The sequence below is a fragment of the Grammomys surdaster genome, unplaced genomic scaffold (assembly GCF_004785775.1).
Source record: "Grammomys surdaster isolate TR1022 unplaced genomic scaffold, NIH_TR_1.0 126313, whole genome shotgun sequence".
NCBI classification, from domain to species: Eukaryota; Metazoa; Chordata; class Mammalia; order Rodentia; family Muridae; genus Grammomys; species Grammomys surdaster.
The window spans coordinates 8,011,286-8,119,024 of record NW_021621113.1 but is presented as its reverse complement, the minus strand read 5'-3'; the positions used below and the strand labels follow the sequence as shown (position 1 = coordinate 8,119,024).

The 107,739-nt window shown below is 52.2% G+C and overlaps 1 protein-coding gene across 2 annotated transcripts; it reads right to left on the bottom strand.

Moving 5' to 3' along the window:
• Positions 1-28,892: 28,892 nt before the first annotated feature.
• Positions 28,893-86,481, bottom strand: Runx3 (RUNX family transcription factor 3). Of its 2 annotated transcripts, XM_028759671.1 has the most exons (7): positions 86,389-86,481; positions 86,044-86,104; positions 53,569-53,840; positions 51,129-51,285; positions 43,439-43,543; positions 35,212-35,361; positions 28,893-31,443 (listed from the first exon to the last, which is right to left on the bottom strand). In XM_028759671.1, the coding sequence occupies exons 2-7, from the start codon at positions 86,099-86,101 to the stop codon at positions 30,911-30,913; spliced, it is 1,275 nt and encodes a 424-aa protein (XP_028615504.1). In that variant the 5' UTR covers positions 86,102-86,104; positions 86,389-86,481; the 3' UTR covers positions 28,893-30,910. The 2 variants fall into 2 exon arrangements, with proteins under 2 accessions (XP_028615504.1, XP_028615503.1); XM_028759670.1 differs by lacking the exon at positions 86,389-86,481 and having other exon boundaries at positions 86,044-86,235.
• Between the last annotated feature and the right edge of the window lie 21,258 nt (positions 86,482-107,739).

The following is a 107,739-nucleotide window of genomic DNA, read 5'->3' as shown; positions in this document are numbered from 1 at the left end:
TGTGTGTGTGTGTGTGTGTGTGTGTGTGTGTGTGTGTGATTTATATAGGCCAAGTATATATACAATATATATAAAATATATTATATATATATGTCATTTACATAGGATACACACACACACATACACACACACACACATATATGGCCTACTGTGGCCAGGTTGAATAAAGTCAAAGTCGAAGGGGGCAGTGATGGACACGGAAGGGCTCTAGAGAAAGCTGGGAGGGTAAGTGGGAGAAGGAAGGAATTTAGATAGGAAACAGGAGGGGACTACTGGAGGGAAGGAGGGGTAGTGGGACTACTGTATTCACATCGTCTCTACAGCTGTGCTGCCCGCAGTGTAGGAGAGACAGCTGCCATGGCCTTCTGACGGGGACAAGCCGACCTGGAGATCTGTACGGTGAGTGATTGTGAGCCGCAAAAAGGCGGTGATAGATGGTGACGTGCGGGTGAGCCGAAGGACTGCTCCACAGTACAAGTGACCCCCAAGGTCACATACTGAGGGTCCCCTTATTCCAAGTGTCCTCAGTACTGGGGATGGAGGACCAGGGAGTGTGCTGGCCAGTCAGTCTAGCAAAAGCATTGAGCTGTAGGCTGATCTGTGGGGACAATCTGCCCTCCACATGTGCACAGTTTACAAGAACACAAGCATATACGGGGGTGGTGTATAGGGAGAGACAGAGACAGAGACAGAGAGGGAACTATCTAATTTAAAGCAAAGAAAGGCAAAAGTACAAATCAACTCTCTAAAAACTAATTAAGGGAATCAACCCACAAATCCACAAAACTTCTCTAAAATCCACGCAGAATAAAAACAAACTCAACACACCTAAACATGTCATGATGAAACTGCCCACCGTTTAAAATAACCTTAAGTCAGCAAGAGAAGTGGAACAGAGCCGGTGAGGAGACCACGGAGAAACCAGGGTGGCTCTGCAGCTGGGGGACAGGCCATCTTTAAAGGGCTGGGGGAAGTCTGACAATATAAAGCCCCACACTCAGTGAAGACCCCCTCCTCTCGGAGGACGAACAGGCAGAATAGGGCTCTGATTCATTATATAAGGCAGAAGTGGGGCTTGTGGGAGCCCACCCCGCATGGTACACTGATTGCCTAGCAAGCCTGAAGCCCTGGGTTCAATCCTGGTCCCGTGTGAATCTGTAATCTCAGCTCTGAGGAGGTGAACACCGGAGGGTGTGAAGCTCAGGATCGTCTTTGGCTAGATAGTGAGTTCAAAGCCGGCCTGGGATATGATACCCAGTCTCAACATTTTCTTTTTGTTTCAAAGAAAAGAGGTGGAGAGAAAGAGAGGACAAATTTTTTTTGTTTTTGAGAGGACAAATTTAAACAGCAACCAAATAGGCCTAACTGATTTGTGCAAAATACGACATCCAACATCTTCAGGAAGGGCTTAAGGGCACGTGGGTCAGAGTCTAGCAAACAGAGCATATGCTCCGGTCTGTAATTCTGTCCGTCGGAAAATCCCCTGTCAGCCATTACGGACCGGCTTCCCAGCCACACACCGACATTTAAACACTTCCATTTAACAAACGTGTGGATATTACATTAGCAACTATTCTGAGTGCCTTACCGTATCAGAGCTCTTTTATGGTCCTTATATAGAACATTCCCATTTCTGGATAAAGAAACTCGAACACAGAGGTGTAAGACATTTGTTTGTTACACAGCTAGGAAACCACAGTTCCAATGACGGACTGTAGCGGTTATGAAATCTGTAATCTTTACAAGTGTGCCTCCTTTTCTCATTACGGTTGGCAACCAAACTAATTAGATTATCAGGTAAACTGAGGCCCAGCTAGGGCGCATCCGACACTGGGTTTGTTCTCTGGGGGCACGTCTCTGGCAACAAGCACAAGTTAAAAAGCCTGGTTAAGTTGTGCACACCCAAGTCCTGCTTTAATGCTTCGTAGCAAGAGGCCAGATGGACCCTGGTCCTAAAGCCCTGCTGGCACCAGGCAGGCGAAGGCTTTCTCCACACAGCCGGCAGAGGGCGCAGGCGAGCCTCTCTCAGGCGCCACTTCTGCAAACCCCATGAGGCCAGCTGCAGGACGCCGGCAGTTTGGGGAGTTGTCAGTTCAGATCCGCAGCGTCGCCGGCTTCCTTCCTCTTTTATCAGATCTGTCAGGGCCGCGGCGTGTCGTGAAGGCACCTCCGGTCTCCTTCCATCCTTCCTGTGGCGAACGGACGCGGCCATCTAGCGAGCGAGCGACACTTCGCACCCCGTCACTTCGCACCCCGGGGCCAGGCGGGGCAGGGGGAGGGGGTGACACCTGCTGCAAGATCGGTTCACGCGTGGGCCCTTTGCGCCTCTGCACCCTCTTCTCGCCTGCGCCCCACACACTGCCAGGTTTGGGTGGCAGCTGGGTAGAGGCAGAGCGAGGTCTCTCCAGGGGTCCCTGGACCCCGGTGACTCCCAGCAAGGTGCATGTGTGGCTGTGGCCTGAGCCTCACTGAGCAGTGGGTGCTACCTAAAAGAAAGAGACGACAGTGCACGAAATATCTCCAAAGATCGGTGACATTATCTCCATAAAAAGTGTCTTAGGCTCTAATAGCATATGTCACTAGGTCTGCACTCAGAAAGGACATTGGAGAGGAGGTGGAAGGAGTGGGGGAGGGGTGGCGTGTCTTGCGCACCTAGGACAAGTTCCCTTGCTCTCTGACTCCCTCCCTAAGCAAGAGCAAACTATTTGTAGATAAGACTGGCCCCAAACTCACAGAAATCCTCCTGTCTCTGTCTCTTGAGTGCTGGAATTAAAGGCATGTGTCACTAATGCCATGCTAGAGCAAACTTTTTTTTTCTTAAAGATTTATTTATTTTATTTATATGAGTAAACTGAAGCTCTCTGCAGACACACCAGAAGAGGGCATCGGATCCCATTACAGATGGTTGTGAGCCACCATGTGGGTGCTGGGAATTGAACTCAGGACCTCTGGAAGAGCAGCCAGTGCTCTTAACCACTGAGCCATCTCAACAGCCCTCAACTATTTTCATTCATCCAGCTATAGCACTAAGGTAGCTTCTTTCCTCCTTCCCTCCTTCACTCCCTCCCTCCTTCACTCCCTCCCTCCCTCCCTCCCTCCCTCCCTCTCTTTTTTCTCCCTCTTTTCCCTCCCCCATTCCTCCTTTAGCGCTGGGTTAGATGCTGTCATCTCCCATGTTAGCAGGGGCTGGCCAGGTTAACTTCTTGGCCCAGCAGTGGGGCAGCCTAGAGCTTACTAAGGGGATGTTCAGCAGCCTCTCCAGGGGATGCTAACTGAGTCCATTGGTTCCCATGACACCTGCTGGGTGCTCTGGCCCAGTGGGGTGTGGAAGAGGCTAGTCCTGTTTGGTCTGACTGGAATGTCAGGGCTGGGGAAAGCAGGAAGAGTAGAGGAGGCTTGGAGACACTCCAAATTCCAGCACTTGAGATGTGGGGACAGGAGGATCAAGAATTGGGAAGTCAGCCTCTGTTGAGCAGAAACACCTTCTTCAAAAGCTCCAAACAATTTCTCCCCAGGTTGGGGAGACGGCACAGTGGATAAAGTGCTTGCTTCAGCAACAAGAGGATCAAGGTAGACATGGCAACCGTGAGGAGGTGGAGACTGAGGTCTCTCAGTAAGCTGGCTAGATGAGGCTAGCCTCCCATCATCAAGCTCAGGGTATAACTGACAGAACCTACCTTCATGAACAAGATAGAGGGCAATGAAGGCAGACCTATTAGCCTTGAGACTTCACAGACAAGTCTACGCATGCCCACTCATGCAGACATAAACACACACTTCCATGCCCTCACACCACATCTGTATGCTAACAGAAAAAAGTTTTGCATCCTCTTTAATAGTTTAAAAAAAAAACTGCTCCCAGTTTCCATAGATCCTTGTGGGACACGGGGGTCCTTGCAGGAGTCTCGAGGTTGCCTGTTTTGCATTCTTGATCAGGAAATGTGAATGCCGTCTCTTCCAAGTCTCTATCTAGCCCAGGATCAATTTCGTCACCGGCAGTTGTTTTTTGAAGGGAAAATCCAGCAATGCACTGCAATCACATTTGAACTTGATATTCTACACCCGCTTTTCCTTATCTGATGTCAAGTAGAAATAAATCATCACAGCACGAAGCTGGATTGTCTCCAGCGTCTGTGCGACAAGAATGGTCAAGGCCGAGTGACTGAGAACAGAGACTGAAGTTCCTTGCCTAGCTAAGGCCAGAGTGGGCTGCAGGGGGTTAGTGTGGATTTGGTACAAACCCTCGAGGATCAGCAGGCAGTAGCTATGGGGCCATACCTGTATCTTTATCCTCTCCTGCTGGATTTTATAGGTCTTTCTAGCTCTAGGGTAGTACAGTGCCACTCTCCAACCCACAGGCAATCCTTGACACCCAGTGTCCATCTTAATTAAGACACATCTGTATGGGACATCCTGATGATTAACCAGTATCAGTGTTGTTGGTTAGATGTGACTAAACAGAGACATGGGGCTTTTCTGCCTTCCAGAAGCATCCAGAATGACAAGGGAGAGTCGATTTAAATAGAGACAGGCAGGCAGTGCAAGCAAGGCATGAAGCTGATTCACGAGCCTACTCTCAGGGACACCCTGACAGACCTTTACCCAACCAACCTCAAGTGACTCATGAAGGAACTTTTCAGAGAGAAAATGACAAGGATGAAAGGGGGTACTGCTGTTTTGTTTTATTTATTTTATTTTTATTGCTTACGTGATGACAAGTCTTTCTGCTCACCGAGAATGTTTGGAAAGCACCGGAAGCAGAAGGCTTGGCAGCAGTCCAACCCTCACCTCAAGCTTCAATCCGCCCTCAGGGACTGTGGTGTGTCTCCAGCCTGTTGACTAGGGGTTTCTTTTTCTGTGAGGGTGGCAGGGCTTTATTCTCTGTCACAAATAGACTATGTTGCAAGTATCTGAGCGTCATCTGGAACTCTAGATTTTGGTCAGATCTCCTCACTGTTTGCCTATCCCACGATGAGCAGGGCTCGGTTGTTTCCAGTTCTCATGGTGACACATTTAGTCACAGCAGAGGGTGACGGCGATGAGCACGCATCTGGGGCGGTCCTCAGAGGATGGAGTGCGGAGGAAATATTCAGAAATGGGAAATGAAAGTGTGAGTGTCTGAAGGAGGGGGAGGGGGGAGGTGTTCCACCAGCGTAGCCTTAAGATATGTAAACGACCTTTAATCCCAGCACGCAGAGGCAGGCAGATCTCCGAGTTCGAGGTCAGCCTGGTCTACAGAGCAAGTTCCAAGACAGTCAGAACTACAAAGAGAAACGCTGTCTCAAAACAAGCAAGCAAGAAAGCAAGCAAGCAAGCAAGCAAGCAAGCAAGCAAGCAAGCAAGCAAGCAAGCAAGCAAACATAAAAAAGAAAGACGGACAGATAAAGAAGAAAAAATTTGAACAAAAGGAGCTGTTTTAAGACTTTTGATAGGTGTTATGGGGTAGGGGCGGGGCTTGCTCCACCCCCTTCCTCTCCACTTCAATGGAAGCCACACCCTCTTGCGGCTGAGCGATGTCCACAGGCCCTGCCATTTTTATCCCCTTTCTATTGTTTCTTGGCGAGTATCTTATCCACTGGCATCTTAATCTTTTCAACTAACTTACATGTGTTCTTCACAAGTTAATGACTTGAGTTTTATTTATTCTTTTCAGTATTGTGTGTGCGTGCACACACCCCATCACTCGTGTGGCAGTCAGAGAACAACTTTTGAGAGTCATAGGTGCCAGTGACCAAACTGGAGTCTCTGGGCTTGTGTGACAAGTGGCCTGATGTCACCAGCCCTCTAGTGTTCTCTCTGTGGTGTGTGCTTTTCTTTAGTTTTGTTTATTTTAATTCTCTCTCCCTCTCTCTTTCCCTCCCTCCCTCCCTCCCTGCCTCCCTCCCTCCCTCCTCCCTCCCTCCCTCTGTCCTCCCTCCCCCTCCCTCCCTCCTTCTCCTCCTCCTCCTTCCTCTCTCTCTCTCTCTCTCTCTCTCTCTCTCTCTCTCTCTCTCTCTCTCTCTCTCTCTCTGGTGTGTGTGTGTTGGGCCTCACATGCTAGACAGACCCTGTCTTCTGAAGCTGCATCCCCAGCCTCTGTGAGGCGCTTTTATTTTTGCAGTACAGTTCTGTGGTTTCTCCCACAGATTTGAAGTTTCAAGAACCCTCTGCCTGTTTGGGTTAGTAAGACAAGAAGAGCTCAGGTGGGGAAACTGAGGGACTTGCCCTGCAGGTGCACGGTGGACTGGACTGGCACTTGGGACACCGCCAGGCACAGCTCTTCAGCCCAGTCTGTGGTCACAGTGGAGAGAGGCTACTGAAGACTGAAGGCAAGGTCATGGTAATCATGGAGGGGCTGCCTGGCAGCCAGTGCCCTTGCTCTGACAGCTGACGGCTGCAGCGCTCGACTCCCAGAAAAAGCCATGTGGCACTGATTCTGGGGAGCCGAGGCTTTGGCTCCAGGCCAGTCAATCATTCTCTCAACGGTAGCGCAGCTTGTGGGCTTCCAGAGCAGTGCCCTGCATGGTTCTTGACCCAAGGGCACCAGGAAGAATCCCCAGGTTCAGAGTCCCCTGTTCTTTCTCTACAATTGGGTGCTGACGGCTCTGATCACTCATTGTATGACGCCATCTTCCTCTTCTCTACCTGGTGTGGCTGCACTCTAGGCCAGGCTGTACCATGGGGCTAGAGCAGCTCTGCCTTCCTGCTCAGTGAATCAGGGGAGTCTTCACGGGGAGTCGGGTGAGCATCCTTGTTAGTGATTAAAAATCTGACTCCTTTGATATTGTGTTTTGCTCTCTAGATAGACAACCTTTAGAAATTGTGTTATACCTTGACCACATTTTCACCTTTTGCAAGACAAGATGACACTTCTTTTTTTTTAAATCTATTTATTTTAATTTTATGTATATGAGTACATTGTAACTGTCTTCAGACCCACCAGAAGAGGGCATCAGATTCCATTACAGATGGTTATGAGCCACCATGTGGTTGCTGGGATTTGAACTCAGGTCCTCTGGAAGAACAGGCAGTGTTCTTAACTACTGAGCCATCTCTCCAGCCCGACACTTCTTTTTTAAACAATAATTTATTTTTATTTTATATGCATTGGCATTTTGCCTGCATGTCTGTCTATGTGAGGGTGTCAGAAGCCCTGGAACTGGAGGTACAGACAGCTGTGAGCTGCCATGTGGGTGCTGGGTCCTCTGAGTCCTCTGGAAGAACAGCCAGTGCTCTTAGCCACTGAACCATCTCTCCGGCCCCTAAAGTGATACTTCTTAAACAATATGCTTAACAATTTTAAGTTACCCAGAATTCCTGTCTCCTAATACAAACATTCTTTTCCTATCTTGTGTACACGCATGCTCTTCTCACCTGCCCACCCCCCGTGTGTGTGTATGTGTGTGTGTGTGTGTGTGTGTGTGTGTAGACGTGCTTTCTTAAGCAGCTTCCCTCTTCCCTGTCTGCAGCCTGGCCATATATGTTCACATTTTACACAACGAGTGGGAAATAATAATTTTAGAACATTTTAAAAAGTAGAACCTCTCATTTTTTGTGAAATAAACAATCTTCAATCATTAAAAAATGTTCATTGAGATCCTCTGTTGTGGGCTGGAGAGATGGCTCAGCGGTTAAGAGCACTGACTGCTCTTCCAGAGGTCCTGAGTTCAAATCCCAGCAACCACATGGTGGCTCACAACCATCTGTAATGAGATTGAATGCCCTCTTCTGGTGTGTCTGAAGACAGCTACAGTGTACTCATAAATAAAATAAATAAATTTAAAAAAAAAAAAGAGAGAGAGAGATCCTCTGTTGCCTGCAAGACAGCTAGTACAGCCACAAGTGCACAGGAGAAGTTTTGCAAACTAAGAGGGGCTGGGGCTGGAGAGACGGCTCAGCGGTTAGGAGCACTGGCCGTTCTTCCAGAGGTCCTGCATTCCATTCACATCACCTATGCGCTGGCTCACAACCATCTGTAACTCCAGTCCCAGGAGACCTAACTCCCTCTCTAGCTTCTGAGGGCACTGCACACACGTGATGGACAGATAGGCAAGTGTGTAAAACAGTCATACATGTTGATGTTAAGTCTAGTTCTTCCTCCCAGCCCCATGTCTTCAGAAATAAAGACACAGACTCAAAATAAATTTACAAGTACCTCGGCCATATACCTAGGATTCTCTGATTAGATCATAACTTAAAATAACCCATGTATTCTAATCTATATTCTGCCACATGGCTGGTTACTTGTGCTCGGGTACCTCACATATTCCAGGCCCAATCTTCCTTCCCTGGCTCTGTCCCAGAATCCTTTCTCTATTTTGGATGTCCCACCTCTATTTCCCATTTAAGCCATAGGCCACAGGCTTTTTTTTTTTTTTTTTTTTTTTTGGTTTTTTCGAGACAGGGTTTCTCTGTGTAGCCCTGGCTGTCCTGGAACTCACTCTGTAGACCAGGCTAGCCTCGAACTCTCGAACTCAGAGATCCCCCTGCCTCTGCCTCCCAAGTGCTGGGATTAAAGGCGTGCGCCACCACCGCCCGGCTAATATCCCTCATTTATAAAGCACAAATGAATTTTGACTGATTTTTGCGTGTATATGCGTATGTTCATCTGTGTGTTTGAGGGAGTCACATGCACCTGTGTACTCATGCGTGGTGAAGGCCAGAGGACCGTGTCACATGGTCTAGTCGGTCATTTTCCATGTTTTGTTTGTTTGTTTGCTTGCTTTTTGTTGTTGCCTCACCCCCACCTCCTTTGAGACAAGGTTTCACTCTAGAGCTCTGGCTGGTCTAGAACTCCTGAACTCACAGATACCCAGCTGCCTCTGCCTGCAGAGTGCCGGGGTTAAGGCATGCACTAGCATTCTCTGCCTGGTTTTTGAGACAAGGTCTCTCACTGATTCAGCTAGACTGGTAGATCCAAATGCTCTGGGCTTCCCCTGTCTCTGCTCCCCCAGCACATGGTGTGCACCGCCATGCTGCCTTCTCTGTGGGTGCTGGGAATCCAAGCTCAAGTCCTGTGTTTGAGAGGCAGCCATCTTATTCACTGAGCCATCTCTGCGGCTCTGGGATTTTGACGGATTTTGATCTTTGCATCCACAAGATCATAAGACATGTTCCCTCTGGCATCTGCATCTCTCGATCCACTTTATGTCTGTGCCATTGGGCTTCAGAGCTTGCTGGAGTAGAAAACTCTGCTCTCTTGCATCCAGACCTCTCCACAGCGCACCTCAAGAGTCTTCACGGAATAGCGGCTGGCTTCCCCAGAGTGAACTAGAGAGACCAAGGCACAAGTTGCACTTCCTCACCTTGGAAGTGAAGTTCTCATCTCTGGGCCATTGAGTCAGCCCCATTCAGGATGAGAAGGGCTCCATCAGGGGGTGGCATCAGCAGCAGCCTCACAGAAGTTGGCACTGGTGTTTACCCATTATAGATAATGCCCCTTTATAGTCTTTCCCATCAGGTTACTGGAATAGAAATTCTTTGCTGTGGTAGTTGACACTGACACAGACACCTTTGTGTACATGGCTTCCTCTTTCTGGATTCTTCTAAGCAGTCCACCTTTGCCAAAGGACTCCCTGAGTCAACAGGTTTTGTCATATTTATGGTTATTGTTTCCAAGAGAAGAAAGCCAATGGCGGGCATTTTTACTGTGGCTTCTCTGTATTAGGCACCGATGTTGCCAGTTTAGCCAATGTGCATAGAACATAAATCAAGCCTCAGTCCTGAAGAAAGAGAGATGGCTCAGTCCTTAACAGCATGTGCTGCTCTTGCGGAAGAACTGAGTTTGGATCCCAGCACCGACAGTGCTGGCCCATAACTGCCTATAACTCCAGCTCCAGGGGATCTAGTGACCTCTTCTAGCTTCTGAAGGATTCTGTTCTCATGTGCACATACCTACACAGACACACATACACAGAGATAACATGTGCACACATACACACACAGATACACATGAACAGATACATACAGACACACACAGAGATACACAGATACACATAGAGAGTCACACACAGAGATATACACACAGATACACACACATAGATACACAGATACACATAGAGAGACACACACAGAGATATACACACATATACACACAGATACACACACACACTTAAAAGTCAAATGTTTATTTTTTTGTTTTTTTGAGATGGAGTTTCTCTGTGTAGCCCTGGCTGTCCTGAAACTTGCTCTGTAGACCAAGTTGGTTCTGAATTCAGAGATCTGTCTGTTTCTGCCTCCCGAGTGCTGGGATTAAAGGGCTGTACCACCATTGCCTGGCTTCAAATAAATCTTTAAAAAACGAAATGAGAAAGACAAAATGACAGATGTCAACAACCATTCAGGGGATGGTTCCTTGATGGTTGAAGGGGTGTCTCTGTTATGAGGAACCGGACCCTATTCTTCAGAGTTCTTGAATGACTGGTCCTCTGTGTGTTTTGGAATTGAATTTCCTACCAGAGATGAGGGAATAGGATGGTCCTGGGTTCCATTTTAGCTTTGCAGTGCACCAGCTGAGTGAACATGGGCAAGGTGCCCTGCCTGTATGCCTCAGTATCTCCACCGGTGAGATGGGGACCAGAGCACCAGACTCTAGAGTAGTGGAGACAGTGGATGATGTCTTTGCCATCACATCTGTCCCACGGTGGGCACCAGCAAGGGTGGTCCCTTCTCATTTTCCTGTTTCCTTTTCCGGGTTTACAAGCTTGGCACCTTTGACACTTGATGGCTGAAAGACTTCCGATGCTGTGTCTCCAGAGAGGTAAGAAGAAAACTCACCACAGTGTTTTTATCCCCTCTCTAATTATAAAAGCAATGCATATTTACTGTAGAAAAATCTGGAAGCTGTGGGAAAGTACTAAAGAGGAAATAAAAATTACCCGCAATTTCACGCCCCAGATCTGCCACTGTTCATATGTGGGCGTGTCTCCTCCAGGGTGTTGGGGCCAGGTTTTATTTTGAGAATTCTAAGATGTGGCTCTACTAGAGACTGGGGGAGGGGAACAGCCTCATTTTTTTGTGGCTGTGTGGAAGCAGACAGAATTTCAAGACTCAACTTCAAGTCACAAGCCTGAGGGGGGCAGAACCATCCTTCGTCCTCCCCAGCCCTGCCAGCCAGTGTTCCCAGCTCAAAGAGACCCATGGCACTTAACTGTCTCAGGGCTTCAGTGACCAGGGCTACTGTGTGATGTGGGGAACGTTCATGGTAAGTAAAGTGCTCGGGCTTGCTGGGCCTGTGTGAGCGCACATCTGTGTTTCTTCCTCTGAGAAGTTGAGAAGACAAGCCTGCTGTCATTTCCAGGCACATCAGCACCGGCTGAGTGAACACGGGCAAAGCCGTGGAGGGATCTGTCTCTCCCAGCCTCACCTCTGAGTCAGTGTCCTCACTGTATCACCCTGTCCCCCACCCTGCGACAAGGGCCTTATAAACACACGACTTTCACCTCTGCGTTTGGAGGTTCCAGCCTGCGGTCCACTGGCCATGGTGCTTTGGGACCTGTTCATCACGGTGGGAGCTGGCGCTCAGGGTCTGACTGTTCACCTTATAGCTAGGATGGTAACAACTCGGGGACCCACAGCCCCCCTCAAAGTCAAGTTCCCAGTAGCTGAAAACCTCCCTCCTGGCCCCACACTTCATTTTCTACCTCTTTTCCCATCCTCTGTGCTGAGGATACTTTTCCCAATTTCAGAAGTTATCCTCAGTTCCAGAGTTGGAAGGTGCAGATTTGGGGAGTGGCTTCTTTCCTCTTCATGTGACCTTGGGCAGCTGTCGTTTGCTTTTGGGAACGTCAGATTTATATCTGGAAAATGGGGTTCTCCCATGTCCAGTGAACATTCACATCTGTGCAGGCCTGAGGACAAAGCAGAAGGGATGATGCTGTGTGTGTGTGTGTGCACGCGCACGCACTCTACGTATGGGTTGTGAGCGTATGGGTGCATATGCATGCGCACATAGGTGTGTGTGCACTCTGTGAGCATGCGTGTGGAAGCCAGAGGTTGGCGCTGGGGATCTTCCACAGTTACTCTCCACCTCACTTTCTGTTTTGTTTTTATTTTTTTTCACATCTCTTTGTTTCGTTTTTGTGGATGTGGGTGGGCACCCGTGTGCCACAGCTTACACAGGGAGCTGTCAGAAGACAATGGATCCCTCCTTCCACTATAACGGTCCCAGGACTGACTTGGATCATCAGGATTGTCCCCATCACTGGCACTCCACACTCGTTTTCTGAGACAGAGTTTCTCACTGGGTCTAGAGCTCACTGAGTCACTGACGGGCTGGACCTGGCAGGCTGCTGAGCTCTGGGGATCCCCAGGGCTGGCGCTACAGACGCCACCAAGCCTGGCTTCTTAGGTGGCTCCTAGGTGTCAGGCTCCTGGGCTCACACTTGTGCAGCAAGCTCTTCGTGGACTGAGACATCTGTCCAGACACACCCGGGACTTCTGTGCAGCTGTAAAGAGAATGAAAAGGTGAACAAATGAGATGGAAATGAAGCATTTACGGAAAGATGCGTGGGACCAGAATCGTATAATTCTGAGCGAAATAAGTCACACTCAGAAAGACAAGTGCCACCTGATTCTCTCACATGTACAGCCTAGACTTAAAATTACACGTGCATGTGTGTGTGTGTGTGTGCATATATGTGCGTGTATTTACATGGAACTAGAAAGGGGACCATGGAAGGAGAAGAAAGAGGTCTTTTTTTTTTTTTTTTTTTTTTTTTTTTTTTTTTGGTTTTTTTGAGACAGGGTTTCTCTGTATAGCCCGAGCTGTCCTGGAACTCACTCTGTAGACCAGGCTGGCCTCGAACTCAGAAATTCGCCTGCCTCTGCCTCCCAAGTGCTGGGATTAAAGGCGTGCGCCACCACCGCCCGGCCAAGAAAGAGGTCTTAAGTGAGGGATGGATCAGAACCTACAGGAATGGGAAGAAAGGAGGACTGTCTGGAGAAGGAGAGGAAACAGCCAGAGGGTGCAGAGCCATGGGGAGGGCTGTGGGGGAGGGGACAGACCAGAAACAAACACATGTATAACAAACACATGTGTGAAGACATCCTAATCTGTTACTCTACAGACTATCAGAAACTTTAATACCCAGTTGTCTTCCTGGGTCCACTCCCAGCCTTCCAACAAGCAGTGACTCCATCTCCTGCCACCCCCCATCCCCACACAGGGGATGTCACGTGTCACATGTAGATGGGCCTGTTTCTTGGCCTGGAGCACTGGGGAGACTGTACTCACCACATTGTGCTGGTGGGACTGAGCAGATCTGGGCCAAGAGCACAGGGCATGTGGGGCTAGCCTCTGAGCATGTGGGGCTAGCCTCCTGTGTGGCAGAAAACCCACAATGTGCAGCCTCCGGGTCACTCACGTACCATGGGGCCTAGTGGGGACCAGGAAACGAGGGTGGGTAGAAGAGGCGGTGTTTGCGAACCCTGCTCAAAGCCATCACTGAAGGTGGAAAGGGCATAGGGACAGTGTCAGGCTGTGGGATGGGCCTGCTCCCATCCCTTGCATGTTCACCCTCCTGTGGGGAGGTCCTTGTCTCATGAGGCCATGCAGAAGGGGACTCAAGAGCCAGCATAGTCCACTTAGGTTGACACTCTACTGGGGGCCCAGCAAACATCATGTGGGTGTGTGGGTGTGTGAGTGTGTGTGGGTGTGGGTGTGTGGGTGTGTGGGGAGAACAAGGAGCTGCATACTCCTGGGGGTGAAGGAAAGGCATTGGGGTTCGGCTGTGGTTTTTTTTGTCATGTTTTGGGGCTTAATTTATTTATTTTTGTTTATTTTATAGACAGGCTCTTTCTGCATAGCTCTGGTTCTCAAGAAATAGTATAGACCAGACTGGTTTCAAACTCACAGAGATCCACCTACCTCTGCCTCCTCAAGCACTGAGATTAAAGGTGTGTGAGTGTGTGTGTACACCACTCTGGTGAGGCAGGGATTAAATTTATTTTTAACAGGACAGAACAGAATTAAAAAACATGTAGCATAGGCATTGGCAGGGCTGAATGGCCGTGACTGAGGGTCATAGGCTGGGTAACTTATAGAGAAGGAAGGTTCTTCAGTTTATGGTTCTGGGGACTGTGAAGTTCAATGGCCAGACACACTATAGCATGGTTGAGGACCTTGTAGCTGTGGCAGTAAGGTGTCTGGGATAGCACCTGTCCTTCTTAGCATAACTCTGGAGAGAACCCTTATCCATGCATCCAGAGACAGGAAACTCTGTTTTCCAGGTCCGAGCTGGTAAGCCAACTCACTTCTTGCGTCCCACTGAAAATATCTGTTCATGTACTATTTGAGAGATTAAGTGGCCAGCTTAGAAGATGCATTCAACTGACAGCTGTGACCTATGGTATTAGACGTGAATAAAGTTACTCACTGTCCCCCTGGCATTGGAGTCTGATGGAATCTTCTGGAATCTCAGCCTCGCAGACTCTTTCCTTATTTGTGATTTTGCCAGAGTTGGACACCTTAGCTCAATGTTGCTTTGAGGCATGATGTCACCTTAAGATCCCTCAGCACAGGGGGTATGGCAAGAGTGTAGATTCAGCCAATGGAGACTGTTACTGATATCTTCTTTTTGGTGGTTAAAATGAGAATGGGCACCATAGGCTCACGCTTGAATAGTTGGCTTTCAGTTGGTGGAACTGTTTGGGAAGGATTAGGAGGTGTGGCCTTACTGGAGGAGGTGTGTCTCTGGGGCGGGGTTTGAGGTTTCAAATGACTTGTACCATTCCCAGGGTGCTCACTGCCTTCTGTTTGCTGATCCAGATGTGAGATCTCAGCTGTCCTGCAGCCAGGCCTTGGCTCACCATCACATACTCTCACCCTCTGGAACTGTAAGCCCAACTAATCGCTTTCTTTTATAAGCTGCCTTGCTCATAGGGTTTTATCACAGTAATAGGAAAGTAACTGATATAGTCCTTGTCTGGAGCCTTTCAGTCACGGGTCATAAACTCAGGTGGAAGAGACCCTAGAGATCAAAGAATCCATCTGTTTGTCCTGTGATCCATCCCTTCCACTTCATCCCTGCTGGTCCGTGTCCTGCCCCTGATCTTCTTTACCATGCACCCCCATCCCCTACTCCTCACTGTCACTTGTGCTATCTGCGGCAGAGTGAGTGCACCAGGAATGGCTTGTAGCTTTTAACCTTTGAAGTCCACCTCCAGTGACATACTTCCTCCAGCAAGGCCACACCTCCTCAACTCACTAAACAATCCCACTAACTGGGGACCAAGTATTTGAACATCTGAGCCTTGGGGGACATACTCATTCAGACCACCACAACTGTGGCGGTTTCCTGCATGCACTTGCTGTGGCCACGGCAGACTGGCCCACCAGCTGCCTGCTAGCACAAGGTTGGTTGCTCTCTGCTCTCCAGCCAACTGCCTGCTGAGAGCTGTGGAGTTCTTTCAGGCTTCCCTTTCAAGGAAACAACTGTATCATTAACCTTGACTCCACATGGAGTGTGGATCCCCCAACGTGTGCTAGCGAGGCAGGGGCTGCCTGAGCATAGGTTTGCTGTCCTTTGACAAGACTCCCTCTAGAGGCCCATGTCGAGCCAGTCTCAGCAAGGTCCGAAGACCCTGTTCCTGGATGTACCAGGGGACAGATTTCCAGGCAGGAGCTGGAAGCCTGGGCGTTCCAGACCGTCTGTGCCCCTTGCTTGTTGGCTGTCTGTGAGATAGTTCCTTCTTTCACTTTTCTCACTCTTAGATGGGGGTTAGGGGTGGCCGTTGTCTGCCCAAGGCTCCTGGAGGCTTTGCCAGGCATGGGCGCGTGGATGCCAGTCTGCAAAGTTGTGGGGCTAGAGGCCATTTCCAGCACTCTGGATAGCTTTTCCTGCTGCTTTGCTGTCTTTTGGAAAGAAAAGTTTCTGCTGCTGCAGCCTTTGGCAGTCTGAATGGAGCTGGTATGTCTGCTGCCCATCTTCGGGAAGTTGCCATTCACATAGAAGTGATGCCCAGAGACTCAGGTTCACGAAGAACCTTCCGGATTACCCTGGCATCCACAGCATCAGGAGGGGCTGGTATCCTTCTGGATCCAAACAACAAAACAGAAGTACTTTGTTGTTGTGTTTGGATTTTCGAGACAGGGTTTCTCCAGGTGGCCCCAGGTGTCCTGGAACTCACTCTGTAGATGAGGCTGGCCTTGAACTCAGACATCCGCCTGATCTCTGAGGATCTGCCTCCCAGGTGATGGGATTAAAGGCGTGTGCCACCACTGCCCAGTAAGAAGCACTCTTGTCTCTGGATGGACAAAGGAACCTAATATAGGATGTTAGTTACACAGGTTATAGTAGGGGAGCTGAGACCAGTGAGACAAGGGACAGTGAGACAAGGGACAGTGAGTCAAGGGACCTCGAGATGAGACAGTGTAAGAATGGCTGCTATCCCAAGGAAGGAAGGACCGGCAGAGTAATGGGGTTTTCAGAGCCCGGAGTCTTGGCCTCTGGGGCCATCAGAGGCTTATTGGATAGGAGCTGAGACACAGGAGATGCAGCTGCTACTGGGGACCTGCTGGGGCAGGAGAGAAGCAGGACACCCCAGCTTCTCTCCTCATGCCCTCCCTTAGCTCCTTGCCTTGGCAGAACCCCCTGGAAAGCAGATGAAAGCAAGGCTGTGAAAGACCGGATTCAGGTCAGTTCCCCATGGCACAGAAGGAACACAACCAAGGCTGGAGTCCGGCTCTGTCACGGCGATTTCCACTTCAGTTTTGGGCATTGGGAAGCTCATTCTAACTCCACAGGCAGTAGCTAGAGTCCATCAGGCCAGGCCAGCAGAGCCTGAGGATTTGGCTATAAGGATGGGCAAACTTAAACCTCTGCTCAGTCCCAACCTAAAGCCAGTCGGGCTTGCCTTTGAGGCAGAACGCTGTCCCCAGCCAGCTATGCCTGCTGTCCTACACTGCGGTAATCTTTACCCATCAAAGGACAAGCAGAGCTCCCAGGAGACTTGCACCCCTCACTGTGACAGTATCCTGTGTTGTTACACAGCACTAGGCTTCTCTCTACTGAGCAGGATGCTGCGCTCATTGTGAATTTCCCTGTCTATAGCACTTGATGTGTTGGGTATGGACAGCGCTTAGGGAGCGTGACCTTGTCTCCCCACAGTACGTGGGGCTGCTGAGCACCGTGTAGACATCACTCTCAGGACTTCTCCGAGAACCCAGTAGCAGATGTTATCATCCACACTGTCCAGAGAGTACACAGGCAGCGTGGCTAGTGAGGAGGGACCTCAGGCAGGAGTTTGCCTGGGAAGACTCAGCCATGTGGCCTCCCTCCCGCCCAGCTGGGCAGCGGGGTAAGGTCCCATGAGCTATCTCAGCTGTGGGAGCCTGGTTCCTGTCTCTTGGGGTCTACGTCAGCCCCTCCAGGCAGGAGTCACCCCATAGCCACTTCTCCATTCTGAGTGAGCAAGACGCCAGGCCAGGATGGCAGGTCTGACCGCAGGACAGATGTTCCCACATGTGGAAGTGAGCACAAGCCTGCCACACTGTTCTCAGGGTGTCTCCTACCTCGACTGTGGGTGACATGGCCAGCTACTGTCTGGTTGTTCCTGCTACATCTGCGTCACGTGACCTTTAAGTTCTTTCTATATGGGTGCAGCACTTTTTCATTTGTCTGGTCCTTTGAAGGGAGACCTAGGGCCATGATGACCGCTACTAACAGCTGCCTCACTAAAGCGTGTGATCAACAATCCTGCATGAGTGTTTCTCAACATTTATACCATAGTTGTATAGGGCAGAGAGTAATATCATTCCAGTTTTGGAAGTAGAGAAACCAAAGTAACTGATTTGCTTTAAGTCACAAAACACCACGCACCTAGAACCTCGTCTCTTTTTACTCCTGGATTAGCGTTCTACCAGCTCTTGAGAGCACCAAGAAGCCTTAAAGGAATTCATGATTCTATTTTAGCAGGTCTATGATGTCATTCAAAGTAGACACATTTCTATTTTATACACCCCCAGGAATAAAAAATGCTGCCAATAAAATTATAGTGCTTTATCACTTAGAACTTTCTATTCTGTCCTTTAGAATTTTTTTTTAGGTCTATAAGCATCGTGTGTGTGTGTGTGTGTGTGTGTGTGTGTGTGTTTGTCTGTGTCTTTGTGTCTGTGTCTATATGTGTGCATGCATGCCTGTGTGTTTACACCATGGGAAGGACATCACGATTCACGACTTCTGATCTCTGGTTTACCTGTTCATTCATCACAGAGTGTACATAACCCCTGCCATGTCGAAGAAAGAGCTGTGGGTTCTCAGCAGACAGATGGCTCTTCGCAGTTCATCTCTACCTAGGAAGCTTCTGTTTGTGCAATTTCTTGTTTTATTCTTCATGTGTTTGTTTTTGTTTTGTTTGTTTTGTTTTGTGACACAGTCTCTTGTAGCCCAGGCTGGCCCAAATCCCTGATTCTCCGGTCTCTTCCTCCCAAGTGCTGGGATTGCAGGTGTGAGTCACCAAGCTAAACTTGGAAGTAGCATTCTTTCTCAGTGTTCTCAGATGGCAAAGAGCCGCTGGCACAAGTCGTGCCATTGTGTGGCCAGTGTCTGCGACTCCCCAGTAAGGAATGCTGCTGAGCCCGCATGCTTCACCACCTCCTCCACCCTGTGCCCACAACGGTTGGGTTTTAGGACTTGAAAGAACACACCCCCATTGTCTCGGAGGGTGCTCTCCAGCCACAGAGTCCGCTGCATGTTCAGCATCAGCAGGCAACTAGAGAGCCCTGCCAGCAGCTGCGGTGGAGACACACCCAATTCCAGAAAAATTAAAACAGGACAAACCCAGCCACTCAGAGATGCCCAAAAACAGTGTCTTCCCACTGGAACCACTGTGTTTATCAAACAGGGATTGGAGCCTTTGAGAATCAGCACATTTTGAAGACTTGAGCCTCACAACAAAGACAGGTCCTGGTCCTCCTGGCCATCAGCTTCCCTGGTCTCTCCTCCCCTCCATCGACTGAGATGGACCAGTCTGTGCTGCCTGCCACCTTGGTTCGTAGCAGGAAGATGGGGATGATTCATGCTCTCCTCCACATTGGGAAGCTGCCTTCTGGGGACTGCACAGGGGTCTTGGAATGCAACCTTGACACCCTTTGCAGTGTTTGTTCCAAGCTAGGATTGATTTTACCAGCTGAGAGCTCTTATAACTGGGCTTGAATTCCAAATTTTGTCCCCAAAGCCAAGTATGTTTCAGAGTCAGGCAATGTTTGAAGCACTGAATGAAAGGCCAAGAACAAGGCTCCTTCCGTGTGCAAAGATGGCCTGGGGAGGGCCACTTTCTGTGCTAATGACTGCTAGTTCTGGAAGCCACTGATATTACACGGCCTTGAGCAAGCTCCATAGGACTCACTGTGAGAATCGTTAGTTGTCTTTAGTGTTTCAGACAGGGTCTGTTCATGTTACTCAGGTAGGCCTTGAACTCATGATCGTCTTGCCTCTACCTTCCTAGTGCTGCAGTTACAGGTATGTGCTACCACGCCAGCTATGACTGTATAGATGACCCTTCCGGGGAGCTCAGAATCATGTCTTCTGTAGCTTGGTTCAGACTAGCCTGTCTTGATTCCACCTGCTGTGATGCAGGCCAGGTTCCCAGGTTGAGAAGTACCCTAGGTTCATTTCTATGGTTGTGATGAAATACCCTGACAAAAAGCAGCTTAGGGTTCATTTCAGTTTACAGTTCCAGATTACAGTCCGTCATTGTGGGGAAGTCAAGTCAGGAATGTTAAACAACTGGGCACATCTCATCTAGTTAAGAGTTATGAGTAATGAATGCATGCGTGTTCACTTGCTTACTGGTGCTTGGTCTGATTTCTTCATTCTTATACAGGTCAGGACCCCTTGGAGTAGGGAATGGTGCCACCCACAATGGGCTGGGTAGGTCAGGACCCCCTGCAGTAGGGAATGGTGCCACCCACAGTGGGCTGGGTCGTTCTTTCTTTCTTTTTTTTCTTTTTTTTTTTTTTCAGTTTTTCAAGACAGGGTTTCTCTGTGTAGCCCTGGCTGTTCTGGAACTCACTCTGTAGACCAGGCTGGCCTCGAACTCAGAAATCCACCTGCCTCTGCCTCCCAAGTGCTGGGATTAAAGGCGTGCACCAACTGCCTGACCCGGGCTGGGTCTTTCTACATCAATCAACACAACCAAGACAACTCCTGACAAAAACACCCACAATCCCCCAAGATAAGACAAGACAATGTAGACAGTTTCTCACTGAAGCTTTTCCCAGATGATTCTAGGTTGTGTCAAGTTGACAATTAAAGTTATCAATAAAAGACTAGGAGAATGAGCATACGGGGGTGAGTGAGATGGAGGTGGAGAATCTCTGCTCCAGAGAGAACAGAAGAAGGGAGAATGGCATGGAGGAGGGAAGCAGATCCTGAGCCAGGCTGAGTTGAAGGGGTGGGGAGATGGAGAATGGGGTGAGGACAAAGATATGGTTTCCTTCCTCCCCCAATTCTGGAACAAGTCTTCAAACCAGAGCCAGATGGCATACACTCATGTCATGTTCTGCCCTTCTCCCAACTACCAGTAGTCACTGTCTTCTCTGAGCCTCAGTTTCCCTAACTAGAAAACAAAGACAACAGCATACAGGAGTGTTTAGCTATAGGGCTCAGGGCGGTGTGTTCTGCTCACAGGACATTGTGTCCTCAGTCCAGGATCAGGACCTAGAGCACTGTCTGCAAATGAATTTATGCAAGTGTCAGCACCACTGGGGAACTTACCAGAAATGCAAATTCCCAGGCTGCACTGGCTGAGTCAGGAGCTCCCCAGGGATGGCTCATGCTTTAGCACACACTCTTGGAGATTCTAAGGAAGCATGTTATCTGGGCGCAGAAGATTAGTTAGCGGATGGTTCTGTTGACAGCCCTATGACACAGGGACAGTCAGCGTGTGGAGAGGCTGTGTCTGTCATCCTTACTGGATCCTAACCTCTGACTTCAAGATAATTTGATTTTATCTTTTGGAGTGTGTGTGTGTGTGTGTGTGTTCCTGTGAGGATATCAGCATGTGTGTATTGGTGTCTTCGGAGGCAAGAGGCATCAGATCCAAAGTTACTGGATGTTATCAGCTGTCCAGCATAGGTGCTGGAAAACAAGCTCAGAATTAAGTATTCTTAATCACTGAACCATTTCTCTAGGCCTTATTTTTCTATCTATCTATCTATCTATCTATCTATCTATCTATCTATCTATCTATCTCGTGGGAGAACAGGGTCCTATGTTGCTCAAACTGACCTTTATCTATATAGACCAGGCTGGCTTCAAACTCCTGATCCTACTTCTACCTCTCAAGGGCTAAGACTACAGGTGTATATCACCACACCTAGTTTATGCGCTGCTGGAGAGCAAACCCAGGTCTTTGGGCAGGCCGGACAAACACTGTACCAACGAAGCTACATCTCCAGCCCCTAATTAGCCTGTGCATGAATTCGTGGCTGGGAATGTGGCTCAGTGGTGGAGCACTTGTGTACCATGCCCATGGTCCTGGGTTTGATGTGAATTAGTAGCATTTATTTATTAATTATTAATTAAAAGCTCATTCAACCACTACCACTAGTATAATATTTTCATTGCTGCCCATGGACATTTGAACCTTCAAAATCGCATCCCATTCCCCAGGTGTTAGCCACTCTGGTTTTCCTTCTTTGCACTCGTCTGTTCTGGGCAATGGCGGTACTGTGTTGGCACCATGTGTGTGATCTTATCATCCACTTAGAGTAACACTTTTAAGGTTCCTCTGTATTATAGCATGTGTTGGTACATGTTGGACTGATGGCACATGCAAGCCACAGTCTCATTCATTCATTCTTCATTCATTCATTCCTTGTTAGTCACTCCAAAAGGTAAAACATTTAGACTCATACAGAAATTTGCCTGTGGATGTTTATAGCACCTTTAGCAATAACTGTCAAAATCAGGAAGCAACTGAAATGTTCTTCAGTAGGTGAATGGATAGAAAAGCTGGTATATTCAGAAAATGAAATACTCTTCAGCACTAAAATAAAATGAACTACCAAGCCATGAAAAGAACTAGAAACCACCTACCCAACAGCTCCCTCACAGTGTGCATAATTAATTTTTCCTATAAACAAGCAAGCAGGGCTGGTGAGATGGCTCAGCAGTCAAGAGCACCAACTGCTCTTCAGGAGGTTATGAGTTCAAATCCCAGCAACCACATGGTGGCTCACAACCGTCTATAATGGGATCTGATGCCCTTATATGGGTGTCTGAAGACAGCGACAGTGCACTTTGGGCTGGAGCAAGCAGGGCCTGGAGTGAGCAGGGCTGGAGCAAGAGGGAGAAGGGAAGGGGAAAAAAATAAACAAACAAGCAAACAGCAGGGGTGGAAAGCAAGATGGCTTAGCAGGTAAAGGCATCTGCTGCCAAACTTGATGACTTGAGTTCGATCCCCAGGACCAGCCTGGTGGAAGGAGAGAACCAATTCCTGCAAGTTGTCCTCTGACCTACGCACGCACACACACACACACACACACACACACACACACACACACACAGAGAGAGAGAGAGAGAGAGAGAGAGAGAGAGAGAGAGAAATAAAATTTTAATTTAAAATGCAAACACCTTAATTCCATATTACTAAGTCTAGAAAGGCTAAATAATGCAAGGTGACAGAACTATGTGCCATTCTAGAAAAGGAAAACTATCGCCACAGTGAGTGGGGTCAGGGGTCAAGGGCCAGGGGTCAGGGGTCAAGGGCTGAGTGCTGAAGCTGGTGAAGTGGTGGAGTGTCTGGCTCACAGAGATTTGACATGTCATTGTGATCTGTGTCAACCGAGCACAAACTCCAAGGGCAGACACAGACTTCAGACAGAACTGCTCTCTCCTCGTGGGTTCTTCAGCGGGGACATTTGCATGGCTCTGGTGGTCATGACTCTAAATGATATGATATATTTGTGTGAGGAGGAACCGTGTGTGTGTGTGTGTGTGTGTGTGTGTGTGAGAGAGAGAGAGAGAGAGAGAGAGAATCTATATATTCCTCTCAGTTTTCTTATGACCCTAAAACTGCTCTTTAAAAAAATGTTGATTTTCCATTTTTATTTTAAAAGAGTGGCTAAGAATTACTTTAGGCAATCTGTATGTGTGCTCCAACTTTGCTCTTTCCTGTCAATACTGCACTGGCTGTTCTGGTTTTGTTGTTTGTTTGTTTGTTTGTTTCAACACTGTGTAAACATTAGAGTCAGTCTGCAAATCTACAATAATATACTTGCATCTTGATGTGATTGCATTGAATCTATAGTTAGAAAAAAACTGATATCATTTTTAAAAATTAACTATTTTAATTTAATGTGTGTTTGCATGCATGAATGTCTGTGCACCATGTGTGTGCAGTGCTCACGAAGGCCAGAAGAGGGTGTCAGATCCCTGGGAGCCACCTGACTTGAGTGGTGTAAGCCAAAGGTTGGTTCTCCAGAGTGCTCCTGACCACCAAGCCATATCTCGAGTTCCCTCTTCATTTAAAAAAATAATAATTATAATAAACAGGCAAGCAAAGAAAACCGACATCGTTTTTTAAAGCCGGACATCTGCTGTGTCTGAGTGTCGGCTCAGTGTGTGTCTGTAGTGTGCTTGTCTGGTTTACATGGAGTCCTGGGTTTGGTTTCCAGCACTGCAAACGACAGCATTGATGCTGACTCTGTCACTTGGACAACGCCTGCTCTAGCTCAGCATGGCCTCACCTTGACCAAAGGCATCAGCCATGACCCCGTCTCCAAGTAAGGACACATCCTGAGGTTCCTGTGACACACATTTGGAGAGACACAATGCAATGCACAAGACAGCCCTGGATGCACAGCCAGGTGGAAGGTTCAGCCGGCACCTCACACACACAGGCACATACGTGTAGATATACATGTACATAAATACACACATGCACACAAACGGGCAAACACACATACACCTCCATGCACACAGCAAACATACGTATGTGCATACACACATGCATGCACACTCATGCACATCTCCCCACACATGCACACATACATACACAACCAGAAAAACAAGTTGTTTTCTAAAGTGAAAAAGCTATAAACAGCCTTTCTGCTTTGGTCTGTCTGCCATTTTATTTATTTATTTATCTATTTATTTATTTATGTATTTATTTATGTATTTATGTATTTATTTATGTGTTTATTTATGTATGTATTTATGTATTTATGTATTTATTTATTTATGTGTTTCTATCTCTCCATCTGTTCATCCATCCACCTGGCTACTTATGTACCTATCTATCATCTATTTATTTCTATATCTCTATTTCTTTATCTTTTCTCTGCTTTTCTTTTTTTTTTAAAAAGATTTATTTATTTATATATGAATACACTGCAGCTGTCTTCAGACACACCAGAAGAGGGCGTCAGATCCCATTACAGATGGTTGTAAGCCACCATATGGTTACTGGGAATTGAACTCAGAACCTCTGGAAGAGCAGTCAGTGCTCCTAACCACTGAGCCATCTCTCCAGCCCTCCTTTTCTTTTCTGAGACAGGGTTTCATGTAGCTCAGGCTGGTCTCCAACTCACTACAGCTGAAGATGCCCTTGTTCTCCTGATTCTCCTGCTTCTGCCTCCTGGGTGCTGAGATTACAGGTCTGAGCACCCATACCTCATTTGTGAGGAGTAGGGGGTAGGTGAGTGGGGCTGGTGGTGGGGGTGGAACCAAGCCCTGGAGCATGCTGGGAAGTGCTCCCCTGTGGAGCCTCATCCCCAGCCTTGAGTTCTCCCTGCTTCTGCTTTTAAGAAAGGACATTTTTCTCATTTCTACTTCCCCTTTCTCCTCTGATGATGATTTTTATAGTAAAATTATGTCATGGAAGGCACAGCACAGAAGAATGAAAATGGCCTTGTTTCCCCTCGGGGCCAGCGTTAACCCTCTCGAGGGACTCCCTTTTGACTTTGAGGACTTGATCAATGGGAAAGGGGAACTCACTACGTGGCCAGGCAGGCTCCAGGCTCCACAGAGATCCACCTGTCTCTGCCTTCTGAGTGCTAAGGGGGTGAGCCGCTCTGCCTGACTCTTTCTCTAGTTTTAAAACTACATTGATTAACGATGAACAGAGTGAATGGCTACAAAGACGTTTGTGTCTAAGAGTGTTAAGATATTTAATAAAAGACAAAGGTTTACATGAGAGGGAAAACTCCAAATATTCATAGTGGTCACCTTCGGAGGGAGCGAAGCTATCAGTTAAGTTTTCTATGTTCCTTTTAGGAATCTGTAGCGCCCTGCTTTTTTTCCTTCCATGACTAAGGGTTATTTAATGTCATTTTAGAAAGCACCATTTGAGTCGGGTAGAGATGGCACATGCCTTTAATCCCAACATGTGGGAGGCAGAGGCAAACAGATTTCTGAGCTCGAGGCCAGCCTGGTCTACAGAGTGAGTTCCAGGACAGCCAGGACTACACAGAGAAACCCTGTCTCGAAAAACAAAAAACCAACCAAACAAAAACAAACAAACAAACAAACAAAAAGAAAAAGAAAGCACCATTTGGCAGGTGTGGTTCAAACCCATAATCTCAGAATTTGGGAGGTGGAGGCAGGGGGATCAGGTGTTCAGTGCCAGCCCAGGCTACATGAGATCCTAACTTAAAAAAAAAAACAAAAACCCCCCAGGCTTTCAAATGTGATACTTTCACATGGGAGCTTGGGCCTCTCCTCCTCTCCTAACCTCCACATCTGCGGTCTGCAGAGGGGAGCTCTGGTCTGTCTGGACCAGACTGAGGTACATGGGACCTTGGCTGTGGTCAGAGGCCAATGATGAAGAAGTTGAGATGGGGCTGGGAAAATCCCCAGAGAGCAAACTGAGCGGTAACAATGTCTACTCCTAAACCCCATCCACCCTGGCCAGGCACAGCGGCGCATGCTTTTGATCCAAGCACTCTGGAGGCAAGGAGGCAGAGACAAGTGGATCTCTGTGAGTTCGAGGCCAGCTTGGTCAACATAGCAAGTTCCAAGTCAACCAGGACCATACAACGGGAGCATGTCCATATTCGACAGTGGTCAAGCATGGCATCCTTCCTGTGCCCTTAGGGGTAGAGGTGTCTATGATGTTGTCTCGTCCTTCCTGCGTTGCAGCTCACAGCTTCCTGTGCTCAGACCAACATGAGACCTGCTAGCAAGTTTTTCTCCATGGCTCCCACTCTCTTTCCCACACCCCACCTCTTGGCTCCCCAGTGCCCCATGACCAAGGCCAGCACCCCTCCACCACCATCCTCTTCAGTTTCACCCCAAGCCGACCCACAATACCTTTATGCACAAGACTCCCCGATGGAGAAGGCCATCCTGTCTGCCCAACATCTACTCATCTCCGGCTTGTCTGACTGGGAAGAGACCCCGCCTCATCCAAGCCTTCATGATGTCCTGTTTGGCTGTCTCAAGACTTTGTTTTGCAGTGACTTACTCATCTGCTGGTGGGACTCGAGGAATGACAAAATGAGTTGAGGACAAAGCCTTGAAGATACTGTCCCCCTGTCCCCAGGGGGCAGAGCAGGGTTATGTGGCCAATGGCAGCCACCCGTCAAGGAGTCTTAGATTCCAGCACGGAGGCACAGCACGGCAGGGGCATGGGCAGCGTCAGGACCGCCCACCCCTTCACAGTCCTGGCTGGCTGGGGCAGGCACTCTGTGGTGGATATAAATACATAAAACAAACAGCCCACTCTTAGTTGCAAACTAAAAATAGGAAGCTTGGAATCCGGCTTCCCAGACTCCCCTGGACCACACAGGTGTAGCAGCGGATATTGGGGGGACATGGGCCCTCACCCCACAGCTCTGCAAGGGCCCCATGGGGAGGAGTCGAGGGAGGTCTGGGTTTCTGCCAGAGAGGGTTCTTACACTCCGTTCTTTTGACTGCTCATTTCATTTACGACCCTGAGCTGAACAGAGCCACTGAAGTGCTCCGGGCTGGGGTGTGGTGTGCAGGGGAGAAACTGTTTCTTCCTGAGGCTGTGCTGGGGGTCTGGCTGTTTGTGGAAGTGCAGTCTGGGGGCAGGGAGGGGTGCTGGTTGACAAGGGAGGCAGATCTGGGTCTGGGTCAGGTCCTGCCTTCATGTCCTACAGCACTGACTCCTCCAGACTTCTCTTCCCTGCATCTCCCCCCCCCACCCCCCAGGAGATGTACTTCTCAGGACAAGAGCCAAAGCTATCTTCGCAGGCTTTGTCACAGGGTGGGGGCCTTTCTGGGAGCTGCCTCTCAGTCTGCCACAAAGCCAGTCACAAATAATCAAGGCAGTGGACTCTGTAACTCTCAGATGAGACACTGAAGACCTCAGGGGTTCCAGGCTGGCTGCAGACTGGCCTCCTCTCCTGGGCAAGCAGTGTGGGACCCTTTGACTGTGGAAAGTGCACGAGCCTGCCTGGGCCTTCTGAAGCTTCCTCCTCAGAACTCAGCTCTTCCTTCCAGGTCCCAGTCCTCTGGTGGGGCCTAGGAGCTCAGGGTCTGTGTGTGACTGTGCTAACATCTGGTACATGTGACCAGGAGGGTGGCTCTGCCAGGCAGAGACAGGAAGCTGCTACCGTCAGAGCCTCTGCTGGGTGAGGAAACTCCAGGCGGGGCAAGAGCAGCTCTCCTGAGGCTGAGGAGTTCCTTCTAGTAGCGGCCCACATTGATCTCCAAAGCAGGGGGTTTAAAGTGGGGGAGATTTGGTGGGGTGAGGGGACTTTCCTTTCTCACTGTTGCCTGGAAGCCAGTCCTGCCGCCACCTACAGGCCTCAGTGGTAACTGCATGGCTTCCTCCAGCTGGGGCCTTGCCTCCCACTAACAGGGAGACATCTCTTGGTCTGTTTCCTTTTGACAAGTGGGAAGCAAGTGACAGGAGTTAAATACAGTCAGGGGTTTTGCTCTTCGGTTGTAGGGGCCACCTACAGGTCTGCCCTCGGATAAGCCAAATAGAAGCATGTGGGCTGTGGAGACAGTTTCTTGTTCTGACCCAGCGAGAGGTCCTGATGGGTGACCCACCTAGAGTGTGCCTGGGGACAGGTCATGCATTAGCTGTGACTAGAATCCTGTGGTGCTGCCAGGTAGGAAAGGGTCCAGGGTCTAGGCTGGGAAAACAGGAACTTCTTGCTGGGGGTTGGTCTTAGGCTGACAGTACAACGGGGCAAGATCCTGGAACTCTGAAGTGGGCCCACAGAGCTACGTCTATCTTAAGAAAATCTTTATGTCCCATCTTTATGGTCAGGGGTCACAGGTTGGGGTGTGGGGTTCTGGGAAGACAGGGGTTATCAAGCTAGGTCCCCACACCATTATCCTCAGCCCTAATTTTTAGGCTATGGTCCTCAGCTTGGCAACTACCAACTCCAGGGAGCCATGGAGGCCATGACAGTTCTCTTTGTGAGTCAGAATGACCTCATCTCCAAATGACCACTTTGCAGTCTTGTCTTCTCTGCTGCCAGTGTCCCAGCAAGCAGACCCCAGTGGGGGTGCTGCTACCTTGTAGGGGCACCCCAGAGGGATTACACCCCAAAGCCCCTTACTCTGGGAAGGTCTTCACTCAACAGGGCTTCCCACTCCAGAGGGGCCTCCACCACATCCATCTCAGGGAGGACCCCACTCCCAACGTGGTGGCTGGCTTCTCTTTCAACCTTCCCTCCCCCAAACCTGCATCCAGGTGACAAATAGGACCATGCAGTGGCTTCTGCCTCTGTGTGATGGACAAAGCCAGCTGAGGGAGAGAGGATCAGTGATCTTGAAGGCCCATCTGATGATCTGGGGTCCTATCCCAGGCAGGAGGGTGGCCTTCCAAGGTCTCTGTAACCACCTTGAAAGGGTTGGATGGCAAACTCCTCAGCACTGGGGTATCTTCCCACACAACCAGCTCAACCATGTCCAGTGCCCTACCTATCCCCTGCCCAAGAGTAGGAGGTCCCACCCTCATTCACAACTCCAGAAGCCTGACACAGGTACTTCAAGGCAGCTGTTATATTATTGTAACAAATACAATTTTCATTTTACAGTTAAATAGTACCCAAGATGGGCAGCTGACCTGTACAAGCAAGTTGTGCATAAAAAACAAACACACAAGCAGCCTATAGTGCAAAGCAGGCCCTCTTCTATCCCTCAGCGTGGAGCCCACATCAGGAAGATCTGCTCACAGCAGGTAGGGTACCTCAGGGTAACAATGTCATGAAGGATAGGTACCCACCCCCACACAGTGACACTGTATCAATCCCTCAGGTTCCCTGTGCTTTCTTTTTAGTCTGTGCTTTCAAGTAGCATTTTAAAGTAGCCTTGCAAATAAGGACCCATTTTCTTTTCTTTTTCTTTTTTTCTTTTTTACCAGCCTGGGCTGCCTGGGCTCACTGTAGGACCAGACCCACGACAGACTCAGCCTTCACTGTTAATCAGGGATGAGAAAGGAGCTGATGGAGGTGGGGTGACTTTCTATCTCCACCCGCATTTGGGTATCAGGAAGGGGAGTTGTCTGGGATGGCTTACATAGTGCTAGGCGCTGGGACCCTGAAAGTACCTTTCTTGGTGAGTTGGGATAGTCTGCACCATGGACCAGTAGTGAAGCAGGTAGGAGGGCGACAGATCGTAGCTGTTTCCTGAGAAGAGGTGAGAAGGCCCCTCTGGGTGCAGGGAGCTGGAAGATTACCTCAGCTACTTCCAAGAGATAGAATTTTTTTTTTCCTCCAGTAAGGGTGGGACAAGAGAAACTATAACCGGAGGTATCTACTCAGGATTTACGGGATGCCCTGACCTGCCAGAGTGTGTATGTGGCTGTTACAGGTGCAGGCAATGGGGAAGGCCAGGCACACGACAGAGGCCATGACTAAGGAGCCTTGTAAAGGAGACTTCAATGGCCACAGAGGATGTGGCTCACTTAGCTTGAAAAACCAGCTGTGGGCCAGCTCTGGTAAGGGCCTTTTAACCTTTCCCACTGACAATCCCCCACAGATCTAAGAGGACATCTGACCTCTGCTTGGACACTGCTTTGCTGTTGCACACCTCACCAGAGACTCCTGGAGGTCTTGTCCCCTTCTGTGAGGAATGTGAGGTCCAGACCCTGGTGGCAGGGTCCTGATGATATCACACTAGCAGGGGGTTGGGCTTTCGTACACACAGACCGCTACCTGTCAGAGGTTTAGATGCTTGGTAGAGTTACCTTTTTTTTGGGTCAAGGTTGTTTGCTTCTAGGTACAAACAAGTTTGGAGCGGGACTGAGGCCTAGGACACAAGGCCCAGAGCACAGCTTGGCTGGACAAGGTTGGCCCTGCTTGCTAGGTAAGACTTTCTGCCAAGACCCCTCTGCCCCTGAGAACCCAGTAGGCAATTGAGGCTGGAGTGTGCTGGACAGTATTGAGGCCTTCTTTGCTTTAGGGACCTGCCACCTGGGATGAGTCTGCTCCAGGGCCTGGTGTTTTTAGGGAAGCTAGAACTCCAGTGGCTGCTTGCCTAGAATCATGGGGAAGTCAAGTTGGGGACTCTTGTGTGTGTGTGTCTGTGTGTGTGTGTGCACGTGCGCGTGCCCGCTGTCTCCTCCCGTGCCCGCTGTCTCCTCCCTCTCTAGAGACCTTCCCAGGGGTTGGAGTTTCCAGTTGGCTTGATGGGTAATGGATGCCAAGGGAGGGCTGTTCCTCAAGGTGGAGGGTGAAAGTCCAGTCATCTCTAAGCCTGAACGTCTGTTGCCAGTAAAGGTCCTCTCCCTCAAGGGCGGGGGTAGCCTCTGACTCCGGAATTAATCCTGGGCATGGATGGAGACAACAGAGGCGGGTTTGCGGTACACAGGGAGTGCGGACATCGATCTGGGCTGGAGCAGGGTCCTGTGGGAGGTCCCCACATCCTCTGTTCAAACTTGTGGCTGGGCAGAGCTCTGGAAGCCATCGCCAGCTCTGGCCCCTGGGACCAAGCCAAAGTCTGTTTCTTCTTGTAGCCTCAGGCTAGAGGGATGGGTTTGGCTGGCCAGAGAGTCCCCAGAGTGCTTAGTAGGGCCGCCACACGGCCTCGTCCATACGGCCCGGCGTGCTCAGGGCCGTGGGCGAGTTGCTGTGGCTGCCGTCGGCTTCCACGCCATCAGCCTGGCCCAGGCTGGGGTTCATGAGGTTGCCTGCTGACACCGAGGCGCCGCTGGGGCAGGAGGTCAGCATGCGGGTGGGCGAGCGCTCGCCACCTCCCGCAGTTGCCATAGAGAACTGGTAGGAGCCGGAGGAGGCACCATAGAAGAGATGGTAGGGCGCGGGATTGGCTTGGAAGGGCCCGCTCTGGCTCTGCGGGGCGCCGGGGTAGGGCGGAGGGAGGTAAGTGTGGTGGAAGCGGCTGCTGGCCGGCATGCCCGCCACGCTCAGGCTGCCCAGGCTGGTGCCCGATGGTGTGGCGCTGTAGGGGAATGCGGCAGACATGGCTCCCGGGTAGTGCATCCTGGGGTCCGGGAAGCGGCTCTCTGTGAGGCTCTGCAGCGTAGGGAAGGAGCGGTCAAACTGGCGGGGGTCCGAGAAGGGGTTCAGGTCTGAGGAGCCTGGGGACAGACAGCAAGAAGGGGGATCAGGTGCGCAGGCCAGGATCACTGTGAGTCCTCTCGTACTGTGGGGTGACCTTCCTGGGGATCTCTTCCTCTGGCTGGGCTGTCCACAGCCCTGTGCAGAGGACTCTCGCTGCAGATCTGATGTGAGTGGAACTCTGGGGCAAAGCAAAGGGGACAGCCCTCCCGCCTCCTGTGTGTCTTTCCCAGCCTGCTAGGACAGGCACCAGACAGGGCTCCTACCTCATTCTGAAGAATTAGCAAGATCAAGGGTGTGAATAGGGTCCCCAGGAGCCCCATGAGCCTGAGGCAGAGATACAGAAAGGCTGATTCTCCACTCAGGTACAGAAAGTACCAGAAGGCTCCAGAAAGATTTTTATTCTCTGCTGAGGCAGGTGTGTGTGTGTGTGTGTGTGTGTGTGTGTGTGTAGTCAGACAGGTAGGTAGGTTGGGGTCTTAGCTGTGGTGGGATCTGCTGGTCTTACCCCACTTCCTGAGCCTATGTCTGCCAAGGCTGCCCTGCAGGCTGGTTAGTGTTGGTCACACAACTATAGTCGTGACACCTTTATCTGCCTTTGTTGCAACACTAAAGATGAGCTGGAGGCACTTGGGGGTCCCAACCACACAATAACACCAAGGGTCTGGAATTCTCAGAGGGCTCCAAGATAGGGGGTGCCAATCTGCACACCTACTTTTGTGATCATGGGCTCCTAATCCCAGCATTCACACGAGCTTTGGGAACAAATTTAATCCTATTGGTACAGGGACCCAGGCAAAGGAGAGGCAGGAAGGTCACAGATCACACTGTCCTGGGCCCCAACACAGGCCAGACAGCCACCACCGCTTTGTGGAGGCAGCTGGACTCTCCCTGTGGCTTCTGGAGGCACTCGGTCACCCTGGTTTTGACTCTCACTCCCATGTGTCCCTGGTCAAGTCATTTAACCTCTCGGCACCAGTTTCCCAAGGACCTAGGTCAAATGTAATGAACTTAAAACACAGAGAACAGAGCCCGGCCCAGCAGCAGTGGCGTTCCCTTTGTCTTTCTGGCGATGCCGTCACATGTCTTGTTCTGGGTCCCCAGAAGTGGCTGCTTTGGGATCCCAATAACATGAAACCCTGACCTGGGACCCTCCTGGGATCCTGGCAGCAGTGGTGGGCATGGTCCCAAGTGTGGCCCAGAGCCTCAGCCTGCCAAACCTCAGCTCTTTTGTCTCCTTCATTGTGGATGAAAGGCCAGGGGAGGCCCTAGTCCTGGGCTAGCAGGGTTGGTACTGCTCTGGGTGAGCCTTTTGGCCATGATTAAGATGTGTCTGATACAGAGCTCTGGCCTCCTGCTTCCTGGGCTCTCTCTGTCCAGGGTGTCAGGTGGCCTCAGGTATCTGGTACTCCTTGGGTCTCTGGAGTATGCATCAGTGGCACTGGGCCTGGCTGTGGGTCACCATGAAGGGCAGCCCTTGGCTCCAGGTGAGGAGAGCAAACAAGGGGCAGGCCACTGGAGCTTTCCTTGGCTGGTCAGTGTGCCTTGAGGCCTGGGAGGGAGAGGTGCCTGATGCCCACCTGCAGAGAGGATGCTGCATACAGATGCCTGCTGGCAGGGGACCCTGCTCTCGAAGCAGACCAATCAAAACTTGTGTGAGGAAATGGGACTCTGGTTCTGCAATGGAGAGCCTCAGACACGAGGAGCTGCCACTGTCCCCTACTGCCTCTGTCCTTGTTGCTCCAGCTTCTCCTCCAGAGTGGCGGAGAAGTACCTGCCCCAGGTGTCTCCTCAGTCCCTCAGCAGCTTCCTCAGACTCCTGTGCCCACACTCAGCCTCACAGCCCCAGGAAATCTGAGCTGCCGGGGCCACTGTCAAGCAGCCAAGCGAACAGCTCAAGGAAATGTTTATTTTCTCCAAATTGCCCCAACTGCTGCGTACAGCTGAATGAGGCCTTTGAGCTGTGAGAAGCCCCCTTTGTGGGTGTCTGCAGTAGGGGGCGGGGGCTGGGTCTTGGCATTGCCTGCAGTGTCCAAAGCTAGGGGTCAAGGCTGTTAACAGGCACTGAAGCACATGGAGGGGGCATCCTGAGGGGAATCCCACCAGGAGGGAGGGCCAGGGAGCGTGACTCTTCACTCGTGAGCCTGCCAAAGCCACTCTGTGACAGGAGCCTCTTCACCTTGTGGATGAGAAGACACAGGCTTAGAGAAGATAGGCGACCTGCCTCCTAAAATCACACAGCCAGTGCAAGGCAGAGCTAGAACCAGTCAGGTTGACAAGATGGCCAAGGATATGCTTCTTCCCTAGGGTATCCAGGACCCTCTCCTAAACACCAAAGGGCCAGTGGGAGCTAACATGGGGCTGAAGAATCCCATCTCAGGATTCAGTAAGAGAAGGACTGGCCATCCAGGCCATACTAGCTAGGTGAGGCCCAGGGCTGTGGGGAGGCTGATTCTGCCTCCTGGGAGTACACAGTCCAAGGACCACACCCTCTCACTGTGACAGAGCAAGCATGCATTCTTCTCTCATGAGAACTGATAGACAGGAAGCACTGTTGAGCCCCGTTGGGTTCTGGGGTGTCCCTGGCTAGACCCCATCCCTTTTAGGCCAGGCTCTGTAGGTGCTGGCCTGTGGGGGTGAGGGAAGGGCAAGCTCCTGGTCAGAGCTGAGCATGAGGTAGATGCTGAGGGCCTATCTAAAGGGCCTGGGCCTCAAAAGCTAAGTCTCTAACTCACAAGCCCATGGGTTCCCTACCTTGGGCTAGCTTCCGGGCACACTGAGGGATGGCGCTATGCCCCTGACACTGTGTCATGCCCAGAACACATGGATAATAATATTCTCAGTAATGCCTCCCCCCATGGAATGACCGGTGTGGAGAAGGGCAGAAGGTAGGCCACAGAGGTACCAGCATATAGCCTGATCTGACCATAATGTTCAGGCTCCTCTCAGGTCTACCTAGGGACAAGCTGGGAAGACACTGGACTCAGCCACCAGGAGGCCCTGAACCTCTTCAGCTTCAATTCTATCATGTGCCCCCATGGCCCTGAGCCAGCACTGGTGATCTGAAGGGATAGGTACCACACAGGCAGCAGTTAGCCCTCAGGCCTCTGTGGTTTGGCATCTGCCCTTGACTGGCCTGAGCCAGCTACATTTAGCCTTCTGTCTTTGGCTTCTAACAGAAGTATGATTGTCGGCCATGGGGCTGGCCAGGCACCTGCCCCATATGGGCCAACGGGAGATTTGCCTGCAGCCCAGCTGCCTCAGCTAAGCCGCCAGGGCAGAATGGGACCCCAGAGCTCTCTATTTGAGTGACTCTGGGTGGAGAGACTGAGCTAAGCAATGCTGGCATCCTTTATCATGGTTTCTGGTGTCACTAGCACCCAGTCCTGGGAAGAGATAGCCTCACCCTATCTTTCCTCTCTGTGAGAAAGCTGAGGTAGTAGGGAGGTGTGTACAGTGGGGACATAGTTGTCATAGCTCTATGGACACCACAGGACCACCCTCATGTCCCTGTGGACTAATGAACGTCAGAGGGAGGGATGGCCACATCTGTTCACACTCATCCCGGGGTCAGGCACTGTGCATGAGTCAGTGAGCATTTGCTGAGGGAGTGGGCAAAGGCCTGGTACAGAGACGCCCTCAGGAGACCTGGGAGTGTAGACTGCAGACTGCTCCAGCTGTCCACCAATAAACAGTGGGGGAGCCATCTTCCCCTGGGAGAGATGGGCTGTATCCTGGATCCTTATCCACCCCCTGCCTGCTCCCCGTGGGTCTCTGCTCCTTCGTACCTTGGATTGGGGTCTGGGCCTGGCTGCTGAAGTGGCTCGTGGTGCTGAGGGAGCCCCGGGGGCTGGGGGTGCTTGGTGTCACACGCATGCGCAGGTCTCCGAAGCGGTCGGGGAAGGCCTTGGTCTGGTCCTCTATCTTCTGCCGGTGCCCTGTGGAACATGGGGAGTCCATCAGCTACTATAATGCCTTGTCCTTCTGGGAAGTTCTTCCTGGAGTCTAGCTTAGGTCTCTGTGGAACTCTCTGATTTTCTGAACGGAACAGAGATCGTGGCTACGTGCCGTTTCTGGCTGCCTGATCTCTCCTCAGAATGGTCATTCTTAACATCACACCCGGGGCTCTTACTGGACCAGCACGCTGTGATGTTAAGCTCTGAACTACCTAAACCTCCCCAATATGGTCTGACAGGTAATAATACCCAGGGAACAGGCCTAGAAGAGTGGCTCAGGCAGGCAGGTTGCCAAGGAGTTAGGAAAAGCACACTCCCCCCCCCCAACCCCCGCCATCGTGATAATACCACCCTTCACCCCTCAGCATGCAGATCCCCACACTCCACGCACCCCTCAGTTCATGCATCTCGGTGAGGGTGTGAGGTTGTGGGAGGGAGTGCTGGTCACCTGGTCCTGATCAACCTAGCCACCCTCAAGCTCCGTTCCCCCCCCCCCCAGGAAGGAGGGTAGAGGCGTGGTCATTAGGGGGTATGCAGGCTTCTGGTCCCTGCCCAGCCACAGTGTGCACAGGAGCCCCAGGCTGGCTGTGTACCTGCCAAGGGCTGAGGGACACCTGGAGTGTCACTAAGTGCCACAGGCACTCTCAGTCACCCATCTTTCGTTTCTCAAACAACACACCGAATTTCTGAAACAAAACTGAGCCCTGGCCACCCAGGCCCCTTGTCAGCGAGGGTCTGTGCCCATCGGCTCTCAAGTTTCTCTTCTCAGCCTCTTTTTGGGTTCATGTGAATGAAAACCACAGAGGAAGACAGTATTCATGGAACTTTCTAGAATGGGTGTGTGATTGTGCCACTTTCTCTTGGAGTGAGACTCCTGGAAGCTCAGTGTCCTTGCCTACAAGGCAGGGACAATGATCAGCCTCTCAGAAATACCTTCTCTGCCACCCTGGCTCACGAGTGTCACGCAGAGTCCAACATTAATGGGTGTCCCTTGAGCCTGCTTGTTACAGCCCTTAGCTGTGTGGCTGCCTCTCATTCCTCTCCTCAATAGACGGAGATTCTGAGTGTCTCCTTTTGGGTCCATACAAGCTCACACCTCCTGTCTGGCATCTCCACCTAATACCCAAACTCTAGCTCCTTCTGCCTCCAGGCTTTCTTTGTGACAATGGGGACTGTGGCTCAGAGACATGTAGAGTCTTGTCTGAGGTCACACAGCATATCAGGGATGGCTGGGAAAGTGTAAGAGGGTGTTCAGTGTGAGAAGTTTGCCTGAGTCTTTGGGTCTGGAGTGATGTGGAGGTCTCTGGATTGACAGAATGGTGGGCGGTACAACAGAGTCTTTCACTGTTCTACCTGAGGCTGAATAAATGACCCAGGGCTGGAAAAGCATGACACGACCACTGACCACTTCTGGGATGAGGGACCTGAGAACGCCGTGGAAAGAGCCTGGTTCCTGACTTTGTAAGTGGGGCCTATCGGTTCTGAGACCCCTGGAGCTCTGAGCTCCAACACATGCCTGTCACAGGTCCAGCTGGGCCCAGGACAGCCTCAGAAACTGAGCAGGGGGTCCCGAAAGGCAACGTTCAGCAGGGGAAAGATAGCCAGGATCCTGCTGTCCCCTCCCGAGGCACCCGCCAAGTCCAGTGGTATGCTATGCTGGGCAGCAGCTGTCACCACCCAAGGCTCTAGGAAATGAAGGGGAAGGTGTGGCCTGCGGGCACCTGGAGCTGCTGCAGACTCTAAGGCCTGCCCCCACCCACACAAGTCTGTGATAAGACAGGCAAGATGGCTAGGGACTAAGCAGAAGGAGGGGCTTGTGGCTCACTGAGGATGCCTGGCTGGGGTCATGATGCTCTCATGTCATTTCTTGCTCAGTAGAAGGGCCAAAGCCCATCTCCGAGGCTACTGGAGATGCCAGGAACGATGAATTCCAAGGCATCTATCTCAACAGGTAGGAAGCCCATCGGATACACGGAGGCTCAGGGCTGAGCAGACAGCAGTTTAGGTGCAAGGAACGGGGTGTCTCAGTCAAACCACTAGCGCTAAGGCAGCCAGTGGGGCCACACGTATGCTGGCCTGCTATCACTGTCATCACTGATGAGCAAAGTCCCCTGGTGAGTCACGGTGGACTGCATCTGCCACTGTTCCTTTGGCCAGCAGGAGAGCAGGCTTGGGGCGAGTCTGGGCTCAAGGGTGAGCCCCAACAGGTGCAACCTGGAGCTCACTCATCACACTCTGGTCTACCCTGAGCTACAGCGTCATCCCTAACACACTGACCACAGGGGAGGCAGGTGACAGTGCAGGACACAGAGGCCAGGATGATGACCAGGAAGCCAGTCTGGATCCCTAACTCCAGGGACCCTGTGGCTTCCCCAGTGCTCCCCTATGATGAAGGACAAGCTCCCTGGAAGAGAAGACAACACAGGACCGCTTCCTGTGACAGTGCAGTACTGAAGCTATTGTCAGGGAGAGGCAGAGGGGAGTCTGCTGACCCCACATGGCCAGGGCGCCAGAGAGTCTCAGAGCCACGAGGCTGAGGCTCTCATGCTGGGAGCAGAACTGAACGGAAGCAAGAGCGCCTGGTCTGTGCCCCGGGGAGGAGGTGGGCCTCAGAAAAAGCCTTTCATTTCTTTTCTCACAGTGAGACCATGGAGCTCTGGTTCCCTCAACCGCTTGTGTCTTGCCCTTCTGTGCTTCGTGCCTCAGTGGCCGTCCTCCCCCGACCCCCACAGCCTGCCCACCTATGACCCTTCCCTTAGAGAGTCACTGACTTAAAAATCACAAGAAGTTAGCATTGGTCAAACTGGCCTCCAGCCTCCAGTGGAAAGGAAGGAGGCAGCTCCTGGGTAGCTCTGGCCTCCTGCTGCCCCTGGCCTGGCCAGCTCTCTCATACCCTCTGTCCTCAGTGCAGGACAGCCTCTTCCAGAAAGGCTCCCTGTCCTCTGGACCCACTCCGAGAGTCCTGTGAACATCCCAGAATGCAGTAGAAAGCAGAGGAAATTGGAATCTGCTGGACACAGGGAGCTCTCTCCACAGCAGGCAGGAGACACACCCCTCCTGACCCTCATGACACTTCCCATGAGGGAGAACCGACATGTTTCCATTTTACAGGTAGGAACACTGAGGTCGGGAAGAACCACTGATGGGCTGACAGCTTACATGAGGCAACTGGCCACTGTTCTCCCAGGAGCCCATTGCAGAAAGGGGACTGGCTGTGAGATTCAAGGAGTGAGTGTCATGGTGCTGAGGCCCAGCCCAGAGAGCACTCTGCGCTCAGTGGAAGGAGCATGAGCAGAGAAACAGGACTGAGTGTCTTAGTTACTTTCAACTGCTGAGATAAAACACTGTGACCAAAAGTACCTTAGGAAGGAAAGAGCTGTAACTCCCAGTTCACACCCCACCACTGAGGAGCAAGCCGGCCAGCAGCTTCCCTTCCTCTGTGGCCTCTGCTTCAGCTTCTGCCTGGAGCTCCTGCCCTGACTTCCCTCAGTGATGGGGTGTGATATGAGAGCAGGAAGATAAGCCCTTTCCTCCCCAGGTTGCTTGTGGTCATGGTGTTTTGTCAAAGCAACAGAAACCCTAACTAGGACACAGGGTCTCAGGGGACATCAGAAGGGTCCTTGCTTTGAAACTCAGGGCTGAGTCCCAACCACACAGGTACTGCAGACCAACTTGCTTTCCTCCAGGCCTCAGTTTCCACATCTGTCATGTGGTTGTCATCCTAATCTCCCTAGCCCTGGGAGTAGATGATCTGGTAAAAATATAGTCCTCACAGGGAGAAGGATGCCTGGAGAAGGGCCCCTGACGCGATGCCCGGAGAAGGGCCCCTGACCCTTAGGCCTTTGTTTGAAATGCCTCAAGCAGGGAGTCTGAGCACAGTGAGTGCCTGGGACCCTGTCCATGGGAGGGCAGATCTCAGCCAGCCCACTCCAGGGCCAGTGGCCCCGGGCGCTTTGCATACAGCCATCACTCAGAGATAGGTTTGGGAAAGTTGAAGAGTCCGGCTAGGCTCCAGCTGTTTCTTCTATAAAATGGGAACAAAAAGCTTAGAGCCTCCCCTTCGCCCTAAGGGTGGAGTCAGGTTTAAGAGGTGCACAGCCCACAGGACCTACCTTCAAGGGAGGTGACAGCCCTGCTCTGACCTGCCTCCCACTCCTGGGTCAACAGCTCCCATTGAGCAGAACTTAGCCATTAGTGGACCCCACAGGCAGGTGACACAGGTCAGGACCCCACAGGCAGGTGACACAGGTCCAAGGCTCTATAGACAGGGAGATTCCCCAGGAATACATAGTAGTCCAGCTGGGTGGGATTCCCTTATTGGTCCCAGCTAGGCCAGCATGGGGTACTCCACCTGCCAGATTCCTGGTGTCTCCTGAGCCAAGCATCTGCCAAGGTTAGTCCCTGCCTGCAGCAGGTGGGGCAGGAGGAGGCCGGGATCACTGTGCCCAGCGGACCACACATATAACTTTAAGACCACAACCCTCCAAGAGGCTCCCTCTCCCCTCCCAGCCACTATTCCTGCCCCCCTTCCCAACAGATGGGCAGAGAAGGCACAAGGCCGAGGTCACAAGGTGATACTAAAACCTGGAATGAGCTGCCTAGCCCACAGAGGAGAGCTGGGCTCTGGCTGGCAAGGGGCCAGCTCCATGTCTGGCCTCAAAGAGGCAGGAGGTAGGATGCAGAGAGAGAGGGAGAGAGAGGCAAAGTCGGGTAGGGCCCTGAGAACAAGGTGAGTCCCCAGCCCTCAGACCTTGGGCTGGTCCAGAGCTTCCCAGCGGCCTCCCTGCAGCCTGCAACCCACACACAGGAGCCACTGTACGCCTGCTGTAGCAGCTTGCTCTGCGGCCTGTGGGGAGATTTACACCAGACTCGGATCAGCCGCTCGGATGGCAGGCGGGTGCCGGGCCTGGGGTGGTCTGCTGTGAATTGGCCCCCTGTGAGCAGATGAAAACCAGTGGTGGCTGGGCCGGGAAGCTGGCTGGCAGAGGGCCAGTGGTAGGGAGGTAGCAGGCTCCCGCCCAGGGCAGCAACTGGGGTTTCCAGGCCTGGGCCTGATTAGGGGAGCTGGGAGGTCTGAGGTTAACCCTTTCCCTTCTACTGGGCGGGCCCTCTCAGATCTGCCAGGCCTTCCTTGGGTGCTCCCAGGTTCGGGGGTGGGGGGTGGGGGAGCGAATGACCAGGAGTGGCTGTCTCTCTGGACCCAAGCATCCTGCTCTCCGTTTCCCCATACCTGGAGTCTGGATGACACCACCCTTCAGTTCTCTCCATGCTCCAGGTATAGCACTGGGCCATTTTTCCTGCTCATCCCAGGTCCCAAGAGGCCACACTGCTATGTGCCCGCTTTCTTCAGGACTGAACCTCAACGAGGAAGCCCTCCCACCCTGCCCACCCTTTGCCTACTATGTCTTCGTCCCAGCTTTGATGAAACGAACAAATGATTTACTTAGCTCGTTTCCTGACCTATTTAAGGAAGATGAACTAAACGCTCCTGTGGACATCCTCGGGGCCAGGTGCAAATGGCAGACAGGCAAAAGAGAATGCTGATGTAGTGTAACACGCAGACCAGCACAGAGGCATAACTCCGGCATGGGAGTGGCTGTGCAAAGGCCCTGAGGCAGGAATGTCCCTGGCAGAAGCCAGCAGCTGGAGTGGGGAAGAGGGTCTAAGAGAGGAAGGGGTCACCATCAGATTTGGCAGGGCCATGGACACTGTAAAACCTGTTTCCTCCTTTCTCCTGTGGAATGTGAGGCCCAGGAGGGTGGGACCCAGCAGGTGTCGGGTAGTGCTGGAGGTATGGCCCGTGCCTGGGAAACTATTGGTGGGAATTGCTTTGTGCCCATTTAGAGGAAGAGACGCTTCCAAGATGTACTCTCAGCCTCCAGAAGGGCATGGAGGCTGGCTTCCACACTTTTGGTAGCAGCACCTGCTCCGTCTGGAGGATGAGGTTAGTTGTTCCCCAGCTGTGGCCACTGCCAGTGTGACCAGCTCCTACCCCACCTCCCATCCCAGTGCTGGATCCAGCTCAGTGTCCTGCATTTGAACCAGTCCCCAGTGACTGGGGCGATATGGAGGCCACACAGGCAGGAAGCCACTGAGCCAGCCTCAGTCCTAGCTGGCTACCCGACTGCAGGCTGGGCACGCTCTGCAGGGCACCAGAGGGGACCAACCTGGCCGCAGAAGCCACAGCTGGGCCTCAGGGATGCAGGACTGCCGCTCCCAGACTCTGGACCAGCCCTACCCACCCACAGAGGCTCTGACCTCACAGAGGTTGGCAAGCGGAGTAAGGGGAAATGCAGAAACCTGAGAGCCAGGAGGCTGGCCAGGTCTCTGAGGGGTGTGACACTTCCTGTAGGATAGTGATAAGACAGGAATTGTATGATCCCCCTAAGTCCCGGACCTACACCCTCAGCTTGTACCCCTGGGAGAACCACTGAAGCCTGGAGATGCTAAGGCAACCTCAGGCAGTGACGCTACGTCCCCAGGATGCAGGATGTTGCTGATGGTCAGTCCATGGAAACACCGTATGAGGCGCATACAGGGTTCCTCAGTGCTGCCGCTGCCTAGGTAGGGGGTCTTCCCCCTTTACATGGGGAAACTGAGTCCAGCAAAGAAGAATGCTAAGCATGTTGCGTCTAGAGAATAGGAACTAGAGACCTGATCTCTGGGCCAGGTAGGCCATGGGCAGAACTTAGCATGCCCCAAGAATGGGATAACCTGGAGTAACCTGGAGGATAGCCTCTCTGTTCTGTTCCAAAAATGAGCTAGTAAGAAGGCCAAGAGAGAGATACTAAGCGTCTCAGGCCACACAGCAATCCCACCCTCTGACCCCAGCCACCTCTTCCTGGTCTGTCCCCTTCCCAGCCCCTCAAAGGTATGATGGGTTGGGGAACCAAGAGAAGGTGGGCAGAGGACTCCCTGGGGGATCTCTGAGCAGGCTGACTCACATCCTCCCCTACAGGCCACAGGAAGCACAGCTAACAGGCGTACGCAGGGTACTCTTGGGACCCACAGGCATTGCCTGGCCTCTTGGAACCTCTATCCTCAGTGCCTGTCTCCTGGCCATACGGTCGCTGAGGCCCTGGCTGAGGTGCCCATCAGTCACCTCCGTAAGCTGCCTTGTACAGATGTATCTGTTGCCTCTGCACAGCGGCAGCCTAGGCAGCTGCTTATGCAAACCCATTTTTCAGACAAGAAATATGAGGCTGAAACTGATCTGCCCAAGACCTGCAGTTCAGGGCATGGGAGAAGGTGACCCTGAGGCGAAGTGGCTTCCCAAAGTCCATTGCCCATCTCTAGGCCCCTCCCAAGAGCTACCTGCTGGATCACTAGGTGAGGGGTGAAGCCTGACTCCTGTGCTGGAATGGCTCTCCCTGCGGCCCTAGTGAGCCACTCTCCCTTGAGTTTCCTGGGCACCAAGCAGAGGTTCCAGGCCCTGTCCTCCTGTCCCAAGCTCTGGCAGCCTGAGGCAGGAGCATATCCCTACTGGCACAGATCAAGGTCCCTACAAGCACCGGGCCATCACCTCCCTCAAACAGGGAAATCCTTAGGCTCAGCTGTCAATGAAAAGCTCCTTTAATGAGTGTTTAAACTCCACCCCCTGCTGCAGATACTAGGACGGGAAATTGCCGAATGTAGCGGATGCTCAGGGTACACTCACTGCACCCCCACTCCCATCTGCATGGATCCTGTAACCAGTGTGCCTGGGCTCTGAAGATCCAGGGCTTTCAGAAGGGGGCGTGGCTTCACGGCACTCTTGGTCGCTGTTCCTCTATATCCTTCATCACTGCAGAGGCAGCTGGGATGCAGAGCACACTGGCCTAAGCCCCATCCCAAACGCTGCCCGCCATGGCACCCTTCCTCTTTCCTGCTGTCCCTAGAGAGGCTGGGCTATCTTGGTCTCCTTGCTGATCCTTCAGAGCCTGGGGCTGAGCCCAGAGGGCTTAAATTTAGTACTGAGACCCTTTGAGTGCTTGGAGGGAGACACAAAGCTACAGGTCCAGCCCCTTGGTGCCCTTCTCCCCTCGACCCTTTGCCCTGACTAGGGCTCAGTAGCACTTACGTCGGGGTTCCCGAGGTCCATCCACGGTGACCTTGATGGCTCGGTGGTAGGTGGCCACTTGGGTAGGGTTGGTGAACACGGTGATTGTGAGCGTGAAACTCTTCCCTGGGGAAATCAAGGCAGGAGTTGGATGAAAGGCACATGCATAGCCCCCGGCCTCCCTCCTGTGCTCTGCCGCTGGACCCCGCCCCCAACTTTAGTCCCTTGCAATCACAGAGAGAAGGCAGGGGGAGTATAGTTCAAGCTGTTGGGCTTGACATTCAAGGCCACAGGAGGTGTGGCCTTAGTTGTCCTTCGACTGTACAGGGCCCTCCCACCATTCTATGAGACTATATTTGTGTGATATTCTTTCTATTTAGGGCATACACATGTAATTTTGAGGTAAAGATCTCAGATGGGCGTGTGCTCTTTCCTGAGAGTAATTAGTGACCTTTACAGAAAAAAAATGAGAACATAAAACATACTTAAAAAGAAGAAGAAATCCCTCCTACAGTCCCAGTGGCTGAGACAGCCACCATCATTTGGAGTTTCTCTTCCACTTCTCTGCGTAGAACAGTTTTTATGCAGTTGCTATGGTGATAACATCCACAGCTTTTCATTTCTTATTTGTTTGTTTTTGAGACAGGATCTCTCAGTGTATCCCTGGCTGTCTTGGAACTCAATGTATAAACCAGGCTGGCCTTGAACTTGCAGAGATCCACCTGCCTCTGCCTCCCAAGTACTAGTACCTATCTTGTTTGTTTGTTTACGTATTTATTTTTATTTATTTATATGAGAATTTTGCCTGCATGTATGTATGTGCACTGTGCCTGTGATCCGGCACCCACAAAGGCCAAGAGAGGCCATCAGATCCCCTGGAACTGTAGTTATAGATTGTTGTGAGCCACCGTGTGTGTGTTGGAAATCAAACCCAGGTCCCCTGCAAGAGGAGTCAGCGCTCTAACCCCTGAGGTATCTCTCCAGCCCCCTGTCTTGTTTTCTTTCCTCCTAGGCATAACAAGTTCATAAACTTCCAATTTTAGTGGCTGCTAAGTATTCCCTTGGCAGAAGTCTCAGCTTTGATTGGTCCACCCCCTTATGTCACATTAAGTTCTTGCTGTTGTGTGCAGCCCGCACTGTGAGAGGACTGACCTGGGAGCTATAGACACAACTGTCATTTCCAGAACCCTGTTCTATTCTTAGATAGACGTTTGGCTTCAATGTCTCCATTCAAAATTCCTCAGAAGGGAAAATCTTTTAAAATAATACTTTTTTTTCTCTTTACCATTTAAAATATGACTTTCCATGTGTCAAAATCTCTGTCTACATCTCTTCTCTGTAGACTTCCTCCCAGCCAGTTGCAAGAGGTGTTGAGCAAGTGTGTCACCTCAGATGCCCAGGGATGAGATTTTGGGGGCTGATCTTGACTCTCTGGGGACACGTACCTCATCATGAGTGATGTGAGGCATTGACGTCATCCCAATGCCACTGGCTTCTGTCTATCACAACGGAAGATCTTCAATTCCTCTTGATTTTGTTTGCCTTTCTTGTATTAGTGAGACTGAAACTGTCTCTGGTCACTATCCATCACCGGAATCCAGTTCGCATCACTATCTCTTGTTCTTGAGACTTCCCCATTGGGGCGTGAGAACCTTGGACAACCGCTGCATCGGAAGCCTGCTCACAGCTATGGCCTGTCTGAGTGGCGACCACCACAGTCTGACTTCTAACTTCCTCTCTGTGCTCTCTCTCGCTCGCTCTCTCTCTCTCTCTCTCTCTCTCTCTCTCTCTCTCTCCCCTTCTCTTTCTTATTGGTGGTTTCTACTATCCATGCTGGAGGCTTCCCCAGGCAGGAAATAGATGAAGGTATACTTTCAAGGTTCTCCATGGTGAAGGCTCTGACTACCTCACAAGGCCTCAAGTGAAGGGACATATGTCAGAGGACAGGCCTGATTTTTCTACCATCTTTGTCATTCAATCGCTGTACACTGGCTGTGTCCAGGGTTTCATGTCTCTACCTGCTTCCCCAAGGTCTAGGCCAGTACCATTATCATTTCAGATGAGCCTGGGGGTGGGGCGGGGACAGGATAGGACTCCACAGATCTCCAATTTCCCCTGGTCCAGCTTTGCTTCTGTAGATTGACTCTCAACCCGAGTTAGAGGCTTGGGAACTCCCCCTGGGCAGTCCAGGGCCAGGCATTTGTGCCCCTTTGGAGTGGTCCCCAAGGACACCCTGGAGGCTCCTGGAGACAGGTCATGTTAATGGTACCCTAAGGAGAGGGCCAGTTTTCAGAGTCCTGCTGTACACAAGGACACAGGCAATCTTATTGTTCTCTTTGCTCAAGGGAAAATTCTAGCCCTGGAAACAGGAGATGCGGGCCTGGGCATGGCTAAGACAGTCAGGCAAGCTGAGCCTCCAAACTCAAGGGCTTCTGGGAGAGTAAAGAGCACCCTGGGAAACAGACCCTCACTGGAAGAAGGTCCCTGAGGCGAACAGCAGAGCTCAGGACACACATATTAACGGATCTATCCTTGGAGGTTTGAGCTAGGAAAGCCAGCTTGGCCCCATACTCAGGCCCAGAGACCATTTGGTTGATTTCTGGAAAGAAAACTGCAGACAGTCTGGGGAGACACAGGGCAGGTGGCCTCAGATTCCTTTCCACTCCCCTTGGGGACACTCTTTCTCTGCCTTCTCATTTTGAGGTCACTTCTCTCCTAGACTCCTCCTCCCAACCAATGGGGCACCAAGGGGAAGTTGGAGTCTGTCTGACCTCATTGCTTCTGGGGCCACAATGAAGGGGGTGGGGGTTGGGTTAGGCTGATACCTGGAGCCTTAGCTGCCAGGACTCCAGACTGAGGGCTAAGTCTGTTTTGCAGAGTGGCCTTCTCAATGAGGACTTCCTCTAGCTACTTTGTTTAAAGGTGACATTTCAAAAGCCAGGGAGTTGACTTCAGTGGTAGGTTTGTCTAGAATGCTTCAGGCCCTGGGCTCCACCCTCAGGGCCCAAACCCTCAAACAAACAGACTGGAGATTTTCAATTTGGCCTCTGTGGTTGGCCTTTCTTAGCATAGAGCAGGCCAGGGATCTGGGACAGGAAAATCAGCAATAGTATTGTCCCCAACCCCTAACTGGAAGAGCTTCTCTCAAGCCAGAGTGCAAGCCACAAGCCACAGAAGTATAATGAGCAGTGCCTGTGACCTTGTCACCAACAAGCTGCACAGACATTTCCAGATCACATGACAGTTCTTAGAGATTTCTCTGAACACTCCTAAAGTCAACGTTACGGTCATCTCCAGCACCACTGCTAGGTTTACTATGGAATCTGTCCCACAGAACACCAATATTCCATGATCCCCTCCTCTGTGGCTAAACATAGCTGTCCTCCTCCACAGCTCCATGTGCCTCCTGCCCCGGGGAAAGTTTCTTTATAAAGTTCACTTCAGAATCTGCCTGCTTATGCGCGCTCTCTCTCTCTCTCTCTCTCTCTCTCTCTCTCTCTCTCTCTCTCTCTCTCTCTCTCTCCTAGGTGCTAAGCTCACAGGGTCACAGGGGCCAGAGTGTTACCCTACCTCTCCCCCACCCTATCCCCAGTCTCTAGGATGCCACCTGGTGTAGACTGAACTATTTTAAATGCGCTAATTTTCCAGATGCAAAGACTGAGGCTCATAGAGGAGGTGTGGTTGCCCAGCTGACACAGTATCCAGCCAGGACCCAGAATCACACACACAACTAGACACCTGCCACCTGCCTCCCATCCTGCCCCAGGGAAAAAACCACATGTCCACTCCTGAGATCACCAGCAGATCTCGACAGCTCCTTGCCTTCTCAACCACCCATAGAGCAGAAAGGGAGTCAGGGCCAAGAGCAAGAGACTTTGAGAAAGATGATAGAGCAAGCTGCCCCCAGTTCTCAGTCCTCCCCCTGGTGGTGCCCAGTGTGAGCATCTTTCCTTTGGGGCAGGAAGCTGAGAGGAAGACGCAGGAGGTGGCTGGCTGGGCAGGAGCCTAGCAACCATGCTATGGGACCAGGCCACAAGGCCAGGAGTTGCAATCAAGGAACTGTGTGGGATGGCCTAGCTGGCAGGAGGTGTGGATGGGGTAGGAAGGCTGTCCTGTTCAGGTGTGTGAAACACATGTACACTGCACCCCTGACCAATCAGCCGTCTCAAGTGGGTCAGGAAGTATGACTGATAAGCCCCGCCCACAGGGAGCTGCCCGGTCTCCTGGGGCCTCAACTCAGCTCTGTATCCTCCAGCTTCAGCAAGAGGCGGTTATCCCTTGTCTAGTGGTGCTGTCAGCCTGTACCTACAGCTCTCACCCCAAGTCTCTCTCCACACACCTCGGCTGCTTCTTAGCCAGTTAATGACAGGTGCTCAGCGTCTCCTCTGTGCCTAGGCCAGGGTTACTTTGTCCCCTAGACGACAAGCTGGGGATTTGCCGTGGTGAAGAGTCAGGAGAGCACCAGCCCTTGTGTGGATGTGTGCTCACTAGAGTTCATGCACATGTGAACAGCTGAGTGTGTGTGTGTGTGTGTGTGTGCGTGTATGTAAGCACACACAAGCCCAGCACTGCATAGGACCACAAAGAATTCATTTTTCCTAGGAGGAAAAAAAATGTACTTAAAAAAAAAAACAAACTACCACCAGGAACAGAAAATAAAAACAAAAACAAAAAACAAATAAACAAAAAACCCAAACCTTTCCAAAGCCACAAACCTAACCCAGTTTTACCTAGACAAAAGCAAAATTGTGGGTTCTTCTAATAACTACTGAATGTTTCAGAGGATGGGGGTCTTCCATCTGGAGGGATTCTGAGGTGGCTCAGTGGTAGACCGTTTGTCCAGCATGAGTCAGGGCCAGGCTTTGATACCTGGCTCTGCAAAAGAGCCAAAACAGAACATCCTTACCCCCACCCCAAAAAAACCCTGTTCACTACTCTGTAGAGACTTTCCTCATCTCCAGCAAATCCTGGCACAGGCTGACGCTAGGTCACATTCTCACTTTGAGTCCCGTCATTCTGTGTTGAGGGGATTCTGCGAGGAGTGCGCTGCCCCACTGCCGGGGTTGAAGAGCGGCGTCTCACTGGGTCATTTACATGTTCAAATCTGCATCTGCAATGAATGGCTTTTCTTTGGAGCTACTAGGAAAGGACAGAGATCCAGGAATTGCTGGGAGAAGGTGACCACAGCCTCCGAAGGAAGCTGAGGTTCAGGTGAGATGCTGAGGGCAGGGAAGGGTGCGGCGGCTGGCTAGTACGCCTTTCTGTTCACACCTGCAGCACTGTGAGAGTACCGGGGGTGCTGGTGCATGCGGGTGTTCATGCATGCCTTTCCTTTTTGGAAAATGTTCTGGGATTCAGACAAAAATCAGAATTAAAAAAAAAAGGCAAAATTCTTGGGTTCTCTAGCAGGACCTAAAGTGGCCCTGGTTCTCCCTGTCAGTCAGAGGCAGGCACTCAGGCAGGAATTTCCCAGTTGTTGGTACAGGCATGGCAGAGGTGTGGCACCATGCTCTGGACCTCCTCTCTACCCTCCCCACACCAGCACCCCCACCTCTTCCACTCAACAGCGCACACCTTCTGGGTTTCCCCCACCCCCGGCCAAACCACAGTGCAATCAGAGACTGGGTGAGTATCAGTGCTCAAAGAGACCTCAAAGGCTCTTCCCGTGCCACCCGTTTAAAGTACAAAATCTCTACCATGTACCTGGACCTCAGTATCTAAGGACTCATGCATTTATACCAGTGTCTTCAATCCACTCCAGATCTCATTAAAATGTGGGATTATCACCCTCCCCCCATCTCACAGATAAGGAAATGGAGGCACAGAGAGGTTAAGTCAGTTTCCTAACACCATCCAGCAAGCCCCTAGCTGGCTTGGAACGCAGGCTGAGGTCAGCCCCCCTAGCTCAGACTGGAAAGCCAAGAGCTCTATCCAGAGTTCCGTGGACGTGGGGATGTCATGAGGTTCCTCCTCCCTTCCAGGACCAAAAGATCCAGGAGCATGCAATTCAGCGATCCCTTAGAAACATATTTCTCTTTGAGGGGCCCTTGGATCTGGGCCGTACAATTCACTAGGAGATCATCTGTGGGCTAGGTGCAGTAGCACACACCTGTAATCCCAGCACTCGGAAGGCTGAGGCAGTACGGAAAATCTGGGGTTAATCTTGACTACATAACAAGTTCCAGGCCAGCCTATACTACACTGTGTGTGAGACTGCCTCAAAATAAATAAAGCAAAAATACTTCTTAGTAGCAGACAGGCCATAGTAAGTTAGAGAATCATCACCGTTTTCCTTCTCTGCTACCTCCCAGGAGAGGAGGGAGCTCTGAGTGCCTAGTGCCTTGTGGGGTTTAGGGAATCCACTTCACTTTCCACCAACTTCCCTAGGGACCAACGCTATAATGTGCCCTCCCTCCCCTTCCCCTTCCCCCTCCCCCCACGCCCGCATCACCTGGACCCTACATCCAATGATGTGACTCTCAACTCAGGGCCAGGCCTTCGATTAAGTTGCAAAGGGCTCAGAGATTGGGGATGACAAAGGGGGCTTGGAGACTAATTAGGAGCAGCAACGAGAGCTTAATTCATAAAAGCAAACATTTTCCACCCATCAACCTGCAACCAGTTAAGGGCTACGTTTGAAAGAAATCTGTGCGTGGGGAAGAGGGCCAACAGGAACAGGAAATGTTCGAAAGAATGTAAACTATTTCAGTTTCATAAAAAGTAACAAGTAAACAGTTATTACATGCAAATAACGCCCTGGTTTTAATTAATGCGGAAAAGTCCAAAATATGTTTGACATTTGTATGTATATACCGAACGGCTGCAGAGCACAAAATGGTGCCCAGATGCTGGGCGGGAGCAGGCTGGCAGCTCCCAGGGAACTCCAACCTTGAGAAGGTCTTGTTTATTGGTGTTGAAAAGGACCATTTTGCCTCAGCCATAGCAGCCAGGAGCCGGTTCACTTCCTAACCCTCGAGGGCTCCCAGAGCTTGGGAAGGTGGCTACTCAGCCACTTCAAGGCTCAGCCGCGTCTCAGCAGGCTAGTCTTAAAGCCACAGATCCGCCTATCCCCAGGGCATGGGGACAGGGAGGGCTCCTCCAGCCCAGAGTTACATGATGATGGGTTTCAGGTCCCAGCAACCTCCCACTCAACAGCCCCTGGCGGCAGCCACTGTGGCGTCTGGTCCTGCTTTCTTGCTACTACCAGGGTAGATCAGTCCGGCAGGTCAGCCATAGTGAGCCTGGGGCTGAGATGGCGCAGCCTTCAAACTTCTCTTTCCAGCATCCATCACCGCACTCAGAATTCTCTTTCTGAAAATACCCGAAGAAGCCCCCAGCTCTGGGGAGACTACAGATGGAGTGGACAGGATGCCTCAACCCCAAGTGAAAGAATCTACACCCTGCTTGAGCTGTGCGCACAGGAACCTCCCTCTGCCTCTGTTGTGAGACCACGGATGCTAATGGGGAAAGAAGTGCAGCACCGGAAGCTTCAGAAGTTGCTAAACCCTGGAACCTGGGAGAAAACTCTCCATTGCTAGGAAGAGACCACAGACATATCCATGGAAAAGGGCGGCCGGTGTACTGCCTACAGGAGGGAGACTTGGGAGACAGCACCGGGCCTGTAGATCTGTTTTGGGGCTCTTGCTGAGAACCAGAGGTTTTTCTCAATCCCTCTCCCCACCTTTGCCATCCCAGAGTCCCTTCTGCTCACCTCGCCCACTGCGGCCCACAAAGCGAAGGTCGTTGAACCTGGCCACTTGGTTCTTCATGACGGCGGAAGCGTTGCGCAGCTCGGCGGAGTAATTCTCATCATTGCCGGCCATCACGGTCACCACCGTTCCGTCAGGCACATCCCCCAGTGCTACCACCTGAGGAAAGGGGCAGGACAGAGGACGGCTTAGTAAAGGCCAAAGGGAGGGGCTCACGCAGCTGCCCGCCTAGGTCCCAGGCTCGCTGAGGAGTTCTGAGTCAGAGGTGGAAGAGGCTTGCCGGTGTGGAGATCCATTCCCAATACAACCAATCCCAGATGAAGAACGCTCTAACCTCCATACTCAAATCCTGAGTCGGGTGGTCGAGGGGAGCCCCAAGAAAGCACCCATTTTTATTAAATTAAGTCTAAGCTAGAGGTATTAACCAGCAAGGTCACAGGTAAGGGTGGGGCGGGACAGGAAACTACACTGCTCTCAGCCAGAGAGTCGGCAACCATAATAACCGGGCTACTCCTTGCAGTCAGTTAAGGCATTGGTCCTTTAGGGTACGAAATTTGGCCTTGCAGTGTGACCAAGGCCTGGTTAAACGGCCTCAGCAGGGCCTGGATTCGTTAAGCAGAGAAAATGCAAAATGCAAAACAAACTGCTGTTTTGCAAGTTGATCCAGAAAACCCCAGGCAAGAGGACAGGGTGGTTTCGATCACTGAGCTTGTACCTGCTGGGAACTGTTGGATGGGTGGGTGGGGATGCCCCTTAAATGTCATCTCTCTCCCCCCTCCTTCCCACCCAAGGCGCATCAAGAGGCAGATGCCTTTTGAACCAGATTTTAAACAGAGTCACAGCCATTTAAACGTGGCTGCCGTGTGCAGTGACTGGGGATCCAGATGGTAAAGATTTCAAGGAGAAAATGTTTGGGGTCTGATTAAAAAGGCCAGATTTCCTGTCAACATCCTGTCTTCTTTTAATTTCAAAGATTCCTTTTAAGCTCCAAGTGACAGTAAAACCTCCGATCTGACGATTACAGTCACACGGCCTCCTCCCCCTCCTCCCCTTCTCCCCTCCTCCCCCTCCTCCCCGGGAGATTTCCCCCGCTGGTATTTTAAGATGTCACCCGGGAGACCTCAAAGAGTCACCAGCTTTTTTCTCCCCCCTTTCCAATTTGAAGTCCTAATGGGAGCAAGGGAGGCCTCAGCTGCCAGCAGCCGGCGTTTGCAGCCACCTCCGGCATCACTACCCCCCAGCCGCTGGCCCTTCCTACTCTAGCCTTTCTCACGGCAGCTGCGAGAGGTTTAGGGGAAAACCAAGGCGTTTTCGTTTCATCTGGCTGCCCCCCTTACAAAAAGAGAGAGAGAGAGAGAGAGAGAGAGAGAGAGAGAGAGAGAGAGAGAGAGAGAGAGAGAGAGAGAGAGAGAGAGAGAGAGAGAGGAAAAAGAAAAAGAAAGAAGAAAATGAAACAGTTGCCCATCCCCGGTATAGTTGAAAAAAATTTTCTCTGAACGACTCAGGGCTCCCAGGATGGAGGCACTCCCCAAGTCTCTGCCCATCTTTCGGGATGCAGACTTATGCCAGAGGCGGCCCTTTAGGACCGGCCTACGATCGCCCTGCACAGCACTTCAGCCGCCGAGGTTCAGAGTGTGAGAAGGAAGTGCTTCTGCAGTAGAGCAGGAGGCGCGGCGCCGCGGGGTAGGCCAGGCCCTCCTCACCCTCTGCACCCCACACCTCCCGGGTCCTTGCCCAGCTCCGGCGGTCCTCATCCCGGTTACGGGTTAGGCTGTGCCCAAGAATCTGGAAGCCCCAATCCTCCGATTTCCATACCGCCATACCCTGCAGGGCCCTGCGAGGGCCAGGTGGAGCGGGGTATGTAGCCAAGCTGTCAGTGTGACCAAGGAGCGCCCCGAGTCTCTGTGTCCTGCGGGCAGTGAGGCCGCGGTGCACCGTTCCCATCGCGGGGTCCCGGGTGCTGGCTCTTAGAGTGGGAGCGGAGGGAGGACTACCCACGCCCGGTTCTCCTGGACGCCCTCCTGGTACCTTCCCTCACTGATGTACACCATCTCTCTCTCTCTGGACCCGGGCTCAGGCAGCGGGGACACCCAGGTCCCTTTCATGTTCTGCCGGGCCTGGGCTCCTTCAGAGTGGGTGACCGGGAACCCCTGTGTTCTGCTAGCTGAGTGGTCCCCTTTCCTCCTACCCCGGTACCTCCCATGTTCTCTGGGGTCTGAGGTCTTATTGCGGGGTCGCCTGGAGTCCAGCGAGGGTCCTTCCGGGAGTGGGATCCGACATTCGGGACGCCCGGGTACGCCGGTGTCTTGCCAGCTGGGTGTCATCCCCCGCTCCGTGTCCTACCAGCTAGGTGCTCCCCAAGTCCTCTCCTGTCTAGGCTCCTGCAAACGGGGGCGCCCAGGTTCCCCGGTGTGTCCTCCCGGCTCGGGCCCCTGCACTCACCTTGAAGGCGACCGGCAGCGTCTTGTTGCAGCGCCAGTGCGAGGGCAGCACGGAGCAGAGGAAGTTGGGGCTGTCGGTGCGCACGAGCTCTCCCGCGTGGTCCGCCAGCACGTCCACCATCGAGCGCACTTCGGGCCGGGTGCGGCCGCCGGGGCCCGCCGCCGCCTGCGCGCTCAGCGCGCCGCTGTTCTCGCCCATCTTGCCGCCGCCGCCGCCGCCGCCGCAGGGGAAGGCCGTGGAGGGGGGAGTGAAGCGGCGGCTGGTGCTCGGGTCTACGGGAATACGCATGCCGCGGCCGTCAGGGCGCGGGCGGCCGCAGCCGCGGGAAGCGGGAGGCGGGAAGGCGGCGGCTCGGGGCCCGGCCGGGGGGGGGGGGGAGGGGCGGCGCCGGGAGGGGGGGACGCCCCGACGGTCGGCCGCGCGCCCGTTAGTCCCGCATCCCGCGCGCGCGGCCGCCCCACGGACTCGGTGGCCGCGGCCCCAGCCCGGATCCTAGAGAATCAAGTGGCGGCGCCGCGGCCGCCCGCGCGGGGTTAGTACCCGGGGCCTCGGGGCGGGGCCGTGCGTGCGACGCGGGGCGCAGCCAATCGCAGCCCCCCAGGCTCGGGGTTCGCCGTGGAAGACCGGGTGGCTCGGGCCCGAGCGAGCCAAGCAGGGGCCAGGCTCCGCCCCGGAGGGTCTAGACACTCGCGTCCCGGGAGCAGCGCGGGAGCCGCGGTCCCGCGGAGTCAGGAGCCGCCGCTGCGACCTGGGCAGAAATGAGTTTCCAGGCTCCTGGTTGCGCCTCGGTTCCCCTCCCTCGAGTCGTAGCCTGGCTGCTTCAACTCTGACCACCGCAGCCCGGAACCTGCACCCTCAGCTGGTCGCCGCGGTGACACCCAAGACGGGTTCCTCACTCTCTCCACTCCACCAACGATTTTGACCCTAGAGCTTCCACCCCAGGAGGGATTGATTCCACCGCTCCGCGCGGCCTCGGCCCTCGCCTCTGTGGCCTCTGTGTCAACCTTCGAGGCAGACAGAATGGGGTTGCCACAGGGACCAGCAGTGGGGTGGGGACAACCACACCGTTCCTGTCCACGCAAAACTAGTTTCAGGATCGCTCAGGCCTCGTGGAGTTGTTGTCTGTCTTGACAGCTCATGGGTCTTTAAAAAATACAACAGGGCCTACAACAGCGTGCTTTTTGCAATCATCCCCCACCCCACCCCACACGCATGCAGCCACCGTCCGGTGTAGTGGAAGTGGATGCGGGTCTGTGGCTGAAAGAAAGCGGTCTGTGGCTTAGCGCTCAGTCGGACTGCTTTCTCCCGGTGGATGGAAAGGGGGTCCTCCCAGGGCCCTGCCATGGTCTTCTTGGCTCTAGAGCGCTGAGTCTACAGCGCTGTCAGGTGCCCGGTGGGAAATCGGCCCTGGGGTCTCCGTTGTTATTCATGCTTGGTGGCTCACCCTTTCTGACCTTCACTGACGGCAACTCTTCCCTGGCCTGTCTCCTGAGCTTGGCAAGGGTGCACAGACACACAACTAAAGGGCCCACAGTCACTAAGAGCTGCGTTCCCCACCCAACCCCGCGCACTCTCTGGACGGCGGCAACGAACGCGCTCGTTTCTCTCAGTGCTTTGGAAATTCGACTGCATTTTCGTTCCCAGCGGCAGTGGCTCTGTCTACAACGACCAATTCCAAGCCCCAGAAGCGACACAATCTAGGATCCGACGGCGACAGCGGCAGGATTTCATCCTGGTTCTGACCTCAGCCTAGCACACTCCATTTTGTCAAAAAAACGAAATCAGGCCCTAGGTGTACGACAGCGGGGGACTAGTTCTGTCCTGAATCGAAGGGGCGCCAGGAGAATTGTCTTCTGCCCCTCTCTGGGCCTTATGCCAGCGCCTCAGGCCACCAGGGAAGCAAGGACAGTGAAGGTCCCTTACTGAACCTTTTTGGGAACCTATGATTCGGAGTTGCCCATTATTAGGCCTTGGGCCGCCATGGAAACAGCCTCAGGACCAGAGGGGATCCAGGGAGCCTGGCCCTCGAGCATGGGCCCTCAGGGGGCTCCCCTGAAAAGGTAGCACTGATAGGCATTAGGTAGGACCCAGACCCGCTACAAGCCACCTATTCTGCCGTCGAGCGACTGTGGGCGGTGACTGGCCGCCTCTGTGATGTGTAAATTCGATTTCTCGAGTGATTCCAGTTCGCATCTGCCCATTTACTAGTCCCTCCGCCTGATTTCTCTCTCTGATCTTACAACGAGTTAATAACCGGGTCTTCAGAAAGTGAGGGGTTACGGGGAAGTCTGACATCTCACCCTGGACCCGGACTCAGCTACAGCCCTCGGAAGACCCCAGTCCAGTGTGGGCACGAGAACCAAGAGTTGGGGAAGTGCTGGCTCTGAGTACGCAGCCGGAGGTCGCGGTGCAGGGTCGCCCGGGCTGCAGCAGTGACGGGAACTGCCCACTAGTTGGCGCTGTCGCCTTGCTGGCTTCTCAGGTGGCCCGCCAGACTCAGCGCACAAACGTGCGCCTGGAGCAGGGCAGCCCCGGTTTTCCACGTACCGGGCCTCTGGGGAAGAGCTACTTTCTGGAGAGTGCGCGCCTGACTTCTTTTTATACCTGGGGTCACACATCAGATAAATGGATGGTGTGATGTTAGGCCGAGGGCTGCCTGCCCGGGTTCTCAGGAAAACACGCCGCCGTTCTCTGGAGTCTCAGACACCGAAGGGCCTGCGACCAGCACAACTCTCTCTTCAACAGAACCGCGCCTCCGGCTTCCCTGGACCCGTTCTGTTCTGAGACCCATTCTGAACGTAGGACAGAAGGCGCAGTCTTGCATCTTATACTTGTCTAGAACCCAACCAGCTTCCTACTCTCCTCTCTGGACCGACAAACCTAGAACTATCTATGTATTGTCAAATTTTCACACCAGGAGAGCTGCTGCCGCCAACCAGGATGTCACTCCCTCCCCCTTCCCCACCGAGCACACCTATGTTCAGTCTTCCTTTCTGTCCCACCTACAGACAACAGTCTGCCTTCTCTCAAATGTCCCCATCTAAGTCCACCTCACTGTGTCCCCTACAGGGGACAGGAAGCTGAGATCAAAGCTCCTCTCTCACTCCTATGTCCGCTGTAGGGCAAATAGGACCAGCCTGGGTAAATGGGGCCAGCCTGGGTTATCTCCAGTAGGTTCTTATCCTGAGAGGAACCCCCACCTAAGAGAGGGCTCTAGCCGGGCAGTGGTGGTGCACACCTTTAATCCCAGCATTTGGGAGGCAGAGGCAGGTGGATTTCTGAGTTTGAGGCCAGCCTGGTCTACAGAGTGAGTTCCAGGACAGCCAGGGCTACACAGAGAAACCCTGTCTCGAAAAAACAAACAAACAAAAAAGAGAGGGCTCTAATAGTTTCTTGGCTGTGCAGTGTTGCCTCTGTCTTTGAGGAAAAGGACTGACTGGGTCTGATTCCTTGGGAGTCTGGAGTCTAAGGAGGGTAGGTTTGTTCTTAAATCTGTTTCCTGTATCCCTCTGGTCCAGGAACCCTGCATCAAATATTCCTGAGCTTTCCCTTCCTCTCGCCAGTACAGGGGACAGCAACTCTATCTGGGATCATGTGCAAAGGGCTTAGGACAGGCCTACCACAGAAGGATGCCCTGTCATGCCAACTCTCTTTGGCAAGTGTCACACCCCCAACTGTGAAACACCCGTCTGGTTGTAGCTTCCACAGAGCTTGCCAGAACTCAGAGCCTTGGCATGACTATGGCCCTCTTGCTCCTCCTTTCTCCTGGGCTGGCCTGAGGGCTACCTGCTGCCTAAAGACTGTCTTTACATAGAGCTAGCCCTGAAGGCAACCTTCAAGGGTCTTCTTGCCTTCCAGGCTCCCAGACCCTAACCACCACCCTGCCACAGGCAGCCCTGACCTAAGTAGAAAGTGACCATGACCATGGATACCTTAGTCTCTTCCTCTCCCCCAGAAGTGTCTGTTCCTTCTAGAAACTGAATTTATTCTGGTCCTGGTGCCAAGTAGTGTGGATCCTGCCTTTAACTTAGTCCAAGGACTAGTCCAGGGGACTTAGTCCAGGGGACTTTCCGATCCTCAAGGAATGCCTTTCTAACATTTGTTTGTGGGGAGGGGGAATCAGGGATTCCTGCTGAAAGGAGAGGGGCAGTGAGCAGTCCCCCCTCACCCCGCCAAGGCTGAGAAAGAGAAAGCCAGAAAATGCTGTTAGTAATCACAACTCTGCATCCCGTTTTCAGATGTGTGTAGTTACATACATGATATAAAACATTAAAATACAAAAGATGTCATGTCCCCCGTCTATGTACACCTACTGAACCTGTCAGAACCAGCGGTAGATCACAGTACTGTAACTAAATTGAGAAGCAGTCTCTGAGAGGCGGAGATTCCACCTCAGAGGTTCCAACTCTGGGGTCACCTCTCCTGGGTGACTTGAGAGGAGGATCGGAATGGCTGGGTGTGCTTTCCAATTGCAGAACCGAGAACCAGACTTAGAGGGAGGGAGAAGAGGGAGAGCTGAGAGATGGGACACCTTTCCTGACACTGCTGCGGGGGTGGGGGGGGGTTGTGTCCTGTCATGGGTTCAGCTAGAAGACCAGTTCCAGCCTTGGCTGAGGCCTGACTAAGAACCAGACGGTCTGCTGGCCTTTGAGATGAGACTGAGTCCCCTACGCCGTCACTTAACCCATTCAGCATAATGGAATGGGGCATCCGCAGACCCTTCAAACCCGGAGGACACAGAAAGTGCCCCAGAAAGGATGAGGAAAGGGGGAGTGCATAGCTTTAGGGTTCAAAGCAGGGGGCAGGGTGTGTCTGCCTTCAGCTGCCTGAGGGAGGGAGGGTGTGATCCCAGTACCCAACAGGGGCCAGGAAGGACCAGAGTCGGTTGCTTCCTCCGGGACTCAGGTTCCCACCTCAGCAAGGAGCTTCCTAAGTCATCCTGGATTCCAGCTGGCTCTCCAGCCCAGGGGATACCAGACAGGTTTTGTCTGTGACCTACAAGTCGTTCCTGTACTCTCAGAGTCCAGTCACCTTTTAGGGGATGGGGATCCCCACTCTGTCATAAGTGTCCTATCTGAATGCAGATTAACTCTGAGGAGACAGTCTTGAGGGAACTCACTGGGTCTTGGGGATGGAAAGGAAGCCCACTGTAGCTTCTATATCTGGAGGGAGTTGGTCTAGCCTGGCAGGTGAGGTATGGTCTCTGACCCCCATGGCTGCTGTATGGGCAGGGCTGAGAGCCCCGTTCTTGAACCACCTGCTGAGCATGCTCACCCTCCCTCTGCATGCATCTGAGGGACAGAGAGTTTATTCTGGGGGGGGGGGGTTTCCAGGGTGACCTGGGCTCACTCCCAGAAGAGTGAGCTTCCCCTGCAGGGACTCAGCACCTAAACAACACTCAACACTCAACAGCCTCCATGACTCCCCAGTGGCTCCCTCTTGGCTGTATCAGAGCGGGGACTCCCACTGTGCACCTGGAGCCCAAGAAGGCCCTGACAGAAACGTGTACTTTTCCCTCAGCTCATGCCGACCATGCCCCCACAGCAAGGAGTGACTGCTGCAGCGGGCAGGGACAGGACAAGCACCTCTACGTGGCAGTCACCTCTGTCACATTCTATACTCCACGCTCACTTATGCCACCTTGAAGCATTTTTCCTGGGGTCTCTGTCATCATATCCATTTTACAAGAGAAAAACAGAAGCCCAGAGAGGTTAAGAAACTTGCACAAGGTTACACAGCTGGGAACACAGAGCTGAGATTCCATCTAGGCATCCTGACCCCAGAGCGCACATTCCTGGCTATTCTGCTTGTCTCAGAGAGCAGAATCAGATTTGAGAAATGACAGCCATGGGACTGTCATTAGATTCCTGGGTTGGCATCAGAATTCTAGTGTCACTCATGAAGCCCCTAAAACATCAAGTCCAAGACCCTGACACTGTCAAATAGCAGAACCAAGGACTATGGAGGAAAGGGTCTGTTGAGATCACAGTCTAGGCCAGTGTAGTGTCTGAGCATCTCTTGCTGCCACCTCCTGCTGGCTGGGTCCCCCATTGATCTTCTGTCTGTCCCCGCTGTAGGCTGCAGGCTCCCTTGTCCCCAAAGCCCACCCAGCAGTGCCTGGGCCACAGGGTCCTATTAGGGATTTTCCACCTCTCCAAAAAGGTCTTAATGCCTGTCAGTCCTTGTGAAACTTTAATTAATCTCAGAGGCCGATGGCTTGAAGGAGAGCAGCCTTGGCCTCACAAGGCTGAGGGTGACGGTTCCATTTATGTGGTGTGGAGGAACGCTGCAGACATTCCTGCCAGCAATAAAAGCCACATGGCTTTCCAGCGTCGCCCTTGGAAAAGAAAAAAAAAAAATGCAGCCCTCTGCGGAAAGAAAGCAGCTGTGTACTGTATGCATGGCGTGAGATAAAAACAGGCGTTCTGAGGTGGAGAACAGTCAGGCTTTTATGCCTGCTCCGTGACCACCGACAGTGGCAGGGCCCTGCGGTCACCCTCTTAGCCACAGGCAGCTCAGGGAACAGGGTTGGCCCCAATGTAAGGCCTTTAGCTGCTAGGAAAAGAGCCTCAGCCCTTCCACCTGGGCTGGGTCTAAGCTCCCTGGCTGTCTCTGAGGTAGTGCCAGCACCCTAGGGTGTGACCTGTACGGTGTCACAGGGCCCTACTCCTCAGAAGGGCACGCGCTGTGTTGAATGCACGCTCTACCAAAGCAACTTTGAACATTTTAGTGCCTTGTTGAACGAGGTGATGTATTTGAGTTTTCATGAGGTCCCCCAAATCATATGGCTACGTTCCTGGCCACAGAGCCCCCATGGGCCAGGTACCTACCCCATGCCATAGCTTGGCCTGAAGGGTAGGAGGGTGTTGCTTCTGTTGCTTATTGTAGCTTAGTGGAACCAGCAGAGGCTCACTGGCTTCTTGTGCCAAGGAAGTCAAGACTTGAACTCAGTTCTCCCAGACTCAAAAATGAGGAGTGTGTGTGTGCATGTGTGTGTCTCTGTGTGTCCCTCTGTGTGTGTGTATAAGCGCATTTGAGTGTACCTGGGCCTGTGTGTGTTTGTGTATATTTCTTTGTATATAGGCACACCTGTATGTACAGGTAGTGGCCCAAGGCTGACACCAGGACTCTTGCTTGTTTACTCTCTACCTTATTCACTGAGGCAAGGTCTCCCACCTGAAGCCAGAGCTCACCACACAGCCTATCTGGCTAGATAGTTGGCTTCGAGGACCCCCATCTCTGACTGTGAGCTGTCACTCTCTCCTGGAGCCCCTAACCACTCTATTCTGCAATGTTCCTTATTTCCTGGGCCATGTGGCCATGTGTACAGTCAGGCTTCCCTTTATTACCAAATAATAGAAAGTACAAGATAAGTCCCGGGAGGAGCCTGCGCAGCGAGGACCTGGCCCGTGTCCACAGGACTGGGCTGTGGGGCAGTTCTACAACTATGTCATTGGCCTGAACCTGGGACGTAGAACAGAGTCAAAGGACATCAGTCTTTTCCTTCTCTGGGTCTTGGGCACTCTTTCAGGGACACAGTGGCTTGACTCCTGCCTCATCCCTAAGAGACCTAGAATTTATCCACCTACAATAGATCTGTCCATTTTTTCCATCCAATGGCTAAAGAAAGTGAGAGCTAAGAAAGTCTGGTGGATTACCCAGGTCACACGGGGTGCTGGCAAGAACCCTGGCCCTGGCTCTGGGCAGTGACTGACTGGAAGCAGCTTCACCCCATGCCCACAGCCACACTGGCCTGTCGGGAGCCCCAAGTGCCAAGTGTGGAAGTCACAGCCACACTTCCTGATGGGTGTTAATGATCCCCACTGTGGTCCACGTGGCTCCAATTCCCTGCAGACTTCCTCTGAACTATGGCCTTAGGTAAAGGACTTTGGGAAGGGTTTACATCATGAGAGCAGTGGCCGGCAGACTGGAGGCTTGTGAAGGAGGGGGGGGTTAGGAGGGTGGCGGCATGGGGTAGTGGAGGGGTGGGGGACTGCCCTCCTGCTGTTCTGGAGAACACAGAGACAGGTGTCATCATGGAACAGTGACGCAGGCCCCCACAGCTCTGCAGTGCCTTGACCTCGGATGTGCTATTCAGTAGGGGGAGGGGTAAGCGACCCGGGCTCAGGCGGTTCATTAGGGCAACGTGTGGGGATGGAGACGTGGTCCTTTCCCATCACGTGCCTCCAGAACAAGGGCCCCATTCCAGGGCTCTGCTGCATCTCGGTAATGGGAGAGTGGACAGGAGAGTGGACGTGCTTAGCAGGCAGAGTGGGAGGAGATCCTAGCCTGCACCTGAGCTTTCCCCTCCCCCACAGTGACCCAGGGTAGAGAGCAGGCTCATTGGTAACGGGACCCTTCAGACACCTCCCGGCCTGGAAGGTAGAGCGCTAGCCGGGGCTGGACCCTAGGCTCCTGCTTGGATTGACAGGGTGTTGTTTTCCCCCTCAGCTTTGTCTCCTTCACCTGAAAGTGGAGAAGATTCTCAAAATGAGGTGTGAGGGCCTGGCACGCAGGGGTCTCAGAGACCACAGTTCCTATAGCCGGTATCTCAGAGAAAAGGAATCGCTGAGCCCATTGGTTTCGGTCGGTCTTGTGACACTCCAGGGACCTTGGGAAGACTATTGAAGCCACATCCCATGACAAGCTGTTAGGGCACAGGGGGCTTTGTTCTGGAGAAGGGCCACCCTGGGTAAGAACTCCTCTTTAGATGAATAGGTTCCGCTTACTTCTGTGTATTTGCCATGTGTGTGCAAATGCACACGTGCATATAGGTTTGCATGTACGTGTGTGTGTGCATGCTCGTGTGTGTGCATGCTTGTGTGTGTATGCATGTATGTGTGTGTGCATGTACCTGTGTGTGTGCATGCTTTGTGTGCATGCATGTACATGTGTGTTGTGTGCATGCTTGTGTGTGTGCATGCTCATATGTGTGCATGCTTGTGTGTATGCATGTATGTGTGTGCATGCTCATGTGTGTATGCATGTACCTGTGTATGCATGCTCATGTGTGTGTGCATGTTCGTGTGTGTGCATGCTCGTGGAGGCCAGAGGTTAGTGTCTTCTCCAATTTCTTTCCACCTCCAAACTCAGATCGTGAAGGCTTAGCAGCAAACGCTTTTCCAGGCTGAGCCATCTCACCAGCATGGCTGTATGGGTTTGGGAGAGCAGAAGCAGGGACGAGTGAAGACCAGCCATGAGGGACCTGACAGTTAGGCTTTCTCATTGGCCTGGAGCTTATTGTTGGTATTAAACTGGTTGGCCAGGAAGTCTCAGGCATCCTCCTGTCTCCACATCCCCAACACTGAGACTGTAGATACTCATGCTACCACACCTGCTTTTTTTAGACGTGGGTTCTGAGGGATCCAACTCTGATCTTCATGTTTGCACAGTAAACACTTTATTGACTAAATTGTCTTCTCAACCTTGGCTGCTTTCATCCTCACCATCCTCACCATCACCACCATCATCACCATCATCACCATCATCACCATCATCACCATCCTCACCATCATCACCATCAAAGACAGGGCCTCATAGATCCCAAATTGGCCTTGAACTTACTGTGTTGCTGAGAGTAACCTTGAACTCCTGATCCTCCTGCATCTACCTCCCGGGAATCCACATGGAAGAAGGAAAGAACCAGTTCCTGCACGTTGTCCTCTGATCCTAAGATGTGTGCTGACACACATGCAGGCCCGTAAGTGAATAAATATATAAAACATGAACTTAGAGCACAGTATGCGCAGAGACCAGACGGCAATCCCCACCCTGGAAGGAGGGGTGTGTCTGGAGAGAGGCTCCTTCAGGGTAGGAGGGGGATCTGATCTTCACTTCAGTCACCTAGGCAGCTAAGTCCTGTGTGGGCCCAGAGGCCTGCCTGCTTTGCTTTATCACCATTCTTTCGTTGTTCAACAAAAATTGTTTTTATATGCTCTTCCATGCTTTAAAGTTTACAATAAATATTTTAAAGGCAAGCAATACATATCATATGTATACACGTAATACACATACATATACATTTAAGCTGCCTGGGTATGCTGGAGTCATCAGCACTCAGAAGCTGAGGCAAGAGAATCTCCGTGAGGTCAAGACCAGCCTGGTATACATACTAAATTCCAGAACAGCTGGAGCTGCGTAATAGAGAACCGGTCTCAAAGCACAGTCTTAAAAACCAGAGGATACTGCTGTGTGTCTGTAATTCCAGCCCTTGAGATGTGGAACAGGAAAACCAAGAGCTTAAGGTTATCCTCTGCTACATATGGAGTTTGAGGCCAGCCTGGGCTACATGAGATCCTGTTAATCTCATAAATACATAGAAAATACATAGAAAAAGCTTTGAAGTTTCTCTGTCTTCCAAACCTCAGTGCAGGTGGGGGACGCAGATAAAACAAGATTACATTTAGGTGCGCGCCTTTCATCCCAGCACTGGGAGGCAGAGGCAGGCAGATCTCTGTGAGTTTGAGGCCAGCCTGGTCTACAGGGTGAGTTCCAGGCCAACCGTGGCTACATAGTGAGACCTTGTCTCAAAAACAACAAGAACAACAACAGCAAAACAAACACAGCAACAACAAATCACTACCAACAAAACACAGGCAAACAAACGCCCACATCTGTGTTGCTATACAACTGTCCGTGACACATCACAACAGGGGCTGCTTACCCTTTCAGCTTTTATTTCTGCGTTTCTTTTGGGGCCTGGGATTGAACCCCAGGCCTCCCATGTCCCAGGCTGGTTCCACTGAGCCACTGTCCCCAGCCCCAGGAATGTTGTTATTCTTGGCTAAATAACTGTTTCACCTACATGGCCAGCCTACCTAGCTCTCAGTCCAGTGGCCTGATAGTTCCTGAAGCCAGCTCGTGGCAGCAGGCCCATCTCCAGGCATCTCCTGCTACCTGGCAGGTAACCAGCGCCCACTGAGCATGCTCCCTGCAACCTCCACAAATCCCACCGACAATCCTCCCTGCCATGGCTCACTTCACAGGTGACAGTGAGTTCAGCCTGGGAATTCAGCTTGGGAGGGTGGGGCTGGGACAAGGAGGAAGAGCTCTGGCTGTTGACACCCTGTTATGTGCACCAGCCCCACTCCGCCCCCACCCACCCACGACCCCTTACTCCTAACAATATACACCAGATACACCTCTGCAGGCTGGTCTGAATTTCCTTAGGGATTAGGCATCTCTATTGTCACCCCGTTCTCACAGGAAGAAGCTGAGGTAAAGGTGGTGACTCGGCCTAAGTTCACAACAGAGCGGCCAGTTTCAGAGCTCAGTCCTCTCTCCAGGAGCAGGACAGGTCTGTGGCCGTGGCTCCACAGCGGATCTAGGGATGGAAGGCCAGGAGGGTGAATGGCAAGGACTGAGGACGAGAGGAAGCTGCGTGGGAGGTCTATTCCCAATCTAAGCAGCAGTATGTTGAGTGGCTGGCTGTCTCTTCTCACTGTGTCTGTGGCCCTTGGGGAGGGAGCCTCTGAGGATGTGGGCAGCTGACCCTGGGCTGCAGTGGACTTATAAACCCTGCCCCAACATCCTGGCCACAGTCCCCTGACAGCGGTGACAGTGTAACAAGTCCAGAACCTTCACATGCTTCCAAATGTGCTCAGACCCAGAGCCTCTGTCCTAGTCCATCTCAGAACCTCAATCAGAGCCTCAAACTTACAGACCGGGTCAGTCCTCATCCCAACCTGGTCCCCAGGGACCGGGCTTACAGTCTTGGGCTCAGGAGCTGTGTGCTTCCGTTAGAAGGTAGAGATAAAGGGAAAGAGGAAAGAGATGGAAGATATTAATTTCCATTTCCACAATAACACAGGGCACTCAGTGTGCCGTGGGGACTGAGGATGCAGCAAGGGGTGCGGCAGCTGGTAGAGAAGACAGAAGATGTGCCTTGTGACATTGCTGACAGACCGTGAAGAGAGATGTGGAGTGACCCATGATTGATGCTGAGGGGTGGCCACCGATGCCTTAGGGCAATCAGGAAGGGCCACCTGGAGGAGGTGACAGGCTGAGCTCTGAGGGTTGGGGAAGATTTAAAGACTCAGCAGCTGGTAGCCAAGCTCACCACAGGACACTAGCTTCCTTCCCCACAGGCTCCTGTCACCCTCTGTTTGACCATGGGTATCCTCTGTCTTTTATCTCGTCTGCCCTGAGAACCAGAGGAGCCGGCGAAACAGAAGAGGGTAGGATTCAGGTGGTGCTGTCTGGGTACTACTTGTGGCCCGAGTCCGGTGGCTGCGGCTCCTGCTGGTCACTGGCTGCGCCTGGGAGGACCAGGGCTGGTACTGGGCACGGTCCCCAGCGGAAGGCGCCCGGCTCTGATTGGAACAAGGTGGCGACGCCCCGCCGGCCGCATTGATCTCGCCCGGTGTTCCAGCCGCGGGGCGGGGCCGCGCTGGGCGCTCTGCCTGCTTTCCCAGGTGTGGGGACACCCCGGGGAAATGGCTTTTCATGTGGTTGTGGCAAAGCCTTGCCACCCAGCATGTGGGGGAGAACGGGGAATCGGGGGCACACTGGCAGTGGGGAGGAGGGTCTGAGGCTGGAGACCCATAGCCAACCAGTGCCAGACCCCGGAGAGGGTCAGGAGACTGGGACAGAGGGGATGTCGCGGCTACCGAAAGGCTGTGGGACACTGTGTTCCCTTACTGTCCTATTCCAGCTGTGTGCCACATAGGTTTGGGACTCACCCCCACGTACACACAGGGACACTGCTCCTGTGTTAAGGGATGTGCCTGAGTCAGAGGTTCTTTGTCTTAGTTCTGGGCTGCGGATGTAGCTCAGCTGGTGAAGACGCTTAGCATCAGGAAGTCCTGGGCGCGACCCTCAGCAGCTCCCAGTAAACTAGAGGCGGTGGTTCAGGCCTGTAATCTCAGAGGAGGCGGGAGTGGGTGGTGGGGTAGTGGAGGATCAGATGTTCAAGGCCATTCTCAGCTCCCCCAGACCTTCCCTCAAAATATACAAAAGAACCCAGAAGCCCCAGGACCGGGTTTTTGATGTGAGACTGGCAACTGGTCCTGGCAACTGGTCCACACTGGAGGGAGTGGTTTGGGCAGAATACCCCTGTGTCCAGCTCGCCTTGCTGGAGACACAGGTCCACAGAGGGTGTGCTGAAGTGACAGGACACTGAGTGGCCACCTCGGAGACTACAGCTACTAGTCTTCATGGGCAGTTCCCTTCTGGCACATAGAAAGTTCTAATTAAAACAAGCTTGTATTACATGGGTTTCTGTGTGTGTGCGCATGCTCTGGCGTGTGTGTGTGTGTGTGTGTGTGTGTGTGTGTGTGTGTAGGTCAGAGGACAGCTTGTGGGATTTAGTTCTCTCCCTCCACCATGTATGACCCAGTAATCAAACTGAGGTCATCAACCTTGGCAGCAGGCGCCTTTACACCGTGGGCTATCCTGCCCACCCCAGTTCTTTCTAAACCTCGAGCTCAGATCTCTCATGCTTCACGGAATCTTCTCTGATCTGGGGCTAGCTTTAAGAAGTCTGGCCCTTGATGTCAGCAAACATTGCTGGTTTCCTGGTGCTATGGCCGACGAGAGAGAGGCCTTCTCTCAAATATGGTGTTCCCTGCTTGTCACTGTGGCAAACCCCACAGCTTTTTATTAACCTGGGAAGTGAAAGCTCTCAGACTGGCTAGTAGCTTAGCATCATGGGGTTGCACTGGGGACAGGGTTGGGGGCAGTGGAGGAAAAGGAGGGGTGGGGGTGTCACTGATTGCTTGCCTCTTTCTGACAGGCCTTGATGGGATTCTGTGGGCCTTGTACCCTCCTATGCTCTGTCTTTGTCTCCTTCTAAGCTGTCCCTCCACCATCCCAGTCTACCCACTGAGGTCTTCAGCACGCCAGTTTCTTCTACTCCCTACTTCAGAGCCTCTGTCTGTCTGTCTGCCTGCCTGCCTGCCTGCCTGTCTGTTTGTCTGCACAAGTCAATTCAACTCTGTCTGGTCCCTCCTCCTTCTCAGAATCCCCTTTGCAGGAAGAATCATAATGACATCTACATCCTAATCCCAAGATCTGGGGATAAATCATCTTATAGGGCAAATGGGCTTAGCGGATGCCGTGCGGGTTAAGGCTCGGAGAGTAGCCTGGGCTATGCTGGTGAGTGTGGAAGCAGCAATGAGGAGAGTCAGAGAGGCATGGGGAACAGGCCAGAGAGCTGTGGGGACAACAGGGGACCTGGCACTGGGAGAAGACCGGACCCATCAGCATTGGATGGGGAGAGAGCTAGAGGCCAGGAGCCAGGGACATGGGACGGGAGCAGGAGCAGGAGCAGGACCCAGTGACTGTGGCAGCCCCACAGCATCAGAACAGAGTGTAACTCCATCCTCGGCCCTCATTGGAGTCTCGTTGGGATTTCTGGACACACTGGGCTCTTGGTCACTCTGGAGAGTAGCAAGGACTTCCCTGGGGCCTGGCTGCTCTGCAGATATCAGTGCCCTGCAGGCAGCTCTTGTCTCCTGTGTCCTGTGTTCCAGGGGGACAAAAGCTTTGCTTTGACTAGAGTCTTCCACGCAGAGCAGAGAGAAAAACTATAAGCCTGTCCCCGGTGCAGCGATGCTTCCTTGTTTACCTGAAGTCAGGAAACCTGGGTGTCCATATTTTACATGGCTCCTCAGTCCCTCCTCATCTGAGGTAAATCCTGGCTATACACTCAGAGCTCCACACATGCTCGCTTAATGGGTGGAGCGAGCGGATGGACGCTCTATCGCTTAGCCTAGTGCACTCGGTCTTCCAGCCCATGGCCAGGAAAATGAAAGCAAATGGTCTGGCACTTGGGAGAGCAAGGCAAGAGGATTGTTGCAAGTTTGAGGCCAGCCTCCTCTACATAGTGAATTGTAGGCCAGTCAGAGCTACATGGTAAGACCCTGTCTCAGAAAACAAAACAAAAACCAAACCATCTCTACACCAGGAGTGGTTCTGAGCTCTCTCTAATGGTCCATGGGTAATGGACGCAGTGATGATGTCATTAACCCATTTTCTAGGGGACAAAACCATGGCCCAGGAGACTCAGCTACAGAATGTTAGACTGGGGAATGCCAGGCATCCAGAGGAGCAGGCTGCTCCAGGCCGTCTTCCTCTTTACCCTCTTCTCACACCAGAGTCTCTATTAGCCCAAAGGATCTTCATTTTATGACTATCAAACTTCTACTCATACACCAAAGCCCCATCTTCATTTCCCCTCTCCATGAAACTACCTCCAACACTCCCCTGGTGCTCCCTGTCCTGATGTACTGAGGACTCGCTGGTGGCCCTTTCCTTTCCAGGACTGTGACGCCCTGAGGACAGACACGGGTCATTTCTAGCTCTCTGGGAATGAACAGACACTTCCCGTAGCATTGCAGACCAGGCAAAAGAGTGAAGGTTGCCTTTCCCACTCAGAGCCTCGGTTTTAGAGTTCAGAGTCCACAAGAGGGAGAAGAGAATCCTTCACTCCCTCGTCTCTTAAAACAAAACACATATTTTTCTGGGTATGAAAATAATACCTATTCATTAAGGAAAAATTGGAAAATAATAGAATTATGGAGAAGAAAATTAAAACCACCCCAAGTGTGCCACCCAGAACCACTGCTGGCGTCTGCCCTTCGGATGCTCCTTCCTCCTGTGTAGCTCTTACTGCCTCCCTCCCCGCCTTCCCGAGCTTCTTTGCTTCTTCCTATAATGCTAAGAACGCATAGCGCACACTGTTTGAAATGACTCCACTTACTGTCACCGAGTTCCTTCCATGATGGCAGAAACTAGAAGCTGGGGCCCTCTGATTGGGCCACTATCATGTTGCCTTGGGCCAACAGCCCAGCTGTCTAGGGTGTCCCTGGATTTCTGTCAGTGTGAGGGACACCCCTCAGATGGAATGAGTTATATGCCTCACCCCACCACCCTTAGGACAAAGATTCTGGGACAGAGCTGGCTGGGCCCGGAATGAGTGCCCAGAGGAGTAGCCCCCCAGCTGTTTCTCAGCTGTCTCCTCAAAGTCCTTACTGGGCAAGAAGCTGGAGGTACAGCCCCTTTTCTTCCCAAGAAAACCCCATTCACACCCAACGACTCCTGGCTCCATCCAAGGGTAAGAACACCCAACATCCATTTTTCTGGTGCTCTATTCAAGCCACGTCAAAGGCTTGTCATCCGTCTCTGAGATGCTCAGCTTTACATGGTCACCCCAGGCTTAGGATGCTGTGACCTCAGGCTAGACAAAGCTCACTTTTTAATAACCACAAGCTGGCCAAACACCAGATCCTGGAGATCTGTGTTCTTGGAGATGGGAGTGGTTGCCTCCTGTCCCACAGCAGAGAACATAGAAATGTTATGGCTGGACCTCACCCACAGAGAATTTGCTGAGACCCATGTACAGCTGATTTTCCACCACAGGCTGCTGGCGCTGTCACAGAGAGCTGAGGGACCGGGGCCCTTGTGGTCTGGGTGGCTGTGCTGCTGCTGTGTGACACCTGCAGCTAGCTGTCAGTGGCCACAGTCTTATCTTTGCTGGGAATCAGAGAGAAGCTTTGGCCAGACATGGAGGTAGCCAGATGCTGCCTGGAGTCCCCTTCTCCTGTGCCCTGGGAGTTTCTCTCTCCTCATCTTTCCCGTCTCCATTGTGGAGTAGACCCGTCTTGGGTGTAGGTAGCAGGGAGAACTTTCCATCTTCCCTCTCCACAGTCACCCTGTGTTCTAACAGGGCTCATCCCTGCTGTGCTGGGAGCTCCCCAACCCCCACCTCCAGACAAAGTGTTCACCATGCCCTGGTGATAGACGATACATTTTTAGGCCACCTCACAGGAAGAAGAGGCCAGAAATGAGCTCTGGGGTTGCCCAGGACCCTGGGGACACTTCCTATTTGCATGTCTTTCCCCACCACCCCAAGAGACCTGTGGATTTTACCACACTCCTGAGAGACTTCCCAGCTCTGGCACAGGAGACTGCAGTGGCCAGAAGGTCCCTGGTATCCCCCTGTGTTAGTGCTGAGGAGCTCAAAGCCCAGAAGTGTGTCACCAACTTCTCTGTAGCCCTCTTGCTTCTCAGAGCACCCCCACCCCCACCATCACATCTGTGTTTAGACAGGAGCTGGGGCAGGTGGCTGGATCTCTAAGAGTGTGAGAGGTTTCCACTCCACAATGGAGACAGAAAAGAGGAGGAGGGAGAAACTCCCAGGGCACAGGAGAAGGGGACTCCAGGCAGCATTTGGCTACCTCCATGTCTTTAAGGGTGTAAGAGAAGTCTTTCTGGCACTGCCCACCCCCAGCCTCTCCATAGCCTCTCTGGGATCCCTAGGTGGCTGTGTCTACTGTGACAGGGCCTGCAGCGACTGAAGTGACCGTGCCTGTGCGAGGCTTTGTGCATACACACCACACAGTAAGTAGGCACAGGGCCCAAAGCCCAAGGCTCAGGGCTCAGCATGCAGGGCCTGAGGTGCTATGGGGTCAAACCTTGGTTGCTGTGTCAATCTAGTACAAAGGAGGGCACAGATGGGAAGGGCTTGGGGAGGGACAGTTCCACAGAAGATAGGGGTGTACCTTGGAGCTGTGTGGAAGACGGGAGGGCTGCCAGCCCTGTGCTGACAGGGCCTGGGGCAGCTGGATTTGGGGATGCTTGCTGGGGGACTTGCCTTGGTTGGCCTCTCTTATTTATTGTCTGTTTAAACAATGGGGTTAATATAGAGCTGCCATCCTACCCAGCCTGGGACGCAAATCACAAGACTGCAGTGAGAAACGGGGAAATAAAGACAAATGACCAAAAATGTCCAAGCCGGAGATCTCATCCCCCGAGAGAACAATGAGTGTGTGGTGGGGTGGGGTGTGGGGAGCATCTTAGGAACAGGGTTGGGCTCTATAGTACAACAGAGGCAAAGTTAGTCAACAGGCTCTGTATCCCTTGCAAGGCCCCTTTGGAGCTCAGTCTTGTCTCTGTTTGTCTCTGACACCCTTGGGGGGGGGCGCTGTTCTCGCTGGGTGCAGTGATCAATATTGAGTCAAAGATGGTTGGGCACAGCCCCCTGGATGCAGATGTCAGAGCTGAGATGATACTCGGACTCTGGGGTTGGTGGCCATGAGTGTGAATCCATCCACAGCCCTAGGCTGAACTGCAGCCGGGCCTCTGGCAGAACTGCTCACGGATCCCACTCTGTGTGGTATGCGCTGTGCAAAACACAGACGTGTCTCTGACATGAAACCCCGGACCCCACAAACAAGGCCCCAATCATGGTACCTTGTCCAGGTGCCACTGCCCTCAACCCCAGCCCCGGTCGCTGACGAAGCTACAGTCCCACTACACTTGTTTACCAGGCCTCTTAGAAGCTACCTTCCAGCGCCACAGGTAAAAGTCAAGGGTAAAAGGACTTATCACCAGCCCCAGTGTCCACACAGGCAGGACAGGAAGGGTGATGCCACCGCCATCCCAGGCCTGTTAGTCTAGGCCAAGTCCCTGAGCTCCAGGTCCCCTCAGGCCTGGACAGGCTGGAAAGGTCACAGGGGTTTCACTGAGCTTGGGCTGTTGATGGCTGGCCTGCAGAGTTGGCACAGGATACCAACCACAGGTCTCCATGTCCCCACACCCTTCTGCTCCCCTCCTCCTCCCCACCCCAGGCAGGGGGCTGGTGTGGACCTGGGGTTATATGGCGCTCTCAAGGATTCTGCAGGTCCCTCAGGTTCCATCCACGATCACTCCGGCTGAAGGCCCTCTCTCTGTGCCTCAGTTTTCCATTTCCATCCATTACCTTCTGAAGGTTCACGGCCAGGTTCCACGGCCTCCTCCTCCGGGCCCTTAGACCCATTCCTCGGGAGACAAAATGTCTCCCACCCCCACCCCTCACCACCATACATGCTTCTTCCTCTTGTGGAATCATGTGACCAGTGCTCATGGGAGCCAGTGGGAGCCAAAGGGTGTTCCTTCATGTAGGGGAGCCCAGATTTCTGTGTAGCTGCTCTGTTGTGGCGAGGTGTGAAGGCTTCCAGGCCGGCTGCCTGGGCTTCAACCCAGGCTGGGAGGTCTCAGGCGGATGGAACAATCTCTTTGGGCCTTACCATTTATTAAATGGGATTTATACCAGAATCTCCGAATAGGGCTCACTGAACAAAGGGATGGAAATCACTCGGTGCCTGAAGCCTGCAACTATTTAAAAGTCCAGCCATCGTCGTTCATATTTTCTAGAGACTCAATTTGCAGCTGTCCTGGCAGGAATGAAGGTACTCTAAAGAGATCCAAGTTTCCCTTTCAGAAACGACAGGTTCCAAGGAGCTAGACTGTCCCCCAGAGTCTCAAGCTGAGAGAAGGAAAAGGCTGAAGCCTGGTGCCAGACCGAAGAGGAATTTGTCCTCTGGAAACAGGTTTTCACGCTTTGAGGACTCGACAGATCGCCTATCTAGAGAGACCGGAAGCCAGAGGGTGATGGGCAGGAGATGGGCGGGACCACACCTTGACCTGACTTAGCCACGCCCCTCATGTTCTCTATTTAAATTGAAACCTCACGTCAGGACCTGAGATGAACTTTTTAGGTCGTTGGCTCTTTGTTCCCCTTCTTAATGTGACCTCAGTAAGTCTCTCTCTTCCTTCTATTACCCTTCTCTTTAATTGGTCTATTGACGGCGTGTGGCTGAGCCTGGATTGTTAGAGCCGCCAGGAACCAGGCTATGACCCTAACAAATTCAGAACCACAGTGTGGGTTTCTGAACTTTGCTTTTGTACTTTCTCCCCTGACATGCTCCTGTAACGTCTCTTGCTGTTCCTGGCTGGTGCTGGTGGCAGGTGGGGACATTGTAGCTTTCCCTGAAACAGCCTATCCCAAGGTTGGCTAGGGTGAACCTTCTAAAGACTGTGCTTCCCAGCATACCAAAGGCTCTGAGAAGTCCCGCAACACAACCCTGTGTGGCACAGCATCCCCTGTCTTGCAGACTTTGAGCCCTCTGTCTCTCTGTACAGGACCCAATACCTGTGTTGAGCACACAAAGGGGTACCCCACTTTCATTTCCTGGTCTCTAGGAAACAAGAGAGGATTTAGAGCTGCAAGACATAGCAGTTCATGGTGAGGGAAGAGTGGTCCCCACTCACAGACTTCATTGAGAGTCCTCCCATCCCTCCTCTACTGTCTGCCTCCACCCCATAGCAGCCAGTGCTACCCCCACCAAGAAGCACTTTTGAGCATCATAGGTGTTTTTATTTTTCTCCCTGCAACATTGAATGCAATGAACAGACTCATCAGGAGCTGTCTTACAAACTCTAAGTGCATGGTGCCTGAGACCTCCTGTGGTCTGAGAGAGAATGCAGAAAACAGTTGGGGAAGCCTTTAGAAGAACAGGTAAAATGAAGTGAGTAGGGGGCCGGGGAGACGCCTCAGTGGTTAAGAACATGTGCTGCTCTCCCAGAGGATCCACATTCTGTTCCAAGCACCTATGGCAGGCAGCTCACAGCTGCCTGTAACTCCAGCTTCCGGGGATCTGAGCCTCTGGCCTCCAGAAGCACCTGCAGACTCAGTCACACACCTGAGCACACATTCACACACAGACTCACACACTTGTGCACGCGCTCAGAGAATCGCACACCTGCACATAATTAAAATAAATAATACAAGTAAACCTTTAAAATAAAGTTAACAACCCGGCCTCACGACACAGGAATCCCAGGTACTCCGGAGGCTGAGGCAAAAGGATCAAAAAGTCAAGGCCAGCCTAGGCTATGTATACAGAGAGGTTCACAAGACCGGTCTGGGCTATATATACAGAAGGATTCATAAGGCTAGCCTAGGTTATATATACATACAGACTGAGTTCATAAGGCCAGCCTTGGCAACTTAGTAAGATTCTGTTTTAAAATAAAAAGCAAAAGGGAGACTGGGGCTATAGCTCAGTGGTAGCATGCCTGCCCAGCATGTATGAGGCCCTGGGTTCAATTCTCAGCACCACAACAACAAACATGAATGAATGAACAAATGAATGAATGTTAAACATCCAAAGGCCTCGTCACATCAGGCCATGTATGGAGCGTTCAGTGTTTGTATGCAACAGTGGTCACGAGTGGGGTGACTAGACAACATTTTCACCATCATGACTCTGAGACAGGATTTTCTTAGCCCATAGGTGTGATGACGGCAAACAGTTTTCCTAAGGTTCTGGGGTACCCCCCCCCCATGTGTCCTCCTCACACACAGTGGGAAACCAGCCCATGGAGCATTCTAGAAGGAAACACACCCAATGATGATGTTTTTGTCCAGGGGCAGGGCCTGCAGCTTGCTGTTAAACTCAGTGGGTTTTGTAGGTGTTTTGTGACCAGAAATGCTATGGCTTGGCTGGACTGTTTGCCCAGATGCTGTCACTGGCTCTGAAATCTGTGGTGCTTGCTCTCACCAGCCTCTTATCTCTGTGTGTCTGTCTGTGTGTGTGTGTTCATGCACATTAGTCTGTATACATGTGTGTGTGTGTGTGTGCCTGTGGGGGCCAGAAGTCAACACTGTGCATCTCCGATTACCCTCCACCTTACTCTCTCCCGTCCAAGTACTAACCAGGCCTGACCCTGCTTAGCTTTTGGGATCATACAAGATTGAGTGGTATGGTCATAAACCACCTTACTTTCTGAGACAGGGTCTCCAAGTAAATCTGGAGGTGGCCAGTTGGATTAGACTGTCCCAGGAATACCCCCCCCACCCCAGTCTCCTCTTCCCAGGTGACAGGTATGTGCTGTCAGGTCCAGCTCTTCTGTGGGGTCTGGGAATCCAGGCTTAGGGTCTTGTGCTCACCTAACAGGCATTTTACCAAGTGAGTTTTCTCCCAGTCCCGTTCATTCACTAGTCAGTTGTAGACGGCAAGGACCATGAGGCTGTGGCAGCAACAGGGAGGCGAAGGAAGGCAGCCAGGTTTCTCAGGCCCAGGGTCCCGGGGCTCCAGTCCTGGCTTCGTGTTCTAAAGTGTCTGCTCTGAAATTGTGTTGCTGTTTGCTTTTTCTTTAAAACTTTTTTCTTTTTAAATTTTTAAATGATATGTATGTGTGTGTGCTTGTGAGTGCAGGTGTCTGCAGAGGCCAGAGGTGGTGCTGGATTTCCTGGAGCTGCAGTTCTAGAAGGATGTGAAGTAGGTGGTGGGACTTGAACTCAGGTCCTCTGGAAAGAGCTGGAAAGAGCAGTATACCCTCTTAACCACAAAGCCATCTCTCCCGTTCTCTGTTTTTGTTGTTTTGAGATAGGGTTTCAAGTAATTCAGGTGGGTTTCGAAATCTTGATCTTCCTACCTTTGCTTTCAGAGTGTGGGACTTCAAACCTGTGCCACCATGTGTGGCTGTCCCTGAGAATCCTCCCTGCCCCTGTGTGTGTGTGTGTGTGTGTGTGTGTGTGTGTGTGTGTGTAGAAGACAACCTAGAGGGTTGGTCCTCGAGCACCTAGTTTGACACAGGTATTTTGTTCTGCTGTGTGAGCCAGGCTAGGTGGCCTGTGAGCCCCAGGATTTCTTCTCCCTGCCTCCCATCTTGCGTAGAGGCTTTGGTCTTATAAATGTCCACAAGCATGCCTGGCTTTACGTGGGTTCTGGCTATCCAAACTTAGAGACTCATGCTTTTGTAGCAAGTATTCGTTGACTAGGCCATCTCTCAATCTCTATCCTGAAAAACGTAATGAATTTTGAACATGTGTCTTGCATCTTCATTTTGCATTGTGTCCTGAAAACATCACCAATGTCTGGGTCCCTAGAGTGTCCCTGAGCTAGGTCTCATTTTGGCTGATTGGAGTTTCTACCTTGTCCTGAACAATTCATGGATTAGGCTATCCCTGGCCACAGTCTACGTGCTTGAGAAGCAGTGTGCTTTGGCTGTCTGGCTGTGTGTCTAGGGAGGGATAAAAATAGGGGTGCGAGCAGCTTGGGAGCCCTGTGGTCTCGCCACACTCATGCACTCACGCACATACAGAACGTAGCTTCACCATACACATCTGCACAGGCCTATTTCAGGGAGCTGCGGGTGTGTCATGGGATGTGGGGTAGTCACCACTGCCCAGCCTGCACTCTGCCCGGATTCCACCTGCCTTGAAGTCATGCCCAACTCTCACATCTGGCTGTCTCCTTCCTTGCCCCTTTCTTGTGTGTTCTCCACAGGACACACAAGCTCCCACCTCCAGGAATCCTCCATGTGACCCTTTCATTCCGTTTACTCGGCATGTTCCAACAGCCTTCTTTATCTCTCCAGATCATGGATCTGGTTCAGACTCCACCACCCTCAGGAACATTCTGGAAGTCTCTCAACAGGGCTGGGAACACCCAGGGGGAATTCTGTGATGGAAGCAGTACATCTGGGCCATTAGGAAGAGGAGACATGGTCCAGGTAGGAGGCGGCTTTCACATCACACAGACCTTGGCATTTGCTAGGCCATGACCTCTTGCTGAGCCTCGGTTTTGCCAACTGTGACACGGTGATAACAATGACCCTGTCCACAGTGTGGATTCTCGTGGAAGATAAGTGGGAATGAGGCCCGACTCGCACGGAACCACTGTAGTGCCTGGCACACAGGAAGTGGCCAACAGGTGCAGCTCCCCCCCCCCCTTACTCTTTCCTTTGGCTTTGCTGGGAGCAGGCCCCACCAACTTTCAATATCTGGGTGCATTTGGAACTCATCCGTGCTGCCCATTTCACTGCAGTGTAGACTTAGTGGGTTCACAAGCATCTACAGAGGTCCCGGGAGACTGAGTCAGGGCTGTCGGAGATCTAAGGGGGGCTGTAGCAGGCGCTCAGGACTCCAGAAGTCCTTAGCTGTGGGGCTTGGGCAAGGACTACCACCCTTCTGGGCCTCGCTTCTCCCATCTGTAAACTGTGTGGGTGTTGGGGGGCTGGATATTAGCCCCAGGAGCACAAATACAGTTGCCTGCTGGGTTCACTCCTGCATGCTTACGTGCAGTAGGCCAGCGGTTCTCAACCTATGGATGACGACCCCTTTAGGGGTGGCATATCAGATATTTACATTATGATTCATAACAGTAGCAGAATTACAGTTATGAAGCGGTATCAAAATAATTTTATGGTTGGGGCTCACCGCAACATGAAGAGCTGTATGAAATGTCGCAGCTTTAGGAAAAAAACCACTGCATTAGTGCCACCAGAGGGATCAGTAGTCCCCACAAAAGAGGAGAAAGAGACAATGGGGAAAAGCAGACTCCCTTTCCCGAGGAGCTGTAGGGCCCGTGCCTCAGATGCAAGCACAGCCTGACTGAGCACCTGCTCTATGGAAGGCTCTACGGAGAGCAGGGGAGACCCTGCGTTCGCTAGCCAACAGGCCAGAGCCACAGCGGGAAAGCAGACAGGGAGCTGTGAGGAGAAGCACAGACAGTGGGTGTCTCTCAGTCCTGGCTCCTGGGAGGCCAGAGTTCCTCTTCTGCTTTCTTTCTTTGGAAATACAAAACAGGTTTTTCTTCCTACATCTATAAGTAACATAGGTTCCATGCTGAGAATTTCCCACAAAGCCTCTGGACTCCTATAGCTTTGCTTGCTCTGGTGGCTAGAGCTGTAGCTGACATTTTATTTCCTTTATTTATTTATTTATTTTTGCTTGAAGATGGCCTTGTGGGGCTTCCTTTCCCTTGCTGACTTCGGATTTGGCTGCATGTAGACAGCATGTCCAGGGAGATGTCAGGGTCTCCCCTCAGGCCCCACTAACCCAGAAGGAACTCTGCTCCCCACCTGCACACTCAGGACCTGGAATTCTTCCTAAGACACCCTTGATCTGGATTAATGCAACTTCCCAACAGGAGTCCAGGCTTCCAGGGCCGGGTGGACAAGGCCAGCACCTGAGGCAGACCTAGAGGACAGCCTCCGAGGGACAGTTCTTAGGCAGCAATCAGCATCCCCAGGTGAGGTGGGTTTGGGGTGCAAAGGAAGCTCTCCTGTCCTCTGCCCCCTCCCTTTACCTTCTTCCCTTTCCTTTGGGGCCTTCAGCCGCCCCCATCTGCCGCTTCTCACATTAGCCACTCCCTCTTCTCGGCATATGTAAAAGGACCAGATGTTGACCGACAGATGTTCAGGTGGGAGACAAGAAAGAACGTACACCAATTACAGTCCGGTGGCAATGGAACCCTGGCAGGAGCCAAGCGGACTCCCCTCTGGAAGGTGCTTGGCTGGGAGGTACTGACCGTGGCAACCTCGAAAATTGTAACTTATACGAATCGCTCCTCTCCGCCCACACACAAGTCTGAGCCTTGTGCCAAAAATGCCTTTCCCAGACTTAAAAGAAAACCCCAAAGAGGAACCTAAACCTCTGAGCCGCCAGCACCCATAGGCTGGGAGAGTTCTGGCTTGATATTCAGAGAAAAACCAGCCAGTGGAGGGAAGTGAAGAGGGGATGGAGACTCGTGTGGAACAGCAGTGCCCGCTCATCCCTCCCTCAGTCACCACCCCTCAGGTCCCCCATCCTCACACCCCCACTCTGCGCCGCAGCAAGGGACACTGAACGTCACTTGGGAGCCCACACTCACTCCCCCGAAACTTCAAGAGTGAGGGGTGACGACAACAGGCATCCTGATTCCTGGGAAAAGAAGCTCTTGAAAGGGGTGGCATTGAAGCCGGGCCTTGAGGAGAGAGAGCCTTTTCTCCCCATTTATTGAAAGAGGAAGAATATGGAATCATAGTACTTTGTGGCATTGATGAAGGGCTTGGCCGTGTCGGGCTCTGTCCTAACCCCATCCTATCCCTAGGCCATCCAAATAGCCTTCAGTGGGTACTGTTAATGTCTCCCACTTTACAGAGAAAACAAGCACAGAGAGGTGAGACACTCTCTCTAGGATGCACAGCAAAGACGTGGATATAGCCTGGTATATACAACTAAATTGTGTGCTGTGTCCTCCCCAGGCTCCATGTGCAAAGGGCCTTGCAGCCTTTCTGAGCTGCCCAGCTCTCCCTATGACTGGAAAGGCAGGAGCCATACGCTGGAGAATGTGAGTGAGCTGGAGGCTTCAGACAGGAGGCCAGCGTGTGGTGTACACTCTTAGCCTGTGCCATGCACGGGGCTCTGGGGGTTGAACCACAGTCCCATCCACAACACTGTCTATACAATGGGTAAAATTTTCTCCTTGAAATTCCTATTAGTCTCTCTCTCTCTTTCTCTCTCTCTCTCTCTCTCTCTCTCTCTCTCTCTCTCTCTCTCTTCCTCTTCCTCTTTGTCTCTGCCAGTCTGACTGTCTCTGTTTGTCTCGCTTTGTCTGACTCTGTCTCTCTCATTCTCCCTCTCTCTCCCTCTCTTTTCCCCTTTCTCTGTCTCTCTCTCTCATTTTTCTTTTGAGACAGTCTTAAATATCTCAGGCTGACTTTGAACTTGTAGTTAGAGGGGAGCAATGATCATGAATGTCTGATCCTCCTGCCTCCACCTCCAGAGTGCTAAGACTTACAGGCACAGTCAGCTTGATGCGGTGCTGAGACTCGAACCCAGATCTCACAGTAAGCAAGCACTCTACCAATGGAACCACATTCTCACCCCAACCCACTCTATACAATGGGGAAAACCGAGGTCTGAGGGAGCTGACAGATTGACATACCCGAATAGCTGCTAAGTAGCTTCAAGCCATGAGCCCTGATCTAAGTGCAAGGCATGGAGCCACTCCTCCAGGTGTCAAGTAAAAAAACAAAACAAAACCAAAAAACCCAAACTGGTTCCCCTGGAGCTGAACAGAACTTCTCCCAAACCCAAGCCTCTCCTCAGAGCTCTGTTTCTTCATCTAAGAAATAAGGACGGTGCTCTCTTCCGCCCACTCCATCTTTCTCTGGAACTACTTGTTTCTGAGCTGCTGGTCTCAGTTCTTGTCCCTGACTGCTGAAGGCAAGACCCAGTTCATCCTGCCTTCTCTCTCCACTCCATCACGAGTAGCTCCCAAGGCCCTTCCCCAGGAGCTACTGTTTCAAGGCCTGTGCTGGGGCCCAGACATCAATCCAGCCTTTCCTTCCCTCTTTGCCTTCCGTCCTCCTTCCCTTCTCTGAAAATGACTCAAGAAGTTCTGACACTGGCTCTGGGAACTGAGGCTCAGAGCTTCAAGGTCCTGGTCTGTTACAGATGAACCTGGGAAGACTTCTGGCAGAGTGGGTGGTGGAGATGAAGGCTGGGCTGGGAACGTGGCTCAGCAGTAGCACACTTACCTAGAATGCCTAGGGCTCTAGGTTTAACACACACACATACACACACACATACACACACACATATACACAGAGACACAGACAGACACACACATACACAGACACAGACAGGCAGACAGACAGACAGACACACACACACATACACACAGAGACACAGACAGACACACACATACACAGACACAGACAGGCAGACAGACAGACAGACACACACACATACACACAGAGACACAGACAGACAGACACACACATACACACACATACACATACACAGACAGACAGACAGACACACATACACACAGAGACACAGACAGACAGACAGACACACACACACACACACATACACAGACAGACAGACAGACCACACACACACACACACACGACTCACTAAGCACAAGTCTTCAGATGGCACAAAACCAGACACGTACATCCATCAGTTAGAATAGAGGGGTACGTGTGGCCCATGCAGCTATAGCTGTGGGATTTTTTGACAAAGATGCACAAAGAACTCTCAGGATTTTGGAGACAGAAGCAGGCAGATATCTTTAGTTTGAAGCCAGCCTTGTCTTCATAACAAGTTCCAGGGCAGCCATGACTGCATAATGAGACCCCATCTCCAACAACAAATAAACAAGCAACCCTACAAATAGAATTTCCACACAATCCAGTTATACTACTCCTGAGTGGTCGGTCAGTCAAAGGAATCCCAGGGCAGCAATAGAGGATTGCTGCTGCCTGAGAGTCCGGTTCCCGTTTCTCCCTGATGTCTGAGCTGCCCATAGACCCCAGCCTCTGAGCGGGGCCCTCTGCTCATCTGGTTTTGTCCATAGCCCCAGAAGATTGATGATGCCACCATCCCCAGCAGGTAACCAAGAAAGTGTATATGCGCATCCGTGTGTGAGTGTGTGTGTATGTATCTATAAAATGAATTTTTTAATCCTTAAGAATGCGAACCCATCCCATGCAAGAAAATGGAGCAGCCGCAGACAATCACACTCAGCAAAATAAGTCAGCTTCAGAAATTTAAATAGTATGCTTTCTCTCCTTTGTGGGTCCTAGATTTTATACAGATACCTAGAGTGATGTATGCATATATGGCAAGAAAGTAGAAGTGAAACTGTCCAGGGGGCCAGAGGACCAAGCGGAGGGGGAGGGGTACGCGGGGAGAGGGAGGGAGGATGCGGAGGAAAATGCTCCAAATATAATCTATGCATCTGTCGATTTTTTTAAAAAAATTTAATTTTAAAAAATGTAAAAAGAGAACCAATGGCAGGTTCCTAGGAGTTGGGGTTAAGAGCTGGTGGCCCGGATGCTCTTCTGAACCCCAAGTTCAGGGTTGTCTCCCCACCTCTCAGAAGGCCTGCTAGATGCTAGACTTTCTTCTCAGTCATTACTCTTGTTGTCCCACAGAGTCTTCTGGAAGGTCATGTTTTCAGGCCCCTCCCCTTCAGGTAACCAAGCAAGCCTCCTCAGCTTTGATGTGGGCACCTCAAGGCCCTGCCATCAATAGGTCCACTATCTGACCTGCAGGGCCGCCAGGGGCCGCCGGTTGGCCGTAGTGGGTGTGGATGGGGCCTGGACACACAGTCCCACTGTGTGGGGCCAGCTCACACACACCCAGACCCTGTGGGCAGTGAGGGGCTACTGGGAACTTCTTTGCAGCCTGGGGGGTGGGGTGAGACAGACAGGGTGGTTTGAGGAGATGGTTTACTTTAGGAGCCTCCATCAAAGAGGCCTGGTAGACATGGCGCCATGGTGGGTGAGGAAAGACCGGCGGTCAGTCATCTCCCGCCAAGCTCAGTAAAGGAGAAGGCCATGGGGTCAAATGCTCAGGGTGACGAGCCACCAGGGTGGGCTGTCACTGGGGGATTCCTTGGGCTTTGAGATATGTTGCAAACTGCAGGCTAAAGGTTCAGCAAGGACATAGACCTCTGTCTGGCTTCATCCCTATCTGGTGGCTTCCAAGTCCGGCAACTTAGACTAGACATGACCCGACCCATTTTGTCAGCACCCAGTTACCACACAGGAATGCCCATGCCTGAGAGTCCGGTTCCCGTTTCTCCCTGATGTCTGAGCTGCCCATAGACCCCAGCCTCTGAGTGGGGCCCTCTGCTCATCTGGTTTTGTCCATAGCCCCAGAAGATTGATGATGCCACCATCCCCAGCAGAAAGGGAAACTGAGGTACAGGGTGGTGAAGGGATCTCCCTATGTGAGCTAGGAGAGATAGCATATAGGCTTCAATTAGAAAGTCCAGCCCCAGAGCCTACGCTTGGCAAGCTTTTGTGGAACGACTGAATTAGCAAGCCAAAGCTGTCTCTGTACAGGGTTCCCCTACATGTGCATGCAAGTAGTGCTCTACACTTCTTCAGATCCCAGTCCCCACCCCAAAGGCCTCTCTTGCCATCTGTGTGTTTGGGAGAGAGACTCTGCCTGTGAATGAGCTGGGTACCTGCAGCTTAGAACCGACTTAATGCTAAGAAGGGCCTTGGGTTGCTGGCCCCCAACAGAGCTTAAGATGGTCACTTGGTCGCACCATTAACTCCTTGGCCTCTCTTGCAGGGTCGGGTCCTTTCCTCAAAAAAACAAAATAAAACAAAAAACAAAACAAACAAACAAAAAGCCCCCAAAACCATGGGGTATCCTGGGCCCAGTGAAGGGCCTGATTTGAGGGCAGGATTGAGAAAACATGAAGGGGCCTCAGCAGCTTCTGGAAGGTTCCATGCAAACCCTGACTGTGAGAAGGCCCAGTTGTCTGTCTCCTGTTGCTTCCAGAGGCCTCACATGTCAGTTGGGCATTGATGGGGGGCATGGAGAGACGGATACCAGAGAAAACAGAGATGAGGTTATTCTCTTCTAGTTTGGGGGCCTCAGGGCTCCCTGACAGTGCAGGGGACCCACCATGCATCAGGGAAAGGACACACAGGGGTTGGAGTCAGACTGTCCTTAGAGCCCCAACTCTAACTCACATGTCCTCTATTACCATAAAAGAGCGGCACTCAGAGACATCAAAGGTCTTGCTTGGAGTCACACAGCACATGGGCATTGGGAGTCGGAGTGGGTGAATTTCGAGACCCAAATCCAACACACGCTGATTCCACAGTCTGAGACAGGAAGCTGGAACATGGGTTTTTAGGCTCTCTGAGAGTGGGGCTGAGGGCTTTGCCGAGGTAGTGAGCGGGGTCTGCGTTTGGAGGAGGCAGGACGGGGAAGTGGAGAGGCAGTGGGAGAGACACAGGGAATCCTTACTGCAACGCCCCCACAGGTGGTAGCAGACCCTGAGAGCCAGCGTGTGTGAGCCCAGTGGTGCTGGGGTTCATGACCTGAGCAGAAATCTGGGGGTCCATGACCCCGGCTGGAAATAATGACAATTTCCCCTCCGTCAGGAACCTTGAAACATTTAGCATCTGTTTTCCACCATGATGGTGTCACTAACGGAAACCACAGGTTTTGTTCGGTCTCAGGAGGGTCATGGCAGATGACCCTTTATATCTATCCGTCAGCACTCCCCCACCCTGAGTTACACTAGATTTCCGATCCACAGGGAGGGCCACTGTCACTCAGGTGTTTCCAGAGAGGCCCGAGGTCACAATTCACAAGCTGGCCTTAATATACTGGAAACTGTTCTCTTAGCTCTGGTGCCCTCCAAAATCCTTTTGAATATGTTTTGTCTTTAATAGTGCAATTTGAGGCGTTATGGGTTTCCTGAGAGTCCAGGATGGTGTGTGGCTACAGGGGGTCCTGAGGCTGCAGCTGTGGGGGGTTCTGTGGGGAAAACCGAGCAAGGAGAGAGATACGAGACAAGGGCAGGATATCTCTTTGGGATCTCCAGGCTGCCCAGTGACTTCAGCCTCCCAGATACCTTCCACCTGCTGACCAGGGACCAGCCTCTCTGCTAAGTGACCTCTTTCTTCTTGGGCCAGAGCTGCTATGGTCCCTTCTTTGTCCTCTTGACTCCAGCTGCCACCTCCGGGGCTTTGGGTCAGGACTCCCATCTAAGGCAGCCGGCACTAGCAAGCCCTGTCTTCTATGGTTCCTTTGTTTAAAGTTCAACTTCTCCATCTTGTTCATGTAAGGCAAGTGGTTTTTATAAACTCTTATTTTCTTGCCGAGCAATCACTTTGAACTAATACCGAAGACTACAAAGGGTGCGTACATAGTACAAGAGCAGTGGCTGGAAGTTACAGCACCCGTTCATCACCAGTCACAGCCAGGTTTGGAGGGAGCATTCCTTCTCCCGAGACTCAACCACGATCTAAGCGCACAACCTGCCTCAGGCTTCCAAGGTCATCAGGAAAGTGATGTGCCTTCTTCTTAGACACGTTCTTGCCACACAGACCAGAACCCTTTAGAACCAAGTGCTGAGCACTGGCGTAGTCACAGCTGGCCACGGCAGACATCCAGATCTTATCTGACCACTTCAATTCAAAAAAGGCGCTGTCTCCCAACCCTAGAACTCTAGAATATTTTCCAGAGGAGCTAGTCCCTTAGAACAGCTCAAAGTAATGCCCTCCCTGCACAGCTTAGACAACAGAACACCACAGCTAGAGGGAACGCTTCGGAGGCAGAGACATTAGTGACCTGTATCAGGTTATTTGTCGAGGTCGGCACAGCTGCGTGGCTGAAGCTTGGGGACCAGGGTCCCCTGATCTCAGGTGACAACCCTGTGGGTTCCTGCTAAGGAATAGGAAAGTGGCTAAGGTATGAGAAGTCAGCGTACCTCACAGGCCACAGGCAGGGCAGGTCTCTCTGGGGTTCAGCCTAAATCAGAGGTTCCTCACCAGACATCTTGGCCCCATCCTTCCTGAGGGGCATATCCCAGAATTCTAGATCCTTCTGTGCCATGAATAGAGACAAAAGCCACCCCCAAACACCTTCCTCTGTGGCCAATACTTCAGGAACAGGGTCTCCCACAGTTATCTGCCCGTGTTGAGCAGATTTCCAAAGAGGCCCGTGGGTTCTTTCTCCACCTTTTGTGCCCACTGCCCTGGGAGTGCACAGAGAATGCTGGGATACTCCTCAGGATCTTTAGGGCAGGATGCATCCCTGCTTGCCTCCCGTGGTCCTCCCAGATACATCTGACCTCTGTCTGTTTGAGCCCTGGCCGGGGCAGATCATCCCGGTGACCAGTGTGGGAGGCAGGAACCGGAGGGCCACACACTTGCCTTGCTTTCTCCATCCCAGAACCCTCTGAGGTCTATAGGTGGTCACACGCTCGGCCAGCCGAGAATCAAATCACACCACGACGCTCATACCAGGAGACCACGGAGGCCACCAATCCCTCTCCCCACTTGCGTTCTCAGAGGCTAGTCACTGAGGTGACCAGAGCAGCGGATTAGAGGGTCATGGTCTGAGAACATTACAGCTTTTCACTGGGGAGAGCCAAGCAGAGCCCCGCCATCAGTACTCACCTCGTATGAAGGTTGGTGTATAGTTGGGGAAGGAGTCGAAGATGCTGTTGGAGGCCATATCCTACACGGATGGACAGAGGCAAGGACTCGGCCTCAGGGGGTTGGGTTCGGACCCACTTGGTTGGCTGCTGTTTTGTTATATTTTTTTTCAAGTTGCTTTCGAAAATAAAAAAAGGGGAGGTGTTGCTTTTTTTTTTTTAATGTTTGGTTTCTTTTTTCCTCCCCCTGCTGCTACTAAAAAGAAAAAAAAAGAAAGAAAGAAAGAAAAAAATGAGGAAAGAACGCGAGAGTGTCTGTGGGCGAGAGAGAAGAAAATCTCTAAGGAAAGAAAGTTTCGGTTTGTACCCAAGAATTTGGCTTCCCAGTCCCACAGGAATGTCTAGCCACAAATTTTCAACAGCACTCTGTGCAGAGTATCATTAAATGGTGGGAAGGGGCTCTGGGCAGCCAGGGCGGAGGAGCCCGGGGCTGCAGCAGAGAGACCAGACTCAGCAGCCGAGATGAATGAATGAATGAACGAAGCTCACCCTCTACGGAGCCCAGACTGTGGCGGGGGCCAGGGTGGCCAGGGGGTGGGGACATCAGGAGCCAACCAGCTCCTCGCAGGGCCCTGGAGGCGGCGAGGGCCTGGCCTTGTGGTTCTGTGGTTGAGGGACTAGACCTTCCCAGTGTCAACCCAACCTCACATCACAGGATGCAAGAAGCCAGCTCTGGGCCTAGGTCCATTGGCTAGGCCACTGTCACCTGGGCTGTGATGTCATGGCCCCTTAGAAGATCTTGTGGCTACAGCCCCCCTCCTCCTTTGGAGGTTGAAAGGAAAAGAATAAAAAGAGAGAGAAAGGGTAGGGTTTCTGTTTGAGGATCTGGCCTCGTTGTGGAACCCAGGAAGCTGCTGAGTGGGCAGCGGGCTGTGGTTTGCAGTGGCCCAGGAGACCCCATCATAATGAAAGGCAGTGCTGGTCTGGCTGACTCTTCCCCAGGAGCCAAAGCTTGGTTTCCCTAGAGGGTAGAGGACCCCTCCCCATGGCTGTCACTGCCCTGGGCTGCGGCTGACACTCTGCCATGCCCGTCACCACACTGCCAGGCAGAGGCGTCCACATATGTGGCTGGGTGGCACTTCAGGGGGTTTTATGGGAGTTGGGATTTATGTACAAATTGGAAACACATGAAGTACAGCTGCTGTGGCCTGCCCACCAAGAAAGGGCTTGCTTGGGAAAGCTGTGGCATGGCCCTGCTGGGACCTAGGACCGCCCTTCCTCCCTGCCGGAGCCTGAGGCCTGAGCTCACTGATCCAGGGCCTTTGGATGTCCTTGAGGTGTTGCAGGCAGACACCCTGAGCTTCCCGACTCAGGATCTTTGCGTAGGATAGGCCCTCTGTCAAGTGTGTCAAAGCTTAAAAAGGCTCAAAAGACAAGGAAGATCCCCCACTCTGCTTCTGTTAGCTCAGAAACCTGTCAGGTGAGGGGCAAAGGGAGAGTGGCTTTTCCTATTTCCCTCAAGAAGTCTTCCCTCCCAGTTCACGGGCCACACCACAGAGGCCAAGGCCATGAAGACAAACCAAGATCTCCCTCACAGCCTTCTAGAGCGAGCTTAGAACTTCCACCTTCAGCTCTCCTACCCAGGCCTCAGTCAGGACACCATAACGGCCTTCACTGTCCTTTAAACTTTCTACAGACCTCAGACAGGTGCTCTTCAGCCTGGGCACCCAGAAAGTCTGAGCCAGGGTTCCAGGCCCCAGTACCAACCTTGACTCAGGTCTAACACTTAGGGAGAAGAGGCTTATTAAGGCCCTGAACTTTTCTGTCTCTCAGTTAACCTGGATCTTTTTTCAGAAAGAAGGGCTCTGTCTGAAGCTTGGGTATGGTCTTCCGTACTGCTGAGGTCAGAGGGAATTTGAGTTCCGGCTGGTGGTGGTAGCTGAAGGGCTCTGGAGATACTTTCAGGTCCTGAAACTGCTAAGCACTGGGGCCTTCCACTTCCCTTCCCTGGGACTCAGTTTGTATTCCTGTAAAATGGGGATGGCACCTTGGTTGGAGGAGCCCTGCTGGTTGAGGGTTTGGCACACACTGGTTTCCTTGGTGGAATCTCCGTGACGCAACAGGGCTCTGTTATGAGTAAGCCGGGCAGGGGACCAGCACCAATGTGTAGGGGGAAGGCTACTGTACTCTAGCAGCACAGTGACCAAGTCAGCTGGCCCAGCCTGGCCCTGGGTGTCAGGGTCAGCGGTGGAGGCGACATCTGCTCAGGGGACTTTGGAGGAGTCTGGATCCCACAATGTGAGACAGAGCAGAAAACAACACGGCAGGAAGACCCCCCTTTTCTAGAAATGGAAACTGAGCCCTCCCACCCCAGGTAGGCAGACTCATCCAAGCACCCCCCACCCAGTGAGTCAATGGGACCCAGCTCCCCGCTCCCAGAAACAGGCTGTTTCCACTGTGCCAACACCGCCCCCTCTACTTTCTAACTTCTTACCCCACCCCACTGGTTTTTCCACATCTGTGTGTGGCCCCCCCAAGCTCTTGTCACTTGATTACCTCGAGGGGCTCCCCCTTTCTGGAAACTGAGCCTAGGCCCAGGAACTGCAGGGAGCCTAAGGGGCTTCTGTAAGGCTTCAGGGGGTCTGAGCTGCTCTTCTGCAAGGCAGCCATTACTGCTGAAGCCAGACAAGGTCCTCACCCACGTTCCCCCTGAGAGACTTATGATTTCCACACGCAGGCTGCCTTGAGTATCAGGGAACATGCAGAGGCTAGAACTAGCTGTTCCTGAAACCTGCATTTGCTTCTAGGTTGCTGTGAGATCTTGCAGGCCTCACTCCCCTGAGCCTGGTTTCCTGGACTATGGGGCCAACTGTAGTACTTCCCCCGTGCAGTAAGAGGAGCCAGTGAGAAAACCCATGAATAGAACTGGCTCACTGTTGAAACTCAGTTCCCAAGTCCCTCCCTCCCTTCCTCCCTCCCTCCCGCCCTCCCTCCCTCCCCCCCCCCCTCCCTCCCTCCCTCCCTCCCTCCCACTGTGTGTATTTGTATGCACGTATGTCTGTGCATACACTTGTGTTCATGCATGTATGCGTGTGTGTTCATGTGCCTGGAGAGGGCAGAGGTTAACTTGAGGTGCTGTCCCTCAGAGCCTGGAGCACATCAAGTGATCTAGACTGGCTGGCTAGTGGCCCCCGGGATCCGGCCGTATGCACCTTCTCAGCTGTGGGATTACAGTGCACGTCACCACACTAAGCACTGTATTTTTTTTAACATAGGTTCTAGGAACTGAATGCAGCCCTCCTACCCTCCAAACAGGACTGACTAAGCCGGTGCTCACGGCCATACTTCTAGCGTACATGATACAGCCCAATTTTCTCTTACACTGTGCTAAAATATTATTAGGTCAGTTCAACAATAAAAATAAAGATAATCGCAACATTTATATCTGCAAATAAATGGCAAAGTATAAAATAGCATCTTAGAGCCTTTAACTTTATCGGTTTATTGATTTATTTTTGTTTTGATTTATATTGCCTTGTTTTGTTTTTGAGATAACAATTTTACTTGGTGGCCAGGCTGGCCTCAAATTCGTAATTTTCCTGCTTCAGTCTCCTGGGTAGCTGGGTTGCCAGCCTGGGGCTCAGCTGCAGTCTTTCTTTTAGCAGCTTGCCTTTATCCTTTGAAATACTCAACCTAATTTTACCAAAATCGGAGTCTAGTGTTAGGCATCAGACCACTGGGACTAAGAGCATCCCATTAGAGTCCAGCCCAGGGACAGAGGAAGATGGAGGGTGAGCACAGAGAGAGAACTGTGACCTCCATCAGCAAGAGAGGCAAGCAGAAGCAAAAGGAACCAGGGATGAGTCAGGCAGGATGACACTGTGGGAGTCTGGAATATGTACATGGGAGGCGGCCATGAGAGACCATTACCTTGGAAGCCGTCCTATGGTGGACCTAGGGCTGGCTAGTGATACAGGAACACACACGCATACGCACACGTATACACAAAACTCAGCCAAGCCGGAGATGTCTCTTGCAGCAAAGAAAAAGGGCAGAAAGCTTGGCCTGAGGACCAAGTGAAGGGGAACCTGCACCTTAGCTATTGATGCTCTGTCACCAAGAGTGTCGCTGAGTTTGGAGACACCCAAGTCACACTCAGGGGTCACTGGGAGTGAGGGTGCTCCCCTACCCCACAGGGTGACGTGAAAACACAGGTGCTTCCCAGCAGCACCTGGGGCTGGAAATGAAATTGTTCCCTAACCATGAGCATAGCTGGGACCTCAACCTGACAGGGGTCTGGGCTTCTGTGACTTGAGAATCCTGTCACTCAGGAGCTTTGGTAGCAGTTCTCAAAGGTGACCCTTCCCTAAGCTCTTGGCTCCCCTGCTCTCCCAGTCCACAGCCTCTGGCCTCACTTTCAGGCAGAAATGGAGGAATCAGAGGAGCCAATACCACACCCTGGCCTCCTGTGCTTTGTGTAGCAGCTGGAACCGGTCAGCCACAGGTTTGAGCTGAGCCCTGGGCCTGAGCTCAGAATCTGTTTCCGCCACAAAGCCATGCGCAAGAGAGGAGGGTGCCGTGTAATCTTTGGTAGCGAGCTGGTCAGAGGGCTCTGTTAGTGTCCAGGGCAGATATGTGCCTTCTCCAGAGGTGGCTGGTGCCATCCATTACAGAGCTCAGCCCTCCTGGGGACCAGGCTAGCCTGACTGAGAGACAGGGAGTCGAGGGCCTGACTCATCCAGTGGGTGTTGCATATCCAGAGACTTTTCTCAAGTTATCTCTGAGAGGGACTCTGGGGACTTCTCCTCCCTGGCCACTTGACTTTATTGTTCGTTGTCCTTTCTGCTGCTTTCCACAGAGGGACAAAGGTAAAGAGCAATGCTGGAGGCCATGGTCTCTCAGGTCAAGCAAGGTTGCGGGTCCCAGTGCAGAGCACCGCCTGCATTCTGGGCTGTCACTCCCCACCCACCCTTGCCTCTCTTTCCTGTTGTTTTGAAAAGTTGTCTTCATCGCCCCCCTCAAAGCCAAGCCCTCCCCTCCCCCACCTTCCTGCCTTGAGAGACCCTTCACCGCCATCCCAGGGAAGTCAGTTGTCGCCTGTGACAGCTCAGAGTGCCAGGGAGGGTAAACTTCCAGGTATTTCCCAAGGAAGAAGTTTCCCCATAGCCTCTCTCGCCCTCAAGACCTTTCAGCATTAGGTCTCAGCCTAAAGCTCCCATTCAGCAGGGGTAGGGTCAGTGTTCTCTGAGGAGTGGGACATCCTGGGACCTGTACCAGCTGAGCCACATTGCTCCTCCATAGCTACCTTGGATGATGGATGCTGTCTGTCCCCCACATCCCTTCCCATGCCCTTCGGCACACACACTCCATCCCTAATTCCCCAGCCTGCTGCTCCTCACACAGGAAGTGAGCTAGAGCTTACAGAGGTGAGGGCTTCATGCGTCCCTGGTGACAGAGGTTTGACACAGTGTTAGGCCTCCAGCCCATGCCATGTCCCCAAGTGACTTTTCTCAACTCTTCTTTCCCTAAAGTTCCAAAGAAAGACCGAGGAACACAGACCATGTCAGAAAATCAGCTTTCGGCGCCCCCACCCCAGCTCTGCCCCCACTCCCAGATCTGACCCCCACTCCCAGCTCTGTCCCACCCCCACCCCCGGCTCAGTGTTGCCCAGGCAGCAGTTGTTGGGTAGGGCTGTCAGGTCAATGTCCTCACCTGTACCCAGGTTACTGTAAATGGGGAGGCGACACACTCTCAGAATGGCACAGTGAGTTCTGGGCCAGGATAAGCCCCCTGCTCAGGAATGGCCGGAGAGCTATGAGTGTGTGTACATGTGTACTCATGCGTGTGTACAGAGGAAGGACTGGTGGGAGGGGGATGAGGTGACTCCTCAGTGGGCTCTCCCTCCCACAGCTCCCTCAGTGTCTGTGGTGACAACTCCTAAGGTCTCCGAGATTCAACAGGCTGTTCCAGGCAGATCTGGAAGCTAGAGGGATCATCCCTCATCCCTGAGATGCTGGCCAGGGAAAACCTCCCCCTGTACTCCTCCAGGCCTGGGAGGCCTGCACAGAGCTTTTCTCTGATTGGATGCCCTAGAAGGAAGAAAGAAACTTCAAATGAAGTGACTCGCTTGTGACCTGGCTTTCCTCTGGGTCTTTGGGTAGAATGACGTATTTTTTACATCAGTGAACTCTGCCAGGTCTTTGCTTCTGTGAGGGAAGGCTTCAAGGAGCTCACACCTGGCTTAAAGTGGGCAAAGAAGGCACCTCAACTCACAGGGGTGGCAACAGGGACGGGCTTCCCCGAACGAGGAGCCTAACCCTACAGGATCTTAGCCTCGGCTCCTGTCCACTCCCTCTCCCTGAACTCTGGTTCGAGGCAGGGATATGCTCTCCCTGTGAAACTGAAGTAAGAGCTACCATGACGTCTGACTTCGCCCTTGAATAATATTTTCCACGAGCCTAGGGAGCTTCTAAGGGCCCCACATAAATCAGCTCCCCAGATCTCATAACAATCCTACCACAGATAAAAAACTGAGCATTGCAGGTTTTCAGGAGTCCGGGTTCAGAGCATCAGAACCAGAGGAGGCAGCATTTGAGCCCAGAGAATCCATAGTACCGTTATCTGACTTATTTCATGGTGGAATAAAGAGGCTCAGGGACCCTGGCAAGTGATTCAGATCCATGAGAGGCCAGGACCGCTGTCCTTATGGGCGCTTTACAGAGCTGTGACTGCGGATAGTTCTAACAAATGCATGCCGGGAGAGGATCACTATCCTTTCTCTTCCATTTTACTGAGAAGGACGTAAAGCTCAGAGACATAAAGAAACTGGCCTTCTGCTGCACAGCCGACACTCTCGGTGGTGAAGTCCATGTTGGAACCACAGTAGCTGGGACCCTGCCCCCATCTCACCCTTCCCCCAACACCCAAGCTTTTCTGAATGCTCCATTCCCAGCTCCCAGCCCCAACTTCCTTTCCATTCGAGGGCCTGGGCCTGAGGAGAAGCCTTTCTCCTCTTCCCCCTCCTTCCTCTTTCAGTCATAATAGCCTGGTTTGCAGGGGTGCGCTGGCCGGCAAATTTGCTGACCCAGGCAAAAGGAGAGGGGCTGTCATTATGTGGTTGGGAAATGGAGGGGCATGGCGCATGCCACTGAGCTAGCATCCCAGGAATCCCAGCGGCCTTCCAGGACATGAGAAGATCAACTCCCAGCCAGGCCTGCGGCTTCCCCAACCTTGTGTGTGCTCACTCACATGGACGCTTGGAGCCTCTGTGAGGAAGAGGCAGTGCTGTGGGATGAGAGGCTGGCCAGGGAGGCTACAGGTATGGCTAACACTTAAGGGAGCCAGGCACACAGAAGGAGAGATTTTTCCCTAGGTCACACAGCTAAAGTCATGTCCCACAAGTGACTTGCTATGTACACGCACTCAGGGGCACCACTGCTGTCTTAGTTTGGGTCTCCATAAAGGCAGAGATTGAGTCTCAGAAGACATAAGGAGTATGTCTGGGTCATCTCCATCTCTGCTGGCAGGAGAAGGAGGAAGTGTGGAGGGATATAGGCAAGGGAAGGCAACCAACTCTGCCCTGCCCAGACCTCAGCCAGGTGAGGACCTCATGGAACACAACGAAGAGCTGCTCCCGAAGAGCTGCTCCCGGGGGCAAGGGAGTGGGGCATGCACCCATCATTTCCCAGAGCCATCACTGAGCATGCTCTGGGAATGTTTGTTCTCAGGCCATTCTTGCTGTTCTCCTCTGGGATCAGGTACTCCAGCCTGAGAGTCTCCCCAGAACGAGCCAGGATGCCTCCATGTGTGGTGGGCAGGAATTTACTGTGATGTGCATCTTCATCACTGTCTTCTCACCTCTGAACGCCACATTGTCAGGGAAGCAGGCAGATCTCTGTGAGCTTGAGGCCAGCTTGGTCTACATAGTGAGTCCCAGACCAGCCAGGACTACACAGTGAGACCCTGTCAAAAACAAAACAAAACAAAACAAAACAAAACAAAAACAAACAAAACCCACTAGGTTCATGTCTGAGATTTCCCAATCCCATTTGAAAGACAGCCTGGCTTACAAACAATGTTCCTGGATCTTGTGGACTATAAGGGACTCTGTCTGTCTGTTGCTCTGTCTCTGTCTCTTTGTGTGTGTCTGTCTCTCTGTCTCTCTCTCTCTGTGTTTGTTTCGAGAATATTCTTTAGAAACGGTGCATAGGATCTGGATTTGGAGTTTCTTCCCTGATAGTTTGGCTGGGTATAGAAATAACAATTGCAGTTGGGTTTTCTCTGTGCTTTGAGGATTCTCCACCTCCTTCTTTGTCCCTGCACTATCGTAGTGAGTCTGGAGACATTCTGATTCTTCTGTCTTGAGAGATTGAATGGGGAATGACCAGGATGTGTGGAAATGCCAGATCCTCTCTTCAGAGGTCTGTTAGATGACCAAAGACCTCAGCTCCCAAAACGCCTTTACCCACTGTCTCCTATGAATGGCTCTGTCTGCCCGTGCCCCAAGTCAGGCCCCAGCTTGTATGGAGTCACATCCTAGTCTCACGTCACCTCTTACTCCCATGTTAGCAATTTGTTCTTTACCTCTCTGTCGGGTAGGTGGAGTCAGCAGAGCCTGCCTCAGTTTCTACAACATCCTGCTTCTTGTAAAAAGGCTTGCCCTCCCCTTACTGGCACAACTGGCTCCAGTCTTAGGCAGTATGGGGCATGCTATGCTCTAGTCTGCCTCAACACTATGGCGTTGACTCTGCAGTCAGCTCTGTGGGTGGCCTGCCACTCCCTGGCACCTGCTCTCTGACGCTGGCTCTCAGAAACTTTTCCTTATAAGGACTCCTCAACACTTCTACGCTTTTCAACTTCTCTGATTTCATATTTATGGCCTTCTTTACCAATCTGTGGGTTTTCTGAGGACCAAAAGCATGTCCCTAGCTCTCTGCATAGGGGTTGGTACAAAGTGGGCATGCACAGGGGTTTGTTGAATGAATACATACTTGAATGACTCAAGAAGTGGAATCTAATGAGCATCTTGCTTTACTGCAACCCCAACTAAGGGGCTCACTATTCAGTTCACCCCAACTGCAGGGTTGTGCGAGGGTTTGTGCTTGCTGGTGGACTACAGAAAACAGCATACAGGACACCACTACTCCCCAAATGGGACTCAGAATAATGAGAGAAACCAGAGCCCCAGCAAGTGACTTCACACATAACAGTTCAACTTGACTCATAAATGCTGCTTGGCTGATGTGGTGTCTGTAGATGCAGGAGGAGCGGGGATCCAAGCACGGCAGTCAGGCTTGTGAGCGTGGATAGGAGCAGAGAAATGAGCAAAGGTCTGGGAAGGAAGGAGACATGGCAGCAGGGGCCAGGAAGAGGTTCTTTTACAGGTTCCAAAGAAGCAGGAATAGGTAGGTCTGCTTTTGTGGGGAGCATGGTCCAGGCCTGGGTGGGGCCAGCACAAGACCAGGGAGATGGTCAGGAAGTCTCCCCATCTTCCCACAGAAGGTCAGCTCGGGGAGGGGGAGGGCTGTGAGGGAGGGGCACTGCTTACAGTTACTCTGAGCCCAGTGACATCCTGATTCTGCAAATGAAAACAGGGACGTCTCCTGAAACACCATTCGCTATTCCTCTGAGGGGCAGTGCAGCTGGCCAACTCCTTTTCTCTGGCGTCCCCCAGTGGGTGTGAATCATAACGTGGTGGCCTCAGGGCAGCAAGGTGGGAGGAGTTACTGCTGTTCCTGTGGTAGTATTTATACTTAGTCCTGGATAATGGGGGGCTGTGGCCAGGTGCTCAGCAGACGATGATGAACTTTGATGTCAATTGAGAAGAACTCGCTTGGCTGGGAGGCAGGTTAGGAGTGATGGAAGGTACCCAGGAGATGGTTGGGCTCTCTGAGTCACCTAGGAGTGAGCAGTAGGGGATGGAACAGGGCAGTGTAGTGAAGTGGAAACCTAAGGGTTCTTTGGAAAGTTGGTTGGATGGTGTTTTGCTAGGGCAAACATGTGAAGGTATGTTTCGTTAAAGTGGACACAGGTGTGAAAGGCTAAGGCCGACTCATGAAGGAATGTTTTGCTGAAGCAGACACAGGAGAGAGGATGTTCTGCTAAAGCAAGCACATGAAAGAACACACAATGAAGGATTCTTTGCTAACAACACACATGTATTGGTCCACCTTACATTGCATGGTTGAGCTGCATTTGTCAGAACACCATAGAGAGAAACGCACCAAAAACCTTCTGGTGGTGTGCTGCAGTTTCTTGCCACTACCTCAGACTCAAGATGATTGGACGCATGTGCTGAGGCAAGACATGTGGAGGACACGTGATGTTTGGAGGGTATAAACAGGACTCTACAGAGTGACGAACGCAGAGCTTGGCTTTCGGGTACAGCTAGCTGTGCAAGGCTTGTGCATCTCGCATCCTCTCTGATCTTCAATTCCCTGAGAGAGACACAGTCGAGAATTTCTCCTGGTGTTCCTACTGGTCCCTCCTGCTCACTCGAGCTGAGGCTGAGGCCTGGCTGTCTCCGCTAGGTCGTGTCACGGCTGTTGCTAACCTGACTCTACCAAACTGGACTGCTGGTGCATCCTTGAGTTGTTTTTAAGTGGGTGGAGCTGCCACTGCCTGCTGACCTGTGAACTGAACTGCCAATTTCCAGACAACACAGACGGGAGTTGCTACAAAGAACCTTTCTAAACAGGTCCACTTCCCCCATATCCTTTCTTTTCGAATACCTCTGGTGGGTGGTGGGCTACAAGGGAGGTTAAAGCACTTAAGAACCATCACTAAAAATAAAGTCTGAAAAAAATTAAAGTTACAGTGTAGTAAGGAAGGCGGTGCTAAGTTGACTGGGTGGAGACTGACTCCTGCTATGACCTAGGGCAGCTGATTGGTGCTGAGAAGCTCAGGGTTGAAGTCTGGGGAATGAGGGAGGAGACTTGAAAAACTGGGTGGAGCCTGGGTGCGCTGGGTGAGTGAGAAGAGCCTCCACAGGCTCAATGATGCTTGAAGGTTTGGTTCCCAGTTGGTAGAATGTTTGGGGAAGGATCAGGAGGTGTGGCCTCACTGGATGAGGTATGTCACTGGGGGTGGGATTTAAAGTTTTAAAAACCCACACCATGCCAAGTCTCTCTCTCTCTCTCTCTCTCTCTCTCTCTCTCTCTCTCTCTCTCTCTCTCTCTCTCCCTCTCCTTCTCCCTCCAACTGTGGACCGGATGTAAGCTCTGAGCTACTGCACCAGCACCATGCCTGCTTGTCTGCTCCCATTCTTCCTGCCATGATGGTGATTGACGCAGCCTCTGAAGCTGTAAGCAAGCCCCCAACTCAATGCTCTTCTATAAGTTGCCTGGATCATGGCCTCTCCACGGCAGTAGAATAGGGACTAAGACTCTGGGGAGTGAAGACGGACCCTTAGGAAATAGGAACCTGGGGAACAAGGGCAGAACCCTAGGAACGAAGATGGAGAGCTTCTCAGAGCAGAGCTGTGAGGATCTCGGTGATCGTCCAGGTCGAGGAGTCCTCCCGGGGCATCCAGGAGGGCAGAGCTGGAGTAAGAGGGGAAGGACTGCACATCAGCCATTGAAGTGTGCCTAACGGCTCAGAAGGTGACCAAAGAGAGCAGCCCCTAGGAGAGAATCTAGGAGGACTGGTGACACCGATAGAGCCATTGTCATCGAGTAGTCAGGGTGTGGCGACAGCTTGGGGATGGGGCACAGAACAGGGCATGGAAGCCAAACCATCTTCACTTACTGCTCTTTCAGGCATTAACATGTCCTTTTTGGGACCGAGGACCCTACAGGGCTGGAAGGGCTGAGGAGGCAGGGCTAGGGGAGCAGGGAGGACACTGGGAAACAGATAGCCCACAGTCGGGGAGGCCTCAGTGGGAATCTGGGAGTCTGCCTAAGGAAGAGTCAGGAAGACAGGCGAGTGAGGGTGGATGCCTACAGAGCTACAGGAAGGCAGTGTTCCTGGAGAGCAGATCCGCTCAGATAGAATAGGAAAGAAATTCCTCCAAAACCTTGGACCTTCAGGCAGCAGGTCAGCTGGGTTCTGTGGCAAGGTTTGATGTTGAGGGACATAGGGGGGCTTGAGGCACTGGATACTGGATACTGGATATTCCCGCAGGGAAGTATTTGTTATTTATTTATTTATTTATTTATTTATTTATTTATTTATTTATAATTGGGTCTCACATAGCACAGGCTGGCCCAAACCTGCTATATAGCCAAATATGACCTCGAACTTGTAATCTTGCTGCCTCTTCCTCCCAAGTGTTAAGATTACAGCTATGCTCTACTATACAGAGTTTGTGGGGTGCTAGGAATCGATCCAGGGGTCTGTGCACACAACACAAGCCTTCTACCAACTGAGCTACATTTCCAGTACCCCAGAAACTCTTGGCTTCAGATAGCCCAGGGCCCCACCTGTCTCTTCCCGATACCACCAAGTCTGCTTGAAGACCAGCAACGGTGGCTTTCTCATGAGGTAGATAAAGCACAGAGTCACCAGGTCCCACCCTCAGTGGGAACATGGACCCAGAAGGCCTCAGGCTAAGGAGGCAGCTGTGCTGGAGGTGTTGGGTGTGGCAGCAGAGGGGGCAGACAGATCCATCCAGCATTGCACGTTCACTCAGCCACTTCAGTGGTGCATGGTCCCTCCCCCATGTGACTCTGAGACCTTGCCATTCTTGGTGGCCCGAACATGATACTTGAATGACATTTCCCCTAGCCCCACCAAGGCTACAGAAGCCATTCCTAGGCAGAGCAACCAGAAGCAAGAAAGAAATCAAGACACCTTCCTTGCCTGCTCTGCAGCCTGCACCCAAAGGCAACTAGATAAGCCTCCTTTCTTGTATGTGGTTAAGGTGTCAGACGGGCTGGTTGCTGGTTGCCTCTCTCAAGGCTCAGCTCGGCCTCCTCCGGGAAGCCCAAGGAAGGCGTGGGCAGAGCTCACTCATTCATGGAATCTGGGCTAAATGGACTTAGACATCCCAGCAATGTCTGGTCCTGGAATCAGAAGCCTCAGGAGTTTGCAAAATGGCTGGTCCTCCCCAAGTCTAGCATCTCCCATGGCTCCCTGGGACCAGAGCATCCTTCCCACATCCTCAACCCTGTGTTCAAGGCCTTCCTGGGTTTTAACGCTCTTCTCTGTATTTAACTTGAGGAGACGATGTGATGGTGCTTGTGCCCCCACCTCCATTCTCCCTGGTTAGCATCTTAAGCACAGAGAGACCAAGGGGCGTTCTGTAGTCACACAGCCAGGAAGTGTCAGAATTAGCTGGAGTATCCCAAAGTTGAGACTTGGGGCTTCCTGGTCCTGCTGTCTTTCCTGATAGACACTCTGGAACTCTTCTCTCAAACAGGGACTTGGAATGGCCTCTGGCTTCACACTAGCTTTGATTTCTGCTAACTTCCCTCCCCTCCCCTCCCCTCCCCTCTCCTCTCTTCTCCTTTCCCCTCTTCTCCTCTTTCCTCCCTCCCTCCTTCATTCTTTTCTTTTTAATATTACATTTATTCAGTGTGCATGTGTGGCTTGCATGGGCTACAGCACACATGTCAAGGCCAGAGGATAACTTGTAGGAGTCAGTTCTCTCCTCCCAGGTGCTGGGTGCTGGGAATCAGGCTCATGTTATCTGGCAGCAAATGCCTTTACCCACTGAGTGCTCTCACCAGCTCCTATTTCTTCTCTTATAACAAAAGAAACTTGTTCCAGTCTGACTCTTACAACTGTGAATCATTCTCTACCGACTCAGTTCCAGACAGACTCCCTGAGCTTCGGAAGGCTCAAGGGGCCTTCATATAGTCATCCAGGGGCAAGTGTTCTCTATACTGCTCGAGTACTCGCTGTGGACCCCAGGGCTCAGAAGTCAGCTAAAAAAGGAGAAGGGTTGGATCTCAGAGAAAGCATTCCAGCAGGGGTGGGAGGGTGGAGCCCAAGGACTCACAGAAGTAGGGGTAGAATAAATTAAATATTACCTATGGGGATCAGGTGACAGAACCTAAAGCCTCCAAGGAACTAGGTCAACTTCCACCCCGTGGACCCTGGAGGTCTTTTAGTTCCCGCCCCTGACTGACATCTGATTCTCTCCATCGAATTCCCACTGAGAGGCACACACCTCCTCCAGCGGGGAGCTCACCACCTGTCCATTCAGCCTGTCCTCTTGCTCACTGGTAGGAAGTCTCCCTCCAGGGATCTGCAGCCTGCTTCTGCAACCCCATCTCCAGTCCTGAGTCTGCCCTCTCCCCCACCCTCCTTTCCCCTCTGCTCTGGATACACTGTAGTCCTCAAACCTCTACATCAGCTGTGCTCCAGATGCTGAGCTGCTCACAGGACCCCACAGCTTCCTCTCTGAGGTGGCGATACCATGGCATCCACTTCACAAAGGAGGAGATGCAGCCTTGGAACAGGAAACCATTTACTTAAACTCATCCTACCCAAGACTGCAGCTTAGGACGCCTCTCTGACTCCAAAGCCTCTGTCTGTCTCTAGGCTGCCCTCTCTCTCTCTCTCTCTCTCTCCCTCTCTCTCTCAGTAGTCTTCTCCTGGTCATGACCAGTAGGTGACAGCTTTGCCAAATGGAGAAAAGGACAGACATCAACAGCCAGGACTCTTGGCTCCATGTCCTGGAATCCCTTTCACCCTGTCTGAGTATCGCTGGCTTGTAGAACAGAAAACTCCAGGAGCACAAGGCTTCAGGCATGGCTGGATCCAGAGCTCAGGAACAGCTTCACTAGGGAGCCGACTTCCTGACTGCTCCCCTGCCCCCCACACCCGTGTCTCCACAATGCCCCAGCCACTGAAGTTTGACCAATCAGCAGTTCAGCAATTCCAGGAGAAGGGGGTCCCCTTCCCACATACTCAGGGCTGGTTTGTTTCAGCTTGGCTTGAGTCCTGGGCTCCTCTTAAACCCACTGGCTGTACTCAAGATCTGGCTCTCTGGGTCACGTGCCTCGAGCAGGGGAAGGGTGTCATTCCCACCAGAAGCACGTGGGTTAGAAGTGTGTGCATGCTGTACCACAGAGGGCAGTAAGGATGCTGCTTGTGCAAGCAGACACAGCAGCTTCTCTCTCGTGGGTACGTCTTCCTGTGGCTGAAGACGGCTGTGCACTGCACTCCTCAGGGTGGAAATTACTTTCCCCCTTTTCTGGAAAGACCTATCTTGATTAACTCAACTGATAACCCTCATCTCTCTTAGCGCAGGCTGCCTGACGCTCTTCATATACCACACAGCTCAGCCCTGCCGTCTTCCTCTGCGACTTGACCACAGTCCACCATGTGTGTGTGCATATGTGTGTGAGTGTGCACGTGTGTGTGAGTATGTGTGAGAGTGTATGTGTGGGTATGTGTGTGTGAGAGAGTGTAGATGTGTGTGAGTGTGTGAGAGAGTGAGTGTGTACATGTGCAAATCTGTGTGTGTGAGTGTGTGTGTGAACTGAGGTATGAATGGTGAGGGTGTGTATGTGTGTAAATTTGTTTAAGTGTGCATAGGTGTATGAGTATGTGTGAGTGTGCACTGTGTGAGTGTGTATATGTGTGTGTGAATGTGTGAGCTTTTTAAAAGTAAGCATATGTGTATGAGTGTGTGTGTGTGTGTGTGTGTGTGTGTACCACAACTCCGAGACCTGTGAGCCAGAAACTTCTCTCATGATAGCAAGCCAGCTTCCACCACCTGCCAATAACACCTCAACCGCCTGTCATCCTTTAGCTCCCAGGGGCCCTGTGGCATGGCTAAGAGAGAGCTAAGGCGACCCATCAAGGTCACACAGTCAGACTGTGCAGACCTCAGAGGTGACTGAGGGCACTGAGACTGGTGCTCTGCCCCAAGCAGCTGTCAGGAGTAGTCATGGCATACTGGGCACCACAGGGCCTCAGACACTGGGCTCAGGGACCCCCCTCCATCATCTTCATTAGCTGGGGAGGACTCAGGGCCCCTAAGTGGGGTGCCCAAGGTCACACAGTATGCTGAGCTGAGCTGAGATTGCTGAGGTCAAGCTGGCTCCCAGGTAACCAGACCTGAGTCCTTTTGGCCCAGCTGCCCCTGAGCTAAGGTGTGCTGTGTGCGCTGTCCTAGGTGCTGGGAACACAGCCAACAACAGGCAGCTAATACCCTGAGCGCTCTCTCTCTCTCTCTCTCTCTCTCTCTCTCTCTCTCTCTCTCTCTTTCTTCTGCCCCATGTCATGAGCACACACACATACACATACACACGCACACCACACACTGACTCCGCCTTCCTTCACAGATCCACTGTACCCATAGGTAGATCAGAGGACAACAGATCACAAAGCACAAACAAACGTGGGACGTGTCAGATGGCAAAGATTATTTTAAAAAGAAGTGATGTTCAAGGAGATTGGGAGTCATTTATGTGTGAGGACAGACCCTGTGATGAGGGGACATCTGAGCTGAGCGAAGTGAGTGACCATGAGGCAAGTGCATTTTTCTTTTTCTTTCTTTTCTTTCTTTTTGTCACAGGAACAACACATGCAAATGCCCTGGGGTAGGAACAACCTTGGCACTGATTCCAGGATCAGTAAGAAGGTCAGTGCCCCTGACATCAGCAGGTGAGGTATCAGGGAGAGAGGCAAGAAAGAGGACAGACAATATGGGGTCCAAAGCCCAAGCTGAATTTTGTCTCCTTGTCCCCAGGCACTGGGAGGACTTTGAGCAGTAGAGTCTTCTGGTCTGACTCACCACCAGCCCTGGATGCTGTCAAGGACTTCTGGGTGATGAGTGTGGAAATGGAACTCCCACGGGGACTCTGAGAATATCCAAGTTAGAGCAGCTGGGGCTGGTCAGTGATAACCCTGGGCTTGGTGTGTCATGGGTAAGACTGGCATAGCCATGGGAAAACCGAGCCTCTGAAAGATCCAGTGACTTCTCTGGGTTCAGTTCTGAGTGAAAAACAAAGGAGGTTGGTAAAGCATTGGGGTGCTGCTGCATCAGGGAAAGTGGTAAATGGTTGACATCTCTTGAACTGCATTAAACAAAACACAATGAAACAAACAGACAGTAAGTGCTGAGTCAGTTTGAAGAGGTGTAAAGGTTATGAGTAATGTCGGCCTCAGGTATGGCTGGATCCAGGGGTTCCAGTGACATCACCAGAAATCCACCCACCTGTCATTTGATGTCCTTGGCTTTCATCATTTTCTCAGCGGCCTTTTCTGGGCCAAGGCCAAGGTTTCTCCATGATCTTTTTGTTGTTGTTGGTGGGGATGTTTTTTGAGACATGATTTCTCTGTATAGCCCTGGCTGTCCTGGAACTTGCTCTGTAGATCAGGTTAGCCTTAAACTCACGTAGATCTACCTGCCTCTGCCTCCCGAGTGCTGGGATTAAAGGCGTGCACCACCATGACTTGGCCGTCCCTGTAATCTTAGCTTTTGTCCTGCTGGTGTTTTGCAAGGGACAGAACACAACAGAGATCCTAGGCCCAGCTTTGTCTGGTGAGTCTCAGTCAGTATACAGCCCCAAACTGAGTTGTGAGTCCACTCCCAAAGCCTGAGAGAAATCTGTGTCACCAACGCTACACGGAGGCATCTGGGACACCAGAAATCCCCGCTAGGAAGTCATCAGGTAGAGGCTGAGGGTGTCCACATGCTGGGGTCTCCTGCAGAGAGCTCATTAGAGGCCTCTGAAGTAGACAACTAAGGAGCCTCCTCTTCCTCCTCCCCTTCTGTCTGCCTGAAACCACCCTGCTGGGTAGAGGAGTCCAGCCCTGTCCCAAGCACTTGAGTCTTTGCTTTCCAGCCTAACCTCATGCCCATGCGGCTCTGCTGCACCTCTCACAGCCCCGCCCACTCCAGCCCCAGGGCCTTCATTTCCACCCCTCCTCCTGCAAGCTCTTCCTCTCACCATCCTGTGGGAAGGGGACCAGGTTTCTGTGGGCATATACACCTGCTCTTGAGCTCCTGGAGGGGGAGGGACCTGCTGTTGTTCTGGGTCCTTATCCGTCCACCTACACAGATGGTGGGGGATCCTGGAGAATGAGCAGATGCTGAATGAAGACATCGCAGAAGATGGAGGAGGAGGAGGAGGAGGAGGAGGCCATTTCCACCATGGAAACTGGCAGACACTGCAAACCAGGGCTCATACTCTTTGCATCCACTTCTTGGAGCCTGCTTCTAGCCCTGTCTCCTAATAGCTGTGTGTCCTTGCTCTAGGGAACAACCTGGCACCTCCAGTTTACCCAGTTCACCCACCCCGGAAGCGTCTCCCGTGTCTCATGCTGATGCCCAGATGAGATTTGCTTTCACACCTGCCTCACCCTCTGCTTCTCTGATTCCTGGAAACACACCCAGCCTCCCCACTCTCTTCCCTCCCTTGTCCCCAGCTTTTCTGTGGCTTGAGCTCCCCAGAGGCTTAGGGACTACGAATGAAAACACACCTGTGTCCTCACCCACCTGAAACACCGGCAGGGGACAAGGGCAAGGTTCAGATCTGCTCCTTCTTTAACAGGGGAGCTCCAGGCATAGGTAGACAGACTTCTGGGTTCTCCGGGGAAGGAGGGAACATTTGTGGAGTGCTTGTTTGTACAGGTGCCTCAAACATACTCTGAATTTATTTTCCAACATCTGGACAAGTATTCGTCTAATAACTTAGAGGTAAGAAAACAGGCACAGAGAGATAACAGGATTAAGATCACAGCTATTAAGAGAAATGAGAAAGAGAGAGAGTCAGAGAGAGAGACAGAGAGGAGACAAACACACACACACACACAGAGAGAGAGAGAAAGAGAGAGAGAGGATTTGCAATGTCTGCTAATTTCTGTGATGGAAATATTCCCACCAAAACTGTGTACAAACTACCTCAAATAGGTCTACAGCACCCTAGAACTTCAGTTTACCATAGTTGATCGTAACTGGCATTGGGGACCTGGACCTCCGACGGAAGCTTGTCTGTCTCTCAGCGCAGCTCTGGAAAGTGAGGGGCAGGCTCACTTTCTGGGAGCTAGGATCTGTGGGGCCAGTCCCCATGGCTTTCTCTTGTCCCAGAGTTGTGCTTAGTGTCTTTCCATCTTCCCTCCACCTTCTCCCCACAGGCCTGTTTCCTCTAGAATATTCCCTCTGTCTTCAGAAGCTTTTCAAAGGCAGCTGGCTGAAAAACAACTCACAGAGACAGATTCTACAGGTCCCCCCTCCCTCTTCTAGAGAACAGGACGTGAGCCGGCCAGGGTGAAGCTTCCTGTGTGAGATGATGTGTGGGCTTTCTGAGCAAAACAAGGGCCAGGCTGTGGTCCTGAAGGAATGGAGGCCGCAGTCACCTGGAATTGAGCCTCAGGCAGGACAGGCCTAGGAAGCTCAGACTGCTCCTGCCCTCCCTGGGGACAGGTTTTCTGGCCAGGCACAGAATGTTCCCACACACACCGCAGTTGCACCCCATTTATTGAGACCTTTGCCACAGGCCACCCTGACCCTACCCAGTCCTGGCCTCTGTGGCCTCTTTCTGTGATGGGTGTGACCCAAGAATCCCTGGCTCCATCTCTGGGACCCTCAGGTTCCTTATCTCTGAAATGGAAGTGAGCAAGTAGACTTCAGGGTCTCGTCAATGGAGCTGCACGTAACTGGCACACCCCACAGGATGTCCGGCAGGCTGGAGGTGGTGAGGTGGCATCGATGACCAGTCCGGTATGAACACTAGCTGACGTCTATTTGGGTAGATAGTGGCCGGTGACTCACCGAGCCTCTCTGGAGGGAAATTTTTAAGTGTTAGCCAAGGGGGCCTTCAGCAACTTACTTAAGCTGTTTGTGCCTCAGTTTCCCAATCTGTAAAGTAGAGGCATAGCCCCATGGATAACATAAGTAAAGTGCTCAGAAGCACACGTGGCCTGTGGCACTTAATTAACTCTAATTAGCTAGAGTTACTAGCATTAATTTGAAGGCTCATGACAGTTGCTCACCAGAAAGTGTGGTTTTGTTATTAACTTGTAGTGTGCCTCTGATGGGGACAGTCCACAGTACCTTTTTCCTGGAGGTTTCATCATCCAAGAACCTAGTGTCACTCACATCTGCATCTGTGACATGGGTTAGAACAGGCCCAACATGACAGGACAACTGTCACTATCACCCACAGTCCCTAGATGGAGGTATACCTCTCAAGTGTCTCAGAAGCCACCTGTTAGGGATGGTACCCCACCCACAGGTCTGCCCTATCCCCAGAACTGATGGGCCTAGCCATGCTTCCATCTGGACAGCACCAAATGCGTGCTTGCCACGAAAGGCTTCCTGAGCCCTGGCCACAGTCAGAGATTGGTTCTTGCAGCTGGACATGCGACAGTCAGTGGTTGGTTTATGCACTGGACAAGCTGGGCCAGTGAAATTAGCACTCTGGCCTATTCGACTGCTGTGATCAGGGCTTGCACATGCTCAGTGTAGCCCCTAGCCAGCACGTGCAGGATCGTCACAGTTTGACTCCCACCTATTACAGACATAAAATAAGAAGTCTCTCCAAGTCCTGGTTCTGGGACTGGCCATCTCCGCTTCCTCCCGCCCCCACAATGACCTTGGGGAGCCTGCCATATAATAACAGAGCTTTTCACGAGACTAGTGTTGAGAACTACGCTCATTCCTGCTGAAACAGTTGCTTCTAGGACCATTTTTACAGGTTGGGAAACTGAGGCAAAAGGTTCATATAGTGAATCCTGCCGTGTCGTGGGAATCTATGTGCTACTCACAATATTGCCTTGCAGTACAGGGGTGCATTCCTATCCGACTCAGACAGGGTCTCGAGGGTGGTGAATCCTGGCCTGCCTCGTCCACCTCCCGGTTGACTCTAGTTCTCAGGAGAGAGGGGTTCCCATCTCACGTCACCTCTGATGTCACTCACATGTGCCCCTGGGTAGGTCTTGTCTTCTCCTCTCTGAGCTGGTTTCTCTAGTTCTGAGTTCTAGTTCTCTCTGCTGCCTCAAGCTCTATCCATCCGGGGTGTTCTCCCAATGCTCCCCTCCCCCACCACACACATGCACAGAGCCTCTCCATTTTCAGAGCTGGTGGGCATGTGTCTCCTGGACTCCCTCCTCTAACCAGGGAGGCAGATGGCAGAGGAGTCAGGATTGGAAGGCCAGGGTGGGTACAGACCAACAGCCCCAGCTCTTAAGCCTGTCTGGCCTAGTGAGGGGAGGGGTGGCTTCTATTGATCCAGGCCGTGAGTTTGTGGGAAACAGCCATTTCTCTCCCAATATGAAATTGATGGGACAGAGTCTTGCAGACTAGGCCAGGACATACGGAGCCAGGAAAATGCCCTTCGATTCTCAGAAGCTCAGCTCCTGATGAAGCAGAGAGATTCTCAGTCAAGGCTCAGATGGGAAAGGGTGTGGTCCCTCTGAAACTGGCTCTGACCTTGGACTCCAGGGGTGGCCTGATGACAGTTCTCAGCCCCTTCTCCTACAGTCACCTGCTTTGTAAGGCCCTGTCATCCTCTAGACCTGTTCTCCTTAGAAGTCAGAGGGGAAGGTGAAACCAGCCATCAGAGAGTACAGTCTTGCTCTGCCTACCTGTGACTGTTCCTCCTCCTGCCAGGTCTTGCTAACCCCCATGATGGCTCCAACGACAGGCATGTCTCTCTGCCTGGGCCCTGAGCCCATGGAAAAAGGCCCCTGGAGCTGGGCTGCAATGTGTTCTGGAGCTGGGCTGCAGTGTGTTCTGGAGCTAGGCTGCAGTGTGTTCTGGAGCTGGGCTGCAATGTGTTCTGGAGCTGGGCTGCAGTGTGTTCTGGAGCTGGGCTGCAGT

What these genes read in the sequence shown, in the direction of transcription:
- Runx3 (XM_028759671.1), bottom strand. Translation starts at nt 86,101, where the DNA reads ATGGCCTCCAACAGCATCTTCGACTCCTTCCCCAACTATACACCAACC. An exon ending in CGCTGCCGGTCGCCTTCAAG is followed by an intron (nt 51,286 to 53,568) that starts GTGAGTGCAGGG and finishes CCCTTTCCTCAG; the next exon opens with GTGGTAGCACTGGGGGATGT. An exon ending in GGCCCAGACCCCAATCCAAG is followed by an intron (nt 31,444 to 35,211) that starts GTACGAAGGAGC and finishes GTCTGTCCCCAG; the next exon opens with GCTCCTCAGACCTGAACCCC.